The 144,179-nt window shown below is 40.4% G+C and overlaps 9 protein-coding genes and 1 pseudogene across 9 annotated transcripts; 3 read left to right on the forward strand and 7 right to left on the reverse strand.

Moving 5' to 3' along the window:
- Positions 1 to 6,226: 6,226 nt before the first annotated feature.
- Positions 6,227 to 13,143, forward strand: LOC149104323 (uncharacterized). Its single transcript, XM_089272009.1, has 6 exons — positions 6,227 to 6,309; positions 9,262 to 9,612; positions 9,723 to 9,872; positions 10,498 to 10,620; positions 10,750 to 10,880; positions 11,987 to 13,143. The coding sequence occupies exons 2-6, from the start codon at positions 9,291 to 9,293 to the stop codon at positions 12,644 to 12,646; spliced, it is 1,386 nt and encodes a 461-aa protein (XP_089128135.1). The 5' UTR covers positions 6,227 to 6,309; positions 9,262 to 9,290; the 3' UTR covers positions 12,647 to 13,143.
- A 1,216-nt stretch (positions 13,144 to 14,359) lies between these two features.
- LOC149104324 (uncharacterized) lies at positions 14,360 to 15,617 on the forward strand (annotated as a pseudogene).
- A 13,327-nt stretch (positions 15,618 to 28,944) lies between these two features.
- LOC149104325 (scavenger receptor cysteine-rich type 1 protein M130-like) lies at positions 28,945 to 42,441 on the reverse strand. The gene is made up of 3 exons (XM_089272097.1): positions 42,329 to 42,441; positions 30,038 to 30,392; positions 28,945 to 29,714 (listed from the first exon to the last, which is right to left on the reverse strand). Exon 3 carries the CDS (start codon positions 29,506 to 29,508, stop codon positions 29,077 to 29,079), a length of 432 nt encoding a protein of 143 aa, XP_089128223.1. The 5' UTR covers positions 29,509 to 29,714; positions 30,038 to 30,392; positions 42,329 to 42,441; the 3' UTR covers positions 28,945 to 29,076.
- On the reverse strand, positions 30,079 to 48,763 carry LOC110068068 (uncharacterized). The gene is made up of 6 exons (XM_089272209.1): positions 48,322 to 48,763; positions 43,348 to 43,704; positions 42,995 to 43,266; positions 42,329 to 42,451; positions 41,573 to 41,636; positions 30,079 to 30,392 (listed from the first exon to the last, which is right to left on the reverse strand). The coding sequence occupies exons 1-6, from the start codon at positions 48,398 to 48,400 to the stop codon at positions 30,079 to 30,081; spliced, it is 1,209 nt and encodes a 402-aa protein (XP_089128335.1). The 5' UTR covers positions 48,401 to 48,763.
- A 4,141-nt stretch (positions 48,764 to 52,904) lies between these two features.
- Positions 52,905 to 54,488, reverse strand: LOC149104326 (uncharacterized). Its single transcript, XM_089272038.1, has one exon. It carries the CDS (start codon positions 54,482 to 54,484, stop codon positions 53,486 to 53,488), a length of 999 nt encoding a protein of 332 aa, XP_089128164.1. The 5' UTR covers positions 54,485 to 54,488; the 3' UTR covers positions 52,905 to 53,485.
- Positions 54,489 to 56,731: 2,243 nt separating this feature from the next.
- On the reverse strand, positions 56,732 to 71,769 carry LOC110068067 (uncharacterized). The gene is made up of 7 exons (XM_089272210.1): positions 71,418 to 71,769; positions 66,435 to 66,791; positions 66,204 to 66,353; positions 65,495 to 65,625; positions 65,116 to 65,179; positions 59,836 to 60,186; positions 56,732 to 59,512 (listed from the first exon to the last, which is right to left on the reverse strand). The coding sequence occupies exons 1-7, from the start codon at positions 71,485 to 71,487 to the stop codon at positions 58,875 to 58,877; spliced, it is 1,761 nt and encodes a 586-aa protein (XP_089128336.1). The 5' UTR covers positions 71,488 to 71,769; the 3' UTR covers positions 56,732 to 58,874.
- A 5,997-nt stretch (positions 71,770 to 77,766) lies between these two features.
- Positions 77,767 to 78,228, reverse strand: LOC149104327 (uncharacterized). Its single transcript, XM_089272212.1, has one exon. It carries the CDS (start codon positions 78,226 to 78,228, stop codon positions 77,767 to 77,769), a length of 462 nt encoding a protein of 153 aa, XP_089128338.1.
- Positions 78,229 to 82,607: 4,379 nt separating this feature from the next.
- Positions 82,608 to 110,650, reverse strand: LOC110068048 (uncharacterized). Its single transcript, XM_089271942.1, has 18 exons — positions 110,528 to 110,650; positions 109,988 to 110,343; positions 105,758 to 105,922; positions 105,044 to 105,154; positions 104,531 to 104,656; positions 104,077 to 104,173; positions 103,522 to 103,740; positions 102,996 to 103,372; positions 102,554 to 102,721; positions 102,171 to 102,281; positions 101,700 to 101,816; positions 100,943 to 101,033; positions 100,354 to 100,728; positions 98,361 to 98,483; positions 97,162 to 97,284; positions 95,244 to 95,369; positions 85,333 to 85,686; positions 82,608 to 85,013 (listed from the first exon to the last, which is right to left on the reverse strand). The coding sequence occupies exons 1-18, from the start codon at positions 110,643 to 110,645 to the stop codon at positions 84,376 to 84,378; spliced, it is 3,795 nt and encodes a 1,264-aa protein (XP_089128068.1). The 5' UTR covers positions 110,646 to 110,650; the 3' UTR covers positions 82,608 to 84,375.
- Positions 110,651 to 126,863: 16,213 nt separating this feature from the next.
- Positions 126,864 to 144,025, reverse strand: LOC110068049 (scavenger receptor cysteine-rich domain-containing protein DMBT1-like). Its single transcript, XM_020775413.2, has 6 exons — positions 143,907 to 144,025; positions 134,172 to 134,522; positions 133,911 to 134,060; positions 133,187 to 133,309; positions 131,883 to 132,233; positions 126,864 to 129,442 (listed from the first exon to the last, which is right to left on the reverse strand). Exons 2-6 carry the CDS (start codon positions 134,491 to 134,493, stop codon positions 129,111 to 129,113), a joined length of 1,278 nt encoding a protein of 425 aa, XP_020631072.2. The 5' UTR covers positions 134,494 to 134,522; positions 143,907 to 144,025; the 3' UTR covers positions 126,864 to 129,110.
- Positions 134,937 to 136,473, forward strand: LOC149104328 (uncharacterized). Its single transcript, XM_089272108.1, has 2 exons — positions 134,937 to 135,334; positions 135,608 to 136,473. The coding sequence occupies exons 1-2, from the start codon at positions 135,004 to 135,006 to the stop codon at positions 135,628 to 135,630; spliced, it is 354 nt and encodes a 117-aa protein (XP_089128234.1). The 5' UTR covers positions 134,937 to 135,003; the 3' UTR covers positions 135,631 to 136,473.
- Positions 144,026 to 144,179: the final 154 nt, after the last annotated feature.

Genomic DNA, 144,179 nt, shown 5'->3' on the forward strand with positions numbered 1-144,179 from the left:
TGTCTCACACAATGGCTTCAAATAAGGAAGACTTTCAAAGGATTCCAATTGAAAATAAGCTTATATCGCCGAGGCAACTTGTTAATTTTCATAGCAAACGCAACAACAAAAGTCACTTACCGCAAGTTGGCAACATCAGTTCGGCCAGTGTAAATCTTCCAGGCAGAAACTTGCAGCAAAAGTTGTGAAGACTGAACTGAACTAACCTTTTCGACAGATCCACGAATCAACCACTTTTTCCCACTGTGTTTACTGTTTTGTAACACTCGGACATGTTTGATTTCTCTTCTTCATCACCTGACCAAATCATGTGACTTTTCTTGCACGGCTGCTCAGCGTCACAGTACAACGCGCGAATTTTAAAAAACTTGGCACTGCAGTCTTCTGAGTACTTTCACATCCTATCTATGGCCCTCGTTAGCTTTGGTTAACGGCATTGTTCGGTATTATTTCACTTCCTTTCTCTAGCCCTTGACTCGCTATAATTCACGCCATTGTTCAGTACTGTTTCGCCTCGTTCCCCAGCGCTGGCCCGCTCTTTTTCGCGATCTTCTTCGCTACTTCTTTGCCCGTTAATTCTTGCTTTCTTTTTAATTCCTTCAGTGCAACCCTATTTTTAAAACATTAGATCAACCTCCGCTATCGTTTGTCGACATAACAAATAGAAATGCGTTTTCTTTTCTTTAAAAATCCCACCAAGAAAAATGGCATTCTTCTGCTAGAGACCGAGGGTGCATGTCTCTGTCGACCTATTAATTGGAGTATGGCCGCCATGTTGGGCAACTCCGCCGTCGCCGTCGCCGTCGCCGTCGTCGTCATCGTTGTGCATACGCGCCCACGAGCAATACCGCTAGCCATGAAAACCATGAGAAAATTCATTCATGGATTTCTTTTCTTTCCCATATGAGTATGGGGCTCCGCTTGGCGGCCCTTCGGGCCGCCGGAGCTCCGCTGAAAATTATGGCGAGTGATGAATAAACAGCTACTGAAGGTTCAGCGTTTAGGACAGTCCAACGAAAGTAAGAAAAAGTTATGTCGGCGTCAGCGGACACTGTTGGCATCAAAAGAGTTTGCCTGCTTGTTCGTTTCTAAATTGCGGTTTGTTCACTGAAAACTGGGAACTAGTTTTGCCCAATATCACTGCACTCGGTTCTTCTAACGTGAACCTTTCGCAAAGGTTTGTGATGTAGTCAACGGAGGCAAGGCAAGGCAAGGCAATGCAAGAAAAAAAGGAACAAGAACAGGAGCTATAACGTTAATACTTTTTTTTCACACTGGATGTTTCCAGTAGACAAGATCAGATAAGTTAAGATAGTAGGGAGCTTAAGCAATTGACGACGGCGAGCTCGAAGGCAACGCTAGGTAAAAAATGAATTTTTATTTTACCTTCCAATTTTGTAATTTTCTAGATCTGTTTAGAGCCCCTGTTTGTCTCAGAACTTGCTCAAGCTTAATATGCATCACCAGCGAGCGTTAGATTCCAAATGAAAATACAAAAAATTAGCCCCCGTCTTTAGCGTCCACTAAAGTACTCAAAACTTGGTTATTCGGGATGTTGTTGTTTTGCAGCGGACGGCTAAGAAATGTAGAAATATTATAGCCCTCGTCACAGCCATTGTTTTTCTCATTAATCCTTTTGTTTGGTGGCCTTCTTGTGCCGGGCCCGCGCCAGTCATGTGAAGTCGATGCCGCAGCCAACACTAGGGACCTTACGCAGATACGATGGCCGCGACGGCAACGGCAAGGACGACGCCTAGTTAAAGATGTGTCTCTATTTTACTTTGGAATATCGCATTTATTTTGGAACTATCCAGTGTGTTTGTCGGTATTAAAACTTGCCCCTGCTGAATATGCTACGAACGCGTTCAACTCCAAATAGAAATACGAAACATTAGCCGTTGTGGTTCACGTTCTCCAGACAACGCAGAATTTGGTCATTTAACGTTGCTGTTTTGCAGAGGACGGCAAAGAAATGTACCAAGAATTATAACGCACGTGCACAGCCATTGTTTTGCTCATTAAACCTTTTTGTTTGGTGACGTTCTCGTTGCCGTTGCCGTTGTGCTTTGCTTAAGATCCAGCTATTGACTAATGAGAGACATGTTTTGAAACCGTAGTTGACAGGATCCAGTTGTTCGAGGGCCGGATAACGCTATCCACCGGATAAATCACCATCCAGCGAATACTAGTGTGTTTTGCTTTGTTAACACTTATCCACTAGATAGCGATTTATCCGGTGGATAGCATCATCTAGCCTTCGAACAACTGGACCCTGATGTATAACATTTAAAGCTTGTATGTACAAGTGTCAGTTTAACTCCTCCTAGTAGCAGCTAAAATCACTTTTTGCACTCACGAAAGTAATCTAAAGACAAAAATCCAAAATTTTGCGCTACTTTTACGTGGGCAAAAAGGCATTTCATCAAATATATACTGAGTTCAGGTGGTTTAGGAATAGGAGCATCGAATTCAGGCGATTTTAAGTACCGCTTTATTTTAGCGACAATGCCTGAACATGCCAAATTTTATGAATTCCTCGAACTCTTACTTTTGTCAAGATACCGTATGCCGGTGAAAATACATCTGATTGCCACGCTAAACATAAAAAAAGAAAACAAATTCATAGTCACATAGAGGATATTTTTCGGCACTCACCCTCTGCAAGCGTTGAATAAGGCATCATTGAAATCCATGACACGAAAACGAAGAGCACAAAAGAGCTCATGACTACACTGCTCTGAATGTCTTTAGTCCTATCGTCTCAAAGACAATTCAAGAAGAAAAGTGTTGGGCTATTAGCAGCAGTGATGTTAGCAGAGGCAGTAGAGAACACCCGCTGTAATTGAGAGCAGTGGTGTTGTAACGTTTCGCTTAACAAATTTAAACGTATTACCTGTTGCGAAATATTGTGCGTGATACCTATCGTAAATCATGATTGTAATTGTACAGTTGACGCGACGTGTAACACCTGCCGTATATTGTAATTACAGTTGTCAGGATTTATAATACATTGTACCGCACCTATCGGAAATTTTAATACGTAAAACGTTGTCGAAATTTGTCATAATCCGAGCTGTCGTAATTAAATTGTTCTTACAATTTGTTGTGTTCTGTAATAACTTAAAGACATGAACAGTTTCCCTGAAAGTTCCTTTTCTTTTTTTCTTCAGCAAATAACAGGTAAAGATGTCGACTTGGAAAGCTAGTTTTGTGCTGCGCAGAGTAATAAAGCTATCCAACAACAGTAGACCTGATTTTTTTTTTTATCCGAACTGTGTAGACGTCAGCCATTGCATCCAACATTGACATATTAAGACATTTTAAGAGATAACCCTCCACCCCACCACCCCACCTAACACCCCTCTTGTACGTCTGAAGGTTAAACCATCATTGCACTTTGGAAAGATGGCGAATGCTGATTGGCATGGTTGGCTAGAATGGTTTTTCTTGAGCTTTAGAGAAAAAATAACGTTTTAAGTTCGTCTGGTCGAACTTTTTCAACCGGCATCAAACCAGGTAGAAAATGGTTAAAAATGCATACATGTGAAGCAACCGCTGTCGTGTTCGCTGGCTTTCTAACTTGGGCATGAGCCTGTTATGAGAACAACTTTGTCCTGAGCGACCTGCCCATTGGTAAACCTTTCAATGCTTATGTTTAGTTTTACTACATTATTCATTAGGATCTCTTTCAATCACCCAGATACCACTGAACCTAAACCAAAAGAGATACCAAAGGCATTAATCCAAGGCTTTTGGGAAGGCGACAAATGGAGTGGTTATTTTTCTCTTTTCTAGGTTTCGTGTTCAAATAAACATCGCGGTCCTGAAACTAGAAGACCAATCGCTATGGACGCTTAGCAGAAATCCTTTTCGAGCTGTTTTTATCTTGATCACGTTCTTCTTGTACCAACCTCGTGCCCAAAGATTTTCCCTTAGAGAAACAGGAACGAAGTTGAAGCCAACTCAACTTATTGTAACCAGGAGCTCGGCTAAATCTATATATTATTTTCGAGTCAGAGTTTAGTTTATGAGTGAAGGACTCCTTGAACATTTAGGGTCATTTAATTAGCTTGTTTCTATTAGACGGTTTGCATGATGGCGTCGTTTGACTACAATTACCAGAATCCTTCACTTTTTCTGTTTCTTATGCAATTAGGGTAATTATAAAAAATATAAAACAAACAGCGGTGATAAACATTTAAAAACAAGCATTTTATGAACTTGACGTTTCTTATGCTAGTCAACATACATTTTCACAAGTATAACCGTTAAAATTTTTGTGGAAAGCTATTTATACTCTATCAATGGGGGTCTGGAACCTGAATAGGAAACATCTCCAGTAGAAATTTAAAACGTTTCAAAACGAAACTGTCTGTAAAGTGACACAATGGAAAAGATTTCCTAATAAAGTAAAAGCTTTTCCCTGCTGACCTTGGCATTCAATGCTGGCTGCAACTCCTGAATAATCATGCATAAAAATGCATGTTTTTAAAATGTTTATCATCGCTGTTTGTTTTATATTTAAAAGCTAAAATGGCCGAAGACCAAGAGTTTATAGGGTAATTATTATTGAAATGTACCCCACTGGGGCTTCAAATTTTAACTAATAAAGAAAAAACCGAAATGAATTCTGGTAGCTGTAGTCAAATGTGCTATTGATGAAAATGGGTAATTCAGGAGGAAGTCGGCAGGCTATTTCACTGTTATGTCAAAAAAATCCTGTTTCAGCCAGAAAGTGCTAAGTTAGGATTAAAGAACCACGGGTCTGCTTCAGCCCGCACTTGTGAAGTTGTTCGAGTACAATTTGACTGAGCCAAAACAAAGTATCAAAGGACTATTTTAGCCCACTCAGGGACTCATTTTCAGTGCATTTAAAAATCTCACTTTCCACACAAAGGCCGCTTGAACCGCTCTCAGATGTGCAAAATAATCTACAAAGCCGGTTGTTGGGGACTGTTATGAATTTTACCTTGGCAAAACAATAAGAAGACTCCATGACAGTATAACTGTCACTAAAAGTGACCATTCATCAACCATGGCTAGTGCTGTTTTCGTTGTTTTTTGGCTAGTTTTGTCGTTTAGAGAAGAAAAAATTTTATACGGTTTAGGTAAAAACATATAATTGTATTGTATTTACAAGTTTTTAACACAAAAAAATATATATTATTTTCAACATCTGAGCCTCGGGTTCATTCCTAAAATATTCTTGAAATTTCAGTCGCAAATTTCAGCCTCGACATTCTTATTAAACATATTCTTACAAAAAAATAGAGTTTGTTGATTGCTGGACCCATAGTTGAGGTCCTTCCAGCAATGTCAACAATACTTGCTAATATAATGCCTAGCACACAAACAAGCTAGACCTCAGCTAAAAATAATTTTTTCAAGACTATTGGAAATAGACTAGTATCATTGTAATTACGGGTTTTCAATCCTCCATTGGAGAGAATTTGAAATTTCGACAATTCTAACTCTTGACAAAAATACACAAGTCGTCCTCGACTTCAAGAGGCAAAAAATTTGCTGGGCACTAAGTCCACTTATCGGACTTGGAGACGTTCATCAAAATAGGCAATAATAAGTGGCAGGTGTTACAAAGACACCTTCATTCGAGAAGGGGACGTTTATTGGAAGGGTAGCGAGGACTCGTATCATTGCGGAATTCCATTGGATATCTGAAACGTTTTACGACCGGTTTGCAGATCCTCCACTTCATAGCCTCTTCCAGGCTACCGACTTAGTGACCAATTTTACACACTTTTGATAACGACAAAGCTCCAAATACGTGCACTGGACTTTAAACTTTAATTCATACTTCCTTCTTCTTCTGCTTGGAAAGGTCGTTCTTAAAAAATTAATGAGGAATAGGTTGGAGTCACGTTTTGGACTTTTTGAGTATCCACGTCAGTTTTATAGAGGTGTCCGCTTAATAGATGAACAATTTCCCGACAATAAGTGGACAACTTTGTGGGACCTTGTCTACAGCTCGCTTTACGTAGAGTGTCGGCTTAATGCAGGTTCAGAGATGCAGATTTGACGGTTATGGTTAATTATACTTATATTGTACATGTGTTAATGCATGTCGCGGGAGATATTTACTGACACTCTCACGTATCTAACCACAATCCATTCATCAAGTAGGGAAATAAAATCCATAAAATCATTGTGAGGCAGGTGCAATTATATATTTTTAATAACTGATGTCCATAACCAAGTATTCATTTCCAACCTGCTCGTGAGCCATTTGGAATTTAGGAACGTCCAACTTCTTGGGGAAAATATCATCGAATCAGACTGTTAACCAAGGCGGTGAGTTACGCAGATAACCACTATAATGATTTAAATCATATATCACGCTTTGCGTGGGTGTATCGAGAAATGGATGCACGCGAGAAATGGATGCACGCGGGAAATTTGGAGAGCACGAAAGAAGCGCAAGAGTTGCTCGAGGCGATAGCCGAGAGCAACTCTAGCAATAGTTAGTATTCTAACTATTGTGTAGAAACAAGTTTACCTTACCTTAATCTGTACTTTTAGCTTTGACCAGTTATAAGTTTTATACAGAAAAGAATATACGCATAAGTAGCGGGGGATAAAAGCAAATTGATAAATAAAATTGATGCGTAGAAGTTCTCCGTTATGTTTCAACGTCGATTTTTTTCCAAACCATTTCTTTACGATTCATATTTGTTGATCCCACGCTTAAATGGATAGAAAAGCATAACAAAGCAAGACTGAAAAGGAAGTGGTACATCACGCTGCAACAGAATTCGGGGGAATGCTTTATATTTGAAGCAAACTTACCACGTGAAATAAAGTACAAACGGAAATAACTAGCTTTTACATGAAGGTTGGCTAGGTACGTGCTAGAACCCAATTTGCAAGGTCCTCAGGAAATCTATAACGTACACTTTATTTCTTTTTGTTTTTTTTTTTTGTTTGATTGTTCTATTGCCGCGTCACAACTTAAACCTGAACATGAAACGAGTATTTCAAAGACTGCAAACACTTCCTTCTACTTGTAGCTTGCTATCTGTAAGAAATTTAATAGTAGGGAAATTTTCGTCACAGTTCGACTTCTCCCACAAACTTGTTACGTCATGGATTGAAATTACGGAATTTCTCTTTGAGTGTTCAACTTTATATCTCACACGTTCACTGCACTCACCCGTGCAGATATCTAGTTGAACACTCAAAGAGAAATTCCGTATATACGCACGCCATGTATGGATCAGTCTCTATGTAATTAATTTCTTACTTAGCAGACGATCGCTTGAGATAACGTGAGTCAAAAATACAAACCACACTTCATGCATATTTCTTCGAATTTTGTTGTTTACTAATTTTAACAAAGATGAATCGTCCCAAAACTCGAGAAATTCCATTGGCAACCGCACAGGACAGCTTCAATGAGGGACGCTCTGTTTTAAAGGCGATGTCATACCAAGTTGCAAATCAATGCGGAAAGGACATTCTGGTTGTATTTGTATTAAGGCTTCGTGGATGATATTAATTGTACTTGCGAATTCACATTCTTGGTCTTGTTTAGAAAAGTTACCTGCTGATGCACACTAATGGAAAACGTATCGATGACATTAACACCTGTCTACTTAACTAACGTCGCTAATGGCACGAAAACGTGACGGTTTTAAAATACTTCTGCAAAATAGAGGAAGCATCTTGCCAAAACCCTAATGGAGATCTCGAAATCCAAATCCAGCCAACAGAGGATGAAGAGGACAGTAAAAATTCGCAAGTAAAAACCTAGTGGTTTAAGAACCTGCTGACAGAAATTTGCCTTTTTAATACCCAAAAATAATTATAAGAACTTGTTTAACCAAGCAAGATCAAACAGGTTCTTATAAGTGCGTTACAGTTAAATTATGCACTCTTGTTATAGAGACAACACTGCATATACATTCTGTAATTAGTTGTGTTAGGCGCATCATAATACAGACGTGAACAAATACTGTATATGACTAAACCAAAGGCTATTTATTTTTCTGGTAATTAACAACTATATATCCTTATTAAAAAACCTAATTAAGAACCTACTTAGCGTAAATTGCCAATAACTACCCCACGATACAAAAACCTATTTTGAAAGACTTCAAAAAATATAGGTTCTTACAGGCGGGTTTCTACTGTAATAGAGTTCATAACCCATATAGACCTTGCTCTAAGGGAAATCCTTCTCGAGTTCTATTTTTAGATCACGTAGGGCTCTGGAAATCTAAGGAGGGTCTAGAAGTCGGCGAATCCTGTGTAGTGACGCGAATTTTACGCGCGTGACGGTCAATAGTACACAGGTGTGTATCCTCCATGAAAACATCCACGCAACGCGTATGGCAACATAAAACCCGGGGGATACCCCCCATAATGGCCAGTGCGGGGAGGCTCCGCCTGAAAGGGGTTCCTTTTTCAGGCTTCAGGTATATAAAAGGGTAGGGATTTCAAAAGCTGAGGTATATGATAGGGTAGGGAAATCTGTCATTTAGCTATTTTAAAGGGCCTTTAATTAAAATACTTCGAATAAGCTTGCAAAAACTGCAAAGATTTTTGGGTGGCAAAAGCGCTGATGAGCTCATGTTCAAATTCCTTGTGCCCTTAATCGTGTTGTGCCTTTTCAATATTCAGAACTGATGTTTTTATAGCTTGGTCAGAAACTGAATTGTGATTTTGCAAATGAGGCAAAATTGCAAAGAAATATTCACCAGTTGCTTTTCAAACCAGGGAGTAGAAATAGTGCATTACCGATCAATACAGTCGAACCTCTGTTTGCGATCACCTCTCCTCAGCGACCATTTTTTCCAAAGTACCAAAAGTTTTCAAGTCAAATCACTAGCTTTGGAACTTGTTGTAAGCGACCACCTCTCATAAGCGACCGCGACCACTTTTGGCGCGAAAAGTTTGAAATTTTCTTCTTTTAACCCCCTGTAAGAGACCACTTGACAGATATTAGAGTGAAAATGGGATAATAAGGCGTTGTAGTTCCTCAGAAGCGAACCATGATACTCTGAATAAATATCTTTCGAAATCTTAAATATTTTTGTGGCCACTAAAAGTTATGTGGGTTCAAACGGACATTGACGAATGGGGTAAGTCTATACAGTTACTCAGCATATGATAACTGTAGAGACTTTTGACCTAATATGGTCTAAGCTCTCGTGAGCGACCACCCCCGTAAGCGACCACCTAGGCTTGACATTTTGGGTGGTCGTTTACGGGAGGTTCGACTGCAGTTATTTTTTCCGATTTCAGGCCTTCTGCTGCCGTGAAGTGGAACAGAGATGGTCGTCAAACAACTGCTCAACATCGTCATTCTACTCGTCCTTTGTCCAATGTTCTGTGGAGCAACTGCTCCACAATGTAGCCAAGCCGAATCTTCCATATATGGCATGATGCTAAGGCGACACGTCATCAAAACGATCACAGGGATATCACTGGGCGGTTTGTGTTTACAGGAATGTTATCGTGACGTCAGGTGTCAAAGCTTCAATTACCTTATTTCCCGAGCAACGTGTGAATTAAACGACCGCACCAAGGAGGCCAAACCTGAAGATTTTGTTCCTGATTCTGGAAGATATTATTTTAGACGAGACATGAAGAGAGGCAAGTTTTTATAACAAAACAGTGACTAAAATAGCCGAAAGCGGGATTCTGGACTGCTAAATATGGGTCCGCATGATATAGGTTTCACTGTTTATCTCTTTGTGTTCCAGTACCCCTCGGTTCCATACCTGAACTGCCCGCTGAAACATGCAAACAAATCAAGGCAAGTGAAGGAAGACAAGCGGTCAGCGGCAAATACTGGTTCGATTCTATAATACCTGAGAGGATTGTGCTCGCTCACTGTGACATGGACACGGAAGGTAACTGAAAGCTAAAATCTGCATATGACAGCAAACAGTGCAAATGAAAGCCAATGCGAGCTATAAATTATTTAAGAAAAAGAAAACATGTACATTGTTTCTATTGAGTTTTAGAAGCACTCGTTGAAGTTTAGGAGAACGAGCAATGCTGTGGGTACACAAGCCGACAGGAGAATGTGTTTCCACAGCTTTTTCGAGTTCTTCCAAACTTCCACGCGTGTCTCTTTAACTCGATAGAAACCGGCACAGAGCACATGTTTTCTATTTCTTTTAGAAAACTCCGTGACGAAAAAAGGAAACTACTTGTTTACTTTGATCATCAAAATGTAACTTATCTTTGCTCGCACCATCATTACTTTAGCAACTCGTGCTAGTTCTGTGTTTCTATCTCATTAGCTCTATATATGAACCGCTGAGATGTGATATACTACCTGTCCCTGGATGATGTCCCAGTATGAAAGCTCGAGCAATCAAGGATTGTACAAACTCGTGTTATTTGAAAATTGTTTTAAATTACTCTCCCCTAAGGGTTCGTGCAACTCTGAGAAAATTTTTGAATAATATTACACGTATAACGATTACCTAAATTGATTTTTCATACGAATATTTTCAATTTACTTTGTAGATGTGGACGAGTGTACTGCTTCATTCTCTGTCTGTGACGTCAATGCCAAGTGTAAGAACACTCTCGGCTCTTATCGCTGTTCCTGTAAAGCTGGATTTACTGGAGACGGAAAAACGTGTTCAGGTGAGATTATTGATAACGGAAGGAATAACACTGGGATTTCTTGAGTTTAAGGCCAAGGTGTGGCTCTCTGATAAAATCCTGATTAAATGAGGAACTCAACTCGTTGACAACTGTTTTGTAACTGTACAGCTCGTCTAGGCGCCGTTGCTGAGAGGCCTGCCATTTCGTGCGCTGAGATCATGGCCAGTGATAAAGGGAAAGTGGTCAGCGGTGAATACTGGCTGAGTTCCAAGGGGCCGATGAGCTCGAACAAGTTTCCGGTAAAGTATAAATTTCCTTGTCTGTCCATGCTTTTTTTAACCCCATGTTGTACAACTTAAAAACCTTCCCTTACAATTCACATAATAAATAGAAAAACACATAAATAGCCAATTCGACTTTTTTGCCTTTCCCTATAAGTTTGAGCGTCAAAGCAATAACTGGGTAACTCTGAGATGATCTCCAATATTTCGGGGAGTATTTTGACGTGCCAGTTGTTTGGTCGCATGACTAGTCCTTTTTATGACAACCATGATTTCAAAGGGTATTTAAGTGAAAAAATAAGATTAATTTTCCGGCTAGATGAACCTTTAGTTTCTATGCAGGTTTAGTAAAAATCATGATTTAACAACACAACTGCCATGTGATTAACATTGAAATAAAATAATGCATAGTTCCATTACCATAGCATAAATACGTTTGGAAATCAGTAGCTCCCTCCTACCACAATTCTCATTTACAGGTTTTCAGGGACGAAGGAAAAGCCCAGCTAGGCTTAATGGGGTTAATGAAATACTTCGTTAAATATCGAGTACATTTCAATTGTTATTTGTTTCACCCTGGGCCTGTCCTTATCGAATTAATTTAACAGTACTATCTTGACCATATATCTCTTGGACTTTTATGCAATGAGAAGATGGGGTTTTTTTTCAGTCAGTGAGCCAGGCATACGCGGAAAAAAATTCGGGTTTTCTAGCTAGGAGTCAAGCCTAATACCTTTCGGTTACCAGTCCAGATGCTTTACCACTGAGATACAGGGAACCCTTGTGAGCTAAGACCATTAAACTTCAATCATGAAAAAAAGAAACGCGCCAAAAAAACAGTCACGCGCGAATGCAATTACAGTTCCCCAGCCCCTACCCCACCCCACCTACAATGTTGGAACACGCATACCCGCAATTTTCCCCTTATTTTCAGCATTGCGGTGGGTGGAGAAGGAAAGAACAGCAATGCATTTTGAAAATGATAGCAGTGCTTTTTCAAACTCCATTACACAGATAATTCAATGCATTACATAAGTGTCCCAAGAACATTTCTCCACCATTGTAGGTTCACGAGACAAACATTTTGTTAAACACATTTTATTGTTGACGTTATGTCACATCAGGTGTATTGCGACATGACATCAGACAACCAAAGTTGGACCCTCATCGCTCGGTTCTCAAACAATGATACCAAACACTGGATGAATGACACTGGTTACTGGTGGTATGACAGGATTGAAGCTGCTGGAAAAATCGTTGATCCATCGAATAACACTGACATGATATCGCCAGCATTTTGGCTGGTCAGCGGCAACGAGTTCAAGATCACGCGCAGTGACGACTCTCAGCACACTCCTTTGCTGCAAACTACAGGTAACTGTCTGGGTGGACAGACATTCCGATCTAAAGTCACGAGCTATGGTGACTTCAGGAATGGTGCAGTTTGGGCCAGTGACCAGTGTTTGGGGACTTGCAGTATACAATATGGTGGACATGGCCTATCGACGGACGGGTTTCAGCAAGCGGGATGCAGCGGAGAGATTCAAAGCTCTGAGGCGATCGGCTTCTGGTGTGACTGGGACGCTGGAGATGGTGCAGTACTCATGATTGGTGGAGGAGGAGCCAGCTGTGCACGTGCTGATCACGGGATTGGGATAACTGAAACAGGCGGAGCTTCTTTTGTTGACTACGCAACCACCGAAACAGAATACGACTTTGGCAGCGACGCTGTCACAACCACTCCGCAATCCAACACTTACTCCTTAAATCTGTGGATACGTTAGTCAGTTTCATTATCATCTCCTCCCGTCACGCTAGTTGGAGCTTAAGGCCATCACGTTTTCAGACCAACACTTTCTGTTCCGCGTCGCCGCCATGGCTGCCTTCCGACTCTTTCTCCCTGCCTTGTTTCTCTCTTTCTCCACAGTATTACTCCAACTGGTCTTCTGTCTCCCTCTGGCCCTTCGACCCTCTGTTGCTGTGACACGGTCCATAACACCCTCTCTCCTGTACTAGTCATGTTAGAAAGTTTAGTGAAATTTATTTACCAAACGAGATCCATCATATAGCGACATTAAGTGTGCTCTGATCAGAAGGTCAGAGTGGGGTGCTGGGTAGGTTTAATATATATATATAGATGTGGCCCGCCTAGATTAGCCTGGACTACCTGCGGGTTCGCGCTGTTACTATTATCAATCATTTTTAACTTAATCTGTATATCTATTTCTGTCAAAATTGTAAATATGCGAGTCATAATAATAAATAACTTGTTAAGTTGTAAGTTGTTGTTGGTTATCTATTAAATTGAGATTTGTCAGCTATCAGTTAGACATCTCAGCTAATTCTTCAGCGATCAGCAAGCAAATTGTGCAGTTCTCAGATCATTTCACTGCTGACAGCTAAGATTTTGACCAATTTTCAGCTACAGTTAAACTGGCCCCATCCAGACCCGCTGTTCCAGACCCCCTGATCAGGCTCTGATTCATGGCCAGAAATTCCGGACATCGCAACGGCGCACGCGCGAGGTTACTTGACAATATGGCCGCCAAACACTCAAGGGAAATGTATGGCAGAAATAAAACAAAATAAAATAGAGCACGTTCTGGCTTACCGGGAACAAGTGCCGCGATCCGGTAGAGTTCTTGAAAGTTTCCTCGGCTATTCTGATAAGTTGGTTTTCATCAACAAATGTTACTGGCTCTGCTTTTCATCGATGTTTATTTCGAAGCTTGGCCCATACAATCCTCTACAAAACAGAAGCTTGAAATCCCATTTTTGCATCCCAAGAAGATTTTGATCCTCTGTAGCAGACAACATAATCGGAATATCCCAAGTGCCGCGATCGCTTGAAGGAAAGCACCGTACGATGTCCTATTTGACCAATTTTCACCTGCGATGCTGATTTCTTCGCTCTGCTTTTTGCTTTTAAAAAGCTTGCAAGATGACGGAAAGCAAGCTCGTAAACAGCCACGCTAAAATCCCCAAATCTGCTGTCTTTGCACGGCGATATTTCGGCTGCAAATGGTCCGATTTTGCTCCAAACGATATCGTTTGAAGGGCAATTTTCTCTAGTTTTTACTTTTATGCAATTACTTCGGTCAGCAGCTATTTACATGCCCAACAACATCTTTTTGTACAACAACTTTTTCTGTAATGTCGTTGAGCCCGAAGTACGCCGTACTGAACAGCGGTATGCACAACTAAAATGTGTACGAGACGTATGCCGCACGAAAATTAACAGACTCGATGTCCGGAATTTCTGGCCATGGTACTTGGTGTGAGATGTGAAGTTTGGGTCTAGAAGGAATCCCACCGTTTTGAAGAGTGGAAACAAAGAATTTAATTTTAATACATTCCTTTCTTCAATAATGGAAGGAACCTTCACACGTTATAACTATATTTATTTTTTGTTTGACAGTTGTTGTAATATTAACTTGTGGGTACCCCTCTGTGGAGTCCCTTACGTTTTCGTGGGCCGCCCCACATCTCACGAACACGTGAGTTGGCTTATGTCGGACATTGTTTTGACAGTGTTTAACGTTGCGTTGAGTATTTGAGCCTTATCTAAAGCTATCTTACAACATGGTGTCAGAAGTGAAAACCTTTTAGAGACTGCAAGGAGTTTATCAGGGCTTGGCTGAGTTACAAACCGCGATGGCTGAGCGAGATACGAGAACTCCAGGTCTTTTGGTGCTCGATGCAAACGCAGCGGACAACTGGAGAAAGTTTTTAATGCAGTTTGAAATTTATCTTGTGGCGAAAAGCAAAGATGACAAACCGGACAAATTGAAGGTAAACATGTTACTTCACTGTGCTGGACCCGAAGCGATTGAAGAATATAGTCATTTTGTTTACAATGCTGGAGAAGACAAAGAATGTAATGCGGATGTTTGCAGCAAATTTAAGGCACTCTGTGAGGAAGCAAGGAATGTCATTTATGAGAGGTTAGTGTTTAATAAGCGTAACCAGAAAGAGGGAGAGCGAGTTGATAACTTTGTCAGCGAACTGAAACGGTTGTCGCTAACATGTGAATTCGGCGAACTGCGAGGTTCGCTAATAAGAGATCGAATTGTGGGAGGTGTATTATCTGATGAGCTGAGAGGGGAACTGCTAAAGAAACCTGATCTAACCCTACAGAAGGCTCATGATTATTGTCGTACCTTTGAAGCCTCAGAATTACAAAAGTTCAAGTTCAACATTCAAGCGAGTGCTGGAACTGAGCATTCATTAGGAATTCAGCCTGTTAGAAAGTCAAAAGAAGCTGACAAGACAGCTGCTCGTTCTTGTAAGTTTTGTGGTTACAAGCACCCATTTACTCGACCATCTCGTTGTCCCGCATTTGGAAAACAGTGCTTAAAGTGTAAGAAAGAAGGTCATTTTGCCCAAGTGTGCCCAGGGAACGTAAAAGAAGGTACGAAAGTTGATTTAGTGCAACAAGAAAGTCCATCAGACCTAGACACTCAGAATATGAATAAGGAGGTACATACCTATTTTGGATCTATTGAACTGGACAGTGTTTCCGATTCCAGGAAATCAACAAAGAGCCTTATCACTCTTGAGATTGAAGGGCAGAATGTTGAAGTAAAAGCAGACACAGGTGCAGAGGCTACCGTCATACCCTTTCATCTGTATAAGAAAATCTCCAAAAAACCTCTCCAAAAGATTCAGCAACCCTTGAAAGGCTGGCTTGCAACTAAGCCCATTCATCCAAGAGGCTGTGTACGCCTTCAAACTCAATACAAGAATCATCAAATGAACCTGTTGTACCTTGTTGTTGACGGGAACTTTACACCCTTATTGGGATGTGATGCCTGCTTGGATTTTGAAGTCCTTCAGTTTATGAATCTCCAACTGATAGATACACCAATACCTAATCCAGCCATGCCGGATACGCCAAAAGCACGTGGAGACCAGACCATCTTCCAGAAGGACCCAATATTGAGGGAGTACCCAGATTGTTTCAGTGACAAACCCGGCACACTTCCAAACAAAGTAATCTGGAAGTTGATGCTTCAGTACCCCCAGTTGTTCACCTTCCCAGGAAAATTCCAGTTGCTATGCTGGAGCCAGCACGAGAGAAACTCAAAGAGATGGAAGAAGATGGTATTATCGTGAAAGAGGATGAGCCTACGTCGTGGGGCTCATCAATGCTAGTTATTGACAAAAGAAAGGTGAGGGATAAAAGAAAGGACACTCCACTGTCAAAGGATGATGTCAGAATTTGTATTGACCCAAGAGATCTTAACAAGGCCCTGAAAAGACCCCATTATCCAATGGTTACCGTAGAAGAAGTTGCAAACCGACTTTCAGGTGCAAAGAGTTTCACATCACTTGATGCATGCAGTGGATACTGGCAACTCCCCGTATATGAGGAGAGTTCCAAGCTCTTGACTTTTAACACACCGTGGGGGCGATACCGACTTACAAGACTCCCTGTTGGTATCCCACCAGCCCCTGAAATCTACCAAAGGGAGATGGACAGACTGTTTGAAGGGGTTCCTGTTGAAATCATAGTGGATGATTTCCTGATACATGGTAAAGATCAGCTTGAAGTTGATGACAAATTGAGAAGAGCACTTGACAAGAGCAGGGAGGTAGGATTGAAGTTCAACCCTGAAAAGGTGAAGCTTAGAGTACCAGAAGTAAGTTATGTTGGACACCTGTTCTCATCTGAAGGTTTGAAACCAGATCCGGAGAAGATCAGAGCCATTAATGAGATGCCACCCCCAGAAGACAAAGAAGGTGTACTTCGCATTCTAGGAACTGTGAATTACCTGGACAAATTCATCAAGCACAAGGCTGACAGACAAGAACCCATATCGCAACTTACCCAAAAAGATGTAGCATTTGTTTGGGAAAAGCCACAACAAGAGGCCTTCGACAATCTGAAATCAGTCATCACGAGTGTACCTGCACTAGCTTATTTTGACAACAGCAAGGAAACAGTGCTAAATGTAGATGCAAGTAGTAAAGGCCTTGGTGCAGTGATCCTACAGGACGGCAAGCCGGTTGCATTCGGATCCAAAACACTAACTAACTGTGAGAAAAGGTATGCAAACATCGAGAGAGAGCTGCTTGCAATCGTCTGGGGCGCACAGAAATTTCACACCTATGTATATGGGCGCAGAGTAATTGTAGAGACAGATCACAAACCCTTAGAGTCTATCTTCCGCAAGTCTCTGAATGATGCTCCCCCCAGGTTACAAAGGATGCTATTGAAACTTACCAAGTATGATCTTGATGTGCGATATGTCCCTGGAAAACAGCAAGTCATCTCAGACTGTCTTAGCAGAGCACCTCTCAGTGATACGGAGCCAGTCAGTGAACCAGAAGATGTAATTGGAATCAATCTTATTGAGGAGCTCGGATTTGAAAGCAGCACACTGAAGAGATTTAAGGAGACCTCCAGCATTGACGAAACCTCGAGAGTAGTGATGGAGTATGTCTTGAAAGGGTGGCCGTCTGAGAAAGAACAGGTTGATGAGCTTGCTAGAGAGTACTGGAGTTTTAAGGAAGAGCTGAGTGTGGAGGATGGATTGCTGTTTAAATCAGACCGAATAGTCGTCCCAAGACCACTGAGGGTTGAGGTGCTGGATGAAATCCATGGAGCTCATATGGGAGAAAGTAAGAGCCTTAGCTTTGCCAGAGATTACGTCTTCTGGCCCTCAATGACAGCCCAGATCAAAGACAAAGTCAGCTCCTGTTCAATTTGTAATGCCTTCCGCAACCAACAACAAAGAGAGTCATTGCATCCACATGACATCCCTGGATTACCTTGGCAGGTAGTCGGGACTGACTTGTTTGAATATGGAGGCCAAACATACTTGTTGGTCACTGACTTCTATTCAAAATACTTTGAAATTGAATTACTGCGTCAGAACACTGCCACCTGTGTCATTAACAACCTGAAGAAAATATTTGCAAGGTTTGGAGTCCCGGATAAGGTTGTGAGCGATAATGGTTCCCAATACAGCAATACCAGGAATCTATTCGACAGCACTCATGAGTTCAAGCAATTTCCTGAAGATTGGGATTTTTGCCACACAACGAGCTCTCCAGAATACCCCCAATCAAATGGTACAGCGGAGAGAGCAGTGCAGACAGCAAAGCGCATTTTGAAGAAGGCTGCAGCTGACCAAAAAGACCCTTTTGAAGGGCTGTTGAAGTACCGCAACACTCCATTTGAAGATATCGGCGTGTCACCTGCACAGCTGCTGATGAGTCGGCGCACACGCACAATGATACCAACCCATCGACGTCTCTTATTACCACAGGCAGTGGATCCTGATAGAGTAGTGAAAGCGCTGCGGCTACGTCAATTTGTCTCTAAGAAGAATTACGACAAACAGAGTAGAGATCCGCCTCCACTTGAAGCTGGGGACAAGGTGCGAATTCGGCCAAATAGAGATATAGAATGGCGTGAAGCAGAAGTGTTGCCACGATCATACTTAGTACAGGATGAACGAGGGTGTGTCTATAGAAGAAATCGAAGGCAGATAATCTCAGTCCCAAATGATCATCCAATGAGACCACGGCTGCATGATCCTCCTTCAAGTCCCCAGTGTGCTGACTCTCCAATATGTCCATCATCACCTTCTATAAAGGACTCAGCACCAGAACCAATGGAATCAGCAGAAGGACCAAGAAATGCAGAACGATCACCTACTACAACCAGATCCGGGCGACAAGTTAAAAAGCCCCAGAGACTCATTGAATCCTGTTAGAGGGGAGATGTCGTAATATTAACGTGTGGGTACCCCTCTGTGGAGTCCCTTACGTTTTCGTGGGCCGCCCCACATCTCACGAACATGTGAGTTGGCTTATGTCGGACATTGTGTTGACAGTGTTTAACGTTGCGTTGAGTATTTGAGCCTTATCTAAAGCTATCTTACAACAACAGTCACAAATGCGCAAGACGCGCCTGTGTAGGTAACTATGCTAAATCTTCACTTACACCTTTTTTTTTAATACGGAAGAAGATTGTTTTCCCAGCCGAGGCTAAACATTCTATTTTTCAGTCGATTTTAGGCTGAAAAGATTCTTGTTAGTATTCTTAGATTATAGCGTATGACATTTCTGTTTTCGAATGTATTTGATGTCTGGATGGTGTTGAAGTAATTTTGGAGCCTGCCTGCAGCAATTAAAGCCTGATGTGACGCACATAACTTTTTGCAGAAATGTTATTAGCATCAAACACACGGCTAGTGCTGTTTTTGTTGCTTTTTGCCATTTGGAGAAACAAAGAAATTTATACTGTTTAGTAAAACATATAATTGTATTGTCTTCACAAATTTTTAACATAAAAATTTTCCTTTTAAAATCGGGTTTTTTCTTAGAATATTCTTAAAATTTCAAAAATTTCAGCCTCGATATTCTTATAAAACATGTTTTCATAAAAGGAAGGAGTGTATGTAGTATTTGTGGCAAATAGCACAGTAACTTAGCAAATATACATTAGAATGCGTTTACTTAGTACAAATTAACATCTGCAAAAGCTACATTCTTAATCCCTCAGTCTCCTCAGGTACCGCCATGAAGTGAATGAATTTTTGTGCGAGGTAGAGATCCCACGTCAGAGCAAAAAACATTCTTTACGCTCTACATGTTTGCACTTGATAAAATGCCCCTGGGTGAAAAATTCGTTTTGAAATGTGAAGTCGTTATTCAATTATCCGAGCTCGATCTGTTCCCTAGCCTGCGAACGCAGACCTATTTCCGGCTGCAACTTGATTCCGCCGAAAAATATCGTCTGCGAACCCCAGCCAGAAAACCATTTCTGTGACGTAGGAATTCTAAGTCAATCACAGTTTAGCTCAAATAACCCCAAAACTACTGCGCGAGGTATTCGCTGCGAGGAGCACTCGAGTTTCATTCTATCATGGAATCTGATTGGCCAAGGAGAAACAAAAATCATTACGTCACAGAAATCGTTTCCTAGCTCGGGTTCGCGGACGTTATTTTTCGGCGGAATCAAGTGACAGTCGGAAATACGTCTGCGTTCGCAGACTATTTGTTCCCAGACAATGGTGCAATATTGGGCGAATTGTGATGGGTGAATCCCAACATTGTACAGTTTTTATTGTGCTGGGGATAAGAACAAAAAAAAAGCATACTTTTAAAAAATTCGCCAATGGGAAGATGGCCCCATCTCCAAATTCCTGTATATGTTAAACGCAAGCACAGAATAGCTAGGCAGTACCATCCCATGATATTCATGCAGCAAACCTCCGCGAGTAATACTTAGAAATTCAGTTTTTATGCAAGAACTATATCCGAATGGAACTCATTTCCTGCTGAAGTGACGGACCAACCGAATGTTCAGTCGTTCAGGGCCAGTCTTGTCTCTTTATTATCCCTATAGTGATTTAATCAAATCTATTTCCTATTTGTTTTTGTTCTCTTTTACAATTACATCAGCGGTGATGGGCAAATCGCTTTGCAGATTAAAATTGTAAATGATATGAGATCAGGATAAGCGTAATTTTGGTCCATTTGTTTGTAGTTTCCTTGTTATGTAAAATAATTTACGGGATTTTTTTTAGTGTTTTAAAATACTCGAGTTACATTTATGTGCAGAAGTTCATAATTGCCAAGTATTCGCACCTACATTTAATCTCCTTAGGAGCCGTTATCTGGGTTGTCACACAACTCTCCTTCCGCACTTTAACTTAGTGGGAGAGGAACGTTGCGTGGCGACTCAAGTAACGGCAGCCTAGGAGGATAACTAACCTGAGATGACTTTCATAATTTCTCCTTTTTTTCTCGTGTAGCAGAGATGAGAAATAATAATAATAATAATAATAATAACAATAATAATAATAATAATAACAATGTATAACGTACAGAAGGAATTTATCGATCCATTTGTCGAGAATATCTGATCCTCCTCATTCCAATATCAAAGCAGGTGTTGAGAATATTTAAGTTCGTCAGGCAAGGCAATGGTCTCCGATAGTCGTACCATGGATTAATAATAATAATAATAATAATAATAATAATAATAATAACAATAATGATAATGTTCATGATAATGATAATGATAATGATAATAATAATAAGCAAAACAAAAAAGCTCACCTACATATAATTAAAATGCTGGAAATGAAACGGGAATTAAATAATTAAAATGTCGATTTAAGAATATTTATCTGTTAGCCACTTATAGCGAGTACTCCCGTGTGCCTGAGTTTCTCTACGATAAGGAAAACAGACATTTTTCCTTTTCAAGGCTGATACATTCTTTGCTTAAAAGTGCCATAACCAGCCATCCTCCTTGATTCGTTTGCATTGAAGCAAACGCAAACCATGTTTTGCAAGCCTCGACATACAAAACTGACTTCACAACTGGCAAGTATAAATTACGATTGTGGACACAGATGTGCACACCCATGGCAAATAGTAACACTTCCCCTTAGATGGCCGCCAAGATGAACTGACAACCGTTGTAATCAAAGACAATCATGGAGGTTTTAACACAATTGACGCGTTTAGTATGCATTATAATTCAAGTCCAATCCATTCATTAAGTTTATCGGCTGAAAATCTTGGAAAACCCACCAAAAACGTTTCAATTTTGCATACTTTTCTGGAGGTGTATGCCTCCAAACCCTCTAGTGGAATAGGCCCTTGGTCCCTATATTTGTTACTGGACCGCCACTGCAGAATCCTAGCTAAAACCTTGACTCACTGCATGCCAAGAATGAATTTTATTTCCCTAAACATCAAAAACAAGAAGCAACGCATCCCATTTTAGGCAACAGCACTTGGATGTGTCTGATACTTGGTTGTGTTTCCACGAAGTATAATTTTGACGGTGAAGCAAAACGACTGACTGTGTGACAGCAAAGCGGCGGCGGGCGATCGTGGAATGGTGCCACCAGGTGCCTGTTCTCGGTTTCAATTGCTGGCGTTATGATTTCATCTGATCAAAGAGCATTTCGCAGAGCTGTTGGCCGACACAACGGTCCAAGAAGGGAAAAAGGCGGACACGACAATGTTCTCGAAGACGAACGGCTTCCACTTCGTTGACATCTTTAACTATCTCGGCCCGGGCACGAGCTAGGAAAAATGGGTGAAAGCGTACGGGTGTTCTGTCCAGAAATCGTGGTTTCCTTACGAGTGGTTCAACACCCCTGAAAACCTGAATTATCCCAACCTGCCGGATTACCCGGCATGGTATTTACGTTTGAAAGGTGAATATGTCCTTAGTCTTTCAGAATTTCAAGAGTGCAAGAAAATCTTCGAAGAAAAGGGGATGCAAACGTTCGCGGACTGGCTGCGTTACTACAACAATCTCGATGTTGCACCAGGACTAGAAGCCTTGGAAAAGATGACAGCCTTCTACACTGATAAGGGCATCGAAATCTCAGAAAGACGCAGTTAGCCTCCCAGGAGTGAGCATGCATTACCTCTTGCGAGGGACAACAGAACGGGGTGCTGAACTTTACAGCCCTTGCAAAGAGGCTTATGGAATGTTGAAGGAAGCGGTTGTAGGCGGTCAAAGTCTGGTGTTCAAAGGATATCATGAAGCTGGCGTGACAAAGATAAGACCACACCGGTTTGCTAATGCACCCTATTTGTCAACCATGTTGAGAGACATGCCTAGCGGGAAGGAAAGGGTCATACACTATCAAAATCCAGCAGGCGAGGCGCCCTTATTAACAGTACGCCTAAATGCTGGAACTTGATTTGGATTTGCAGAAGTAGACATAGAGATCCCTGAACCGCTGTGGATGAAGTTTGAAGAAATACCGCCCTTCCTCTTTACCAAACAGATTCCAGACGAAGCTGTACCCCAACACATGAAGGATTACTTACAGCGTACTGGCAGAAAAAGAGGTGACGGGAAAAAGCTGTTGCTGTATGCCCCGTTATTGCGTTGGTATGAAAAAAAGCAATGGCTAGCATGGGATGGGTGGAGCGGGCGCACGCCGTGGCTGTTCAAACTCGAATATGAGGGCAGCCGGATGATCGCGCTATGTTCGAAGTGCTACTATGTTGATGAACAAGACAGCGAAAAAAAGAAGTTTAGCACGAAGGGCATGTCGAAGAGAAACAATATCACCTGGCAGCCCTTCAAAGCGGCGCTCAATGGCAGCACCAATAGAGCGGAAAACAGAAGATTTCGCACGGTCAACGGTCGGATGGCCACTTATGAGCAGCAGACAGAAGCAGGGGCTGAGCGTATACTATGACAAACGCTGGGTGATGCCGGATGGGATTCACACTGAGCCGATCGAGTTTCACATGACCTGAGCTGGCGGCAGCTGTGTATTTGGCGGGACAACCAACAGCTCTTCACGGACAAAACCGCGTTTCGGACCATCGTGCAAATAGTAAAGAACAGACTCGTCTGGCTTGGTTATAGCTCTTTCAAGCGTGTAGACTTTTAAAGACCAGATTGGATCTTCATGCTCGCCGGGCTGGTAGAGATAGCGAACAGTCACGTTGGAGGGGAGCCTTTTTTCGTTCACACCAACAGACCTTGAGCAAGGAGTGGAAGGTTTTGCTGAAACAGCCCTGCCTTTGATTGCAACAGCGGGTTTTTGGCAGTCAGGCGAGTCACTTCCTTGTTCAGAACGCTCACAACGTTGGGAAGCCTTTTGACCTACGCAGTCGACCGCTGGCCAGAAGGAAGGAGCATTTCCACAGCATACTGATGACCGAACAAGCGCTCGACAAGCTTGCTGTTGAAACGTTCAACGATAGCCTGGTCTCTGTGAATTTCAGTGCGGCTACGACGACTATATGTTTTGTGATATTCCGTTTCTTTGGTCACACTTCCCATAAACTCACAGCCAGGATCGACTTGCAGTATTTTGGCCAAGTCAAAGGGCTGCGTTTTTAAATTCGACTGAAAAGCCTTCGCAACTTCAGCAGAGTCTTTCGAGGTCAGAGGCTCAGCTTCTTTGTAACGGCTGGCGACGTCGACAACAGGTCGGCACGTATTTGCACAGGCTGCCCAAGCTCACGATGCGAGGAGTTATTACTTATTTAATATTATTATTTTTTAATCTTTATGCGAACGTTCAGCGCGTGAAACGTGACATATTTACCGCCGACATCTACCATTACATAACCACCGAGTTTGGTTACGCGAAACGTGACCTTCGCCTTGCAGCATATGGTGGTGTTGTGTTACAACGGTTTGAATTTATAAAGGTTTCTATGGGGAAAAACGGTAATCGACATTATAGCTCAAATTTTGATATTTTTGCAATAAAAATGAGCTACTTCAATGCCTTGTTGTCTTTTCTATTGTCATGTCGCTTTTCAGCTCGATCCGAAGCCTCTTAAGCGAGTTATCGCTTTTTGGTAAACCAAAAAGAGATTGCAAACCGTTGTAGCACAACACCACCATCTGTTGCAAGGCGAAGGTCACGTTTCGCGTAACCAAACTCGTAAATATGTCACGTAAACAAACGTAAATAAATGTAAATATGTCACGTTTCACGCGCTGAACGTTCGTATAAAGATTAAAAAAATAATAATAATAAATAATAGTTCTTCGCATCGTGAGCTTGGGCTGCCTGTGGTATTTGTAAACTTTGCAGCCACGCGGAAGTTTGTCGTGTTGCAGAAAAAGAATTTCCGCTTGGCGGATCGCGTTAGGCGACGTCACATTGAATTTTGGGCGGGTGATGTAGTGCGGCGAGGGGCGATATATCTGCCAGAGGGCTTGTTTGATAAGCCACTGCTTGGCAGTTTCTTCAGAGACTTTCACAGTTTCTGATAATGTTTTGATGGCCGCTATGCCTTTCCAGTAGCCCTGGGGGCTGTAGTGGACTTTGGCGAGCTTGGCATACATTATTTTACACCCGCAAAAGTTCAAAGACAACGGAAAGCGGAATAGCCGAGAGCGAGCGCTTTGCCGCCAACAAAAATCAACTCACCCTGTTTCTACAGCTCACTTGGTTGATAAAAGTCAGAGAACTGGGGTTCTTTGGGAGGTTTAATTTGCCGGTGGAGGTGCGCCTAGTTGTAAAGTTTGAACGCGTAATCGGTGTTCGTGAGGTTCTGCTTCGCCTATTCTTTGATTTCCCTTTTGGTTTCGACCCAATCATGCGATCAAGAAGCTTGGTGCGGTCGCGCGTGTAATTGGCCACAGCCGCCTGATAACCTCCAAGAGCTTTGTCATGCCGCGTTTTTTCATCCAACGCCGCCTTCCCGCTGTCGCCGGACAAATATTTAGCGGGATAGTTGCTGCCAGTGAAATCACCGGTAGACAACTCTTTGGTGAGGATGTAATCATTTTTGATCTCATTCTGCAGAGCTTCAGCATCTTTAAGCCCCACAACCGCCCCAAGCGCTTTCATGGCCAACGCCAGAAAGGTCTCAATCAAGGTTTCCATGGTCCTGGCGCCCACGTAAGTCTTGTACCTCTTGTAATGCTTTTCCACGTCTTGATCGCTCAAAGGCTTCACCTGGTCGTGTGTCAGCTGTACGCCGATGGCTTCTTTGGATTTTAGGGTGGAAACAAGAACTACAAGATGTTTACCTAGGGCTGAAATGTCAGGACCGGGATTCAGGCTAGCTGGCGCAGGTTCAGCTTCCAGAAGGCTCATGACTTCAGCCATCACAGGATCATTTCCTTCAGCCATCGTATATATTGTAATTTTTTTTCCTTCAGTTCACTTGCGAAAGAGGGGCGAATGGAGAACACCAGGTGGGAGAACTTCCGCCCCTTCAGCTTTGCAATCAGCTGCTTAATGTCATCTTGGACAAGCTCACCGGCGTATTCTTCAAAGACGGCCTTAATAGTCTTCGTCAACGGTGTGTAAAACAACACGAGCGCGCAATATTCTCTCGGACAGGCTTCGAGATGTTGGAGAACTGCTGGGTCAGCACCCACACGCTGATACCGACGTGGTGAGCGGAAAAGCCGAGCTTGACAAGCTCACCGGTCCGGCCTTTCACGTCCTTTGAGGCCGCGCAGTCATCGAGGACGATGAGCGCGTTGGTGCCTTCAAACAACAAACTCCCCACTTTCAACCAAAATTCGACCTGCTGCTGCTCGCAGATGATAACATACAGCCGCGGTCTCTCTCAGCAAACCGGTAAAGCGTCTTGTTGCAAGCAAATGTCAGACAGATGAGCACGACGTAATCAAATTTGCCGCAGAGAAGCCCACAGAGCTGGTTCACGAGGAACTGCGTCTTTCCACAGTTGGTCGACCCCACGAGGAGTGCGTTGAGGGGGATATTGCTGGGGTCCATATATTTTAGTTGTAAACAACAGAGGCTAATTCCTTGTTCATAATGTCAAATTTCCGCGTCGGCAATGATGAGAATGTGGCAATTTACGCTGCCAGATCCAGAAGTCTTTCTGTTGATCTCGAGATGCACGCCATCTTTGGTGTTCACCAGCCTGAACCCGCTGCCGTGCATCACTTTCTCTCTCATTGAGCGGAGATCAATGAACAGACAAAACCTGTTTTGGTCGTTCATTTTTGCTGAAATGTCTGAGGGCTTCGTTCCACATGTCCAAGGTCTCAATGCCCTGGCTGTAAACTTTGTTTGGGACGCCGTTTACACTAACTATCACGCTGGTGATGTCGGTATTGAAGAACTTCTCAGTCTCTCGCGCCTAGGCTGTGCAGCTCGCTGAACAGCAGAAGAATCCCCTTCATGGAGCGGCTGAGGACGTTGATGCTTTGTTTGATGATCGAGTCTGCTCCATTTTTGACAGAGATCTTTTTGTAGCTTGTTACCAAGACGCTGTTTGTAGCCTAGAGATGTTGATTTTACAAACTATGAATACTTTGACATTGTTTTTGAGATACAAAATATACTTGTAGAGATAACTAGGGTGAAAGAATTTTTCCAGTCGTTTTCTGAATACGAGGAGTGTACGTGGTACGTTTTAAGAACGGGAATAACGGGTGGAAAAAAAGTTTATTTCTTCTACTGAAGCCCGAGTCATGAAGATAAGACACATCAGCACACTTTTAAAATTCGTAATTGCTTCTTCACCATTCATTCTAGAGGCTAGCCTCTTCCAGGCGTTTAGTAACCTTGAGGAACGGAGTAAAAAATGGAGCACAAAAAAAAAAAATAGGAGGAAAGAGTCATCCCATGCTGAACGTTGATTTACATATATACTGTATTTTGAAAAACGGGACGAGCCAAATTTCGAATTTATCACGTTTCAGTGTTTTTTATTTATTTTTTTTTCCTTGATATTCCATTGTCATTTGGATTAATTTCCATTAATCGGTAGGTTCTAGTGAAATCCAAGATAGTGGATCAAAAATAACGTCGTGACCAACAAACCGCAGACAAATTCCAGCACCACCTCCTCCCCCTTCCTTGCCCTCTCTGTACATCTGTACAACGATATGAGTATGCAAGTGGATAGAAATAATACATTGAATGTTTTTTTTTTTTTTTTTTTCACAAACAGAACCTCGCCATACTAATGACAGTTGCAATTGTTAAAGGAAACTAGGCAAAGTTCAGTTTTAAAAGATGAGGCAGTACTCTCGTTCGAGAATGGACATAAGCCAATGCATTCACAAAAGGGAGGACGGGAGCCTCCTCAAGAAAGATTGACTTATTATTATTATTATTATTATTATTATTATTATTATTATTATCATTATTATTATTATCCTTAAACGTATAAAGCAAAAAAAACAAGGTCGTGATCATTGATACCCAACACCTTTGTTTTATTTATTTCTTTACTTATTTTTAATGTAGCTGGTAGAAACCAATTCTTAATCTTGTTCCTGTGAATAGATATTGTGTCCTTAAACCTATAGATATAGAGCAAAATCAGTTGTCATAACAAGGCCACTAAAAAAAATCAGTGATATCCGACACCTTTGTTTCATTATTTTTCCCCTTTTTGTAGGTGGTAGAAACCACTTCCTACGAACAGTGCGTTTTTCTTAAAAACTTTAAGCTACACCTGAGAAACTATTAACAAGATACTGTCTCCTTAAACGTATAATGCAATAAAAATCACCTTAACACTCTACGAAATAAAGTTTTATCCTTTTTTATTGTCATCTGGGGATCCCGATAACCGCAATATCGCAGAGAGAAAAAATTGGGAAAAAACGGATTGTAACAAACACACAGAGAAAAAAACAGCAAATACATGTGCCATAATGTCAAAATTAATCCGCGTAGAAGGCAATTTCGTTGTTATGAGGGCCAAAAAAACCAAAACAAAACAAAAACAAACAAAACTAATAAAAATATCGCAATTTAAGTTAACTCATCACCCACCCCTTCCAAAAAATGAAAAATGAATATATAAAAATGTTAGCTCCATTGTCCTTGAAGTTTTCACAAATTAATTTCACACAAATATACTTTGCGCCTTCAAGAGTTCTACTAAACATACCAAATAAAATGTCGATTTTAACAAAACGCAATTCGAAAAATGATTATCGAAAACTTTCAAATATGCCTCCAGTTTGGTATGTTGGCATGGGTTTACCGTGAAAACAAAAACTTGAAAAAACCTCACACACATACAAAATAATAATAATAATAATCGCGTTTTGTTCAAATCAAATTTTCGCCTCGTGTGTAGACCACGAGGAGAATAAAAAGAGTTTTTGGCCTTTAAATTACCTTCTAAGTATATCTCTTACGACATATTAACCAATTATCGTGACTACGCAGGGTAGTTATTTGGCGAAGAGAGTCGCATGATTGTATGAGGGTTCACCCTAAAAGCTAATGATATCCAAAAACACCTTAAACCCTAAATCCCCACAAATCTTAAGTAACAAAGCAACTTTTGGTCATCGACGACTGGCCATTGGATTGTGAGGAGCACCCGCTGAGGATATCTGCAAATTACTTGACATAATCTATAGCGGTTAAACGCCTATGCACATGCAGTTTTCAGCTTGAACCTCTACTTATAGACGTCTCAGTTTACTGAGATCCTCAACTATTAAGTCAATGATTAAGAACGTCAGGTCCTAAAGAGAACATTTATGGGGCTGTTCCCTCATTTTCTCTTGTGCTACTCAGCTAATTATCCTACTGTATTGATCAAAAAAAGGAAAAAAATCGCTGTATATATCCTCTTTAGATGAGGGTTATTTGTGCGAAAAGCATAAACTAAATCGAACCGAAATTTAGACTAACCTCTAGTTACTGTAGTGATAGATATGTTGCTAAATTAGATAATCAACCAAAAGGGACCAGACTCTGCACAATTAAACATTTTTTTACGCAGAGTTTTTAGCAATCTAAGCGTTACAAACAACGCTTGCATCCTCGCCATGACTGCAGTTTTCCACTCCCCAACCAGCATGAGTACATGCAAAGAGTGAAGCCTCACCTCCTTGACAGGCTACATCATCCATCCAGATTGGATCTGATCCCTGACCATATGCTGCACTATGAGGAGCGGAGGACGCGCTGGAGAAGCCAAGTTGACGACACACCACATTTGCGTCATTGAGATCCCAGAGATCATCACACACTGTGCCCCATTGTCCGTTATAATAAACTTCAACCCGACCAGACTTACTTCCACCGCCTGCCAAGCGAACCACAGGAAAGCCGTAAGAGCACCTTACACTGGCGTCATTACTATGGGTACAATCATTGTTTCCCCATCCACGGTGACTGCAGTCATAGATATGTGACTCGCTCCCTGAGCATGCTACGTCATCCATCCATATGGGACCGGTTCCCTGACCATGAGTTGCGCCACTGTACGCGTGCGAGGCTTGTAGGAAACCAAGCTGCTTGCACAGCACGTTGGCGTCATTTATATCCCAACCATGATCACATATAGTGCCCCACTGATCGTTGTAGAAGATTTCGACTCTACCGGTTAACAAAGTACTCCCATTGATACGAACGCTTCCTTCTGAAATAACTATCGAGTGAAATGTTTCAAAACGTAAATTATCATGAAGATAAGTATAATTGCATATTTTATTTAGAAATAAACAAATAAGCGAATACGTAAACAACACTTACAGTTCGAACAATAGAGTAATAAGACCTAAGCAAAATGCGAGAATAAATTGACATGTTATATAAATAGCCACAATGACCACATCTTCGTATTAATAAGTTTAATTTGTGATAAGTTTAGTTTTGTCAAAATACTTATTTGTTCAAATTTTTATATCTGGTTTCTCAATGGAAATTTTGACTGTCATTTGATCATAAGAATGTTCTTGCATAACATCATACCTCGGTAATGTGCGCGAAATCCACGATACGTTCTTGAGCCATCAGATGTAAAACCTCACGTAAAGATTTCTGGATGAACTTTGAACGGGTGAAGGGAGAGAAGATCCGCTAAATGTACCAATCAGAGGAGAGGATGATGATCCACCATCGTAAACTGTCACGAAATCAGCAGACGTTTGAGTATTAAAACGAAGAAAAGCAAGTTCAATCTCTGCATTTGAACTTAAATTCCACCGGCAATCCATGTTATTGGTGTAATACCCAGACATGAGTGAATTCGACTCGATCTCTCCATCTGTGTTAGTTTGACTAACTAACAAATTTGCACAGGAGCTCGTTGCACTTACAAACGGTGCTGTCAAATGAAAACAAAAAATAGTTACAAGAACTTAATCGAAGTAACTAACATTTAAAAGCAACTATCGTATTACTGATTTCGGCTTCAAAGTTCGCAAAGCTAAGAACGTTCTTCACTTTTTAAGAGTGACTGTCCATAAAAATCGACCAAAATCGATTTTTGGTGGCACAGGTCCAACAATCGATTTCACTCATACTTTGCCCATAGTAAGGTCCTATGATAAGAATACAAATGGACTGTAGTTAAGTTCTTCTAATACAGCTTTGGTTGGTAGAATTTTGCACAAAAAAATCGATTTTGCCCTGTTTGGACTCAAAATCTACCGTCTTGCTGAATCTTCTGGATATGATCACGTGGCGCACCGCACAACACCTACTTGAGATTCTTTCAATGATTTTTATATCAAGCCCAAGTCTTCATGGTACTGAACGAAAAATAATATAAATCAGTTAGTTTTGAGCCCGAAACGAGATCAAAAAGACAGGCAAAACTTTGCAATGTGCTGCAAGTGAATTATAACACCAAAATACGGCCATATTTTTCTATGGACCATAGCTTTAAATGCGATAAAAACACTTTCTACGGGTTAGCAATACACCCAACTGATAAAAACAAAATGAAGCCCTTGAGCCAGACTGGCTCATAGCTGCTGGAGCTTATCCCGGTTTCTGTATTGTGAAGCGGCTAGGAGTATTTCGACTCCTCCTGGACGGGATGCAAGTCCATCGCAGGTCATTCCCCTGCAATTTGTTTTGTTTCCCCAACAATTCACTGGTACCTTTTTCTATATCCTGGGCGGAGAGAGGCACTGTGAGAGTAAAGTGTCTTGCCCGTGCAAGAACACAGCACCGGACCGCTCGATCGCGGGACGAGCACACTGACCACGAGACCACCGCGCCTACACTAACCCACCTGTTAGGTTATCAAAAAATGTCTCGGGGGAAATGATCTTAAGGACGTTCGCGCTAATTGTTTCTGCGCATCCTTACTGCCCACGCAAATTCACTCACCACGTTATGCATGAGCGCGCGCTGAGTAATAAATTGATCAATGATACGGCAGATGGCCATTGCCTTAACTTTTCCTGGATTTAACGATCTTGGATGTTTGGTTACCCCTATTTTTCTTTTGATGGGTCATTTTCTTTACCGATTTTCTACGTCTAGGGAAAAAATGAAGAAAATCTATCGACTAGAAGTTAGAATTTTTGCAAAATTCACCATCAAATTGCATAAATATGTACTTTTTCATCTGCCTTACAACACCCACGTCATCCGTGTACTGATGAAGTACGTGGTTGCAGACTGCTCGGGGATATGATTGTCCATAGCTTGTTCATTTCGACAAGATGGGTCACTTAATGCTTCCGATCATGATTACCAATGCCCGTTTTCGAGGTAAATTTAAGCAATTCTCTATGGTTTATGGAAATTAGATCATTGACGAGTTAATTCATATGGAAATAACATAAATCATAAAAACTACTAGCTGCGTAACTCCATCTCTGTAAAAAACTTGTACCTTCACAATAAGCTCAACCTCAGCTGCAAAATATCGGCAAGGCGCTGGATTTCTAGAATTTAGCCAAGGAAAAGATTGTGTTATTGTCATACTGGGTCACGTTTCCTAGAGAACTCTACTTTTCCTACTTTTACTTGTTTGGCCAAGGTAGTAACATAGTATTTTTCTATTTGTTACCTGTCTTTTAAAATGCTTTTAATCGACGTTTTTAATTGGCGAAATTTGTAATTCGATGCCTTTAAGATAAAATAAAAAAATTAAAACTGTTCCATTATGATTTTCTTTTCTCACCCAAGTATTCTACGATAGCTATCTGCGGTTTGAAAAGGAAACAAATTATATATTCACAAGAGATAATCAAGGTAAGTACTTGGATAATCTCGTGATATTCAGGGTGACTAACAACCAATTCTCCAGAGACATTTTTTATATCCCATCGGGTGGGTGTATAGTTAACCCGTAGAAAGTGTTCTTATGGCATTTAAAGCTAACGCCCATAGAAAAAAATGGTCATATTTTAGTGCTATATTTCGCTTGCAACACATTGCCAAATTTTGCGTGTCTTTTTCATCTCGTTTCGGGCTCAAAACTAACTTTGATCAGTCATACCATGGAAACCTGAGCGTAATATATAATAATAGGTCCGCAATGCGTACTTGTGAGCTTTCGGCTTAGTTTTATTTCATTCGGTTGGAGTTTGATTCAAATCGACCTCTTCATTCACACTGTAAAATGAGGGATCGTCACGTGATTAAACCAATGCTGAACAACTGACAGGAATGGATTACTGGGGATATATAGCTTGTGCAACCATTCCCTCCCCACGGCTTCACTCATTGCAGTCGATCGCATTTTTTTTTTCTTTTTTTCTTTTTATTTTCTTCTTTTGCATATTCGGAGCTGAAACCTGCAGTTAATTTTTCTTATTCTTTTTTTACTTATTTGTTTTTCTAGGGTAATCCTTAATCTAATTTATATATTTTTCTCATAGTTATTATGATTTTTTGATGTTCCGGAATTTCCGGGATGTTCCGGAATGTTCCATGTCCCTGGTTTTATCGACGACCGCTAAAATCTCGCATTTGGTTCTGAGAGGAATACATCCATTTTGAGTGAATTCATAGGATATGCAGAATTGACGGATTTCCGTGAATTTTTGTCGAAACATTCCAGGGATACTGACAAACGAAAACGTGTTGGGAAATTTTGACATTTAACATATTTTTCCCGTGGCGTCCATTCACGCAACACATCTCGCATATTTTTAGCCACTCCAACTTTCAGATATCTAGACAACCAATCCGAAAATCCAAAGAGCCTGACACACTTAAAATAAAACCTCGCTTAAATTGTATTTTTATCGTAAACTTCATGTCTTAAGCTTTCATCTGATATATAGTTCGTTAGGGTTGTATTGAAACTGGCGTGCCTATGAATTTCTTCCCATAAGACACCCCCGAAGATTAAAAGTAACCTTAACCGCAAGGTGCGCACTGTATAAGCAATAACGTAATCTTCTACATTCAAAGTGCCATTTTGAAATCCTACACGCTTAGAGACCTTGACAACGTTTTGCATGGAAATGTAAAAAATTCTCCGAATTTGATCTTGAGCGGACAACAACAAAGTATAGAATCATCGTTTAGACTTCTCTCGATTCCTCCTTAACAGGCTTTTTCGGCGTATTGCTCTTCGCCGCCATCGAGCAAACACCCCATCGGATAGTTTTGTCAAAATATGTAACAGGGGGCGGCAATAAAAAATGCGCGTAATCCAGGCGGGCGGTTCCTCGTGGGTTCACCGCTATGTACGCTCCCGCTCAAATTGCTTGAAAAAAATTGCTTAAAGTGCCAAGCTACGCGGGCTAATATCTCCGTCGATAGATATTTTATCTGGAGTTAGCGGAGCACGTGACAATGGAATGTATCAGGCCTTCTTTTACATATTTTGGCCTCATCACAGGCAGGCTTGACTACCTGAGTTTCTCGGGGAAAAAATAACACTTTTAGGTAGATAGTTCCTTTATTTGAAAATTATGATACCTGAATCCGCTGTTCATATTCTATTCGGGGGGGCCGGGACCCTTCTTATTTTGGGTAAAAATCGCAGAGGGAAGAAAAACTGGCAGTGCAAGCAAAAAAACCGTTGCAATTACTTTGCCCGTCACCGGCATAGCCTGGTAAACATCTACAGCTGTAGGAACCAGCAACATTTACACAATGTGTTTGGGCATGACAGGAATAAGACCCCAATTGACAAGTTAATAAAGATGGCGAATTTTAAGCTCGGTAATGAAATGTGAAGGTGAATTAATCAACATGACACGAGCGTGGGACAAAGAAAAATTCTGAGTCCCCGACAGAAATCGAACCCATGGCCTCCCGAACACCGGGCGGGCGCTCTATCCACTGAGCTACGAGAACTCATGGAGAGCAAGGTCATTTAACTGAGTTCATATATGCTAGGTGTCCTGCATACTGCTAGGATCAACGCTATCGAATTCATCGTGAGTAGTGATAAGTTAATAAAGATGGTGAATGAACTCAGTTAAATGACCTTGCTCTCCATGAGTTCTCGTAGCTCAGTGGATAGAGCGCCCGCCCGGTGTTCGGGAGGTCATGGGTTCGATTCCTGTCGGGGACTCAGAATTTTTCTTTGTCCCACGCTCGTGTCATGTTGATTAATTCACCTTCACACCCTAATTGACACTCGTCCATATCTGTAATAAGGAAGTGAAACAAACCTTAACTCAAGGTGGCTCAACACAGTTTCCAACAGTTCGATTTTGATGGATCATTATAACCACTCTTTTATTGCGAGACATTTTTTGGAATTAGTATATCCAGAGCTCCACAAGGCTTCGCATTAGTTTGCGGTTTGAGATAAATGGCCACAAATATGACAATTTTATTTGAAAACATTAATTAATAGAAATCTCCTCACGAAATGCGGGGAAGAAACATCCGTCATACTGATAGTAACAACAAACTAAACACAAACTACCTAATACATAGACAGGTCGGTTACCATCAGCAGGTCGGTGACTGGGGAGGCGGTGGGAAAAAGTTTCGACTTAGCGACAAAGTAGCTGTTCACAGGATAACGATGATCGCAGGAAGGGCCGCGTGTCACATATAACATAACTTTTAGTTACACCTTGGATACGAGCATTCTCCTGATTGGTCAGGACAACTGAACCCGCAGACTGTTGAAAGACAGGAAATGCCTTGCACTAAAAGGACATCATGTTTTCAGTTATTCAACATAATGTTTGTTTTCATCACCTGGTGCTACAATCATAATATCAAAACACTGCCCAATCATTGCTGAATACGTTGGTATCATTTTGGTGACACAATAGGTTACCATAGCAATAGTATGACCGGCTAAAAACACTCTTAATTTACAGGAGACCTGACCACTACATCAGCAGTAGAAATAAACGTACTTGTTTTTACCTGCGTTCCAGTGTCCATCTTAGTCCTTTAGAAGAGATTTTAAGAATGGCTGACTGTTAGGATCGAGAAACGCCGGTCAACGTCCCATTTGACAAATCGCTCATATTTTGCCCAAAGATACCCTTAGGTGACCTAATTCTAAAAATCTTATTTAAAGGTTCCAGCGAATTTTTATTTTTCAGAAATTCGCGAAAATTTGAAAGCGCGGTCAAAGTGCGGTTTTTCGTGTAATAAAATGACCGAAATAAGGTGCGAGGACGAAGCGCTGCTAAAGTCTTAAAATAAACTCAATTGACTTCAAACTTCACACAAATTTGGAACAACCACTCTAATTTATTCCTCGCTTTAAACTAATCTCAGATATGTTGATATAGTGGTTTTCCGAACCATTTTAAAAACAGCTATGAAGCGTGTGAAAAATAACGGCAAAATATAGGTCATGTTTAACAGCATAAAAATGCATCTGGTACCTCACTTTCCGATTATTTTACTTTACAGCCTTAAAATATCATTATTAAAGATATACCATGCCAAGTTTCATGCTCGAACTCGCAGTATTTCCCTTTGTGAAAAACGAAAATCTATGTCAATGTGTTGGGCGTAAATAACACAATAATTATGCACGAACCAGAGACAAATCAATTTCAATGGCGAAAGTAAAAGGCTATCATTAATTAGAATCCCGTCAATTCACTGCTATCAGTAGAAACATAATGTCCACTGCATAAAAACTGTTTTTAGACGTTTTCGAACCATTGCGCGTTAACTTTGTTTAATTTCGTGTCGGCCGTCATGTCTAGTTTGTCATCGCGTGTATTTCCTTAATGTCAACAACACGTGAATGGTTGTCATAACAAACGCAAGAGATTTCCTGGAACCTTAATGTTTTCGATTCACCAAAACGCTTTAAGTTCGTTAAGACACAATAATGTGTCAACTTGGTATGCTTTTTAGCATCAAGGACGTTAAAGGACTGTAAATTAATCGAGTTGAAATATCTTGAAGCAAATCCGGCAAAATCGCGCCCTTATTCTAATTTGGTAAACAGCCGATCTCCGCTCAAGTTCAAGAAGTCGAGAGGTTAATCCGGCAATGTATTACCGGTACAACAACAAAATCAAACCGAGGTCATAAAAAGTGTAAGTTTAAAAGTGTAGTGGCAAGTTCCAAATAAATTTCGCCTATATAAATTGGACACAAGATGTGAAACGGTCTGACCCGAAACAAATAAACAAAATATTAATACGACTAATTTAACCCGAAAATGTTACAGAAAACATACCTAAAAGCCGTCGATTCCCCTCGATACCACTCCGCATTGCCTTAAAGAGCCCAAGCTTTCTGCTGTAAGAATCAGGGGCCACATGAATCTGTATTTATTATATCGGCAACCATGCTGCGTGGCTGATATTCGAGACTCTGTAAAAGTTGTCACACAACCGTACGAGCAGCCCAGTCGCGCTTTCACTGCTCTTGCACAAATGTTCAACATTTCGCAATTTACATAAACCGACTACAAGTTTAAAGTAGTGACAGTAGATTGAAATGCGTCTTTTAAAGCTGTCCTATCGAGGAACAATTATTTCTTGTTTTTGAATGGTTCTTAGTTGTAGCTACAGTCGGGGAGGGGGGGGGGGGGGAGAGGGTATTCCCGGAAATTTCGGATATCTGTATGCCGTGGAAGATTAAGTGGTCTCCAGCTCTTAACGACAACACTGAAACACTAGATACTTCTCGAAGTATCACAGGGGTCACTAAGCTAAATAATTTTGAGTGTAGCACCGCTGAGTCAATTAACCGTTGGCGCGCATATTGCATTGACCGTAGACATGTGGAAAAACAGGTAAACCGGAAAAGCCTGTTGCACATTGTAATTTAGCGTTGTCCAACACGCAGTCGGTCTGGTTGTAATGTTAATCGTATTTGAGAGAATCTCAAGTTTTCTTTCGACACATACTGGGGTGACATACTACTTTTTATCAGTCAGTCAATTTGCCATGCTTAACCGAGAAGAGTGATAGTGAACCACTAGTGGAAGGACTGCAGATTGTCCCTACGCTTTACCCTAATAGGCCTCTGTGTTATTCTAATGAACTGATGCTGAGCTCGCTCCAGGGGTGTGGTGAGATGAGAGACCCTGGGAACGAGGTTGAGACGATTCGGCCGTTAGTTTTTCCTCATAAGTGTCTTCCTCCTCTACTCCCTCCCCTTCTCTACAAAAATTTAGCGATCCTCCCCCCCCCCCCCCCCCCTCCCGCTAGAGGTGCCGGTGTCTTGCCAAACACTGGCAGTTCCTAAGAATACTTCCGCCAAGTGCAGTTGTTAGTAAAATACTTCAGAAGCGCCGAGTTTGGAGCTTTTCCGCGCACGAGTGGGAGAGGTATATCTAGTCCCATGTCTTCGCACCCGCACGGTAGCATACACAGTTTTAGGTTCTTTAGGTCACCCTCCATCGCCAAGGCATAGGAGTCTTGCTGGTCGTGTACCAAAGGATGCTGCAGCTGGAGTATTTCTACAACTTCCTTTGCCTGACTAAAATTTCTCTCCTCTTCAGATGCCTGAACATGCATCTCATCAGGATCACTTTGGCGCATTGCGGCACTTAGATGAGAGAAAAAATAGCACCTGAAAAAGACGAAAATTATAAGGATCCCTGGCACTGCGCATTCCCGCGCCACCAGTTCGGCGTCAACCTTTCGGCCTGTCGTTTGACCAACGCGCAATTTTGCCATAAGATACGATTGCTGCTTGTCACTGACTGCCCTGAGAGCCCAAACCTTTTTTAAAACAACGAGGGCTTCCTGGTGACCTATTGTGGCTTTGAGTTAAGCGCCAACGCCTGCTCCAAGCAAGGTTTGTAGCACATTTTGGCTAAGTCCATAAGGGAATAGCTTTCCAGGGACTGAGTACATTTCTCCAGCGACAAGCGCCTCTCTAAAGTAGACAGCCTATAAAAGACACGAATGCAGCGGCCTTGAAGACATCAGTACACCCCTACCGTGCATGGTTACTATCTATGGAAACCTCAGCAGACGCTTCCTCGGTCACACCCGTTGATAATGGCACTGATGTTAAGGTCGCAGTCACTCCTCTCGGTTAAGTACGGCGAGTTGACTGACTTGACTCGTGGCTCCCGGCCACGCCCATCTAGTAGTATGTCACCCCAGTATGTGTCGAAAGAAAACTTGAGATTCTCTCAAATACGATTAACATTACAACCAGACCGACTGCGTGTTGGACAACGCTAAATTACAATGTGCAACAGGCTTTTCCGGTTTAACTGTTTTTCCACCTGTCTACGGTCAATGCAATATGCGCGCCAACGGTTAATTGACTCAGCGGTGCTACACTCAAAATTATTTAGCTTAGTGACCCCTGTGATACTTCGAGAAGTATCTAGTGTTTCAGTGTTGTCGTTAAGAGCTGGAGACCACTTAATCTTCCACGGCATACAGATATCCGAAATTTCCGGGAATACCCTCTCCCCCCCCCCCCCCCCCCCTCCCCGACTGTAGCTACAACTAAGAACCATTCAAAAACAAGAAATAATTGTTCCTCGATAGGACAGCTTTAAAAGACGCATTTCAATCTACTGTCACTACTTTAAACTTGTAGTCGGTTTATGTAAATTGCGAAATGTTGAACATTTGTGCAAGAGCAGTGAAAGCGCGACTGGGCTGCTCGTACGGTTGTGTGACAACTTTTACTGAGTCTCGAATATCAGCCACGCAGCATGGTTGCCGATATAATAAATACAGATTCATGTGGCCCCTGATTCTTACAGCAGAAAGCTTGGGCTCTTTAAGGCAATGCGGAGTGGTATCGAGGGGAATCGACGGCTTTTAGGTATGTTTTCTGTAACATTTTCGGGTTAAATTAGTCGTATTAATATTTTGTTTATTTGTTTCGGGTCAGACCGTTTCACATCTTGTGTCCAATTTATATAGGCGAAATTTATTTGGAACTTGCCACTATACTTTTAAACTTACACTTTTTATGACCTCGGTTTGATTTTGTTGTTGTACCGGTAATACATTGCCGGATTAACCTCTCGACTTCTTGAACTTGAGCGGAGATCGGCTGTTTACCAAATTAGAATAAGGGCGCGATTTTGCCGGATTTGCTTCAAGATATTTCAACTCGATTAATTTACAGTCCTTTAACGTCCTTGATGCTAAAAAGCATACCAAGTTGACACATTATTGTGTCTTAACGAACTTAAAGCGTTTTGGTGAATCGAAAACATTAAGGTTCCAGGAAATCTCTTGCGTTTGTTATGACAACCATTCACGTGTTGTTGACATTAAGGAAATACACGCGATGACAAACTAGACATGACGGCCGACACGAAATTAAACAAAGTTAACGCGCAATGGTTCGAAAACGTCTAAAAACAGTTTTTATGCAGTGGACATTATGTTTCTACTGATAGCAGTGAATTGACGGGATTCTAATTAATGATAGCCTTTTACTTTCGCCATTGAAATTGATTTGTCTCTGGTTCGTGCATAATTATTGTGTTATTTACGCCCAACACATTGACATAGATTTTCGTTTTTCACAAAGGGAAATACTGCGAGTTCGAGCATGAAACTTGGCATGGTATATCTTTAATAATGATATTTTAAGGCTGTAAAGTAAAATAATCGGAAAGTGAGGTACCAGATGCATTTTTATGCTGTTAAACATGACCTATATTTTGCCGTTATTTTTCACACGCTTCATAGCTGTTTTTAAAATGGTTCGGAAAACCACTATATCAACATATCTGAGATTAGTTTAAAGCGAGGAATAAATTAGAGTGGTTGTTCCAAATTTGTGTGAAGTTTGAAGTCAATTGAGTTTATTTTAAGACTTAAGCAGCGCTTCGTCCTCGCACCTTATTTCAGTCATTTTATTACACGAAAAACTGCACTTTGACCGAGCTTTCAAATTTTCGCGAATTTCTGAAAAATAAAAATTCGCTGGAACCTTTAAATATGATTTTTAGAATTAGGTCACCTAAGGGTATCTTTGGGCAAAATATGAGCGATTTGTCAAATGGGACGTTGACCGGCGTTTCTCGATCCTAACAGTCAGCCATTCTTAATGAAGCAAAGCCGGTTAACATGATCTTGTCTGCCACTTTGTAATTTATGACGTGACGTCACAAATTTCGATTTTCGTTGCTAAATATTAACGCGGCCGCTCCCCCGATGAGAGTCAGTAGTTAACGACGATAATGGAACCTTGAGACGTAATCGGATCGTCACATTTACAAAGCGGCAGGTAAGATAATACTCGAAATGTATACCGCTTTCGCTTCATTCAAATCCCTTTTAAACGGCTAAGAAAGACACAGCAGCACAGGTAAATAACAGTATGTTTATTTTTACTGCTGATGTAGTGGACGGGTCCCCTGTGCTTTAGGGGCTTGTAATACAAAAATGGCACAGTGAATTTTTTTGGTATATACATACTATATTTTTTTCAAATTTTGATAAGTATGATAAGACACAACTTTTGTCCAAAGCCACCTTAAATTTTCAAAACTTTAAGGTGGCTCTGAACCCTATTAGCATATTTTTTTAAAACTTTACCAAAAGTTGCATCTTATCATGCTTGCTAAGGAAGTTAGCGCTAATTGTTTCTTCGCATCGTTACTGCGCACGCAAATTCACACGCCATGTCATGCATGAGGTTATTTCAAACATTCTGTGTACAAACATTTTGCTTAATAGCCAGCCAGGTCTAGCAGCAGGTCTCCCAAGGTCTCAAGTGAATGGCTCAATACACCCTTTGAGAGATCAATAAAACAAACAACAGGAACGGTGTCTAGAGCTGTTTTCATTGCATGGTGATTTCCGACTACAAAATAAAACCGAATAATCACAAGATGCTATCCGTTATATCATTAAGCTTGCGATAAAAGTAAGTACAGTCAACTCTTTCAAGGCAAGGGAATGAAGAGAACCACTATAATGTTTTGAGAGGTGTCAATTGACCATAACATGGATGTCCAATATCAAAGAAGAATGCTATAAACCAAGGGTGCATGTCTCTGTCAACCTATTAGCTGGCCTATGGCCGCCATCTTGAGCGACTCCGTCGTCGTCGTCGTGTGTACGTACTTATATGGGTATGGGGCTACGCTTGGCGGAAGTTCCGCTATAAAGGTTGGTGGTGACTTTGATATCTACTTGAAACAATTTTTCTCACCATCACGAGTGAGTTCGCCATCCCCTGCGTAACCCGACAACAAGCTACTCGAGAGATCTAATTGCTATCAAGGAACACCCAAAGACTTCTAAAGACCACAGAAGAGCGCCTGGAAACATATCTCCACCTACCTCAACGCAGGTTTATAAATGAGTACCGCGAATTTAGTACTGGTGGGTACACCCTGCTATGGATTTCAATATCATCCAGGGGGTGTAGGAAAGTCTAGCTGCCTCATTCCACCGAAACTAAACCGGAGATAAGTCAGCCTGATAAGCCACTTGGTTCGATCAAAGACTTTGCCTTTACCCGTTTACTTTCTAAAAATCCCATTGAAGTGTGATACACTAGATGCTTTATTATTCTGCTACCCTCTTACCGGTGCACGTTTTTCCGTAACCCGACAACAAGCTACTCGAGGGATCTAATTGCTTTCAAGGAACGCCCAAAGACTTCTAAGGGCCACAGAAGAGCGCCTGGAAACATATCTCCACCTACCTCAACGCAGGTTTATAAATGAGTACCGCGAATTTATGGCTGCATGGTGGGTACACCCTGCTATGGATTTTAATATCATCCAGGGGGTGTAGGAAAGTCTAGTTGCCTCATTCCACCAAAACTAAACCGGAGATAAGCCAGCCTGATAAGCCACTTGGCTCGATAAAAGACTTTGCCTTTACCCGTTTACTTTCTAAAAATCACATTGAAGTATGATACAGGTGCACTAGATACTTTATTATTCTGCTACTCTCTTACCGCTGCACGTTTTTCCGTCTCCGGCAAATCCAGCCTTACAGGAACAACGATAAGAGCCGAGAGTATTCTTACAATCGGCATTGACGTCACACACTGGGATAGACGCGCTACATTCGTCCACATCTAAAAACGAAATGCCCATCGCATTAGTAAATTGAATTAGATAGTAATATTATGTCAGATCATACTCCAACTTGCACAATGCACTCAAATATATATACATAATTTTTTTCTTGTTTTCATATTTGCTCATTTATTCATCATATTCAACTAGAATTGTTCAATTTTTCTCCCAAGCGTAAAGCCTGAAAATATGACTGTCATTACCTCTGCAACACTCAATATCAACACTCAATGTCGGTCTAGCAAAATATGGATGATTATAATTTGCTGAACTGTATCTTCACTTTACATAACGAATTTAGTAACCTTGTAAATTAGTCACCTGCTTGCCATGGGATCCATACAGGTGGAGATATTAAGAGCAATCCCAAATGGCATGAATTGAGATTTTGAGAAGACTTTTGTCCAACCAAAATATCGAGACCGTCTCCAGGATTCGAATGCTCAGTGTAGTTTAGTAATGTAACTTAAACAAACATTCAGTTCAGCTGTCAAAATAAGGATATTCCACAACATTGTGAATCACTGTAGCTTTAGTCTTACCGCAGAGAAGAGCGCTATGTTTTTCCTTGAATTGAGACAAGTATTCTGCCTGCTTTCCCAATACCCTTCTCGTTTCCCAACATTAGAAGGTTTCAAGCCTCTGATTTTCTCTCTCAATTTACCTTCTTTCTCCATGTCGCAGTGAGAGAGTACAGTCTCTCCGGGTATAATGGAATCGAACCAGTATTTGCCGCTGACCGCTTGTCCTCCTTCACTGGCCTTGATTTCTTTGCACGTTTCAGCGGGCAGTTCAGGGATAGAGCCTAGCATTTCTGGAAAGCGGAAAAGACGTGTAAGTCTTTGTTTAAATAAATTTGTATCATAAATGTTTCTTTCAATTGCAATTAACTTACCTCTTTTCCAGTCTCTTGCAAAATAATATCTCTCCGGGTCAGCAAAGAAATCTTCAGGTCTGGCTTCCTTTGTGCGGTTGTTCAATTCACACATGTTTTGGGAAATGACAAAGTTAAAGCTCTGACACCTGACGTCAAGGTAACACTCCCGCAAGCATACGTCACCCAATGTTGCCCCTGTGATCCTTTTAAAGATGTGTCGCTGTAGCATCATGCCAAGTATGGCCTTTCCACCTTTCCGCTCATTACATTGCTGAGCAGTAGCTTCATAGAACACGTGACACAGGGCAAATAGAACTGGAACTGAATAGAGCCCTTTCATGCCCGTTTCTTTCCCTGTCTTCCACGAATAGAGACCTGGAATTGCTGAAATTTTATGAATTGTCATCAGTTAATTCAATGCAGTTGAAACCTATTAATCGGTACTGTAAAATGTTGTGTTATTTGTAGTACTCAGCTGCTCAATCAATAAGAGAGAAAGTAGAAGATAGAAGCCACAACTTATCAACAAAATATACTCAGTCAAGTTGGGAAACATCTGACTTTCTTTAGGATATCTCTCTTTTCAAATTCAAGCTATTTTTAAATACTATTTTTATTTCTTTATTTGTTTTTTCCTTGTTTATTTCATTTGCTTCCCCGTCTCTTTAATTGTTAGTTTGTTTGTTTGTTTGTCTCTGCCTTTAAACTTGTTACAAAGGTAAATACCTTTATTTCTCCGCGATTTTACTCAAATTTGAACTGGAAATCATATGAATGCGCATGCGTCATCGAATCTGCAACTATGAGCGCCGTGGAAGATTCTCTAAGAACTGCTTAAGCCTTTCTACAACTGAAATTTGAAATATTCTCGAGTAGTGTAAGTGCCTATGAGAACTAATACCCTTCCCTACACGCGCATTGCGGTTTGATTTTTGGCAAGATATCAAGATTTCCAGTTGTCGAATCGCAAAATTGGTCACAATAAAGAAAACTAGTATTTTTTTACAGTCGATATGTAACCTACGAAATATTAACGCTTGACAAGAGACGATAAAAATTTCTTATTCTCTAAATTTTCGTTTTGTACTATTGAGAGGATTCTTTCTCAATCTGCTCCAGTCGAGACGGAGAGACACGCAAGGTCTCGATGTGTATGGTCTACAGACTCTAGAGACTTCACTTCTTCGCAAGACGTCCTTTCATTGAGATACGCTCGGCTCAGGGTATCAGCGATATACATGATAGGGCCTTTCTAGTACATGCTAACTTCGAGAGTGTAACGCTGAAGTCGGAGCAGCATTCGCTGCCGTCTTGCAGGTACGTAACAGAAACTATTGTTAAAAAATCTCGTCCAAGGAATTGTGGTCTGTTTCCACGTGGACAACATCACGTCCAAAAATATACTTCTCAAATTTCTCGCAAGCGAACACAATGGCGACGATCTCTTTATCAGTTTGAGCGTTCTCGTTTTAGTTTGGGCAAGGGCTTTCGATGCAAAGCTTACTGGCTGCTCTAATTGAAGAAGGGCGGCTCCCAATCCTATATCAGAAGTATCCCATTAGAGGGTGACCTCATCATTTAAGCTATAGTAAAGTAAGACAGGTGCTTGAGTGATGGGTGTTTTAATGTCGTTCCACGCTTTCTCCTGTGAATCTGACCATATCCACTCAGCGTTTTGCGCAGTTAGCTGGCGAAGGGGGTGAGGGACCTCTAAGAAGCCAGGAAGAAATTTAGCTAAGTACTGAACGGTGCCATTGAAGCGGAGTAAACTCTTCACATCAGCGGTGCGTGGCATTTCCAGTATGGCGCGCGCCTTGTCGGGGTGAGCTTTCAGGCCCGATTTAGTTACGTAGTAACCTATTAACGGGACTTCGTCTAAGCAAAGCTGAAGTTTTTACACAGCCAGCTTTACCCCACGCTGTGAAAACCGCTGGAGAAAGACGACAAGGTTTCTATTGTGATCACGCAGAGCTTCCTTATAATTGTCCCCAAACCCAGCCACCATAAAATCATCTATCACAACCTCCGTGCCGTCGATCAGTTCATGCACTCTCCGCTGAAAGACTTCGGGGACGGAACTTATACCAAATGGCATTCTACACCATCGTTAGCGACCAAGGGGTGTATGGAAAGTGGTAAGATGCGACGAATCCTTGTCCAACTTCACATGCCAGAACCCATTTTTTGCGTCGAGGACTGAAAGTACTTTAGCTCCATGTAGACGACTAGCGATGTCCTCGATAGTTCTCGCGAAAAATTGCTTTGTTCAGATTCTTTGGGTCAAGGAATACGCGAATTTTTTCCGTTCCTTTAGGTGACAACCAACATAGAGGAGATCTAGGGTGTAAGTTTCGTGACCGGTTCAACGACTCCAGAACCATGCAGCTCCTCAAGAGTTTCTTTGATTTTATCGCGAAGAACAACCTGACCTAGGTGGGCAACGTACTGCACCGGCTTTGCTGATTCATTGAGCCCGATATGGTATTCGCCGTCAAGAGCGCCGAGGCCATCCTCGAAAACATCGATCTTTAGTATACACTTTGGCACTAGAAATGGCGCCTTGGAGAGAGAACACTACAACACCACTTGTATCGGGCCTCCTTATCGCGTCTGAGTCTTTGATTTAGACTACGCCCGGCCGATTCCTTCGCATTCCGTTTTACCTAGGATTGGACGGCGACGTTTCTCTCCACCAGACGACATAGTAACAGAAAAGTAAACGATCCATGTTCATGCCTCACTTGGATCTTAACGGAATGCTCCCACCAGCATAAGACAAAATTGACGACTTCACTGGAGTAATGTCCTTCAGGCTGTAATCACCCGTTGCCTTCTTGTAGATATGGACTGGTAAAATATTGCATCGGGCGCCAGTGTCAGTCTCAAACCGTACGAAGTTCCCGCTTGCCACATTTAGCGTAACGAAATTCAAGTCAGAACTTTGGTTTGCCGACACCATGAACACCTGAAAGACAGGGTAATCATCTTCTTCCTCTACCATTGAGGCTTGTCTGGAGTTAGAATTCAAACGGCATTTTCTTTTCAGCACCTGTTGCACTTCTTGCCCCAAGCAGGGTAAGCTTCTTGTTTTCTTCCCCAAAATCGGTAAGGATATCGCAATTGCTTTGCAGGAGTAGTAGGCGACTTTCCTTCTTCGTTGTCTTTGACTATGTGATGGTTGACTGAGTTGAGATCGCCTACTGCCTTGATCTGAGCTTGAGACAAATATCAGACGTCTTGGCGAGATTAAGATCGGGTTCCCGTCAAAGCCTCTCCCTGACTTTGTTGTCGGCAATGCCAAAAATAATCCTGTCTCCAAGGATATCATCTGGCGTAATGGCATCAAAAACACACTTATCAGCGATATGGCGAAGAGCAGTTACGTACCGATCAAAGGATTCGCCCCGCTCTTGCTGCCGTAAATTAAAACGATAAAGCTCAAAAGGAATATACTTTCTTAGGTACAGCAGTTGTCGAACTGCTCGATGACCGCTTTGATATCCTTTCTCTCAGGAGCAGTTAAATTCCACGTTTTAAAGAATTTTCTCGCTTCTGGACCTATTGCCGTGAAAAACGTAGCCACTTGAACCTCGCCATCTTCCCTGTTGACTTTAGCCGCTACACTTTAGTGTAACCACATTTCCTTCCATTCGATCCATTTCTCTGCAACGTTGGAGTCATTAATATCGAGAGAATGAGGCACAGGCAACGACTGAGGGTAAGCCATTGGTGATCAAACCATTCCAGACACCATGCAACGAGAGGTTTCTTGATAATCTGTTATTTAATAACGGAGCATATTGCGAGCGACCATTCATGCTCCACGACGCCAGAATTCTGATCGCCGGCCGCGCATATTATAACTGATAAAACACACTTGACAATCACTGACAATAACTGATAGTAACGCGTGCATGCAAAGTTCATAGTTTGTCACAAGTACCGTCGGAGAAATTGAGAATATAGTCGAGCTTGTTTTTTCTGCTTGTAGAAATGGCCGACAGGCAACATGGTATAGCTACTGTTTTTTGTTTTGTTTGTTTGTTTGTTTGTTTTCGTTGTTTGATAAAACTCAAAATATGTTTACAGCAGATTTAATAAAGTAGGAGTGTGGCGCTCCTCGCTGGTTGAATTCTACTTGATATTTGTTGCAGACACACACCCGAGGACCACCCTCGTTAACTTTTATTTCTGCAGATGCATAAATACGATTGTTTGTGTTCTTCCCTCAATGAACACAAATATTAAAGGGAGGCTAAAAAATTACTTGTAACTTTGCTTCACTTTCTTAGAGAAGACTTGTTACAGTCGACTTATTTTAGAGTTCAAGGGTTTTTAAAAGATTGCCCGAAAAGCTCTCACAAAACGTGTTTGAGACAATAAAATTAAAGTCGGAAAAACAATTCAGCGTCAACCTATTTTAGACCGTGTTAATTATTAAGTAAACATGGAATTTACAGACTGGTTTTCCCCCTCTGGTGTAGATCAATTTTCAGATAAGTTTTCAGATTACCTTGATTCACAACATTTCTATGCATGTACTACTTTCGAGTCATGTCTGAGGAAGTACAGTAGTGAGGCTATTGAAATATTGCGACAGTCTTTTACCCGCGAAAATTTTAACAATTTTGTTTGACCCAACTGAACTCTGCAAAACTCGAGGATATGAAATGTTGAACTTTCTTTAACACGAAGAGTGGTATGTAACAGGCTTGAGACTGAAAAACCCATTGTCCTTGGATTCCGCTTCAAATTTGAATTTAAAAGACCGGTTTTTATGTAGAGAGGAAAAGCGGAGTACCCGGAGGAAAGAAAAAAACAAGATTATGGACACAACGTCGAGGATGGGAAATGCGAACGATATATACTCAAATTGCTCATGACATAAAGTTCGGGATGCCAACCCGTGTCACTTGTGGCTGTTAGGATGCTCAAAGGTGAATCAAACCTAAATTTATAAGTACAAAAAAATGCAAAGACAGTCGAACTTACCCTCCGTGTGCGTTGGACAAAGCATCATTAAAATCCATGACAGCAAAACAACGAGGGCAGTACCATTCATGTTTGACATCAAAACGGCGTCTTGGCAGGCTCTCAAGTCTTGTAGACAATGTTAGGTTAACGTTGAGCTAGCGACATTGATATTTAGTCGAATGAACAACTCACTGCAAGTTGTCACCGTTTTTTGGGCGATGCAGTTGATAAGCGTGGTAGCTGTAAGAGACTTACTTAGTTACTCACGTCAGTGTGATTCCTCCCGCTGTTAATTAGACTTCCTGTTTAAATTGTGCATGTTATATGCGAGCAAACAAAAAACTATTTACCTTTGAGATGGACATGTAATCATAATTTTTCTGCGGTTTCCTCGACTACACTTGAAGGAAAGAATTCGTTCTTACTCCCCTGTTTAAGGGAGAATTTTATCGACTGTATTTATTTATTTTTTTATTGTTATTCTATTATATATATATTTTTTTTTTTTTTTTTTTTTTTTTTGAATGAAAGATGCGTCTGCTGAACCATGGTGATAACCTCCCAAAGTTCCAGAGTTCCCTTTTCAGCAATCATTCAGTTAAAAGCCTTGAACTGTCCCGACTTTTTTCCTGTTCACTATCTCTGTTTTCGTAAACTATTGGGCATTAATTCATTCTTTGGTTATTTTTTTTTTATTATTTTTTTTCGTCCCTCCTTTATTGAATGTTTTATTCAAAAGCTATTAATATATTACAGTTTCTTTTTTATATATGTGTGTACTTATTAAACTTCTTACATGTAAAGTTTTTGTTTATTTTCCTCTAAATATTTTTGCGTGATCAAGTTAACTTGGATATTGAAAACATATCTATGGGACTTCATTGTGAACTCAAGTTTAGTTTATGTTCAAATGAAACACCTGCTTGCAAACTTATGAGCATAACACCCGCGGGGTTAATACCCTCTTTTGGTTGTTAAAGGCAAGCACTTGATACAGAGCGGGGAGGGACTTATTAGGCACGCGGCTGATATTTCTTTTGGACCATTCACATCTTTAATTCTACTTACATTTATAATTACATCTTTTACAATACTTAAAAGAAGAACATACTTTAACCGAAAAACTGTTGCAGTAGGGAATCTAATCATAGTCATAATGTTCTCTATATTAAGTGCAAATGAGAAAAGCAGACATCATAGTTCGTTCGTCTTGGCAGGTTTTTCTATATGAATGTCTTAAATGTTATTTTCGCTATCGCGGCGTCTATATTGGAGCGGGGCGTTTATTGGAGGAGAGCGCGAAATCGAATCACCGCGGTAGAACTAAAACTGAATAACACTTTCAATAGTATTTGTAATTGTGCTTGTTTCCCTAAATATCAAAATAGCTCAAAATGATCGACAGGGAACATGTCCACGACCGTTTTGTCATTGTCCATAAAATTCAAAATATATATTCATAGCAGAATTTATAAAGCGGGAGAATGGTCCTACGAGCATCGCAGGAAAATTAGAGAGATTTAGACATATCGAACACCAAAAATTTCTGACTAAGTAAGGCACCTATTTCTATTACTAAAAGCCGCGACAGGTGCTTTAAAAGATAATCGATAATTACTGTTTTTCGTCTTCCTCAAAAAAACTTGTACACATTGTAGATAGAAGACTGTGTTGAATTAACAACGGATAACCATGAGAAACTATATTATTTACTAACTTTAGAAGGACCCCTGCTAACTAACACCCACTGTCACATGAGGGCACGAGGAAAAGAGAACAGGACAACAGTCCATCGAAGTCAACACAACACTTACTCCCCAAGTCTTTTCTCAAACACAACCCATAATAGTCTACATTGGGGTCCAATCTCCTAACACCTTTCCCTCAGTAAAATTTTACGTTAAACCAGTCTAAAGAGAGTGTCGTGCAGGTACTTTTACTCAGCGCCCCGAACGTGTTCGTTTGGCAGTGATAGTGACATCTTATTTGTAGGTTTGGCTGTCTTGGTAGTCTTTGGTCTCTGTTGTGTGGAACTGAGGTGACATGTTTGGAGCGTTGTCTTGCTTATCTGGCATCAGGTGAACATGATTTCTTCTAAGTACTTTGCCATCTACTTTTACATCATAGAACCGGTATCCGTGACTCTTTACGACGCTACCTCTCCTCCACTCTTGTCCTTTCGCTAATCCGTCAGGCTTGATTCTTACCGTATCGCCAGTCGATAATGCATTCAGATCTTTGGCATTTCTATCATAATAGACATGAGATTTCTTGATTTTCTCTGCTTTTTCCACCAAAACTTGTTCAGCAAGTTGCGGGGTCAGGAGAGTTGCTTTCATAGGTATTTCGGTTTTTATTTCCTGGTTTAAGAATCGCTGTGAGGGAGATGTTGTCATTCCTACCGTGGGTGTATTGCGCTGGTCCAGTGATGTTTTATACGGGTTTAATGCAGTTTTTTCGGATTTTCTCAGTGCTGTTTTGGCAATCTTCACTGTATATTCAGATTTTCCATTGCTCAGTAGGTGATGGTGAGAAGATTTCGTGCGCTTTATCTTCTTCCGTTGACAGAATTGTGAAAATTCTGCCGAGTCACAATTATTGCCACAGTCAATAACGATCTCATCAGGAATTCCCCATCTTGCAAATTGTTTTTGCATCAGATCAATGGTTTCAGCTGCGGTTTGGTTGTTCATTCGGTCAAATTCAATCCAATCGCCTTTAATAATCAATTAACACCAGATAGTGTCCTTTGTTCCACTCTAAAATGTCACACCCAATTTTCGACCAAGTTCTAGAATTGGTTCACGCTTAACGTACCTATATCGAGTTGTGGATTTAAGGGAAGTTTGGAGAGCACTAAAGAAGCGCAAGAATTGCTCGAGGCTATGCCTCGAGCAACTCTAGCTTGTTGAGTGCCCTCCAAACTTCCCAAGTGAATCCACAACTCGATATACGCACAGCTAAAAGCCTGAACCAATTCTTTTATAACATGGCGACAACAACTTGGGCGCTAAAACATCATTGTTTTATGTTTGATTGACTACAAAGTTCTCACAATGCATGGTGAAGGAAAACAAAGGTCATTAGGATCCTAACACGCCACGATCAGTTGAGCAACGGTTGAACGAAAACGCTAACCTGGTTTCTAAATGGGCAAAGAAAAATTCGCTTCTTCGAATCAACTATAATGACAAAGTCAAAAATACTCAATGAAAATGTAGATAAACAAACTCAAAATATTCAAGTTTAAGTAAGCAAAAGTCAAAGGCTCCAGGTAGAGTTTGGATTGTTTAGAATAATCTTCACGTTGCCGAAACTTAAACGAAAGGAACTTGCACTAAACTCGACGGAAATTTTGCAGCTAAATTGAAACTGCACACGTCATCTTATATACGCACGGCCGTGCGTACATAGAGATTTCGTTCATGATGGCTCATAGGAATCAGATATAGGACTAGCGCGCTTTGTTATTATAGGAATTGGATGACTCATTGTTTCTTATTGGCTGTTTTTCTGAAATTAATTGCACACTTCGCATGTGGGAATGAACTGTTCCAGCTGAGAGTTCATCCCGGGCAACCAAAGAGATGTTCGAGCACATGTGTGCTTGATCTTTCTCATAGCAGTTGGAACTACGATGCGATCACCTCTGTATACAGCTCCATCACTTTATAACAGTTTGTCTTTGATGGTCCAGAATGGAAGGATTTCAACAAGCCCATACCTTTTGCCGATTGTCCAGCCTGCATATATGCGGTGGATAACTGACTGTAGGATGCTGTCGTTGGCTGTTTCATCTGGAATTTCACTTGGGTGGCGTTTTACGCTTTGTTCTTCAAGAACCAACCCAGTAGTTTCAATCTCTTCTTCACTCTTGCTTCGGTTCTGATTGGTCGTTTGGGATCTGCTAAGGGCGTCAGCAATGAGAAGATCCTTGCCTTTAACATTCTGCAGAACATTCTCAGAAGACGAACAGGATTGTTTGCGACCGGTTTCTTCAGTGTTGCAGCAAGTGGTTTGTTGTCATGGTAGATTGCAGGAGCGGAATTTATTTTGTAAAAAGTGTCAAAATCTATTACATTATTCTACGATTTTAAACGACAGCCGTAAAGATGATGTTCGTTTGGCCGTACGTTCACAATGGAAAACGGTCAATCTAATGAATTTATCACGGTTGTAAATGTAAAATCTAAAGTAACACAATAATTTCTAACGCGAAAGTTACCAACGGCTTGAGCTTGAGACCACGTAGTCGCGAGCATCACAACGAACAAGTTGATATTTCATTGCTTTTACCGGACATTTGATTGGCTGGATTTGAAAATGTTGGAATCTATTGTTTCAGTTCTGCCATCTGATTGGTTTTCATTGTCTAAGTGGCTCCGGTTTCACTAAACGCACTGTAACAAACCCAATAAGCAAATTGTTTATGACATTAATTTGTTTAAAAAATTCAACTTTTCTCAGCCTCAAAATAATCTTTTAGTCAGATTAATGTTTTCACAACGCCACTCCTTGTAAAAATAATAATAATAATAATAATAATAATAATAATAGTAGTAGTACTAAAATTGGTCTAGATAGCAGTAGACATGTAAATATTTTAAGGAAAACGACCAATTTTTTAAGTTTGCAAGACATGTTTCGACAGAGCTTCTGTCATCTTCAGTTGAATGAATGATTACAAAGCAAGTTGAATAATAAGTAGGCAAAAATGCTAATTAAGACAAATAGTAACAACAAGAACGTGAAAAGGTGTAACTTAAAAGGATAATTTTAGATTTACATGGTGTAATTGCTGATTGAGGGAAGGTAGTTCTTTTTGAATATGAATAGCCTCCTTTATCTTGAGTTGAAAGCTGGTAGTGGCGTGATCTAAAATATGAAAGCAGTCTATTGAACACAATGAGCGACAACGTTCAGAATTCTGAAGATGTTTGAAGATGTGAGAGACCTTATCAACGGCTAAGTGCTCACGTACGCGTGTGGAAAAATGTCGGGAGGTTTCGCCGACATAACAGGCATTACAACCCGCACATGTAAACTTATAAACCACACGTGAACGAAGCCCGTCGGGGATAGGGTCTTTCACACCAAAAAGGTTACCTATCTTGAAGGAAGAAAAAACTAATTTGATGTCTAAATCATTACAATAGCGCTTGATTAAGTGTCGAATCTTCTTCTAAGTGATGACAGAAAAATGGCCTATGTATGGCAGCTTAAAGTAAAACGTGGGCGAGGTGGTAAGGGGGTAGCCCCGGGGACAATGATTGCTATGGGTCCCAGTGATGTAACGGTTAACCACTTTTTCAATTAAATGGGCAGGGAAAAGGTTCTTTTTGAGAATTTCAGTAAGCTTGGTTATATCCTCGTGTAACCCCAACCAAGTGTTGTTGATCTTGTAGGCCCTGTCAACAAGAGTCCTAATGAGACCTACTTTGTATGAGTACGAGGTGAAGCTAAAATAATTAGTTAATAACCCAGTAAAGGTTTTCTTACGGTAAACCCTAGTTAGGAAGGAATTAGTGTCACTATTATCAATAAGAACATCTAGAAAGGGTAATTTGCGATTAAGTTCTTTTTCCATAGTAAATCTTATGTTGGGGTGCCTAGAGTTAATGTAGTCAAAAAATATAACAGTATCGTGCTCCGAGTGAAATAAACAAAAAGTGTCGTCAACATACCTACGATAAAATAAAATTTTAGAGCATTGAAAATTTTCCAACCATAGTTTTTCATGATGCCCCATAAAAAGATTGGCTAATACGGGAGCAAGGGGAGACCCCATGGCCACACCATCAATTTGGTCATAGAAAGAACCGTTAAATAAGAAATGGGTCTGGGCGGTGGCTACAGTGAAAAGGCTTCTAAGTTCAGGTTTACTTAACTTAAGGTCAGGATTGCCCTCGGAAATGTAATTGACCGCCAGGTCAATACATTCCTCAAGAGGTATGTTAGTAAAGAGACTTTCCACATCGAAGGAAACCATAAATTTACCAAACATAGATGAAGATTGAATGTCCTGTACAAAAGTAAAAGTGTCTGTAGCACAGTGTTCAGTTGGGATGTGCGGCGCCAAAAGATCGCATAGATATTTGGCCAGGTTATAATTGTAAGTTCCAATAGAAGACACGATGGGGCGAAATGGCGGAGTTGAGTTAGGCCCAAAATCCTTGTGCATTTTGGGGAGGGCATAAATTCTTGCTGGTTGAGAGCCTTTGGGATAGATGTTTTCGTACACTTCGTTGGCAAGGTGACCATCTTTCTTCAACTTTCGGAGAAGTCGCTGCAGTCTACCTTCTCTCAGTAAAGTTGGATCTTCCTTGATGGGCCGGAATTTGGAAGTGTCATTGATGATTTTAAGAATACCTTGGTCGTAATCTGTTCGGTCCAAGACGACCACACCATTCCCTTTGTCTGGTTTTAAAATGACAATTATTATTATTCAACTTGCTTTGTAATCATTCATTCAACTGAAGATGACAGAAGCTCTGTCGAAACATGTCTTGCAAACTTAAAAAATTGGTCGTTTTCCTTAAAATAAGTACTAAAATTAATATAATAATAATAATAATTAGATAATAATGTGGTACATGTAGGAACATCAGTGACACAGTCGGCTTGTTCTTACCACATTTTGACGTCATCTGTGATCTGAATAGACGCACGGCAACATGGAATCAAGTTGTCAAATATTTGCGATAAATCAACTACATAGTATTCCACCCGTACTTGATAAATTATGCTTTCTGAGTCACAGCAGAGTATTGCGATCTCAGACAATGAGATCCTCTCAACCGATATGAACAGAAAGAAAAGCTTTTAACGTGAAGGTGTGGAAGTATACTGTGCTCACGATTTACGATTAAAGCTTGAAACAAGAAACTAGACGCTCCAAGAACGTGTACTCGGGCTTAGTACCGAAATATCAAATCTTATTTTTGCCCAAGAGGGCACGGTATCGAATTCTGCAATCTGATTGGTTCTTAGCGCGGTCCGGATTTTCCTATCTCTGACCACGGTCACGATAACAGCGCGAAACAGCGCGGGTGAAACTGTCGTGTTGATCAATTTTCGTGAGTGAACTAGCGGTAATCGTCAACCTTTGCCCTTTTTACGTTTCCATCGACGATTAATCAACGCAAGTTTATCTCTATTCACTTTGAAATGGCAAGGAACACTGTAAGTAAATTCAATTGAGTATTTTGAAGTTGCGAAAGTTTGTTTGGTTGTTTGTAGCTCGGCCCTGTAATGGCGTGTAATCCTGTATTTCTCTCGCCGGATAATTTTATGCAAAAAAAAGTCAATTGCTGTTGAGTTCAACTCAATGATCGTTGCTGTATTTAAGAGACATACTTAACGAATTTCCTCGAATTCTGCTTCTCAATTTACGTTAAAAGAGTCTGATTTCGAGTGATTCGCAACGACTGATAGACATTGTTTTTGTTGAACGACTTCAAACTTCTCACGAAATTTCACACCGGAAAAACAATTTTGGAGAATTTAACTGGTGAACTAGATACAACTAACATAAACTAGTTCGAAATAAATCTGTTCTTTCATACATCTTTCTTTGTCTAGTATCGGAGTTACTCGTTCGTTCGCTTGTTAGATTTGTTACGATGGTGTGTAGAGAGCACGTAAGCCAATTCAATGACAAAGTTGCGTAAACAAACCAACTTGTAAGCCAATTTACCGCAGGGAAAGAAATAAAAATTTTATTTGCCGGCTTAGGGTCGGTCGTATAGTGAAAAACTGTGACCTCGGGCTTGAAAATGCTGCCCTTGGCCTCGGCCAACATTTTCAAGACTTCGGTTAAAGTTTTTAACCATACGGACCTCCCAGCCGGCAAATAACATATATTTACTTTACATTAAGATTACTGAACACAATAAAAGCGATAAAAAAATCAGGATGTTTAGACACAAGAATTACGCTTAGATATTTACTATTGAAGTTATTTCGTTGAGTATATTCTCTTCATCCAATTGTATTATGTTTGCTTCATCTTTGAAGCTCTGTTTGCGATGATTCTTCATTTTTTTCAACAGCTGAAGTGCTCGTCCAGCATATTTGAACTCGTACATGGCTCATTTATTGCTATCTCGCAAAAACGAGCGCGAACTTTGCTTGTCTGGTAGCCTTCCGAACAATATAATTCTAGGACCGACCCGTTCCGAAAACGATCGACATCTTTGCATGCGAGATGAACGTATAAGGCGTGATTCTTCACAAACTTTCTTCACAAAACTCAGCATTCTGTATACTACATTGCTCACGAAGAGCAGAGACACGATAAAACAATCTGTCGCATTCTCATCCCCAGTTTCCACGCTCTACGTCAGGAACGCCTAAAAAATAGAGCACAAAAAAATTAGGGGGAAAGAGTCATCCCATGCTGAACGTTGATTTACATATATACTGTATCTTTTTATTTTTAGGTCATTTGACATGTCCAATAGCAATTGCATTTTGAAAAACGGAACGAGCCAAATTTCGAATTTATCATGTTTCAGTGTTTTTTTTTTTTTTTTTTTTTTTTCCCTCGATATTCCATTGTCATTTGGACTAATTTCCATCAATGTAGGTTATTTTCTGGTGAAATCCAAGATAGCTAGTGGATCAAAAATAACCTCGTGACCAACAAACCGCAAACAAATTCCAGCACCACCTCCTCCCCCTTCCTTCCCCTCCCCTCTCTGTACAACAATATGGGTATGCAAGTGGATAGAAATAATTGATTGAATGTTTGTTCATAAACAGAACCTCGCAATACCAATGACAGTTGAAATTGTTGAAGGAAACTGGGCAAAGATCAGTTTTAAAAGATGAGGCAGTACTCTCGTTCCTTCAGGGAAACTGCCAGAACCAAAGATTGTGTTCTTAAACGTATAAAGCAAAAACACAAGGTCGTGGTCATTGATACCCAACACCTCTGTTTTATTTATTTCTTTATTTGTTTTTAATGTAGCTGGTAGAAACCAATTCTTTAGCTTGCGCCTGTGAAGCTATAAATTAGATATTGTGTCCTTAAACCTATAGACATAAAGCAAAAACAGTTATCATAACAAGGCCATGGCCACTAAAAAAAAATCAGTGATATCCGACACCCTTGTTTCATAATTTTTCCCCTTTTTTTAGGTGGTAGAAACCACTTCCTACAAACAGTGCGTTTTCCTTGAAAACTTTAAGCTGCACCTGTGAAACTATTAACTAGATACTGTCTCCTTAAACGTATAATGCAATAAAAATCACCTTAACACTCTTCGAAATAAAGTTTTATCCTTTTTTTATTGTCATCTGGGTGTGCGGATAACCGCAATATCGCAGAGAAAAAAAAATAATTGGGAAAAAACGGATTGTAACAAACACAGAAAAAAGGAGCAAATAGGTGTACCACAACAGTGTCAAAATTAATCTGCGTAGATGGCAATTTCGTTGTCATGAGGGCCAAAAAACCAAAAGCGAAACAAAAACAAACAAAAATAATAAAAATATCGCAATTTAAGTTAACCCATCACCCACCCCTTGCTAAAAATGAAAAATGAATATGTGAAAATGTTAACTCTATTCTTCTTGAAGTTTTCACGAATTAATTTCACAGAAATATACTTTGCGCCTTCAAAACTCCTGCCAAACATACCAAAGAAAATGTCGATTTGAAAAAAAACGCAATTTGAAAAAATAATTATCGAAAACTTTCAAATATGCCTCCATTTTTGGTATATTAGTCTCCTACGAATCCTGTGACTTAAGTTAGAATAAGTTGAGTCGAGAGTTTTCTAACCCAAGACGGCAAGATGCGAGCAATTACTATTTTCCTTCGTTTTGTAAATCCATTTCGTAATGAAAATTAACAAAACTCAGATTGCTTAAACTACATAAGATGACCTCGTCGTCTATCTTATCAGTGGCATGGGTTTTTGACCTTTAAATTGCCTTCTAAATATATCTCTTACGATATATTAACCAATTATCGTGACTACGCAGTGTAGTTAATTGGCGAAAAGAGTCATATAATTCTGTGAGGGTTCACCCTAAAATCTAATAATATCTAAAAACACCTTAAGCCCTAAATCCTTACAAATCTTAAGTAACAAAGCAACTTTTGGTCATCGGCGACTGGCCATGGGATTGTGAGGAGCACGCGCTGAGGATCTCTGCGAATTTACTTGACATAATCTATAGCGTTTAAACGGACTATGCACATGCAGTTTTCAGCTTGAACCTCTACTTATAGACGTCTCAGTTTACTGAGATCCTCAGCTATGAAATCAATGATTAAGAACGTCAGGCCCTAAAGAGAACATTCATGGGGCTGTTCCCTCGTTTCTCTTGTGCTACTCAGCTAATTATCCTACTGCATTGATAAAAAAAAAAAGGAAAGCAATCGCTGTATATATCTCCTTTAGATGAGAGTTATTTGTACGAATGGTATAAACTAACTCGAATTGAACTTTAGACTAACCTCTAGTTAATGTAGTGATATATATATTGCTAAATTAGATAATCAACCAAAGGGGACCAGATACTGCATAATTAAACCTTTCCTATGCAGAGTTTTTAGCAATCTAAGCGTTACAAACAACGCTTGCATCCTCGTCATGACCACAGTTGTGCGATCCCCAACCATTATGAGCACATGCAAAGAGTGAAGCCTCGCCTCCTTGACAGGCTACATCATCCATCCAGATTGGATCTGATCCCCGACCATATGCTGCACTGTGAGGAGCGGAGGACGCGTTGGAGAAGCCAAGTTGACGACACACCACATTTGCGTCATTGAGATCCCAGAGATCATCACACACTGTGCCCCATGTTCCGGTGTAATAAACTTCAACCCGACCAGACTTACTTCCACCGCCTGCCAAGCGAACCACAGAGGAGCTATAAGAGCACCTTACACTGGCGTCATTACTATGGGTACAAGCATTGTTTCCCCATCCACGGTGACTGCAGTCATAGATATGTGACTCGCTCCCTGAGCATGCTACGTCATCCATCCATATGGGACCGGTTCCCTGTCCATGAGTTGCGCCACTGTACGCGTGCGAGGCTTGTGGGAAACCAAGCTGCTTGCACAGCACGTTGGCGTCATTTATATCCCAACCATGATCACATATAGTGCCCCACTGATCGTTGTAGAGGATTTCGACTCTACCGGTTGACAAAGTACTTTCAGTGATACGGACGCTTCCATGTGAAATAACTATTGAGTAAAATGTTTCAAAATGTAAATTATCATGGAGATAAATATAATTGCATATTTAATTTAGAAATAAACAAATAAGCGAATATATAAATAACACTTACAGTTCGAACAATAGAGCAATAAGAACTAAACAAAATGCGAGAATAATTTGACATATTATATAAATAGCCACAATGACCACATCTTCGTACTAACAAGTTTAGTATGTGATAAGTTTAGTTTTGACAAAATGCTGTCTTGTTCAAGTTTTTATATCTAGTTCCTTAATAAAAATTTTGACTGTCATTTCATAATAAGGATGTTCTTGCAAAACAACGTACCTCGGTAATGAGCGAGAAATCCTTGATAAGTTCCTGAGCCATCAGATGTAAACCTCACGTAAAGATTTCTGGATGAACTTTGAACGGGTGAAGGGAGAGAAGATCCGCTAAATGTACCAATCAGAGGAGAGGAAGACGATCCACCATCGTAAACTGTCACGAAATCAGCAGACGGTTGAGTGTTAAAACGAAGGAAAGTAAGTTCAATCACTGCATTTGAACTTAAATTCCACCGGCAATCCATGTTATTGCTGTAAGACCCAGAAAGTCGATTCGACTTGATCTGTCCATCTGTGTTACTTTGATTCACCAACAAATTTGCACAGGAGCTTGTTGCACTTATAAACGGTGCTGTCAAATGAAAACAAAACAAAGTTACAAGAACTTAATCGAAGTAAGTAAAATTTAAAAGCAACTATCGTATTACTGATTTCAGCTTCAAAGTTACTCAAAGAACGCTCTTCACTTTTTAAGATTGACTGTCCATAAAAATCGACCAAAATCGACTTTTGGTGGCACAGGTCGAACTATCGATTTCACTCATACTTTGCCCATAGATAGGCCCTATAATAAGAAGACAAACGGACTGAAGTTAGTTTCTTCTAATACAGCTTTGTTTGGTAGAATTTTGCAAAAAAATCAATTTTGCCCTGATTGGACTCAAAATCTACTTCCGGTTATGCTGAATCTTCTTGATATGATCACGTGGCGCACCACACAACAGCTATTTGAGATTCTTTCAATGATTTTTTATATATTTACAGTGATAATAAAAGGGTATTCTAAAACAACAAAAGAATGTAGACATAATAATAACTATGAGAAACGAATAATTATCATGCCAAAAGTAGAAATTTGGAAACACGAATATCAATAAAACAACTAGAATGTTATCATCGAGAATTTTGGACAAACGGTTATTAGTCGCTCACTTAATAATTTGCTTAATGTTGTATCTCCTAGCTATTTGGTTGATAGGCCATACTATCACTCAGCTTTGGTTGGTAGAATTTTGCACAAAAAAATCGATTTTGCCCTGTTTGGACTCAAAATCTACCGTCTTGCTGAATCTTCTGGATATGATCACGTGGCGCACCGCACAACACCTACTTGAGATTCTTTCAATGATTTTTATATCAAGCCCAAGTCTTCATGGTACTGAACGAAAAATAATATAAATCAGTTAGTTTTGAGCCCGAAACGAGATCAAAAAGACAGGCAAAACTTTGCAATGTGCTGCAAGTGAATTATAACACCAAAATACGGCCATATTTTTCTATGGACCATAGCTTTAAATGCGATAAAAACACTTTCTACGGGTTAGCAATACACCCAACTGATAAAAACAAAATGAAGCCCTTGAGCCAGACTGGCTCATAGCTGCTGGAGCTTATCCCGGTTTCTGTATTGTGAAGCGGCTAGGAGTATTTCGACTCCTCCTGGACGGGATGCAAGTCCATCGCAGGTCACTCCCCTGCAATTTGTTTTGTTTCCCCAACAATTCACTGGTACCTTTTTCTATATCCTGGGCGGAGAGAGGCACTGTGAGAGTAAAGTGTCTTGCCCGTGCAAGAACACAGCACCGGACCGCTCGATCGCGGGACGAGCACACTGACCACGAGACCACCGCGCCTACACTAACCCACCTGGTAGGATATCAAAAAATGTCTCGGGGGAAATGATCTTAAGGACGTTCGCGCTAATTGTTTCTGCGCATCCTTACTGCCCACGCAAGTTCACTCACCACGTCGTGCATGAGCGCGCGCTGAGTAATAAATTGATCAATGATACGGCAGATGGCCATTGCTTTAACTTTTCCTGGATTTAACGATCTTGGATGTTTGGTTACCCCTATTTTTCTTTTGATGGGTCATTTTCTCTACCGATTTTCTACGTCTAGGGAAAAAATGAAGAAAATCTATCGACTAGAAGTTAGAATTTTTGCAAAATTCACCATCGAATTGCATAAATATGTACTTTTTCATCTGCCTTACAACACCCTAGTCATCCGTGTACTGATGAAGTACGTGACTGCAGATTGCTCGGGGATATGATTGTCCATAGCTTGTTCATTTCGACAAGATGGGTCACTTAATGCTTCCGATCATGATTACCAATGCCAGTTTTCGAGGTAAATTTAAGCAATTCTCTATGGTTTATGGAAATTAGATCATTGACCAATTAATTCAACTGGAAATACCATAAATCATAAAAACTACTAGCTGCGTAACTCCATCTCTGTGAAAAATTTGTACCTTCACAATAAGCTCAACCTCAGCTGCAAAATATCGGCAAGGCGCTGGATTTCTAGAATTTAGCCGAGGAAATGATTGTGTTTGCATTCCAGTCATACCGGGGCACGTTTCCTAGAGAACTTTTTTGGCCAAGGCAGTAGCATAGTATTTTTCTATCGTTGCCTGTCTTTTAAAATGCTTTAATCGACGTTTTTAATTAGCAAAATTTCTAAATCGATGCCCTTAAAAAAATTAAAATTAAAAGTGTTCTATTATGACTTTTTTTCTCACCCAAATATTCTACGATGGCTATCTCCAGTTTGAAATGAAAACAAATTATATATTCACAAGAGATAATCAAGGTAAGTACTTGGATAATCTCGTGATATTCAGGGTGACTAACAACCAATTCTCCAGAGACATTTTTATATCCCGTCAGGTGGGTGTATAGTTAACCCGTAGAAAGTGTTCTTATGGCATTTAAAGCTAACGCCCATAGAAAAAAAATGGTCATATTTTAGTGCTATATTTCGCTTGCAACACATTGCCAAATTTTGCGTGTCTTTTTCATCTCGTTTCGGGCTCAAAACTAACTTTGATTAGTCATACCATGGAAACCTGAGCGTAATATATAATAATAGGTCCGCAATGCGTACTTGTGAGCTTTCGGCTTAGTTTTATTTCATTCGGTTGGAGTTTGATTCTAATCGACCTCTTCATTCACGCTGTAAAATAAGGGATCGTCACGTGATTAAACCAATGCTGAACAACTGACAGGAATGGATTAGTGGGGATATATAGCTTGTGCAACAATTCCCTCCCTCCTCCCCACCCCCACGGCTTCACTCATTGCAGTCGATCGCATTTTTTTCTTTTTTTTCTTTTTATTGCATATTCGGAGCTGAAACCTGCAGTTAATTTTTCTTATTCTTTTTTTACGTATTTGTTTTTCTAGGGTAATCCTTAAACTAATTTATATATTTTTTTCATAGTTCTTATGATTATTTTATTTTCCGGAATTTCCGGGATGTTCCGGAATGTTCCATGTCCCTGGTTTAATAGACGGCCGCTATAATCTCGCATTTGATTCTGAGAGGAATACATCCACTTTGAGTGAATTCATAGGATATGCAGAATTGACGGATTTCCGTGAATTTTTGCTGAAACATTCCAGGGATACTGACAAGGTGAAAAACTCGCAGAAGGAAGAAAAGCTGGCAGTACAAACAGAAAAACCGACTATGACTGGGGAGGCGGTGGGAAAAAGTTTCGACTTTGCGACAAAGCAGCTGTTCACAAGATGGCGATGATCGCAGGAAGAGCTGTACGGGTCCGCAAACGAAAAAATTCCTTATTTTTTGATCGGGATCATTTGCCGTCCAATATGGGGATCATTTCCGGTCCGGGATCATTCGTGGTTCAATTTGGGGATCATTTACGGCCCTGGGATCATTTGCGGACCCGTACAGGGCCGCGTGTCACAGAAAGCATAACTTTTAGTTACACCTAGGACTTGAGCATTCTCCTGATTGGTCAGGAAACCTGAACCCGCAGACTGTTGAATGACAGGAAATGCCGCGCACTAAAAGGACATTATGTTTTCAGTTGTTCGACATAATGTTTGTTTCCATCACCTGATGCTACAATCATAATATCAAAACACTGCCCAATCATTGGTGAACGCGTTGTTATCATTTTGGTGACACAATAGGTTACCATAGCAACAGTATGACCAGCTAAAAACACCCTTAATTCACAGGGGCCTCGACCACTACATCAGCGGTAAAGATAAACGTACTGTTTTTTACCTGTGTTCCTGTGTCTTTCTTAGTCTTTTAGAAGAGATTTTAATGAAGCAAAGCCGGTTAACATGATCTTGTCTGCCACGTTGTAATTTATGACACGACGTCACAAACTTCGATTTTCGTTGTTAAATGTTAACGCGGCCGCTCTCCGATGAGAGTCAATAGTTAACGACGATAATGGAAGCTTGAGACGTAGTCGGAGCGTCACATTTACAAAGCGGCAGGCAAGATAATATTCGAAATGTATACCGCTTTCGCTTCATTCAAATCCCTTTTAAACGGCTAAAGACACAGCAGCACAGGTAAATAACAGTATGTTTATTTTTACTGCTGATGGAGTGGACGGGTCCCCTGTGCTTTAGGGGCTTGTAATGCAAAAATGGCACGGTGAATTTTTTTGGTATATACATATATTTTTCAAATTTTGATAAGTATGATAAGACACAACTTTTGGCAAAGTTTAAAAATATTCTGTACATAGGGTCCAAAGCCACCTTAAATTCTCAAAACTTTAAGGTGGCTCTGAACCCTATAAGCATATTTTTTTAAAACTTTACCAAAAGTTGCATCTTATCATGCTTATTAAGGAAGTTAGCGCTAATTGTTTCTGCGCATCGTTACTGCGCACGCAAATTCACACGCCATGTCATGCATGAGGTTATTTCAAACATTCTGTGTACAAACATTTTGCTTAATAGCCAGTCGGGTCTAGCAGCAGGTCTCCCAAGGTCTCAAGTGAATGGCTCAATATACCCTTTGAGAGATCAATAAAACAAACAACAGAAACGGTGTCTAGAGCTGTTTTCATTGCATGGTGATTTCCGACTACAAAATAAAACCGAATAATCACAAGATGCTATCCGTTATATCATTAAGCTTGTGACAAAAGTAAACAAAGTCAACTCTTTCAAGGCGAGGGAATGAAGGGAACCACTATAATGTTTTGAGAGGTGTCAATTGACCATGACATGGATGTCCAATATCAAAGAAGAACGCTATAAACCAAGGGTGCATGTCTCTGTCAACCCATTAGCTGGCCTATGGCCGCCATCTTGTGCGACTCCGTCGTCGTCCTCGTGCGTACGCGCCCACGAGAAATACTTCTAGCCATGATAAACATGACAAAATCAATTCATGGGTTTCCTTTTCCTTCCTATATCGGTGTGGAGCTACGCTTGGCGGAAGTTCCGCTATAAAGGTTGGTGGTGACTTTTATTTTTACTTGAAACAATTTTTCTCACCATCACAAGTGAGTTCGCCATCCCCTGCGTAACCCGACAACAAGCTACTCGAGATATCTAATTGCTTTCAAGGAACACCCAAAGACTTCTAAACGCCCCAGAACAGCGCCTGCAAACATCCCCACCTACCTCAACACAGGTTTATAAATGGGTACCGCGAATTTAGTGCTGCGTGGAGGGTACACCCTGCTATGGATTTTAATGTCATCCAGAGGGTGTAGGAAAGTCTAGTTGCCTCATTCTACCAAAACTAAACCGGAGATAAGTCAGCCTGATGAGCCACTTGGCTCGATAAAAGACTATGCCTTTACCCGTTTACTTTCTAAAAATCACATTGAAGTATGATACACCAGCACTAGATTCTTTATTATTCTGCTACTCTCTTACCGCTGCACGTTTTTCCGTCTCCGGCAAATCCAACCTTACAGGAACAACGATAAGAGCCGCGAGTATTCTTACAATCGGCATTGACGTCACACACCGGGATAGAAGCGCTACATTCGTCCACATCTAAAAATCGAAATGCCCATCGCATTAGTCAATTGAATTAGATAGTAATATTATGTCAGATCATACTCCAACTTAGACAATGCACTCAAATATATATATAATTTTTTGTTTGTTTGTTTTCATATTTGCTCATTTATTTATCATATTCAACTATAATTGTTCAATTTTTCTGCCAAGAGTAAAGCCTGAAAATATGACTGTCATTACCTCTGCAACATTCAATATTTAGTCACATGCTTGCCATAGGATCGATACAGATGGAGATATTAAGAGCAATGCCAAATGGCATGAATTGAGATTTTGAGAAGACTCTTTTGTTCAACCAAAATATCGAGACCGTCTCCAGGATTCAAATGCTCAGTGTAGTTTAGTAATGTAACTTAAACAAACATTCAGTTCAGCTGTCAAAATAAGGATATTCCACAACACTGTGAATCACTGTAGGTTTAGTCTTACCGCAGAGAAGAGCGCTATGTTTTTCCTTGAATTGAGACAAGTATTCTGCCTGCTTTCCCAATACCCTTCTCGTTTCCCAGCAATAGAAGGTTTCAAGCCTCGCATTTTCGCTCTCAATTTACCTTCTTTCTCCATGTCACAGTGAAAGAGTACAGTCTCCCCGGGTATAATGGAATCGAACCAGTATTTGCCGCTGACCGCTTGTCCTCCTTCACTGGCCTTGATTTCTTTGCACGTTTCAGCGGGCAGTTCAGGGATAGAGCCTAGCATTTCTGGAAAGCGAAAAAGACGTGTAAGTCTTAGTTTAAATAAATATGTATCATAAATGTTTCTTTCAATTGCAATTAACTTACCTCTTTTCCAGTCTCTTGCAAAATAATATCTCTCCGGGTCAGCAAAGAAATCTTCAGGTCTGGCTTCCTTTGTGCGGTTGTTCAATTCACACATGTTTTGGGAAATGACAAAGTTAAAGCTCTGACACCTGACGTCAAGGTAACACTCCCGCAAGCATACGTCACCCAATGTTGCCCCTGTGATCCTTTTAAAGATGTGTCGCTGTAGCATCATGCCAAGTATGGACTTTCCACCTTTCCGCTCATTACATTGCTGAGCAGTAGCTTCATAGAACACTTGACACAGGGCAAATAGAACTGGAACTGAATAGAGCCCTTTCATGCCCGTTTCTTTCCCTGTCTTCCACGAATAGAGACCTGGAATTGTTGAAATTTTATGAATTGTCATCAGTTAATTCAATGCAGTTGAAACCTATTAATCGGTACTGTAAAATGTTGTGTTATTTGTAGTACTCAGCTGCTCAATCAATAAGAGAGAAAGTAGAAGATAGAAACCACAACTTATCAACAAAATATACTCAGTCAAGTTGGGAAACATCTGACTTTCTTTAGGATATCTCTCTTTTCAAATTTAAGCTATTTTTAATATTATTTTTATTTCTTTATTTGTTTTTTCCTTGTTTATTTCATTTGCTTCCCCGTCTGTTTAATTGTTAGTTAGTTTGTTTGTTTGTTTGTTTGTTTGTTTGTGTGTCTCTGCCTTTAAACTTGTTACAAAGGTAAATACCTTTATTTCTCCGCGATTTTACTCAAATTTGAACTGAAATCATATGAATGCGAATGCGTCATCGAATCTGCAACTATGAGCGCCGTGGAAGATTCTCTAAAAACTGCCTAAGCCTTTCTACAACTGAAATTTGAAATATTCTCGAGTAGTGTAAGTGCCTATAGGAACCAATACCCTTTCCTGCGCAAGCATTGCGATTTGATTTTTGGCAAGATATCAAGATTTCCAGTTGTCGAATCGCAAAATTGGTCACGATAAAGAAAACTAGTATTTTTTTACAGTCGATATGTAACCTACGAAATATTAACGCTTGACAAGAGACGATAAAAATTTCTTATTCTCTAAATTTTCGTTTTGTAGTATTGAGAGGATTCTTTCTCAATCTGCTCCAGTCGAGGCGGAGAGACACCCAAGGTCTCGATGTGTATGGTCTACAGACTCTAGAGACTTCACTTCTTCGCAAGACGTCCTTTCATTGAGATGCGCTCGGCTCAGGGTATCAGCGATATACATGATAGGGCCTTTCTAGTACCTAACTTCGAGAGTGTAACGCTGAAGTCGGAGCAGCATTCGCTGCCGTCTTGCAAGTACGTAACAGAAACTATTGTTAAAAAATCTCGTCCAAGGAATTGTGGTCTGTTTCCACATGGACAACATCACGTCCAAAAATATACTTCTCAAATTTCTCGCAAGCGAACACAATGGCGACGAGCTCTTTATCAGTTTGAGCGTTCTCGTTTTAGTTTGGGCAAGGGCTTTCGATGCAAAGCTTACTGGCTGCTCTAATTGAAGAAGGGCGGCTCCCAATCCTATATCAGAAGTATCCCATTAGAGGGTGACCTCATCATTTAAGCTATAGTAAAGTAAGACAGGTGCTTGCGTGATGGCTGTTTTAATGTCGTTCCACGCTTTCTCCCGTGAATCTGACCATATCCACTCAGCGTTTTGCACAGTTAGCTGGCGAAGGGAGTGAGGGATCTCTGAGAGGCCAGGAAGAAATTTAGCTAAGTACTGAACGGTGCCATTGAAGCGGAGTAAACTCTTCACATCAGTGGTGCGTGGCATTTCCAGTATGGCGCGCACCTTGTCGGGGTGAGCTTTCAGGCCCGATTTAGATACGTAGTAACCTATTAACGGGACTTCGTCTAAGTAAAGCTGAAGTTTTTACACAGCCAGTTTTACCCCACGCTGTGAAAACCGCTGGAGAAAGACGACAAGGTTTCTACTGTGATCACGCAGAGCTTACTCATAATTGTCCCCGAACCCAGCCACCATAAAATCATCTATCACAACCTCTGTGCCGGTGAGACCGTCGATCACTTCATGCATTCTCCGCTGAAAGACTTCGGAGACGGAACTTATACCAAATGGCATTCTACACCATCGATAGCGACCAAGGGGTGTATGGAAAGTGGTAAGATGCGACGAATCCTTGTCCAACTTCACATGCCAGAACCCATTTTTTGCGTCGAGGACTGAAAGTACTTTAGCTCCATGTAGACGACTAGCGATGTCCTCGATAGTTCTCGCGAAAAATTGCTTTGTTCAGATCCTTTGGGTCAAGGAATACGCGAATTTTTTCCGTTCCTTTTGGTGACAACGAACATAGAGGAGATCTAGGGTGTACGTTTCGTGACCGGTTCAACGACTCCAGAACCATGCAGCTCCTCAAGAGTTTCTTTGACTTTATCGTGAAGAACAACCTGACCTAGGTGGGGAACGTATTGCACCGGCTTTGCTGATTCATTGAGCCTGATATGGTATTCGCCGTCAAGAGCGCCGAGGCCATCTTCGAAAACATCGATCTTTAGTATACACTTTGGCACTAGAAATGGCGCCTTGGAGAGAGAACACTACAACACCACTTGTATCGGGCCTCCTGATCGCGTCTGAGTCTTTGATTTAGACTACGCCCGGCCGATTCCTTCGCATTCCGTTTTACCTAGGATTGGACGGCGACGTTTCTCTCCACCAGACGACATAGTAACAGAAAAGTAAACGATCCATGTTCATGCCTCACTTGGATCTTAACGGAATGCTTCCACCAGCATAAAACAAAATTGACGACTTCACTGGAGTAATGTCCTTCAGGCTGTAATCACCCGTTGCCTTCTTGTAGATATGGACTGGTGAAACATTGCATCGGGCGCCAGTGTCAATCTCAAACCGTACGAAGTTCCCGCTTGCCACATTTAGCGTAACGAAATTCGAGTCAGAACTTTGGCTTGCCGACACCATGAACACCTGAAAGACAGGGTAATCATCTTCTTCCTCTACCATTGAGGCTTGTCTGGAGTTAGAATTCAAACGGCATTTTCTTTTCAGCACCTGTTGCACTTCTTGCCCCAAGCAGGGTAAGCTTCTTGTTTTCTTCCCCAAAATCGGTAAGGATATCGCAATTGCTTTGCAGGAGTAGTAGGCGACTTTCCTTCTTCGTTGTCTTTGACTATGTGATGGTTGACCGAGTTGAGATCGCCTACTGCCTTGATCTGAGCTTGGGACAAATATCAGACGTCTTGGCGAGATTAAGATCGGGTTCCCGTAAAAGCCTCTCCCTGACTTTGTTGTCGGTAATGCCAAAAATAATCCTGTCTCCAAGGATATCATCTGGCGTAATGGCATCAAAAACACACTTATCAGCGATATGGCGAAGAGCAGTTACGTACCGATCAAAGGATTCGCCCCGCTCTTGCTGCCGTAAATTGAAACGATAAAGTTCAAAAGGAATATACTTTCTTAGGTACAGCAGTTGTCGAACTGCTCGATGACCGCTTTGATATCCTTTCTCTCAGGAGCAGTTAAATTCCACGTTTTAAAGAATTTTCTCGCTTCTGGACCTATTGCCGTGAAAAACGTAGCCACTTGAACCTGGCCATCTTCCCTGTTGACTTTAGCCTCTACACTTTAGTGTAACTACATTTCCTTCCATTCGATCCATTTCTCTGCAAAGTTGGAGTCATTAATATCGAGAGAATGAGGCACAGGCAACAACTGAGGGTAAGCCATTGGTGATCAGACCATTCCAGACACCATGCAACGAGAGGTTTCTTGATAATCTGTTATTTAATAACGGAACATATTGCGAGCGACCATTCATGCTCCACGACGCCAGAATTCTGATCGCCGGCCGCGCATATTATAACTGATGAAACACACTTGACAATCACTGGCAATAACTGATAGTAACGCGTGCATGCAAAGTTCATAGTTTGTCACAAGTACCGTCGGAGAAATTGAGAATATAGTCGAGCTTGTTTTTTCTGCTTGTAGAAATGGCCGACAGGCAACATGGTATAGCTACTGTTTTTTTTTTTTTTTTTTCGTTGTTTGGTAAAATTCAAAATATGTTTACAGCAGATTTAATAAAGTAGGATTATGGCCCTCCTCGCTGGTTGAATTCTACTTGAAATTTGTTGCAGACACACACCCGAGGACCACCCTCTTTTACTTTTATTTCTGCAGATGCATAAATGCGATTGTTTGTGTTCTTCCCTCAATGAACACAAATATTAAAGGGAGGCTAAAAAATTACTTGTAACTTTGCTTCACTTTCTTAGAGAAGACTTGTTACAGTCGACTTATTTTAGAGTTCAAGGGTTTTTAAAAGATTGCCCGAAAAGCTCTCACAAAACGTGTTTGAGACAATAAAATTAAAGTCGGAAAAACAATTCAGCGTCAACCTATTTTAGACCGTGTTAATTATTAAGTAAACATGGAATTTACAGACTGGTTTTCCCCCTCTGGTGTAGATCAATTTTCAGATAAGTTTTCAGATTGTCTTGATTCACAACATTTCTATGCATGTACTACTTTCGAGTCATGTCTGAGGAAGTACAGTAGTGAGGCTATTGAAATATTGCGACAGTCTTTTACCCGCGAAAATTTTAACAATTTTGTTTGACCCAACTGAACTCTGCAAAACTCGAGGATATGAAATGTTGAACTTTCTTTAACACGAAGAGTGGTATGTAACAGGCTTGAGACTGAAAAACCCATTGTCCTTGGATTCCGCTTCAAATTTGAATTTAAAAGACCGGTTTTTATGTAGAGAGGAAAAGCGGAATACCCGGAGGAAAAAAAAAACAAGATTATGGACACAACGTCGAGGATGGGAAATGCGAACGATATATACTCAAATTGCTCATGACATAAAGTTCGGGATGCCAACCCGTGTCACTTGTGGCTGTTAGGATACTCAAAGGTGAATCAAACCTAAATTTATAAGTACAAAAAAATGCAAAGACAGTCGAACTTACCCTCCGTGTGCGTTGGACAAAGCGTCATTAAAATCCATGACAGCAAAACAACGAGGGCAGTACCATTCATGTTTGACACCAAAACGGCGTCTTGGCAGGCTCTCAAGTCTTGGAGACAATGTTAGGTTAACGTTGAGCTAGCGACATTGATATTTAGTCGAATGAACAACTCACTGCAAGTTGTCACCGTTTTTTGGGCGATGCAGTTGATAAGCGTGGTAGCTGTACGAGACTTACTTAGTTACTCACGTCAGTGTGATTCTTCCCGCTGTTAATTAGACTTCCTGTTTAAATTGTGCATGTTATATGCGAGCAAACAAAAAAATATTTACCTTTGAGATGGACATGTAATCATAATTTTTCTGCGGTTTCCTCGACTACACTTGAAGGAAAGAATTCGTTCTTACTCGCCTGTTTAAGGGAGAGTTTTATCGACTACATTTATTTATTTTTTTATTGTTATTCTTTTATATATATATATATATTTTTTTTTTTTTTTTTTTTTGAATGAAAGATGCGTCTGCTGAACCATGGTGATAACCTCCCAAAGTTCCAGAGTTCCCTTTTCAGCAATCATTCAGTTAAAAGCCTTGAACTGTCCCGACATTTTTTCCTGTTCACTATCTCTGTTTTCGTAAACTATTGGGCATTAGTTCATTCTTTGGTTATTTTTTTTTTATTATTTTTTTTCGTCCCTCCTTTATTGAATGTTTTATTCAAAAGCTATTAATATATTACAGTTTCTTTTTTATATATGTGTGTACTTATTAAACTTCTTACATGTAAAGTTTTTGTTTATTTTCCTCTAAATATTTTTGCGTGATCAAGTTAACTTGAATATTGAAAACATATCTATGGGACTTCATTGTGAACTCAAGTTTAGTTTATGTTCAAATGAAACACCTGCTTGCAAACTTATGAGCATAACACCCGCGGGATTAATACCCTCTTTTGGTTGTTAAAGGCAAGCACTTGATACAGAGCGGGGAGGGACTTATTAGGCACGCGGCTGATATTTCTTTTGGACCATTCACATCTTTAATTCTACTTACATTTATAATTACATCTTTTACAATACTTAAAAGAAGAACATACTTTAACCGAAAAACTGTTGCAGTAGGGAATCTAATCATAGTCATAATGTTCTCTATATTAAGTGCAAATGAGAAAAGCAGACATCATAGTTCGTTCGTCTTGGCAGGTTTTTCTATATGAATGTCTTAAATGTTATTTTCGCTATCGCGGCGTCAATATTGGAGCGGGGCGTTTATTGGAGGAGGGCGCGAAATCGAATCACCGCGGTAGAACTAAAACTGAATAACACTTTCAATAGTATTTGTAATTGTGCTTGTTTCCCTAAATATCAAAATAGCTCAAAATGATCGACAGGGAACATGTCCACGACCGTTTTGTCATTGTCCATAAAATTCAAAATATATATTTGTAGCGAAAGGTCTAAATAACAGCAGACACGTGAAGATTTTAAGAAAAACGACCAATTTTTTAAGTTTACAAGACATGTTTCGACAGAACTTCTGTCATCTTCAGTTGAATGATTACAAAGCAAGTTAAATAATAAGTAAACAAAAATGCTAATTAAGACAAATAGTAACAAAAGAACGTGATAAGGTGTAAATTAAAAGGATAATTTTAGATTTACATGGTGTAATTGCTGATTGAGGCAAGGTAGTTCTTTTTGAATATGGATAGCCTCCTTTATCTTTAGTTGAAAGCTGGTAGTGGCGTGATCTAAAATATGAAAGCAGTCTGTTGAACACAATGAGCGACAACGTTCAGAATTCTGAAGATGTTTGAAAATGTGAGAGGCCTTATCAACGGCTAAGTGCTCACGTACGCGTGTGGAAAAATGTCGGTTGGTTTCGCCGACATAACAGGCATTACAGCCCGCACATGTAAACTTATAAACCACATGTGAACGAAGCCCGCCGGGGATAGGGTCTTTCACACCTAAAAAGTTACCTATCTTAAAGGAAAGAAAAAACTAATTTGATGTCTAAATCATAACAATAGCGCTTGATTAAGTGTCGAATCTTCTTCTGAGTGATGACAGAAAAATGGCCTATGTATGGCAGCTTAAAGTAATACGTGGGCGAGGTGGTAAGGGGACCTATTGCCGTGAAAAACGTAGCCACTTGAACCTCGCCATCTTCTCTGTTGACTTTAGCCGCTACACTTTAGTGTAACCACATTTCCTTCCATTCGATCCATTTCTCTGCAACGTTGGAGTCATTAATATCGAGAGAATGAGGCACAGGCAACAACTGAGGGTAAGCCATTGGTGATCAGACCATTCCAGACACCATGCAACAACAGGTTTCTTGATAATCTGTTATTTAATAACGGAGCATATTGCGAGCGACCATTCATGCTCCACGACGCCAGAATTCTGATCGCCGGCCGCGCATATTATAACTGATAAAACACACTTGACAATCACTGACAATAACTGATAGTAACGCTTGCATGCAAAGTTCATAGTTTGTCACAAGTACCGTCGGAGAAATTGAGAATATAGTCGAACTTGTTTTTTTCTGCTTGTAGAAATGGCCGACAGGCAACATGGTATAGCTACTGTTTTTTTTTGTTTTTTTTCGTTGTTTGGTAAAATTCAAAATATGTTTACAGCAGATTTAATAAAGTAGGATTATGGCCCTCCTCGCTGGTTGAATTCTACTTGAAATTTGTTGCAGACACACACCCAAGGACCACCCTCGTTTACTTTTATTTCTGCAGATGCATAAATACGATTGTTTGTGTTCTTCCCTCAATGAACACAAATATTAAAGGGAGGCTAAAAAATTACTTGAAACTTTGCTTCACTTTCTTAGAGAAGACTTGTTACAGTCGACTTATTTTAGACTTAAAAGGTTTTTTAAAGATTGCCCGAAAAGCTCTCACAAAACGTGTTTGAGACAATAAAATTAAAGTCGGAAAAACAATTCAGCGTCAACCTATTTTAGACCGTGTTAATTATTAAGTAAACATGGAATTTACAGACTGGTTTTCCCCCTCTGGTGTAGATCAATTTTCAGATAAGTTTTCAGATTGTCTTGATTCACAACATTTCTATGCATGTACTACTTTCGAGTCATGTCTGAGGAAGTACAGTAGTGAGGCTATTGAAATATTGCGACAGTCTTTTACCCGCGAAAATTTTAACAATTTTGTTTGACCCAACTGAACTCTGCAAAACTCGAGGATATGAAATGTTGAACTTTCTTTAACACGAAGAGTGGTATGTAACAGGCTTGAGACTGAAAAACCCATTGTCCTTGGATTCCGCTTCAAATTTGAATTTAAAAGACCGGTTTTTATGTAGAGAGGAAAAGCGGAGTACCCGGAGGAAAAAAAAACAAGATTATGGACACAACGTCGAGGATGGGAAATGCGAACGATATATACTCAAATTGCTCATGACATAAAGTTCGGGATGCCAACCCGTGTCACTTGTGGCTGTTAGGATACTCAAAGGTGAATCAAACCTAAATTTATAAGTACAAAAAAATGCAAAGACAGTCGAACTTACCCTCCGTGTGCGTTGGACAAAGCGTCATTAAAATCCATGACAGCAAAACAACGAGGGCAGTACCATTCATGTTTGACACCAAAACGGCGTCTTGGCAGGCTCTAGAGTCTTGTAGACAATGTTAGGATAACGTTAAGCTAGCGACATTGATATTTAGTCGAATGAACAACTCACTGCAAGTTGTCACCGTTTTTTGGGCGATGCAGTTGATAAGCGTGGTAGCTGTACGAGACTTACTTAGTTACTCACGTCAGTGTGATTCTTCCCGCTGTTAATTAGACTTCCTGTTTAAATTGTGCATGTTTAATGCGAGCAAACAAAAAAATATTTACCTTTGAGATGGACATGTAATCATAATATTTCTGTGGTTTCCTCGACTACACTTGAAGGAAAGAATTCGTTCTTACTCGCCTGTTTAAGGGTGAATTTTATCGACTGTATTTATTTTTTTTTTTTTTTTTTTTTTTTTCGTCCCTCCTTTATTGAATGTTTTATTCAAAAGCTATTAATATATTACAGTTTCTTTTTTATATATGTGTGTGCTTATTAAACTTCTTACATGTAAAGTTTTTGTTTATTTTCCTCTAAATACTTTTGCGTGATCAAGTTAACTTGAATATTGAAAACATATCTATGGGACTTCATTGTGAACTCAAGTTTAGTTTATGTTCAAATGAAACACCTGCTTGCAAACTTATGAGCATAACACCCGCGGGATTAATACCCTCTTTTGGTTGTTAAAGGCAAGCTTTTGATACAGAGCGGGGAGGGACTTACTAGGCACGCGGCTGATATTTCTTTTGGACCATTCACATCTTTAATTCTACTTACATTTATATTTACATCTTTTACAATACTTAAAAGAAGAACATACTTTAACCGAAAAACTGTTGCAGTAGGGACCCTAATTATAGTCATAATGTTCTCTATATTAAGTGCAAATGAGAAAAGCAGACATCATAATTCGTTCGTCTTGGCAGGTTTTTCTATATCAATGTCTCAAATGTTATTCTCGCTATCGGGGCGTCAATATTGGAGCGGGGCGTTTATTGGAGGATGTACAATAGCGCTTGATTAAGTGTCGAATCTTCTTCTTCCCTCTTCTTGACAGAAAAATGGCCTATGTACGGCAGCTTAAAGTAAAACGTGGGCGAGGTGGTAAGGGGGTAGCCACGGGGACAATGATTGCTATATCTGGGTCCCAGTGATGTAACGGTTAACCACATTTTCAATTAAATGGGCAGGGAAAAGGTTCTTTTTGAGAATTTCAAGTTACACGAGGACATAACCAAGCTCACTGAAATTCTCAAAAAGAACCTTTTCCCTGCCCATTTAATTGAAAAAGTGGTTTACCGTTACATCACTGGGACCCATAGCAATCATTGTCCCCGGGGCTACCCCCTTACCACCTCGCCCACGTTTTACATAGGTCATTTTTCTGTCATCACTCAGAAGAAGATTCGACACTTAATCAAGCGCTATTGTAATGATTTAGACATCAAATTAGTTTTTTCCTTCCTTTAAGATAGGTAACCTTTTTGGTGTGAAAGACTCTATCCCCGGCGGGCTTCGTTCACATGTGGTTTATAAGTTTACACGTGCGGGCTGTAATGCCTGTTATGTCGGCGAAACCAACCGACATTTTTCCACACGCGTACGTGAGCACTTAGCCGTTGATAAGGCCTCTCACATTTTCAAACATCTTCAGAATTCTGAACGTTGTCGCTCATTGTGTTCAACAGACTGCTTTCATATTTTAGATCACGCCACTACCAGCTTTCAACTAAAGATAAAGGAGGCTATCCATATTCAAAAAGAACCACCTTGCCTCAATCAGCAATTACACCATGTGAATCTAAAATTACCCTTTTAATTTACACCTTTTCACGTCCTATTGTTACTATTTGTCTTAATTAGCATTTTTGTTTACTTATTATTCAATTTGCTTTGTAATCATTCAACTGAAGATGACAGAAGTTCTGTCGAAACATGTCTTGTAAACTTAAAAAATTGGTCGTTTTCCTTAAAATATTTATAGCAGAATTTATAAAGCGGGCGAATGGTTCAACGAGCATCGCAGGAAAATTAGAGAGATTTAGACATATCGAACTCCAAACATTTCTGACTAAGTAAGGCACCTATTTGTATTACTAAAAGCCGCGACAGGTGTTTTAAAAGATACCGATAATTACTGTTTTTCGTCTTCCTCAAAAAAACTTGTAGACATTGTAGATAGAAGACTGTGTTGAATTAACAACTGATAATCATGAGAAACTATATTATTTACTAACTTTAGAAGGACCCCTGCTAACTAACACTCACTGTTACATGAGGGCACGAGGAAAAAAAAACAGGACAACAGTCCATCGAAGTCAACACAGCACTTACTCCCCAAGTCTTTTCTCAAACACAACCCATAATGGTCTACATTGGGGTCCAATCTCCTAACACCTTTCCCCAGTAAAATTTTACGTTAAACCAGTCTAAAGAGAGTGTCGTGCAGGTACTTTTACTAAGCGTCCTGACGTGTTCGTTTGGCCGTGATAGTGACATCTTATTTGTAGGTTTGGCTGTCTTGGTAGTCTTTGGTCTCTGTTGTGTGGAACTGAGGTGACATGTTTGGGGCGTTGTCTTGCTTATCTGGCTTCAGGTGAACATGATTTCTTCTAAGTACTTTGCCATCTACTTTTACATCATAGAACCGGTATCCGCGACTCTTTACGACGCTACCTCTCCTCCACTCTTGTCCTTTCGCTAATCCGTCAGGCTTGATTCTTACCGTATCGCCAGTCGATAATGCATTCAATCTTTGGCATTTCTATCATAATAGACATGAGATTTCTTGCTTTTCTCTTCTTTTTCCACCAAAACTTGTTCAGCAAGTTGCGGGGTCAGGAGAGTTGCTTTCATAGGTATTTCACTTTTTATTTCCTGGTTTAATAATCGCTGTGAGGGAGATGTTGTCATTCCTACCGTGGGTGTATTGCGCTGGTCCAGTGATGTTTTATACGGGTTTAATGCAGCTTTTTCGGATTTCCTCAGTGCTGTTTTGGCAATCTTCACTGTAGATTCAGATTTTCCATTGCTCTGTAGGTGATGGTGAGAAGATTTCGTGCGCTTTATCTTCTTCCGTTGACAGAATTGTGAAAATTCTGCCGAGTCACAATTATTGCCACAGTCAATAACGATCTCATCAGGAATTCCCCATCTTGCAAATTGTTTTTGCATCAGATCAATGGTTTCAGCTGCGGTTTGGTTGTTCATTCGGTCAAATTCAATCCAATCGCCTTTAATAATCAATTAACACCAGATAGTGTCCTTTGTTCCACTCTAAAATGTCACACCCAATTTTCGACCAACTTCTGGAATTGGTTCATGCTTAACGTGCCTATATCGAGTTATGGATTTAGGCGGGAAGTTTGGAGAGCACTAAAGAAGCGCAAGAGTTGCTCGAGGCTATGCCTCAAGCAACTCTAGCTTGTTGAGTGCCCTCCAAACTTCCCCAGTGAATCCATAACTCGATATACGCACAGCTAAAAGCCTGAACCAATTCTTTTACAACATGGCGACAACAACTTGGGCGCTAAAACAGAATTGTTTTATGTTTGATTGACTACAAAGTTCTCACAATGCATGGCGAAGGAAAACAAAGGTCATTAGGATCCTAACACGCCACGATCAGTTGAGCAACGGTTGAACGAAAACGCTAATCTGGTTTCTAAATGGGCAAAGAGAAATTCGCTTCTTCGAATCAACTATAATGACAAAGTCAAAAATACTCAATGAAAATGTAGATAAACAAACTCAAAATATTCAAGTTTAAGTTAGCATCTTAGCTTGGCAAAAGTCAAAGGCTCCAGGTAGAGTTTGGATTGTTTAGAATAATCTTTACGTTGCCGAAACTTAAACGAAAGGAACTTGCACTAAACTCAACGGAAATTTTGCAGCTAAATTGAAACTGCACACGTCATCTTATATACGCACGGCCGTGCGTACATAGAGATTTCGTTCATGATGGCTCATAGGAATCAGATATAGGACTAGCGCGCTTTGTTATTATAGGAATTGGATGACTCATTGTTTCTTATTGGCTGTTTTTCTGAAATTAATTGCACACTTCGCATGTGGGAATGAACTGTTCCAGCTGAGAGTTCATCCCGGGCAACCAAAGAGATGTTCGAGCACATGTGTGCTTGATCTTTCTCATAGCAGTTGGAACTACGATCACCTCTGTATACAGCTCCATCACTTGATTACAGTTTGTCTTTGATGGTCCAGAATGGAAGGATTTCAACAAGCACATACCTTTTGCCGATTGTCCAGCCTGCATATATGCGGTGGATAACTGACTGTAGGATGTTGTCGTTGGCTGTTTCGTCTGGAATTTCACTTGGGTGGCGTTTTATGCTTTGTTCTTCAAGAATCAACGCAGTGATTTCAATCTCTTGTTCACTCTTGCTTCGGTTCTGATTGGACGTTTGGGATCTGCTAAGGGCGTCAGCAATGAGGAGATCCTTGCCTTTAACATTCTGCAGAACATTCTCTGAAGACGAACAGCATTGTTTGCGACCGGTTTCTTCAGTATTGCAGCAAGTGGTTTGTTGTCATGGTAGATTGTAGGACCGGAATTTATTTTGTAAAAAGTGTCAAAATCTATTACATTATTCTACGATTTTAAACGACAACCGTAAAGATGATGTTTGTGTGGCCGTACGTTCACAGTGGAAAACGGTCAATCTAATGAATTTATCACGGTTGTAAATGTAAAATCTAGAGTAACACAATAATTTCTAACGCGAAAGTTACTAACGGCTTGAGCTTGAGACCACGTAGTCGCGAGCATCGCAACGAACAAGTTGAGATTTCATTGCTTTTACCGGACATTTGATTGGCTGGATTTGAAAATGTTGGAATCTATTGTTTCAGTTCTGCCATCTGATTGGTTTTCATTGTCTAAGTGGCTCCGGTTTCAGTAAACGCACTGTAACAAACCCAAAAGGCAAAATGTTTATGAGATTAATTTATTTAAAAAATTCAACTTTTCTCAGCCTCAAAATAATCTTTTAGTCAGATTAATGTTTTCACAACACCACTCCTTGTAAAAATAATAATAATAATAATAATAGTAATAAAAATAATATAATAATAATAATAATTAGATAATAATGTGGTACATGTAAGAACATCAGTGACACAGTCGGCTTGTTCTTACCACATTTTGACTTCATCTGTGATCTATTTCTGAATAGACGCACGGCAACATGGAATCAAGTTGTCAAATATTTGCGATAAATCAACTACATAGTATTCCACCCGTACTTGATAAATTATGCTTTCTGAGTCACAGCAGAGTATTGCGATCTCAGACAATGAGATCTCCTCAACTGATATGAACAGAAAGGAAAGCTTTTAACGTGAAAGTGTGGAAGTATACTGTGCTCACGATTTACGATTAAAGCTTAAAACAAGAAACTAGACGCTCCAAGAGCGTTTACTCGGGCTTAGTACCGAAATATCAAATCTTATTTTTGCCCAAGAGGGCACGGTATCGAATTCTGCAATCTGATTGGTTCTTAGCGCGGTCCGGATTTTCCTATCTCTGACCACGGTCACGATAACAGCGCGAAACAGCGCGGGTGAAACTGTCGTGTTGGTCAATTTTCGTGAGTGAACTAGCGGTAATCGTCAACCTTTGCCCTTTTTACGTTTCCATCGACGATTGATCAACGCAAGTTTATCCCTATTCACTTTGAAATGGCAAGGAACACTGTGAGTAAATTCAATTGAGTGTTTCGAAGTTGCGAAAGTTTGATTGGTTGTTTGTAGCTCGGCCCTGTAATGGCGTGTAATCCTGTATTTCTCTCGCCGGACAATTTTATGCAAAAAAAAAGTCAATTGCTGTTGAGTTTAACTCAATGATCGTTGCTGTATTTAAGAGACATACTTAATGAATTTCCTCGAATTCTGCTTCTCAATTTACGTTAAAAGAGTCTGATTTCGAGTGATTCGCAACGACTGATAGACATTGTTTTTGTTGGACGACTTCAAACTTTGCACGAAATTTCACACCGGAAAAACAATTTTGGAGATTTAACTGGTGAACTAGATACAACTAACACAAACTAGTTCGAAATAAATCTGTTCTTTCATACATCTTTCTTTGTCTAGTATCGGAGTCACTCGTTCGTTCGCTTGTAAGATTTGTTACGATGGTGTTTAGACAGCACGTAAGCCAATTCAATGACAAAGTTGCGTAAACAAACCAACTTGTAAGCCAATTTACCGCAGGAAAAGAAATAAAAATTTTATTTGCCGGCTTAGGGTCGGTCCTATAGTGAAAAACGGTGACCTCGGGCTTGAAAATGCTGCCCTTGGCCTCGGGCAACATTTTCAAGACCTCGGTTAAAGTTTTTAACCATACGGACCTCCCAGCCGGCAAATAACATATATGTACTTTGCAAGTAAGATTATTGAACACAATAAAAGTAAATAAAAAAATCAGGATATTTAAACGCAAGAATTACGCTTAGATATTTACTATTGAAGTTATTTCGTTGAGTATATTCTCTGCATCCAATTGTATTATGTTTGCTTGATCTTTGAAGCTCTGTTTGCGATGATTCTTCATTTTTTTCAACAGCTGAAGTGCTCGTCCAGCATATTTGAACTCGTACATGGCTCATTTATTGCTATCTCGCAAAAACGAGCGCGAACTTTGCTTGTCTGGTAGCCTTCCGAACAATATAATTCTAGGACCGACCTGTTCCAAAAACGATCGACATCTTTGCACGCGAGATGAACGTATAAGACGTGATTCTTCACAAACTTCCTTCACAAAACACAGCATTCTGTATATTTACATTGCTCACGAAGAGCAGAGACAAGATAAAGCAATCTGTCGCATTCTCATCCCCAGTTTCCACGCTCTACGTCAGGAACGCCTGGCTTGCATTGTAACACTTGGGCTTTCCTACGGAAGCACGAGTCGTGAAGATGAGAGACATCAGCACACTTTTCACCATTCATTCTACAGTCTAACCTCTTCCAGGAATTCAGTAACCTTGGGGAACAGAGTAAAAAATGGAGCACAAAAAAATAGGAGGAAAGAGTCATCCCATGCTGAACGTTGATTTACAAATATACTGTATTTTTTTTTTGGTAAGGTCATTTGACATGTTCAATACGGGACGAGCCAGATTTCGAATTTATCATGTTTCAGTATTTTTTTATTTATTTTTTTTCCTGATATTCCATTGTCATTTGGATTAATTTCCATCAAGGTAGGTTATTTTCTAGTTAAATTCAAGATAGTGGATCAAAAATAACATCGTGACCAGCAAACCGCAGACAAATTCCAGCACCACCTCCACCCCCTTCCTTCCCCTCCCCTCTCTGTACAACGATATGGTTATGCAAGTGGATAGAGGTAGCTGATTGAATGTTTTTTCACAAACAGAACCTCGCCATACCAATGACAGTTGAATTTGTTAAAGGAAACTGGGCAAAGATCAGTTTTAAAAGATGAGGCAGTACTTTCGTTCCTTCAGGGAAACTACCAGAACCAGGGATTGTGTCCTTAAACGTATAAAGCAAAAAAAAAAACCACAAAAAAGACACACACACACACACACACACACACAACGTAATGATCATTGATACCCAACACCTTTGTTTTATTTATTTTTTTATTTATTTTTAATGTAGCTGGTAGAAACCAATTCTTAAGCTTACTCCTGTGAAATTATAAATTAGATATAGTGTCCTTAAACCTATAGATATAAAGCAAAAACAGTTATCATAACAAGGCCATGGCCACTAAAACAAATCAATGATATCCGACTACTTTTTTTAGCTGGTAGAAACCACTTCCTACGAACAGCGCGTTTTCCTTAACAACGGTTTAAGCTGCACCTGTGAAACTATTAACTAGATACTGTCTCCTTAAACGTATATGACAATAAATTTCACCTTAACACTCTTCGAAATAAAGTTTTATCCTTTTTTATTGTCATCTGGGGATGCGGATAACCGCAATATCACAGAGAGAAAAAATTGGGAAAAAACGGATTGTAACAAACACACAGAAAAAAAGAACAAATACATGTATCACAATGTCAAAACTAATTTGCGTAGATGGCAATTTCGTTGTCATGAGGGCTAAAAAAACAAAAGCAAAACAAAAACAAACAAAAATGATAGAAATATTGCAATTTAAGTTAACCCATCACCCACCCCTTGCTAAAAATGAAAAATGAATATGTGAAAATGTTAATTCTATCCTCCTTGAAGTTGTCACAAATTAATTTCACACAAATATACTTTGCGCCTTTAAGACTCCTATCAAACATACCAAAGAAAATCTCGATTTGAACAAAGCGCAATTTGAAAAAATAATTATCGAAAGCTTTCAAATATGCCTCAATTTTGGTATGTTAGTATCCTACGAATCCTGTGACTCAAGTTAAAATAAGTTGAGTCGACAGTTTTCTAAGCCAAGACGGGAAGATGCGAGCAATTACTATTTTCCTTCTTTTTGTAAATGCATCGCGTAATGAAAATTAACAAAACTCAGATTCCTTAAACTACATAACATGACCTCGTCGTCTATCTTATCAGTAGCATGGGTTTACCGTGAAAACATAAATTTGAAAAGACCTCATACACAGACAAAAAAAACAGTAATAATAATCGCGTTTTGTTCAAATCAAATTTTTTAAAGTTTGTTTGGGTGATGTGTAGATCACGAGGAGAATAAACAGAGTTTTTGACCTTTAAATTACCTTCTAAATATATCTCTTACGATATATCTACAAATTATCGTGACTACGCAAAGTAGTTATTTGGCGAAGAGGGTCGTATGATTCTATAAGTGTTCACCCTAAAATCTCATGATATCCAAAAGCACCTTAAGCCCTAAATCCGTACAAATCTTAAGCAACAAAGCAACTTTTGGTCATCGGCGACTGGCCAAGGGATTGTGAGGAGCACCAGCTGAGGATATCTGCGAAATTACTTGACATAATCTATAGCGGTTAAACGGACTATGCACATGCAGTTTTCAGCTTGAACTTCTACTTATAAACGTCTCAGTTTACTGAGATCCTCAACTATGAAGTCAATGATTAAGAACGTCAAGTCCTAAAGAGAAAATTCATGGGGCTGTTCCCTCATTTTCTCTTGTGCTACCCAACTAATCATCCTACTGTATTAATAAAAACAAGGAAAACAATCGCTGTATATATCTTCTCTAGATGAGAGTTATTTGTACAAATGGTATAAATTGAATCGAACTGAAATTTAGACTAAGCTCTAGTTCCTGTAGTGATATATATGTTGCTAAATTAGATAATCAACCAAAAGGGACCAGATACTGCATGATTAAACCATTTTTTACGCAGAGTTTTTAGCAGTCTAAGCGTTACAAACAACGCTTGCATCCTCGTGATGACCACAGTTTTCCACTCCCCAACCAGCATGAGTACATTCAAACAGTGAAGCCTCGCCTCCTTGACAGGCTACATTATCCATCCAGATTGGATCTGATCCCTGACCATATGCTGCACTGTGAGGAGCGGAGGACGCGCTGGAGAAGCCAAGTTGACGACACACCACATTTGCGTCATTCATACCCCAGCTATCATCACACACTGTGCCCCATTGTCCGTTGTAATAAACTTCAACCCGACCAGACTTACTTCCACCGCCTACCAAGCGAACCACAGGAAAGCCATAAGAGCACCTTACACTGGCGTCATTACCATGGGTACAATTATTGTTTCCCCATCCACGGTGACTGCAGTCATAGATATGTGACTCGCTCCCTGAGCATGCTACGTCATCCATCCATATGGGACCGGTTCCCTGACCATGAGTTGCGCCACTGTACGCGTGCGAGGCTTGTGGAAAACCAAGCTGCTTGCACAGGACGTTGGCGTCATTTATATCCCAACCATGATCACATATCGTGCCCCACTGATCGTTGTAGAAGATTTCGACTCTACCGGTTGACAAAGTACTCCCATTGATACGGACGCTTCCTTCTGAAATGACTATTGAGTGGAATGTTTCAAAACGCAAATTATCATGAAGATAACTATAATTGCATATTTAATTTAGAAATAAACAAATAAGCGAACAAATAAATAACACTTACAGTTCGAACAATAGAGTAATCAGAACTAAACAAAATGCGACAATAATTTGCCATATTATATAAAAAGCCACAATGACCAAATCATCGTACTAATAAGTTTAATTTGTGATAAGTTTAGTTTTGTAAACTTGTTTGTTCAGGTTTTTATATCTGGTTCCTTGCTAGAAATTTTGATTGTCATTTCATAGTAAGAATGTTCTTGCATAACATCATACCTCGGTAATGTGCGTGAAATCCGTGATAAGTTGATGCGCTATTAGATGTAAACCTCACGTAAAGATTTCTGGATGAACTTTGAAGAACTTTGATGAACTGAGAAGGTCCGCTAAATGTACCAATCAGAGGAGAGGAAGACGATCCACCATCGTAAACTCTCACGAAATCAGTAGACCGTTGAGTGTAAAAACTAAGGAAAGCAAGTTCAATCTCTGCATTTGAACTTAAATTCCACTGGCAATCCATGTTATTGGTGTAAGACGTTGTAATTCGATTCGACTCGATCTGTCCATCTGTGTTAGTTTTACTCACCAACAAATTTGCACAGGAGCTCGTTGCACTTACAAACGGTGCTGTCAAATTAAAAACAGAAGTTACAAGAAATTAATCGAAGTACGTAACATTTAAAAGCAACTATCGAAATTCTGATTTTAGTTTCAAAGTAACGCAAAGAACGTCCTTCACTTTTTAAGAGTGACTGTGCATAAAAATCGATCAAAATCGACTTTTGGTGGCACAGGTCGAAATATCGATTTCACTTATACTTTGCCCATAGAAGGGCCCTGGTAAGAATACAAACGGACTGTAGTTGGTTTCTTCTAATACAGCTTTGTTTGGTAGAATTTTGCAAAAAAATCGATTTCACCCTAATTGGGCTCAAAATCTACTTCCGGTTATGCGCAATCTTCTGGGTATGATCACGTGGCGCACCACACAACAGCTACTTGAGATTCTTTCAATGATTTTTATTTATGCTTAGGTCTTCATGGTACTGAATGAAAATAATATAAGTCAAACTTAGTTTTGAGCCCGAAACGAGATCGAACAGCACTAGAATACGGCCACATTTTTCTATGGATTATAGCTTTAAATGCCATAAAAATACTTTCTACAGGTCAACAATACACCCAACTGTTAGGATATCAAAAAATATCACTGGGGAAATGGTTTCAAGTAGCTCGCCTTGGCCTGAGTTTCTTATCAATTTTGCCCTAAATCTGCCGTTGGAATTTAAACAATTGCGTGATGCGTGTAGTCACCCTCGAATAAATTCGTTTTTACAATAACCTGCTGACAACAATCTTTAGAAACAATATATGTGGATAAAATAATGGATTTTTTTTCTGTAGAAGTTCGCATGAATATGTATTTTTTGATCTGCCTTGCAACACCCACGTCATCCGTGTACTAATGAAGTACGTGACTGCAGACTTCTCGGGAATATGATTGTCCATAGCTTGTTTATTTCCACAAGATGAATCACTTAATACTTTCGATGATTACCAATGGCCGTTTTAGAGGTAAATATAACCAGTTCTCTATGGTTTATGGCAATTAGATCATTGACGGATTAATTCAAGTGGAAATACCATAAATTATAAAAACTACTAGCGTAACGCCATCTCTGTAAAAAATTTGTACCCTCACAACAATGCTCAACCTAAGCTACAAAATGACGGAAAGACGCCGGATTTATGGAATTTCGCCGAGGAAAGGATTGTGTTTGTATTCCAATCATATTAGGGCAGAGAAATTTACTTTTCCTACTTTTACTTATTTGGCCAAGGTAAGACATAGTATTTTCCTATTTGACGACAACAACAATCTTTATTCACACTATTCGGATACCAAAGACAGGTTGCAGGTCATATAATATTGGTAGACAAATCTACATTATCATGGTCAATCTAAATTAAAGTATCAACCCCGGGATGCAATCCGCCGACCCCTTTTGCTGAAAAACATCAGAACATTTTGCCTCCTCCTAAGGTGATTCCTCTGAAACTGAAAAGTTGTCGAGCGATTTTATGAAACTTTTTTGAATGTTCGAAAAATGAAATAAAAGGATAGGTCACCGTGCTTAGCCTTCATGTAGCCATCCCCGTGGATAAAGGGGGATTGGTACGGCTACACGTGGGCTACACCGTGCTCGGAAAAGAGATATGATCGATCATGATGGGCCACCTCCATTTATGCCAGTACTAGTTCAAATCACTTGCCTCATTTCATCGGTTAACGTTACATTGTGCGCTGTCTGGAAGCGTAAACCTGTTCTTTTCATGATGAATAAGGGAAGGGTTTTGTTTATTACTATTTTGGCCTTTGGCCATTTTCCTCTGACGTTTAATGGCCTGGTATTTCTTGAGGGACCCAAAACTTTCGATTTCCTCTGTCCAGCCAAGACCAAAGGGTTAAAAACGATGTGGTAAACAAATAGTCATTGTATGGACATTTTGTTGAGCGGTAATTATCGAAGTACGCGCCAGAATCAATTCCTGCACTCTTGCTAATCCTCCCTCCCTCCCTCCCTACACGTCGGGAACTTTGAATTAAACGCCTAAAGGAGATCAACCAGGGCGTGGTTCAAGCTTTGGAAAAGGTTCGATTGCAGGCCGCTGTTCAGAAACGAAAAGCCCTACATGGCCAAGCTATCTCAAAGTAGACATTGTAAAACGTACGAGGACTTTAAGATCTAATTCAGGCACATCCACAGTCACACCTATGGAAACAGGTACATTCCAAGATGAAGCTGTTAACCTCTTCAATAAAATACCTTTGTATTTTAACCATTTAGTGGAAAGAATTCAGAACACATGACTGTAGTGTAATTTTATTTTGATATATAGTTATAGTCTAGCTTTTATCTAAATACCACTTCACTGTTGATTTAATGACTAGTTAGTTTAATTGTCGTTTAGCTTTTCCAGATGAAGAGCCAATTGAGCATTGGATATACTGGAATAAAGTCATTATTATTATTATTATTATTATCATTATCATTATCAGTATCAGTATCAGTATCAGTATCAGTATCATTATCATTATCATTATCATTATCATTATTATTATTATTAATAAAAGAAGCCCGCACTAGTAGAATGCCTCGAGAGACCGGCGGATATCGAGCCTAAAACCGGAAGTAAGAGTGTTTTGAATCATTTTTTCATCGAGTGAACCTTAAAAGATACTTTTTCAGCTAAAAATAGTAATGTTTGCAGTGAAAACCCTAAGTGAGACGAGAATCCTTCATTTATACCTCTAGGCGAGACGGCGAGTATCCCCGACCTTTTGATATGGGAGTTCACCACCCCCTGCGCCCTTCCCTTCTTGAAATTGTCAGGGTGACTTGGATTGTGGTATATTTAAAAGTACTTGATAGAAGTGGAACTATGTCTTTACACTACATACTGTCTTTGCGATCAAAGGAGCGTTGGTTACCAACTAGTGACTTTAGTAGAGGGGGGTGGGTAGTTCCTATGGGGTGGTCTGGATCAGGATTTGTGATCCAAGATCGCTCAGATCACGGCGCATCAAAGGAATCGTTGAATCCACTCTCTTCACGGATTTATCACCTTCTTTGATGCACAAAGATCCGAGTGATTTGGATCACTGATCCTGATCAACCCCAAGGGAAGAACTTTCCCTTGAGGGGATTCCTCAGTGCTGCATAACGCATCCCCACTGCGTACGATTTTCGCGTCATTAGCGCGCGCACTTGAGCGTGTCCATGTACAAAACCTAAGAGATTCCCCTCAAGCTAAGTTCGACAGCGAAATAAGTGTTCGTTTTCTCTTAAACAAGTAAGGAGACCCATGCTTTTCATGGCACAATTTTGGTGTACAAATTATCCACTTTAAGTTGAAAAATTAAGGAAACGAATTGTTTGTAAGGAAAAAAAAGATATTGCTAAAAAAGTGCACAAAACCCGTTACTCGAGGATGCCAATTATGACCTCGAAACAAGGATTGGAGGAACGTTATGAGTCAGTGTCATTTAGAATTGTGTGGTTTTTCCACAGATTATATATTACATTGTTCCAAGTGCACGAGATTTTCTACCTTCAAGACCTTCTGTACTGCTTTAATAACCTTTGCTTCCAGCAGCCGCAAAAAGTAACGTAAACTGATGAAATAACGCGCGTGGTTAGGCATAAATGGATAAGATTGGCCCATCATATCTCTTTAGCGAGCATGCTGACCTATCCTTTTTATTGTATTTTTCGAAACAGTGCTTTGTAGAGAACATTCTGGGAAAGTTTCAAAATCATTTCTCGGCAACTTTTATGTCTAGATTTGAACAATCACCTTAAACTAACAGCAAACATCCATCTTGTTTTGTTCTGGGAAATCGGCCACGGAAGAGTGCATTTCAATGAAAAAAAATGGTCCTAAAATTTATAATTTAATTAAGCGATTAGCCAAAATTAGCTGGTCGCCAAAAAGATAGAATTAAGACTGACAAAAAATTACCTGATGATTTCTTAGCTTAAACGTAATATAAGTGAACATTTCAGTTGTTTGAGATGTAAAATTTGTGCACACGTATTTGAAAACTCATGTACTGTGTCTGCACAACTTGGAAAAGCAATCCGTCTAGCGTGGTACCATAGATTTTTTTAATTTTTTACTGCAGTCAAATAATGACTTACTTGTGTCAGAAATGCAAAAAAAATTGGGGATCACCGACTTCGTTTCACAGAAAAAGCGTGTGGAAAACTACCCTGATTTTAAAAACTTAGTGCACGTAATTCAGCATAGTCTATAGGGTTTATAGTCAATAACTAGTTTATAGTTTATAGCCTACTCTGGGACCTTAAGTCGCCGTAACTTAAGGCGACTTTAGGCGACTTAAGCAAAATTGTGAAGTTTATATGAAATAATTCATATATGAACTGCGGTTGTAGATGAAAGTGAAGAATGATCATCGCAGTTAATTTTCCAATTTAAGCAATTGGAAAGAAGAAGCTCAATTAACTGACCTCGCTCCCAATGTGTGGCTTCATAGCTCAGTTGGTAGAGCATCGCACCGGTATCGCGGAGGTCACGGGTTCGAATCCCGTTGAAGCCCTGATTTTTTCAGGCTTCTTCTTTCCAATTGCTTAAATTGGAAAATTAACTGCGATGATCATTCTTCACTTTCTTTTAAGCCAAATTCGCAGAAAAAACATTGCGAGTTTAGGTGATTTAAGGCGATTTTAAGTGACTTAAGGCGACTTAAGGCGACTCAAGGCGACTTAAGGCGATTTTAGGCGGCTTGAGAAGACTTTTTTTTCACTCGAGTGATATACATTTAAACTTAGCAACAGTCTCTCCATATATTTCTTGTAATAAACCAATATTGTGCCAATACTGGTACATAATTAAGTCACCACAGCCTCAAACATCCAGGACTGGGTTGTTTAAAGCCTGATAAATGTTTGTATATTTTCCATACATTATTCAAACAACAGGGAAATTAAAATTAATTTAGCTTATTTACATGCATTTATTTTACAATGCTTCCCGAATTATATAAATGGTTGTCTTGGTAGACTTCTCTGCCATATTTTTGGCATCTCCACTGTCAATTTTGGCTGTCCAAAATTGCTCAGTCCTTTTCAGAGACCCAATCGATTTGTTGCTCCCCTGTCTCAGTCAGACAAAATATTCCAATACCATAATGAGAACCGCATGCTATGTTCCTTCGTAAGAACACTTCCTGTCAAATTTCACCAATACTTGTCAGGCTCCAGAAAACTTTGATGACCCTGGCAGTTTATACAGTGAATCGACTCTTTTTAGAAGGTTTTTACCACGGTTAATCAGACCACCAGGAAATACACCTTCCAAGCTTTCACCGGTTTCCACCTGACACATTACAAATGCGCAGAACGACATTTTCACAACGAAATACTACAAATTGATATATCGATACCAAACACAGTGGTCTTCGCCATTTTGATTCTCCCAGTAACCTTTGCGCCGCTAACTGGTTTCCATGCTCCAAAGATACGAGACATCAGCGTGTGCCACGAAAATTCGAGTTCTCTAGCTAAGTGTTCCCGAAAGTAGATTTATTTCAAATCACCCGATAACAAATTACTGTATGCAAATTTCGGAGAGTATTAGTTTGGCGATTTGTTTTCTTTCTTGTTTTTTGTAAACGCCTGTCGGAGTAGTCATACTCGCGTGAGCGCGAGTAGCTCACGTGAGCTCGCGTACACTTTAGTCACGGGGCCAAACTAAGTCACGTGTTCCAAACATAGACTCAGTTTGGTTCAATTGACTCTGGATGACCACATTTTTACTGCTCAGTGTAAAAGTGACTAGAAATAATTTAACCTTAACCCAGAAATATCTTTCTGTTTTTTTTCTTTTCATCTTGATGATCTAGTACACCTCTCACTGTTGTTGTTTATTAATTGTACACTGTAGGTCTTACAAAAACTAATAAGCTTAAATGAAATTATTGCAGTATGGTCATTTGTTATATCTTTCCTAAACATATTTCCTGATGATAACACAGAGTGTCATCGTTTTGATTAAGTCTTTTTACAATGAAATACAAGGAAAAAATTAAACCTTCATAGAAATAAAAAGCCATCTGTGAGAGAGTATACATCAGATTGTCATTCCTGTTTAAGTATTGTCTACGTGTAGAAATTATTCCTGCTAACTTGGGGGCTAGACAGGTGCAGGACTATTATAATATTAGGGTTTTTTTCGTATAAGGAAGCCACGGCTTTGAGGCATAATACAGTAATTGTCAGGTCCTCAGTTTCTAAGAGGACCCTAGTAAGCCTCTGCTATTTTCGATGCCATCAGAATTATTGATATTGTATGGTGAGGCAAAGTCTTGTTGCTTTACTGTAAGTTGTATTCCTGAAAGTATGCCCGTTTACCTTTGGTAGCTTCCCAGTGATTTTCTTTGCTTTGACATGCTCCAAATAAAACATTAAAACCAAACTCTTGTATGTAAACAAAAACAAAGTTGTGGCTAACTAGGGCCCTTTAAAGGGAGTTTTAGATGGCTCCAATGCATTGGGAACGAGTGTTAAAAAAATAATAATAAAATAAAAGCGCACCTATTGAGGTTACCTCTGCTGCACCCTGCCCTCCTGTTCCGTAACCAGTACCCATTTATATATCTAGGTGAGGAAAGGCACTATGAGAGTACAAACACAATGCACTGATTCCCAATAAGGGTCCATTGCATTAACTATTGGGCCATCCTGCCTCCTCTTCCATAGGGTTAGGGTGGAGTTTACCCTAACACGACAGTTATAAGTCTAGTAACCTTCTACAGGGGCAATTTGAGTGTGTTGAAACCTTTTTAACATTGCGTAACCGATAGCAACTTAAGGTGACTTTAGGCGACTTAGAGCGACTTTAGGCGACTTAAGGCGACTTTAGGCAACTTAAGGCGACTTAAGGCGACTTTAGGTCTCAGAGTAAGCCTAGTTAAAAACATCGAAGTTGAGTCAACGGAGGCAAACGATCTCAGTCATATTTTGTAGAAGTGGGTCTGTTGCGTAACTAATTCCAAATGTTACCAACGTTTTCACAAAACTTAACCCTTCAAGAGGCATTTGAAACCGTCGCACAGATAAACGGAGAGCTAAAAATAATGGCATTTGATTGTGCATTTTGCAATAAATTCAAACTTCTAGTCGATAGATTTTCTTCATTTTTTCTCTAAACGTAGAAAATCGGCGGAGAAAATGATCCATCAAAAGAGAAATAGGGGTCACTGAACGTCCAAGACCGTTAAATCCAGGAAAAGCTAAAACAATGGCCATCTGCCCTAATATTGTTCATTTTATTACTTAGCGCGAGCGCTAATGCATGACGTAGTGTGTGAATTTGCGTGCGCAGTAAGGATACACAGAAACAATTAGCGCGAACGTCCTTAATACTTACTGAGATACTACTTACACAGTTGATGTCTCTTAATTGCGATTTAAACTTAAGAGTTGTTTAAATTTAGCTAGCTACGTTTTGCTTTTTCTTCCTCCTATTGTATAGCAGAAGAAGACACAAAACTGTCAGCAAGTTGAAAGTACAAATTAAAAGCGTAAGGAATCCCTCGAAATCGACAAATAGAAATTTTCATTATTGCAGCGTTCCTTTAGATCACGTAAGGCTACAAACCAACAATATCAACTTGCTGTTGCGCTTAACAAATGAACTTAGAATCAATTCCTCTCTAGAACTCTTTCGTGCAATGAAAATGATCAAAGAAAGACAGAAATCTTAAAACGACAGGACAATAACACCAAACTCCAAGTAAATGGCTTTTAATCGACGTTTTTAACGAGCGAAATGTCTAAATCGATGCCTTTAAAAATATTAAAATTAAAAGATAGCTCTCTTGGCTTGAAATGGAAACAAATTATATATTCACAAGATATTATTAAGGTAAGTACTTGGATGATCTCGTAATATTCAAGGTGACTAACAACCAATTCCCCTGAATTATTTATATATATATATATAGATCCCATCAGGTGGGTGTGTAGTTAACCCGTAGAATCTTTAAATCTTTAAATCTTTAAATCTTTGATCATTATTCATACACGGTAAAAACCGTGGCTTTTAAAACTATAGCTCGTAGAAAAAAAAATGGTCATATTTTAGTGCTATATTTCGTTTGCAACACATTGTCAAATTTTGCGTGTCTTTTTTATTTCGTTTCGGGCTCAAAACTAACTTTGATTTATTGTATTTTACGTTCAGTCACACCATGAAGAACCTGAGCTGAATATAAAATAGGTCCGCAATGCCTACTTGTGAGTTTATGCTTAGTTTTATTCCATTCGGTTGGAGATTGTCTTTAAAAGTCAGTATCTGGGACTATATGGCGGTAATCGACCTCTTTAGCCACACTGTAAAACAAGGGATCGTCACGTGATTAAATTAATGCTGAACAACTGACAGGAATGGATTAGTGGTGACGTATAGCTTGTGCAACAATTCTCTCCCCACGGCTTCACTCATTGTAGTCGATCGCATTTTTTTTTTTTCTTGTTGTATTCTTTTTTGCACATTCGGAGCTAAAACCTGCAGTTAATTTTTCTTATCCTTTTTTTTTTTTTTTTTTTTTTTTTTTTACTTATTTGTTTTTCTAGGTTAATCCTTCACCTAATTTATATATTTTTCTCATAGTTATTATAATTTTTTGATGTTCCGGAATGTTCCATGTCCTTGGTTATATCGACGGCCGCTAAAATCTCGCATTTGACTCTGAGAGGAATACATCCACTTTGAATGAATTTATAGAGTATCCAGAACTTACTGATTTCCGGGAATTTTCGCCAAAACATTCCATAGATAATGACAAACGAAAACGCGTTAGGAAATTTTGATATTTAACATATTTTTCCCATGGCGTCCATTTACGCAACACATCTCGCATATTTTTAGCTACTCCAACTTTAGATGCGCATATCTAGACAACCAATCCGAATATCCAAAGAGCCTGACACACTTAAAATAAAACCTCGCTTAAATTTTATTTTTATCGTAAACTTCATCTTTTAAGCTTTCATCTGATATATAGTTTGTTAGGGTTGTATTAAAACTGGCGCGCATATGAATTTCTTCCCAAAAGACACCCCCGAAGATTTAAAATAACCTTAACCACAGGGTACCGACTGTATCAGAAATAACGTAATCATTTACATTGAAAGTGCCATTTTGAAATCGTTCACGCTTAGAGACCTGAAAAGGTTTTGCATGGAAATGTTAAAATTCTCCGAATTTGATCTTGAGCGGAGCTAGCGGCGTGACAAAGGAATGTATCACGCCTTCTCTTACATATTTTTCGTCGCCACGAAAAAAACCTCATCGTAGGCAGGCTTGACTACCTGAGTTTCTCGAGGAAAAAAATAACTTTTTTAGGTAGATTAGTTCCTTTATTAGATAATTATGCCACCTGAATCCGCTGTTCATATTGTAAAAAGGCGGTATAAGCCAGTGGCGGAAGTAGAGGAGGGTCTTCTTATTTTGAGTAAGAAAATCGCAGAAGGAACGAAAGCTAGCAGTGCAAGCTAAAAAACCGCCCCTGCTCCCCGCCCCCACCCCTTAGCTCAAGTTCTGGATCCGTCACTGTAAGCAAGGAAGACCAGTATTTCTTGTGTTTTAAAACTTACCGTTGCAATTACTGTGCCCGTCACCGGCATAGCCTGGTAAACATCTGCAGCTATAGGAGCCAGCAACATTTACGCACTGTGCTTGGGCATGACAGGAATAATACCCTAATTGACACTCGTCCATATCTGTAATAAAGAAGTGAAACAAACCTTAACTCAAGGTGGCTCAAAACAGTTTCCAACAGTTAGATTTTCATGGGTCATTATAACCACTCTTTTATTGCGAGACATTTTTCGGAATTAGTATATCCAGAGCTCCACAAGGCTTCGCACTAGTTTGCTGCAGGGAAAAGTAGGACAACGAACGATGAACAACTGTCTGATATAAATGACCAGAAATGTGACGATTTTATTTGAAAACATTAATTGAAATCTCTTCAGGAAAGGTGGGGAATAAAATCCGCCGTACTGATAGTAAGAACAAACTAAGAAAAAACTACAAAAATTACGGCCCTTTTCAAAATTGCTGTAAAAAGATACGAAGTGACCGCACAGAAATTACTGTTTTCAAATTCTATAACATAATTTTGTTGGAGATAGGGAAATCTTTTATCTATCGAAATTTGACTGAAATCGGACAAAGAATTATTGAGTTGTAATTCTTCGAAGCGTTCCCATGCAGGGAAAACAAAGTTTCGACGTGACATCAATTAGTTGTTTGTCGATAAGAAATTTTTTCCTCCGGAAAAAACTGGTATCCATTTTCTGGGTAAATATCTAATATTTTGGAATTCTATTTTTCATTGTTTGAAAGCTCATTGCTCAACGGAGAAAAAGACTAGATGTACTATTTCAAAAAGAGTGCGAGGGTTTCATCAGGTTTCCAAACGCGAGAACACATTTGAAACCATGAGGCCGTAGGTCGAGTGGTTTTATTGTTTTCGAACGTTTGGAAACCTGATGAAATCCGAAACAAGAGATTTTGAAATTATTATTTTCTGCAACAAAGAAAATTAGTTTAAATTATCATTTGAATAAGTTTTCTCGATTCAAATATTGTATTTGAGACATGAAAATGTGATTCTATCACCTAATTGCTGCTGTGTGACAATTTTTGAATATTCATCAATGTCACGTTACCTAGCTGTTTGTCAGTTCTGAGCGAACACGTTGCTTCGCAAAGCAAATGGCAGAGGGCAGATTTAGACCTCCTAAAACTCGCGAAGAAGAGGAAAAGTGTGTGGCCAGCGCTATTCCGAGGTAACGTGTGCGTCTGGTCTGCTAAATGCAGGGGTAGATAGTAAATTAGTACGTCTTAGAAATTGGGAATTTCTAACGTTAGAGCCATTTTAGGTCGGAATTGTACAGCAAGATTGAAAGCGAACCAAAAGATGAGGTTGCCACCACTGAGCAAGAATTTAAATTTAGAAAAAGAACGGACCTGTCTGTTTTGGGGAGTTCAATAACTGTACCGTTACATTTAACGTCAGCAGTAAATAATTTAGCCTTAGTTAAAGTTTGTTTTGTAAAATGTGTGATTAAATAAAGTGCAAGTGTGAGATCCATGCGTGTTACTGGACACAACATTTACGTCACAGCCGTGAGAGTTTGTAGAGCATTCGTCGACGTCAAAAATACTTAAAGGACTAAATATCGAACTACAGTTTTACTCTAGTACAGTTTTAACACTTCTGTTCTGTTGTTGTGTTGTTAGCAATGACCTCCAGGTAGCTATGTTTACGGCACAGAAATAGCTCGTTTCCATTAGACTAAATTTGAAATTCAGCTTATCTTACGTCTGTTCTCTGATAGAGCCGCTGTTTCAGCCAATCAGAGCGCGCGTTATAGGGAAACTTTATTACAGTTTAAGATAAATACATAAAGATAAGTTTAGTTCAATGGTTCATGTCATAGTGTTAATTACGACGACTCAGTTAAGCTAACAACAGAAGTATGCCAAAACTTAGGAGGAACGTACCAGTGCAAGTTCTGCCATCTCCAGAATACCCAGCTTTACATGTGCAAGTGTGGGATCCATGCATGTTATTGCACACAGCATTCACGTCACAGCCGTGAGAGTTTGTAGAGCATTCGTCGTTGTCTAAAGCAGGGTCAAAAGAATAAATATCGTACTAAAGTGGCGAAAGTCGCCGACGGAAACATTTTCTGAAAAACCATGCTCAACTACGATTTTAAACTAACTACTACTTGACAATGTAGTAAAGAAATTCGAAGTTTTGAAACCTTTAGGTGAAACGGGATTCAGACTCTTCGAAGCCATGACAATATTTCAAAAACTAACCATCTCCAACACATTCTCAGAATTTTTTAAAGGTGCACGTTATCACGCTGATTACTATTCCACGCCTTCTTCACCAGTGATTGAGCATTATTTTGCGTGATACCACTATTGTGATCTCCTCATCAGTGGTGGTGGTGGTGGCGGTGGTGGTGGTGGTAGAAGTAGTGGTGGAGGTGGTGGTGGTGTTAGTAGTGGTAGCGGTAGTAGTGCTGGTGGTGGTAGTGCTGGTGGTAGTAGTAGTAGTGGTGTTAGTAGTAGTGGTGCTGGTAGTGGTGCTGGTAGTAGTAGTGGTTGTGGTAGTGGTGGCGGTAGTAGTAGTGGTGGTGGTAGTAATGGTGGTACTGGTGGTGGTACTGGTAGTAGTGGTGGTAGTAGTGTACTGGTAGTAGTGGCGGTAGTAGTAGTGGTGGTAGTAGTAATGGTGGTGGTAGTAATGGTGGTAGTGGTGGTGGTAGTAGTAGTTGTGGTAGTAGTAGTTGTGTTAGTAGCAGTGGATCTGGTAGTAGTGTTGGTATTAGCAGTGATGGTGGTAGTGGTGGTAGTAGTGGTGGTAGTAGTGTACTGGTAGTGGTGGTGGTTGTAGTGGAGGTGGTAGTGGTAGTGGTGGTGGTAGTAGTGGTGGTGGTAGTGGTGGTGGTGGTAGTGGTGGTGGTAGTAGTAGTGATGGTGGTGATAGTGGTGGTGGTGGTGGTAGTAGTAGTGGTAGCAGTGTACTGGTAGTGGTGGTGGTAGTAGTAGTTGTGGTGGTGGTGGTAGTGGTGGTAGTGGTGGTAGTGGTACTAGTAGTGGTGGTATTAATGGTGGGGGTAGTAGGGGTGGTGGTTTTGGTGGTGGTTGTTGTAAGATTATTTTTAGTTCGTGTGTTTGTTTCTTACCATTGCAACTTTGTCCATCACCGGTGTATCCAGCTTTACACATACAGGAATATGAGCCCACGGTATTCACACAATCCGCATTAACGTCACAGTTGTGGGTGTTAGTATTACACTCGTCCAGGTCTGCAAAAATTAAATTTATAAACATGCAAGGGAATATATGAAAGATCGTATATTTGAACTGCGGAGAAAGATATGTAGACATGATTGATCATTGCAGTTATACACCACTGAAGCAGTTGTAAAATTAAAGCCTAAAAAAATTCAGGCCTAAACGGGATTACGTACATAATGAAGAATGCAAATGAATATATTAAACATCATATATATGTGTTATTTGCCGGCTGGGAGGTCCGTATAGTGATTTGCCGGCTGGGAGGTCCGTATAGTGAAAAACTGTAACCGAGGTCTTGAAAATCCTGCCCGAGGCCGCAGGCCGAGGGTAGCATTTTCAAGCCCGAGGTCACAGTTTTTCACTATACGGACCGACCCTAAGCCGGCAAATAACATGCTTATTTTTTTTCCTGCAGTAAATTGGTTTTACAGATTACAAATGGGTTTGTTTACGCAACTCTTGTTATTGAATCGGCTTCCGCGCCGTCTACTAATGATTTGAAAAAGATCTTGGCAACGAATGAGTAACTCAGATAGTAGACAAAGAAAGATGTATTAAAGAACAGATTTTTTTCGAACTACTTAATGTTAGTTGCATTTATTTCACCAGTTAAGTTCCCCAAAATTGCTTTTGCGGTGTGAAATTTCGTGCGAAGTTTGAAGTTTTATTACAAAAACAATTTTTGTCAGTCGTTGCTTTTAAAATCACTTGAAATCAGATATTCCTACTGTTCACTGAATAGCAGAAAGCGAGGAAATTCGTTAAGTGTATTCCACAGAAATTCTTCTAAATACAGCAACGATGAGAGGGGTAAACTCGACTGAAACTGATTCAAATTTTACGGCGAGAGAAACACAGGATTACGTGCCATTACAGCGCCAAGCTACAAACAACAAAGCAAACTCTCACAACTTCAAAACACTCAACTGAATTTACCTACGGTGACTTTCCTTGCCATTTTAAAGTGAACAGAGATAAATTTGCCTTGACTAATCGTCGATGGATGTGTAAGAAGGGCAAAAGATTGACAATTACCGCTGGCTTTTAGGAGCGAAATTTAGGCAGCGGGAAAAAAATCCGGCCCGTGGGCCGTATCGTAAAAAGCTGGACCGGTCACGTGCGTATGATTAGCCAATCAAATTCGAGGATTTTGGATTCCGGCCCGCTCAGATGCTTGAGAAAAAAATAAATACGGGTATATTACGAACTCACAATGTAGCCAGCTCTCAGTTGGCTTGATAGCTCAGTTGGTAGAATACTGCACCGGTATCGCAGAGGTCATGGGTTTGAATCCCGTTTAGGCCTGAATTTTTTTAAGGCTTTAATTCCACAATTAATTAACTGCTTAAGTTGTGTATAACTACAATGATCTATCATGTCTTCACATCTTTCTCCGCAGTTCAAATATATGATTTTTCATATATTCACTTGCTTTCTTCATCATCTACGGGTGTATTACGAACTCACAACGTGACCAGCTCGCAGTTGGCTTCATAGCTCAGTTGGTAGAGCAGTGGAACGGTATCGCAAAGGTCATGGGTTCGAATCCCGTTAAGGCCCAGTGAATTTTTTTTTTTTCAGGCTTTAATTTTCACAACTGCTTAAGTTGTGTATAACTGTGATGATCAATCGTGTCTTCATGCATGTATATACATATTTAACAATCTGTGTGTAGTCTAAATCAATGATAGCCCTGATCTTAACGTGGTTATTTTTTCGAAATTTTTCTTTTGCAACTGTTGCTCGGCGCTGTTTTCATTGCCTTTTTCCCAAAAAGTTTACTCAATAAACTTACCAGCCTCAGTCAATCACCCTACCGGTCAATCAAGTGATAAATCATGATCGGGAACAATTACATATTAAGAAATGATTTATCACCTGTAAAACAAGTGAAGTTGAAGCAGTTATCGCATGGCACGTCATTCCAAGTGTATCCATGCCTCACGCCAAGCGTGTGGACACAATCCTCGTTGTTCCAGTCGTTTGGCTGGTTTGGAGCCCAGAACCTAAAACTGCTAATTTCTTTGTTTGTCCACACAAAAGAGCCTTCAACACTGCGGTCATTTAGCCCTATCCAGGACTTATCTCCGTCATGACGGTGTTGAATAAACACATTCTCCTCCTGGTTGTGTATAGTCGCCAGATCAGAGTCCATCGCAGAACAGTTTGACTCAGCGGTCAGCCATGAAGCGCATGCGGGGCTTGTAAAGTAGCAATAACCACCAAAGTAACTCCACCCTGGCTGGCAAACGTCTGTAGATACAAAGAAATACACCATAAGTAAGAGAAGCCAATAAATTGATGTGAGTTGCTCTTTAGTTGTGTTTTTAGAGACGACCTCAAATATTTGGTTGCAGGTTTCATTTCATATAAATCTCTGACGTTAAAACAACGCGAGCCTAAGAAGCATATCTTACTGAATAAATAGAGGAAAATTCAAACCTAAGAGGGCATTTTTTGTCCTTACCAGACAGGACAGTGTATGATATGGACAGTGGATCATACTTTGTCCCATACAATTCCTTTAAACAAACTCGGACACCGGTCATATTTATGTACTGCAATAAAGAATAAAACAAAATCAGTAGTCTCCAAGAATGAAATTATATTCGGTACGTATAAGCTATCTCATACCCCCTCCGTGGGGAACGTTGAAGGGGGAGGGGTTGATGGAACCACTCCCCTAGGTTTTCAGAGCGAAATGAATTTACATTGATTACATAGCCCTGCATGAGCTTCCTCTACAAGATGATACAATTTTGTTGCGTATGACGTCATATGACGTCAAATGACACGCCAACTTGGATCCGCCATCTTGGATTTCACTGTTTTTTAGAGCTAAAGAATTCGAAATAATGGAAATTAACACAAACTCAAGCCTTAATGTTTATAAAATATAAAAATTGCTGAATTTCTGCAATTTGATGAAGATAAAAGGGAAAAAAGACCGAATGATGTCGAAAAAGTTGATTTATGGCCAAACTTATATGAAATCAGTGTGGTTGGCTTGGCATCGTCAAAAATGATAGACACACAACTGACATATTATAATTTCGCAGAGGATGAATGAGCAGCTCCTGAAAGTTTCACCCCCTCAGGGTAAATCGTCATTTAAAAACTTTGAAACCCCTTCCCCGGATTTTTTATTATTAAATTGCACTCTAATTTTGCTATAAAACTTTTAGATTAAACAATGCAGTGTAAACATAGAGCCTTCATCCTACCTCTACCCAAGCAGTTATTCCATTGTGTACTGGTTGTTGATTTCCACCGCTAGATGAATGGTTCGCGGAAACAAACACGTTCGGGGTGCTGTTATACTTCCTAGCAAAGCGAATATCCTAAGAACATTAGATGCTCTCATTAAGTTTGGCATCTACAGTTTGCATGAAGTTTACGGCATCCAATAAAAGCCCCCTGGTGTTAAGTTAGTTATGCAATAGGAAACTAGCAATACAGTGTAAACTGATATATACTTATAAGAAAATCCGTTGATTTGTACGTTTTGAAGAATGTAGTCCAGGAATGCGCACGTTCCTCATGACGTTTGCCACTGCATCCAATAAGAATCTTCTGGAGTTAGTTGGCAGAGCAGATTTACTGGCATACAGTTTCAAGCAGACTCTTAGATTTATTTTGACCAATTTTATCAACAAAAAGCAGATGTTCCTCTTTAAAAAGGCTTTGATACTGACCTTGCAGAAAGCATTGTTGTAATCTGCAGGAGGATGCTGGGCGTTCGCAAAATAGACTGAACTATGTTCTGTGAAAAGAGGCTTGTGAAGAGAGGAAAATGCCAACCATTTCTATTAAAGAGACAACAGAAAAGGTTACATTTATGAGTCATTGCAAAAAGAATGGGTAAAAAATTGCATTGCAATTTTTTTTTTTTTTTTTCTAGCTGTTTGATTTGTTTCTAACTAAAATACACATTTTGATGAAAAAGCGTATTATAAAGTAAACCTTACCACATATTACTTCTCAACTAGCCCTATATTTTTTTCTTATCGTATGAAGGTATATTAGAGTGAGCTTGCTCTATATAGGTCCTGTTTAGTGTGGAAGGTGTGACACTCACAACATGAACGTCTTCGTGCGATCCTGCATAGTTCTGCAGCTCCCTCAAACAAACTTTGAATGACGATTGCGTGACGTCTTCAATCCACAGACTGGCAGCGTCACGCTTTAATCCAGCGTGATGGTGAGCAGCAGTAACAAACACTGAGGGTATCACTGAAAACTTTCCCTAAATGGAAAACAAACAAACAAAATAACAAAGCAAGCCAACAAAAATAGTCGGGACAAAAGTTGTTTAGGGTTTAAAATGTTAAAAATAACAACATAATTAGTGGTGCAGCAACCTATATATATCCAGAAACAGGAGAAACCAAGATTCCTAGCTAGTAATCCAGACTTTGTAAAGCCTAGAATGAGTTAAAGAAAGTACTATTCAGTGGTCCAGTGACATCTTTGGTAAAAGTGAAGTTAGTGCAATTTAAGTTAAAACAGAAAAGACTAACCGATGGAAAATTGACAGCTTTACAAGTCGTTCCAGTCCACCATTGTGATATTCGTACTTCCCCGGCAACACCACCCACTGGAGCCCCTTGGTACGCCATCCAGTCAACTGTCACGTTAGCATTAGATCTCCGTTCATTGTACCCTGCCACCATCACACACGTGGTGAATCGATCGTAACTGACTTTTTCAATCCACGACACAGTGGCATCATGTACATATGACTTGTCACTGGTGTCAATATGATTGACAGTGATCTGAACTTCAAGTGGTTTGTCTGGATAGAACACATAAGCCTTGAGGCGAATTACTTCACAATGAGAATATCCCAGTGAAGGAATATGTGGCATGTGACGGCGACCTCGCTGGAAAGGAAATCCTAAAAACATAATAAGAGAGATCAGTCAGAAGGAGTGATTGGATATTACTCGTTGTACACAAGTCAATGGCATCGTCGCCATTATCGTTTTGATCATCGATGTCGTCAAAAAATTCATTTTAAAGCAAATCAAAGTATTACATTCTGACCTTCACAACTACCAGGGTGTTGAACGGAAAAGTTCAATTGCAGATTACACATTTCCTGTCGAAACAAACACTCATTGTCGTATGTTGTGCCATTTGACGAGCAGACGGGTTCTTGGTAGGAAGGACAACTGTCCTCAGCAACGCAGCGAGCATCATTTGGTCCATACGATTTACACAGACAGTGATAATGACATGTCACGTCGATACAAGGATCCAAGTCTGGTCAAAAAATGTGAAATGAAAAACAAAGTAAGTAATTATGAATAAAGACAATTAAAAATGGATGCAATAAGCTGACGTTTTTGGGTTGTTTCAAGTTATCTGTGCAACTAAATTGCACTTAAAGGTAAATAGTATTAAAAGGTTCTTTTCAAGGTAATTTACTGTTTACGCATCGAGACCATTGCATAGCAAGTGTATATTAAATGCTTTTTTTCAACCTTTTATTACGTAGTTTGAGCACCATTTTTCTTCGTTTGTTAAGGGTGTTTCATTTTCAAAGTTTAAAATACTCTGCTGTTTTTTTTTATATACAGATGGAACCTCTCTACCTACCTCCAGTGATCAAGTAGTCGACATTGATAACATCTTTATTGTTGACGTTACTGTTGTAATTCTTCACACACACCTGTGCATCTGTCGTAGATGTATGCTGAATAATGAAATAAAATGCGTTACTTCTTTCTTGTGCTTGTCATTTCAGCAAGAGAATAAGATTCTCGAACAATGAATGAAAAGCAGGTTCAAAAACGATATTACAGAATTGTATTATATGGCTTGTGCCTGTAGTTGTTATAACGCGCACTCTGATTAACTAATTCTAAGACCCGTGATGCCCGCGGGTCGATTAAGGGTCTGCAAAAACAAAGCAAAAAAACAAACGAACAAACAAAGTAAAAAACACACACACACACACACACCTTTTGCCATAGACCAGACAAAATATATACGGTGTGAAGTCCTCACCAATACCCTAGCTGGTTGTACCTAATTTTCTCGTATTCCTTACCTCGACCCAAGCAGTAACTGCATTACAACGTGACCCAGACAGATTAGAATTGTTATTGTTGCGGCTGCGCCTTGGCGTGACTAACACAACAGGAGGAGCATAAAATGTCTCTGTGAAGTTTATTGTCTGCAATGTTAAATGAAATAGGATAATAAGTGTCGTTGTTGTACAAAACAGGGAGTTTTTGTAGGGATAAAAAGGCAAATTGCCAATGTCTGACAATGATGATCTTTCTATCAAGGTCGACTTTAAATTCTATTAGAGAAACCTCTCCACAACTACTTGATCAACGAAAGGGAGAAAAGTCGCATGGGAGACTGGGGCTTTTGGGAACTATGTAAATCGACTCAGTTGCAATAATAGATTAAACTGTTTTGTTTCCAAGTCAGCACAACTTTCACTTGAAAAAGGAAAAATGAAAATGAATTGTCGCAACTGACCACTTTTCATGAAAGCAAACTTTTGTAGAGTATCGGTAACATTATGTAGAAATGAGGCTGATTTAATCCTTACTTGACAGAAAGCGTAGTTATCTTGAGGAGATGGTGAGTTTGTATTGGTAAACACGAGGCTGTCGGTTATGGTAAAATTGTCAGCTCTCAGATTCGTGAATGCCATCCAATTCTGCAGCAGAGTTTGAAAAATAGTAATGAGAAATAAATCAATAACTGTTGGATAAAATACATGAGTGGGGATTTTGTTAAAGGTCAGAGAGGTTGGGTTAAAAAGGCCAACCAACGCAAATGATTTCCAAACATGGATTTGCAAGGACTTATAAACATAGGGAAATCAGTATAACTGCATATTAATATTTTTTGTTTGTTTTTTGTTTGTTTGTTTGTTTGTTTATTTCTTTGTTTGTTTGTTTGTTGTTGTTTTCTTTTTCTTTTTTGCTATTTTTGTTTTTAATGATGTGAACGTAAAACAATTTTGGTAAAAGAAAAAAAACATCAGCAACAACAACAAGAAAAAGAAGGTAACATCTTAAACCGCATGAAAATCGAAAAAAATGGCTTGAATTTTTTTTTGATGTATGTTAATTGACTGTGTTGACCTCTGCTGTACTTGGCAACACCCTAGCGGACGTGAATAAATGTATTTGAACACAACTACTCATCGTTTATCTTTTCGCCAAGATTTTTAATTTGGGAGAGAAAAGGTGATCTTGCTGATTGACAGGTATTACGAATTATCCACAAGCTGAAGATTAATAACTAATTCACTCACTATTTTGATGTTTTTATGAGGTCCATCGAAAATCTTGGCTTCTCGGAGGCAAATTTTAAAATTGTCAACCCTCAACTCCTCCACCCACACAGCCATGGCGTCCTGGGGTCTCTTGGGAATTTGGTGACCAGCAGTTACAAATATGTTTGGCGGAATCGAGAAAAGCTGGAATAAATAGAAAATAAAATTAATTAAAGATAAACGAGAAAAGGAAAAAGGTAGAAGAGAACGTGATTGGATGAAAGAATATCCAGTAGTTAATTGACAAAATATTGAAAATCATCATACAGAATTTGGTTGAGGAACGATTGCATAAAAAGTAAAAGCAAAACAGACTCACCAAACAAAATGTGTAGAGGAGTAATGAAGCAAGGACAAAAATCTAGGAATTGCGAAAAAGGTAAAGCGAGAGAGCGAGGCAACGAAACATGGGAACGAGGGATCGAGAAAACGAGGGAAGGAAAGAACGAGGGACCCTGGGAACTAGAGAAACAGGGTACCAAGGATCCAAGGATCCAAGGATCCAAGGAACCAGGAAGCCAGGGAACCAGGGAACCAGGGAACCAGAAAATAAGGGAACCAGGCAACCAGGGAACCAGGGAACCAGAAAACAAGGGAACCAGGAAGCCAGGGAACCAGAAAACAAGGGAACCAGGAAGCCAGGGAACCAGAGAACCAGGGAACCAGGGAACCAGGGAACCAGGGAACCAGGAAACCAGGAAACCAGGGAACCAGAAAACCAGAAAACAAGGGAACCAGGGAACCAGGGAACAAGGGAACAAGGAAAACAGGGAACCAGAGAACAAGAGAACCAGGAAACCAGAGAGCCAGAGAACCAGGTAACCAGGAAACCAAGGAACCAGGAAACCAGAGAACTAGAGAACCAGGGAACCAGGAAGCTAGGGAGCCAGGAAACAAGGAAACCAGGAAGCCATGGAGCCAGAAAACCAGGGAACCAGGAAACCAGAAAACCAGAAGGCCAAAGAACAAGGAAACCAGAAACCAGAAAACCAGGAAACCAGAAAACCAGGGAACAAGGAAACAAAGAAACCAGAAACCAGGGAACCAGGGAACCAGGAAGCCAGGGAACCGGAAAACCAGGGAACCAAAGAACCAGGGAATCAGGAAGCAAGAAAACCAGGAAACCAGGAAACCAGAGAACCAGGAAACCAGGGAACCAGGGAGCCAGGGAACCAGAGAACCAGGAAACCAGGAAACCAAGGAACCAGAAAACCAGGGGACTAGGGAACCAGAGAACCAGAATATCAGGAAACCTGAGAACAAGGAAACAAGAAAACCAGGCAACCAGGGAGCCAGGAAACCAGGGAGCCAGGGAGCCAGGGAACCAGAGAACCAGGAAACCAGGAAACCAAGGAACCAGAAAACCAGGGGACTAGGGAACCAGAGAACCAGAATATCAGGAAACCTGAGAACAAGGAAACAAGAAAACCAGGCAACCAGGGAGCCAGGGAACCAGAGAACCAGGAAACCAGGAAACCAGGGCCAGAAAACCAGGGGACTAGGGAACCAGAGAACCAGAATATCAGGAAACCTGAGAACAAGGAAACAAGAAAACCAGGCAACCAGGGAGCCAGGGAACCAGAGAACCAGGAAACCAGGAAACCAAGGAACCAGAAAACCAGGGGACTAGGGAACCAGAGAACCAGAATATCAGGAAACCTGAGAACAAGGAAACAAGAAAACCAGGCAACCAGGGAGCCAGGAAACCAGGGAGCCAGGGAGCCAGGGAACCAGAGAACCAGGAAACCAGGAAACCAAGGAACCAGAAAACCAGGGGACTAGGGAACCAGAGAACCAGAATATCAGGAAACCTGAGAACAAGGAAACAAGAAAACCAGGCAACCAGGGAGCCAGGGAACCAGAGAACCAGGAAACCAGGAAACCAAGGAACCAGAAAACCAGGGGACTAGGGAACCAGAGAACCAGAATATCAGGAAACCTGAGAACAAGGAAACAAGAAAACCAGGCAACCAGGGAGCCAGGGAACCAGAGAACCAGGAAACCAGGAAACCAAGGAACCAGAAAACCAGGGGACTAGGGAACCAGAGAACCAGAATATCAGGAAACCTGAGAACAAGGAAACAAGAAAACCAGGCAACCAGGGAGCCAGGAAACCAGGGAGCCAGGGAGCCAGGGAACCAGAGAACCAGGAAACCAGGAAACCAAGGAACCAGAAAACCAGGGGACTAGGGAACCAGAGAACCAGAATATCAGGAAACCCGAGAACAAGGAAACAAGAAAACCAGGCAACCAGGTAACCAAGCAACCAGGGAACACGGAAACCAGCGAACCAGGAAACAGAAAACCAGAGAACCAGGAAACCAGGAAGCAAGGAAACCAGGGAACCAGGAAACCAAGGAACCAGAATAGCAGGTAACCAAGGAACCATAGAACCAGAAAACAAGGAAACCAGGGAACCAGGGAACTAGAAAACCAGGGAACCAGAAGAACCAGGAAACCAGGCAATTAGAAAACCAGAAAACCAGGAAACCAGGGAACCAGGGAACTAGAGAACCAGGAAACAAGGAAACCAGGGAACCAGGGAACCAGAGAACCAGAGAACCAGAAAACCAGTGAATCAGAAAACAAGGAAACAAGGAAACCAGGCAACCAGGAAACCAGGCAACCAGACAACCAGGCAACGAGGGAACGAGGAAAGGAGGCAACGAGGCAACGAGGCAACGATGCACCAAGAGACAGAGGCAATGAAAGGACGAGGCAACCACGCAACGAGGCAACGAGGTCACGAGATCACGTAGAAACAATGGAATGAAGGAACGAGGGAACGAGGGAACGGGGCAACGGGGAAACGGAGGAACGGGAGAACAGGAGGACCAGGGAACGGGTTAACGAGGGAACCAGGGAACCAGGGGACCAGGGGACCAGGGAACCAGGGAACCAGGGAACGGGGGAACGAGAGAACGAAGGAATGGGGGAACGAGAGAACGAGAGAACGAGGGAACGAGGGAAAGAGGGAACGAGGGAAAGAGGGAACGAGGGAACGAGTGAAAGAGAGAACAAGGAAACGAGGGAATTAGGGAACGGAGGATAGAGAGAACGAGGGAGCGAGGGAACGAAGGATAGAGGGAACGAGGGAACGAGAGAACGACGCAACGAGGGAACGAAAGAACAAGGGAACGAGAGAACGAGAGAACGAGGAAACGAGGGAACAAGGGCGCGAGGGAGTGAGGGTGAGAGAGAACAAGGAAGCGAGGGAGCGAGGGAGTGAGAGTACGCGGGTACTAGGGAGCGAGAAAGCGAGGGAGTGAGGGTATGAGGGTACAAGGGTACGAAGGAGCGAGGGAGCGAGGGAGCGAGGGAGCGAGGGAGCGAGGGAGCGAGGGAGCGAGGGAGCGAGGGAGCGAGGGAGCGAGGGAGCGAGGGAGCGAGGGAGCGGGGGAGCGAGGGAGCGGGGGAGCGAGGGAGCGGGGGAGCGAGGGAGCGGGGGAGCGAGGGAGCGGGGGAGCGAGGGAGCGAGGGAGCGAGGGAGCGAGGGAGCGAGGGAGCGAGGGAGCGAGGGAGCGAGGGAGCGAGGGAGCGAGGGAGCGAGGGAGCGAGGGAGCGAGGGAGCGAGGGAGCGAGGGAGCGAGGGAGCGAGGGAGCGAGGGAGCGAGGGAGCGAGGGAGCGAGGGAGCGAGGGAGCGAGGGAGCGAGGGAGCGAGGGAGCGAGGGAGCGAGGGAGCGAGGGAGCGAGGGAGCGAGGGAGCGAGGGAGCGAGGGAGCGAGGGAGCGAGGGAGCGAGGGAGCGAGGGAGCGAGGGAGCGAGGGAGCGAGGGAGCGAGGGAGCGAGGGAGCGAGGGAGCGAGGGAGCGAGGGAGCGAGGGAGCGAGGGAGCGAGGGAGCGAGGGAGCGAGGGAGCGAGGGAGCGAGGGAGCGAGGGAGCGAGGGAGCGAGGGATTGAGGTTGCTAGGGAACGAGGGAGTTTGAAAGCGATAAAGCGAGGGAGCTAGGGTGCGAGGGTGCGAGGAAGTGAAGGGGCCAAGGAGCGTGGGAGTGAGGAGACGAGGGAACGATTTAGCGAAGGAACGAGCTAGGTAGCGAGGGAACGAGTCAGTGAGCGAGTGAAAAGTGAGGAAACGAAGACGCTACGAAATTATAAAATACTTCTGTAAACAGCAACCTGTCTAATCGTAGAATCTGATTAAGCTAACATCTCTTTTGTTGAGAAATAGTAATCAGCTGAAAACAAAAGGAAAATGCAATGCTTACCTGCTGAAAATCGATCCTCTTGCATTTCGTCCCAGCTGTCCAAGAATTTAAAGATGCAGTACCAATCTGAGATCCACGCAGGGAAGCCTGGAAGGATAACCAGTTTACCTCCAAAGTCCTGTTGGAACCATTTCCGAATTCAAGGACACACACGGTGAATTCACTTGCTGTAACATCTTCAACCCAGACTGCAGCGCCGTTCCGAGGCGTTTGGCTCTGTGCGGTATGACCAACTGACGCGAGAACCGTTACTTGCTGTCCGCCGTAGAAGGGACTTGGATAGTAGATCACTTTGCAAGCAAACAGTCCTGGTGTGATGGTAGTTATGTTTTCTTTTCCAGCCTTGAAACCGAGTGCTGTGAAGGAATTAAGAACAATTTGTCATCACAATAGAAGCTCTACAAAACATAACTTCCCCAATCGGTGCGTCCCTCCCCCAATTCCCCTCCACTGTTCAAATTTCTTCGACAAGACATAAACTTCAGCTGGCGATTCATAGAGGGTATAAGATATCGGAACTTAAGATAAAAACTATAATACCTTCGGTGGCTGGAGCAAGTGCAAAAATGAACAAGAAAACTGGAATATAGTAAATCGGGTGTTGGCGCACAGACGACATGTTACTCCGACTGAAAGGGAACTTTTGTGTGATGTACATTAAAATGACTACAAGAGCTATCTATGCATACGTGCTGATTGTCATCTACGTGTTAGGACAAGTCAATTATAAGATTATCCTAATGACAATGATGGCAAATAGCCCGTTCTACTGTTCTATTATGGACATGCTTGCTTTTTGGCGGGGAGGTGGGGTGAGGTGGTTGGTTCGTAGACTAATGGCTACAACTATGGCATGTTCGGCTATTAAATTATAATATATTTGTATATTGACCCGATTTCTTCATCGCAACTGAGAATTTGTGCAGATCTTTGACAAAAACGTGAGTGATATCTGTAGCAAATGCAAAATTCTCTACAATTTCAGATCTGTCTTGTGTTGTCAAAATTACTTTTTAGACCGCACCCTATATCCCTTTACCTATTCGCCTCTACCCCCTTATCACCAAAGATTAAAATTAAATTTCATGAAACGAGTTTCCAACTTCGAATCTTTTGCGTTTTATTAGGACCAATCGATCTCTCGTCTTTGAGTTTCAAGTTTTCGATTCTAAATGAACTATTTAGCTTGCATGCATATTTCGTGTTTGCCAGGCGTGTTATAGTGCCTGCGGCCTAATACACCTTGAATGGGTCAACAAATCGTTTGGGCTATCATTACCGTAGGTCCCTCGTTATTAAAATGTCAAGGTTATAACTTGTTTAAAAAAAGTTAGACTGCTTGCAGTTTCTTTGCCTTGTTTTGTGTTGTCGTTTGTTTTGCTTTGTTTTGTTTTTCAGTCGTAATATTTTATTTGATCTATCTTTATGACATTACTTTGTAATTCATGTTCTTTCACTCTAGTTTCATTCAAAGCTAGTGGTAACAGTTTACGCCTGTACTATGTTAACAGTTTTACGTGTTTTGTTTTTTTGTTGTTTTTTGTTAATTGAGAAATAGCATATAAGTGGTACGAAAACAAAGCTAAAATAACCATTAACACGAGAATGCTGTATTATCTCACATAACATAACAATTAGATCAATTCTGTTTAATTGCACGACTAAAGGTTACCGTATACCTTCAGGGGTGTCTCGCGTCCAAGCGATGTAGCGCGTCCGGTTTAAGCTGTAGATAACCAAACCCCCATATCAAATTAAAGCTTATAGAGCTGGCTATCAAAGTATACCAAGAATTTTGAAATGAAATAAATTGTCGAACTTCTCAGGACCACTAAATGCGAGCGCCCGAATCACCTTTTACAAGTCAAAGTGAATTTTGTTTTTCGCCAATTTATTTTTTTTCCTCAGTTTCAGGACAAAAAACGCTAAAAAGGCGTGTCTGCGTTTTGCCTTATTCAATTGCGGCAACAAGTTACGGAACGTTTTCGAAATAGGATTTTAAAAAGGTGAAGTGATCGTACGAAAATCGCTCTCGTAGAAAAATATTTCGAAATAAACAATTCGCAGAGAACTTTTTGTTTTTATATATTAAGCTAGCTGCTGTCCGAATTTAAGTGCAATCGAAGAAATTCCCTTTGAGTTGTAACTCTTTAAAGTGTCTGCTTCAAGTGAAAAAATTTGTTCGAGAAAACAGCGCTAAGAAAAATATCTTGCTTCGCAAACAAACTCCGCCCACATACGCCTTCAACTGGGTTCCCAGATCACTGAGCCCATCAGCGTTTGGAAAGTTCACTACCATTAACCTCGCGGTGAAATTTACGCGCGAATCTCCAAAACGCCCTTTGTTTGGCAATGCGTTCTGGGTGGAGAGATAATTTTTCTGTAGCTCGGTTTTTCTTGAAGGTGGTCTGGCAAAATGGGGAAGACGAAAAAGGATACGAACGTTAGAGTGGCTGGGCGGAGAAAACAAACAAAAGAAAGCGAGGCAGAGCAATTTTGCATGGATAATATTGCAATGGATCTCAATGAGTCCAACGATTCACCGGTATCGGACTCAACAGAAGAGTCATTGTAAACATCGCTGTACTCACTGTCAAGTTCCCAAACTTTTACAGAACCTGTCTCTTCTCTTGAGTCGATCTTTTTGTCCACTTGATACGATAGTTATAGCTTCATCCGCGAGGCCGACTTTCGCTTCTTCACTCCGAGATATATTTTCATTCGTTCTTCGCTGTTTCGCTCTTTCGAACTGGTCCACGAAGGTTTCCGTGGTCCATGTTTACTTATAGCTTAATAGAATTACACCTAATACGAAAAATGCTTGGATTAACAATGCTGATCAACTGGGTAATATTCCCGCGAAAGTCGTCTCGGTTGATTGCATGCACGTTATAGGGCTGTCAATCAAGAGGGAACATTTACCTCCAGCCATAACGTAAAACCTCCATTTCTTCACCAATATTTAGTTGTTTTTTTTTGTTTTGTTTTTTTTTTTTTTCATTTTTTTGTTTTCATTTTTTTTCAGAAATTACTCATTACTTTGACCCAAAAACCCAAAAACCCAAATTGTCAGTCTGAAGGTATACGGTAACCTTAATTGCAACTCAATGCCGTGCCCCAACAACGATAGCGACAAAAAAGAACTCCTTCGTCGATTTACATGACAGTTGTTGAGCAAGCATAAGGAATGTTAGAAGGATAATACCCTTGTTTAGCACATGTGCAAGCCTTAGCGCCAGCTAGCCGTTTGATTCAATTGTTTATAAAACAATCGTTGACGACCTAATGAGTTTTGCTTCATATTCATGCCATAAAAATTTCGCCCAAAGATGTAGAAAAATATAAAAATTCGACAGAGGTGATGTTTCTCATGGGAATTACTTTCATCTGTTCTAACTCCCATGCACCACTCGATTCTACTGCTTTTAAACCAATCAGATACTAATAGATATATAAAACTGTTGGAGCGATCTGTGCCCATGATTTCTAAAACAGGGGCGGTTTAAAACAGGAGGCAGTCGAAAATTTAGTTTGAACGTTTTTAGATCTGTTTTAAACCGCCCCTAGAAATTCATAGATAACTTGTAATGTTTCCTAAATAAATCATTAAGGTCCAGAAAAACGAGGAAACATTTTTCCAGGAACACGCGTAACGCGCGCTTGTTCCGCCAATGTTTCCAGCGTCAATTTTTGTTTCCAAGAACCAATATATGTTTCTGCTACACGGCAGAAACATTCTGTGTTTCCGCACGGCATTGAACCATGTTTCTTGACGTTTCCCGGTTTTGCCACGATTTACATGTGATTCAATATGAAAGTGAAAATCACGCCATGCCTTGCACATGATTTGAATCGTGAAAATATCGTTTTAACACCCCCCCTCCCCCCCCTTTTTTTTTTTTGCTTCCTCATTAATGCTCGTCAGCTCAGGAATAAATGTGTTGACATCACAAATGTAGAAGTTTCCGTGCGCATTGGGTATATCTTCTATCGGCTTCATCGATTTGTAACTTTGAGAAAGGGAAACATGACTTCTTTCCAAGCACTTAACCTTTCAGTACAGACATCCGTATGCCAGCTTTTCAGCAGATTTCACAGTCGCGTAGGTAAATACAAGTATTGGTTGATCACAGCTTTCTGGAAAAAAAAAAAAAGGTAAAATATTTTAATCCTTCCAAAACTAACATCAATTTACTAATGCCCCTTAGCAATAAAAAGAATGAAAAAAAAAAAAAAAAAACAGGAGAAGCATAAGCACATGTGAAGAAAAAGCTATAGATCACCCATTCACTGTTAACTTTAATGCAGTTTTCCTGGAGACGATAAAGATACAGTTGGGTAGAAATTGCTCACTCTTCTAGTATAAAGCCTGTTGGTCTATAACAATTTTTGGAATAAAAATTTAATTTCTCCTGAAGAAATCCATTTTATGCCGGCAATGAGTGAAGTAAATTATCAATCAGAGATCGATATGATCTATAGAACTATCAAAATGAACACGTGAGAATGAATTTGCGAAGGTCGAGTAAAAGATTCAAAAGATCACAGGGTAGGAAAATCGTCCTTATTGAAGACGGATTAAACGTTTCAGTGAATTTGAAAAGGTTAATTTTTCTCAATGATAGACAGACAGTTAATTTAATGTAAATTATGAGAATTTGAAACCGCATCAATTAAGACAATATCACGTAGTTAATGATGTTCTCTATTCTTGTCACCTTTTTGCTTGTTAATGTGTTGGAACTGAAACCAGAAATTAAAGTTTGATCACATCTCGCAATTGAAGGGCTCAATGTGTTAATATGGCGCAATGTTTCGGTGTTCTTGTAGTATTCCCACACTAGGCAGTTAGGTACAATTCAAGTAGATTGAAGCATACTTGCGAAGTGACATGTCTTAAAAGAGCTACGTCACGGTTTGCGCGTATTGAAAAGTTCAGCCTAAATTTTTCAAATTCGTCGTTTGTAATCCGTGTTAATCTTCCCCATCTTTAGCCGTCCTTGTTCCTTTATGGTTTATCAGTGTCTCTGGGGTTTTTCTGTCTTATTAAACTGTTATTCTCAGGTTTCCTACCATTTAAAGGTAATTTTGTATGTGGCCAAAATAACTCAAAATAGCGTGACTGAGCCCCTTTAAGTCAGCACGGAATATGGACTCGTAAGATGGGGAGCTCTTTATTACCTTAGACGTTTAGAGTGGCCTCTAAATAACGTGTCTGGAATGTGTTTACGAAGAGTTACCTGTGAGAAAGACTGTATTGTTTATTGTGTTTTTTTTTTATTATTATTATCTTTCCTAATTCGAATCTCATCGATCTTTAATATGGATGAAGACTTTGCATGTTGGACACAGGAAAAAAATAGGTTAAAGAGGATTTAATTAAACTAGAAAGACATTTTAAAATTTCTAGGTTAGACCAAACAACTAACAAAACTAAAAGAAGAGTGGGATCTTGTTCCTGAAATCCTCCGCTCGATTAATCGGGAGTTGTATGCTGCTCCATCGCATTCGTGAATTCGCTTCACACGCCAGGAAAATAAAGGGACTGCCTGCAGTTTATTGTTACTGCTTGAAGGAATGCTAAATGTTTACTTCTTTTTCCTTGGTTTACGAGATTTTAGTCTTAAAGATGTGAAATGATATTGTACCACAAGTACAGCCGCGTCTCGTTGTGAGTTAAAGCACTTTTAAATTCGACGATGAACATGTACATGTTTCTGTTTCAGTGATGAGCAACAGCGAAGAAGCATGACCGCTCATACCCCGGACACGCATCCCTGTGACAGGCTGTATCTTAAGATTTCACAGACGCGTGGGAAAATACTGAGAAATGCGTATTAATCTTTCCGGAAAAAAAAAAGAAAAGGTTTTCATGTTACAAAAATATAAGCCACTTACCGATTCCACTTAGCAGTATATAAAACAAAGAATACAGCTTAACATGTTGAGAAAGCATGCCCACTGAAACAAGATTGGTATTTAGTGACTGTTAGGTCTCGAGAAGGTTATGATAACACAACTGGGTAGACTATATTTATGACTGAATAGCTCAGTTTAAAACTAGATCACGTTGTGAAACATATATTTTTCACTTTGAAAGAGTAATTTTATGTCCTTCCTTCTTTCCACGAGTGAGGTAATAGACGTAGGAAATTAAGATGATTCCTCAGTATCGGTCTGGGCCTTCTTTATTACATGCGTGACTAACGCGAGCACCCATGGAGAAGATGGCGGCTTTTTTAATTCACGGCTTAGCCCGCCAGGGCAATAAATCTTCATTCTTTCGATAACTGAAATTCAAACAGAACTTTAATTATCACATTACTTTTAAGCAACATTTTATTTTGTGCAGGCTGTTTCTCTTTTCTTACAAAGAGTAAAATTAACGACTCAAACAGAAAACCTCTCTGGATGCTTACAGTGAATGGAGTTTTGAAGTGATTTATTCTTAGGCATGGTGACCTCTTTCGTTCAGCCTACGTGTTGAAATCATTATATAACAATGGTTAATCCGTCAACCAGGCAAAGTTAAGTCTGACGGAAATTTTGCAAGTGACTAGCAGGAGCTTGTGAAATGTCGTCCTCCAACTGGGGCTTGCTTTACCATTTTTATAACTTACTTAAAGCGAGGAGCCATAAATAATAGAGCGTCTTGGTTGACACATGATTTGCAGACTGAAACCAGAAACCAGCGATAAAAATGCAGACTAAATCTCGATCTAAATTTGCCCGAATAGCGTTCAGCGCGGGGTTAGCTCGCACCAATCAGTTAACCTCTATAACTTTTGTAACATATTGCGTGGCAATTTGTAACTAAAGCGGGATCCTTAATATATTAGAGAAAATATATCATCACGCCACAGTCCGGTCACGGCGTTGAAAAATCGATCTTAATGAGATTGTAAGTGACCATGGACTGAATCACAAATCCGTAGCAAATTATATTTCAGATCCTTCTATTTCGGATGCTGAGGCCTCATGCAGTTGAATCAATTCAACCGAAATATTACCTGAAACCAGCGATAAAAATTCCACTGAACTACAGTTGAAACGGCAAGTCAAATTTAGCCTGCAGAACAGGCGGATTCAGCCCAGAGCGCGAAACGCGATACACGAGCTCGGAGCGCGATCACGAGCACGAAGCGCACATCGAAATCGACTCAAGCTACATTCTCGTGGTCACGCTCCGTGCTGACCTCCGCCCTTGTGTATCGCGCTTTGCGGTGTGCCGACTACTCCGCCTGTTCAGCAGGCTACAGGTCAAATTGGGCGGGAGAATTGGGCATCACGCCGGAAGAGAGAATTTTCAATGATTGTTAAGGTCCCTATTCCATCGTCATAAATAATCTCAAAACTCAAAAGTTGACTAGCAGCTAGATCTTAAGCAAAAGCAGATTACAATAAGAGGCTGCAAATAGCGAACAACTTTTTAAAATACTGTCGTGACCGATCGTGATTCAAGTTGTACACAAAATCTATCTTGCTATGTGTTTGAATTTCTAGAGCAACGTAAAATAGTATTAACTCGTAGTATAGTTTGGGAAGTTTCATTGGAGGTCTTTAGAAAATAGGGTGGGTTCGTATATGTATGCTGTGAGAATTAGGATAATAATAATAATAATAATAATAATAATAATAATAATAATAATAAATAATAACAATAAATCTATTTTTATCCTGATAAAAAAGTCGATCAGCTGAACCAAGCATATAAACCGGTGATCAGCACTATAAAATATGTTGATTTCAAAATACAACCACGCAATAATATCAGAATAGTAAAAATCAGTACAATATGTACCCACTAACGAGCAGTACATTTATGTTCCTTGAGATCAACGTCTAAGAAATACTTAAAAACCTTAGTTTTAAAACTTAAAGTAGAGCTGAGTTCCCTTAACGCGTTGGGAAGATCGTTCCGGTCCTTCGCAGCAGCATACTTAAACGAAGACTGTCCGCCCATTGTTTAAGACATAGTTCCCCTACTCTGATCGCTTAACTAAATAATTCTCTAACTGATCTGGACAAATTATGTTGATAACAATTTTATAAACTAATTGAAGCCTTAAGAGACGACGTCCTCTTGTTAATGATAAAAGGCCTAGCATACTGCACATGTCTTGAGTACAGGATTTACGATGAGCTGACAAAATAATACGCATTGCTTGATTTTGGAGGCGTTCTAAACGCTGAGCATTCTGCTTACCGCAATCTACCCAAACTATAAATCTTTATTAAAAAATAGGAAGAATAGTCTCTTTATACATTCTCGATAAAATATTTCTACTTAACTAGGATGAAATCCTAATAATTTTGATTTTCTCCCTGGAGCGAGAGAGGACTCTGGTTAGGTCTGGGCACGTGCTACTTTGATAATTGAAAACACTTGCTGTTCCTGCAATTTGTCGCGTTGAGCTTTGTCGAATTCAAAGCATCGCACTGCGACCGCTATTACCCGCGATGATTTTAGGCTGAAATTTCCAATAGTATTTATTCCAACGTCTAGTCTTACCTAGTCCCGATGTCGTTGCAGTCTTACCCACTGGATATAAAGAAAGTCAGCCATATTTCAACTGCGGACGTCGAGCAGAGCAGTTTCATCCCGTAGTAATTGTTGTTTCTCCTTTGAATGCACTCGATCAATTTGATGCAAAACACCTAAGAATGTCTCTAAACAAACGTGTAGCTTTCTCCAAGGAAAGCTACGGCAGTCTCCGAAGAAAAGCTGGACGAAGATAAATATGAAATTCGTGATTAAGAAGCAATACGCTGTCAGTTTCCATACAGTTCTAATCAAATCGTTTTGAATAGTTTTAATCAGTATTTAATTTGTGATTTTTACCTGATGAATTGTGATATTAGCGTTGTTTAGTTGTTAGGTTCTCATTAGTTACTGGGTGGAATACCTGTAAACTAGCTCTCAAGCTAAGCGTATATCCACGTTAAATAAAGCATTCATTCATTCATTCATTCATAGCCAGGGCCCAGGGTCACAATATAGAATGCAAGTAAGCAATATATGTTCATGGAATATTTTAATCATTGTCCCTGGAGAGGCAATACTTAGAGCCTTAAAACATATCTTGCAATAGAAACGAGACTAAATGAATAAGCACGGAGGTTTCAAACTCTGCGAAGCGACGTCCATTTAAAAGCGGAAGCCATATGCCTCTAAAACTGCTATAACACAGTCAAACGGCATAAGGTGCCCCTCAGAAACACGCACGAAGCAATTTTACAGTTGTCTGCTCGGTGACCTGGCCTTTGAATGGCAGCAAGGCTGGAGATGACCTTGCTTTGACACAGACTTCTCTGCTTTTGCCATGTAAATGCACCTAGTTAGCATTTATCAGCAACGATGGCGCAAAGCAGCCCGCCACGAGTCGCTCTAACATCCTCTGCAAAGTTCAAGGCGCCGACGGCACAATGACACAATAAATATTTTCACCCCTGAGCTTCTTTCGAAGTGACTTTGGCTGTCAGTGATCCAGGCCCTGAATAATCTAATCGCCGTTCACCGCACCTGCATACATTCCGAGGTAAAGATGAGTCAAAGATCTCGACCGCGGCGTGCAATTCTTCATTCGCCTTCTTCCATTAGTAACTGAACCACACAACGTACAGTAACTTGCACTTCCGCTATCAGATGATAGATATGTTTTCCTCAGCGTTTGCAAAATATCACTACCGGACATTGCCACTGAATATCATATCGTTCCTGGTTTATTTTGGTGAGGTCACATCCCACACTCCCGTAGGCTAAGTATAGACAAAATTCCTACTAGGCCAACCACCCCCCCAATCCCCCCACCCCTCACTGCAATAGATTAATTGTCATCTCCCAGATCCTGGGAGCCACGTGACCAGACCAACCAGAGTCTCTCCTCTCTCGCTCCAGGGGATGGCGAGATCAGAGACCCTGGGAACGAGGTTGATTCATTGGTTGGTGGTACAAATTACTCTAATTGATCACCTGGTGATAAATATTACCCTTATTAATCGGTTGGTGGTAAACATTCCCCATATTGATCGGTTGGTGGTAAAGATTACCCTTGTTGATCCTTAGTGGTTGTTGTGAACATTTTTTTTTGTGATTTATGTAAATTTATTGATGTATGCGTAATATCGTAGTCAGGTGATCTTTATTGCACCATCAAGTAACCCGACACGCGGGAAATTCTTGTTATTATCGATTTCTACATTCGACTATTAAACATGTTCAGTTGTCTTTACTAAAGTGGTTAAGATTACCTTTATAGATTGGTTGGTGGTAATATTACCCTTATTACTGGATTTTGCGCGCCGTAGCTTTCATCTTTTAATTTAGGTGCCCCGATTTTAAATTTATTGCCTTTTATTAAGAAACATTAACTCTAGAGTTTTATTTAGGAAAGCCTTGGATGATTATTACTTGTCATTTCTGTAGTATTCTTAAAGTGCCTATGAAGTAAAAAATAATTGCTGCTTATTTGAAAGGCTTTTCAAAGTAAAGAAGAATGGCGTTTCCCTTTTTGGAATATCTGTTTTCGTTCTAGAGATATTTACGTTTTTGTATTATGCAAATGAGGAAAGTGATGACGTCATGGGTGGTTCCACTTGAACAGTAAAACACTGAATCAAGAATATCTCTAGAAATATTGGAGCAGTGTTCTTCAGACTTGGCACCACAAATGTGCATCACAAAAGAAACAGAATGACACCTTCTGTGACGTTGCCATGGCAACACTTTTGGCTCCAGTCTCTTTCTGTGAAAAACCAAATATGCCAATTTGCAACCCTTCGAAAAGAGACAGAGGGTCTTGCTCGGAACACACATGATTCCCATATTGTCTAAACTCTCCCCATTAGATTGTTGGGAGTGGATGATCCTTAATTAAGATAAAATCTGGTATTGTTAGTTTTAATTAAAACAGGACCAGTGGCATAACTGTTGTCATGGCGACGGTACGACGGGTGTCATTTTGTTTCTTTTGTGATGTACATTTCTGGTGCCAAGTTTAAAGATATTTCTAGAGATATTCTTGATTGAGTGTTGAACTGTTTTAGTGGAACCACCTATGACATCATCACTTATAATACAAAAACGTGAATATCTCTAAAACGAAAAAAGATATTCCAAAAAGTAAAACGCCATTCTTCTTTACTTTGAAAAGCCTTTCAAATCAGCAGCAATTATTTTTTACTTCATAGGCACTTTAACGGTTTTTAATTTAACGTATTTTCGCCTGCGAAACTGTACCTGTTTCAAGCAGCTTCAAGTAGAAAGCCTGCGACGATGAAATATGATAAAGAATAAACCAACAAACTAAATGATTGTCATGGAGCTTCGTGCGTTTTCCCGATAATACATACAGCGCCTCCAAAACAGTTACAGGCTGAACTGTTGAAGTAACTGACTGAAGCCAGAGGTAAGGATATTTCACCCTTTTTGTTTTAACCATATCACAACTGATTTATCGTTTATATATAAAAAAAATAACTACAAAGCAGGATTAACGAAATTTCGAGCAATCGAGCACATTTTAACGAGAATCAGAGCATGCGAGCAGTTGCAAAAATTTTGCAAGCACGAGCAAGCGAGCACCCGTGTAATTTTTGCGAGCAATTCTGGCAAAGGCCAAATTTTGCGAGCACTTTTAAATTGAATGGGACCATTCCATACCCCTAAAAAAAGTCGAGATTTTTTGTGAGACTGCAAATTGGCCGCCCCTCTAGGTTTTTCAGGGGCTTTCGGCCTCGTTTTCGTATCCATCTGCTACGTCATTCTTGTTCTTTTTTGTGGCTTCTTTCCTTGTTTTCGACGTTTTGGGGTTTTCTCTGAACTGGTTTTTATGACAATCGTGGACAAAATGTTCATCTCGTCGTCTCCTCACTTCAACTTGTCATCTCGTCGTGTCAACTTGCCGTATCGTCGTCTCAACTCGCCGTATCGTCGTCTCAACTCGCCGTATCGTCGTCTCAACTCGCCGTATCGTCGTCTCAACTCGTCCTCTCTTCGCGTCAACTTGTCGTCCCGTCGTGTCGTCCTCTCAACTCGTCGTGTTAACTCGACATCTCCTTCCCTCAGCTTGTCGTCTCGTCGTGTCGTCTTTTCAACTCGTCACTGCGTCACCTCAACTTGTCGTCACGTCGTGTCAACTCGTCATCTCGTCGTCTCGTCACGGTACTAATGTTGAATGTTGGGGTCTCAAATGTAATAAAGGTCCAAAATGTGATACAATTTGGCCCTAAATGTTATAAAGGTCCTAAATGTAATACAGTTTGGCTCTAAATGTAATAAAAGTCCTAAATGTAATACAATTTGGCCCTAAATGTATTAAAGGTCTTAAGTGTAGTAACTTTTGGCCCTAAATGCAATGAGGTAACTGACTGCCATATTGGTAGCCTTATTTGCCGTAATTACATAAGGCGACTAGCAAAGCAGAGGCACAAGCTCAGTGGCTGCGGAACAAAATAGAAAATAAGGAGCAGGAGGGAAATAGAGAACGCAGGATTTGAAAAAATACGCTGGGGAAGGTATAGCCAAACCGGATCATGAAGTGTCCGAAAATGCTCGAGGGGTTAGGGGCTGCCAATTTCTTTACAAAACCTGTTGACGTATTTACTTTGAAGACAAACTACTAATCGAGCCACCCTGTGTGCTTTCCCTGGGGCACCCGTCTAGGCGGGCTATCATTTTTGCATGGCGTAAATAGTTATCACATGAGGGTCTCTATGGGATTAACCATTAGCCGCAAAGCGGCCAAAAATTAAGCTCTTAGGCGTAGAAACTGGAAAAAACTAACGGTTAATCGTAAAAAATGTTAACGATAAAGTATACATGCCATGAAATCTAGATGGTTTTCTCACGCTACGTCATGCTTCGATGACGCTTTCTGAACTCGGGTAGAAGGGCTGTGAATTTTGCATCCGAAGGCGGGCTTTGTTGTAGCCGGGTAAATCGGTTAGCCGGGCATCTTCTTTACATATGTTGCGCTTGTTAAAACAAGCTCTACTAAAGAATAGCTTTAGAAAAGAACAGGAGGCGGGGATGATGGACATTTACCAGAACTTACTCAATCATTCATGTGTCCAAACATTTTAAGACATTCCTTCAAATTTATACCTTCTATTGTTAATAATTAACTCAAGGTTTGTTGATGTTGACTCCTGTAAAATAAGACATGCAATAAAAATAAAGTGAAATTATGGCTTACTTCTGTGGCATCTGAATATGAAAGAACATTAATTGCAATCGTCATTAAGTTAGGACCGTTATTACATTTAGGGCCGAATTTTTTTACATTTAGGACCTTTATTAAACTTAGGGACATTTATTACATTTGAGACCCCCAACAGTTGTTAATCCCCAAAATGGCGGCCAGCACCGTGACGAGACGACGAGATGACGAGTTGACACGACGAGACGACAATTTGAAGTGACGCTGTGACGAGTTGACACAACAAGACGAGTTGAAAAGGCGACACGAAGAGACGACAAGCTGAGGCGAGGAGATGACGAGTTAACGCGACGAGTAGAGAGGACGACACGACGGGACGACAAGTTGACGTGACGAGAAGACGAGTTGAGACGACGATACGGCGAGTTGACACGACGATACGGCGAGTTGACACGACGAGATAACAAGTTGACACGACGAGATGACAAGTTGACACGACGAGATGACAAGTTGACACGACGAGATGACAAGTTGACACGACGAGATGACAAGTTGACACGACGAGATAACAAGTTGACTCGACTAGATGACAAGTTGAAGTGAGGAGACGACGAGATGAACATTTTGTCCTCGATTTAACGTCATACATTTTTTACTCTGATTGCATTCGACCAAAAAAGGAATGCAGCTAATGTAGACTGTAGTCAGACTTTTTGGCCGGGCGAAGGGTGTCGGGAAAACCTGAATAGCGAATAGCGAATAGTCGCGAATAGCGAATAGCGAATAGTCCCGAATAGCGAATAGCGAATAGTACGAATAGTACGAATAGTGCAAATAGTGGTGAACAGTCTCGAATAGTGGCGAATAGTGGCAAATAGTGGCAAATAGTAACAAATAGGGTACCCAGTATCTTGCAGTCAACCTCCTAGCATCTTTGGATGGGATTTTTCCGCTAAAAAGCACGACGCTTATCGGGACAAAAGGTGTTTCTAAACGTAATTTCTTCTGTTTTAACCGCTGCAAAAACGTAAATACGTCTTTATTAGATTATCCTTGTGTTTTCTGTTTTCTTAATGTCGGCGATGGACAGCCTACTAACCTGAGTCCGGAGAAGAAAAGGTAATAAATTCACTGAAATTCTGTTGCTTATTTGCTGGATATTAGATCTAAAGCGGTGACTATTGACGACTATTCGTCACTATTCGCCACTTTTCGCGACTGTTCGCTACTATTCGCACTACTCGAAACTATTTGCACTATTCGGGACTATTCGCTATTCGCGACTATTCGCTATTCGCTATTCGGGTTTTTCAGACACCCCTGCCTTTTCAACTCAAAATTCGGCTTTGCAGTCAGCTGAATTCATGTTTTCTAGATCGAAAACATCGTACGATCGGATAGCCGAAATCTAGCCGGATTTTTTGAACGATAACAGTCGTATAAAGGAACAAATTCTTCGTCCGAAATGTTGTTGTCTGCATAGCTAAGCAAAAGTATCTCTCGACAAGTCTTAAAATTTGTTCATTTTTAAAGAAATCGGCATATTGCCGTCGGAAAATGAAGGGTGCTAGAGGTCTATATTTTGGCGCGAACAACGCCGTCCTCGCCCCAGTCTCTTTCGTCCACCGACGTCGCTGTCGCTATGAAAGCTCTCGGTGCTAAAGGTCCCTAATATAACAGCACGAACAGACTGGATGCAGTACAGAGAATCACGCGAATGAATTGTGCAAGAAGAATAGTGTTCAGTTCATACCAGTCAGGGATACAAACGAAGATGATAAAATAAATAGGTGGTCGAAGCACTTCAGAACTGTAACAGTTCTAAAATGTCCCACCTGAGAAGGATGAGCCTCGAGCATCAGAAGTAATATAGTGGCAATTGATACTGGTACAAGAAAAATCATGCAAACTCTACAACAACTACAACAACAAGCTTTATCCCCCTGCCCCCTCCCCTTGGTCCCCCCTCTATCAAAGAAGCTGAAAAGTACCCAAGGAATAGATAATATTATAGTGCCAGAAAGTCGGACATGGTATCTACTGCAGAGCTGTTGAGCAGGTTAAGTAAAGAGATATGCAGAAGCTCAGAGGATATCAAACAATAACCGGAATGGAGTGGTTTCCGGAAAATCAAAAGCAAGGGTACCCCTATAGACTTGCCACAAGTCGACCTCATGAGTTTCAGGGTAGAATAGCTAAGCGAAGGTGTCTCGCATCCAAGCGATGTAACGCGTCCAGTATCAATTCTAAATACCTAAGCCCCTACATCAAATTAAAGCTTATAGAGCAGGCCATCAAACTATGGCAAGCGTCCGAATCACCCTTTTGAAAGCTACTAGCCTGCGAACAGGTTCACGTTGGAGCGGCGAAGCCGCGAGACGAGAATGTGAGCCTGCTCTGATCTCTGCAAATTCTTCATTTCCACCCCGGAAACCGCAGAAATATTAAGCCAACTACTTTTCACCGGAAGTATGAACTTTGGCAGCTCAGATTTCTCGGGAAAATTGTAAAAATTTTTCATAACAACAGCAGGCGCGATATCCGTTGTTGATGAAGTTTTGCCGAATGTCTACCAAGGACACACACTTGATTCCAAGTGGTCTTGCTTTGGCAGTGTGGTCTTCGATGATGCTGGTAAACGAGCAAACGCCTTCGTGTTGTTTCGTTGCCAGCTTGCAATCTGAACGTCACGGTAATATTAAATTTTTCCCATATGCAGTCGGCAACAAGAAAAGTACGTCTTGATTCAATAACATTCTTTGAGCTGCTAAATCCTATTCCCTCTTTAATTTGAAATTTAACCAGAAATAGACTGGAACTTTGTTACAACGTCAGTAATACGCGCACTCAACTCTAGCCTTCCTCTGACTAAATGTGGACAAATTATTTGTTATTGTGAGAACGGAGGTAAATTACCGACTCCATGGGGATCTAATTGCTCCTCATAAAACATAATAGATTGACAGTTTTCTCGCCTTTCCCACTTTTCGACCAATGGTATTTCACTTCGATCAGACGAAGCAGAAATGAAAAAATTACAGAGATCAAGGCAGGCTCACTTTCTTGGCGCCTCTTCACCAGACTCCTTCCCGCCGGATCGCATTGCTCGTCGCCGCTCTCGCGCGTGACTCAGAGGTGAGCCTGCTCGCAGGCTAGAAAGCTACAGTCAAAGCAAATTTTGTTTTTCGCTAATTGAATTTGTCCCTCGGTTTCCGGATCCAAAAAGCTGAACAAAATATGGAGTAATCGTGGAAAAATCGCTCTCGGAGAGAAAGTCAGTAAGGAAATAAAAGTCTTGATTTGTTTAGCTCGGTATTTTTCAGTTTTGGTTTCGTTAATAAAAAGGGGTGATGGCATCTTGTGGAACTGGATAAAATCTCACCGATGCCCCCATTTTGTTCAAAAAAATTAAACTGGAAAGCGAGCATTCACGTCAAAGTTGGCGTCAGCTAAAATTTAACGTGCAACCCAATTGCTCTACGCCGTTTATAAAGAGATATTTGATTGGACAATTCAAACTGTGAAGTGATATGCAGCGTAGTGGATATTCTCTTTGATGTGTTCTAGTCTTTATCTAGTCAACGATTATTATTAGTTTTCTATTGAAGGCAATTTTGTACACCAAACTGATGGTAATCAGTGATCTTCACTTACGATACTTAGAGATTTAAGAGATCGCCTTTCACATATGCTATCTGGAAGTAAACAAGACATCATTTCTTTTTTCAAAACAATTTTTATTGCGTTATGGGTGGAGATTATTATCTTAATTGCTGTCTAATCGTTATCTCACATTAGTCGATAAGACCTCTTGTACCAGTACACTCTGTCACGGAGCAGATTTTGTTTCACAACAGCGTAGGCTTTATTGGGTATCTTCGTCAGGCTTACAGAGGTCGCTAAGTCTTTCAAACGTCTTCAAGGTTTTGCAAGTCCTTTTACCAGTGAAGTTGGCATAAGTTACACGTGAATCACCAGTCCAGTCGGTATAAGCTGCACTCAAATTTATGTCAGAGAAACCTAATTTACTAAAACTAACTAAATCAAATATCTTTGTCATGCCTAAAAGGTGACTTCAGCTGTTCGAGTTGCCCAAAATAAGAGATTTCATCATCATATCTTGGTATGTTTACTTTTGTAAAAATCTGTATTCCAAGAGATTTCTATGCAAAGGAATGCATAAAAATGAAAGTAAACATACAGAAAACTAACTAAGATTTTGGTGTAGGTCCTGATGAAAAGTGAATTATATTAAGTATTACACTGATAGAGCATAGAAAATTGAGTTTAAAGTCACGAATTGAGAAAAACGGACCTCGAAAGTGTTAGAAATGTAGAGGTCAGCAAGATTTTAATGAGTTTAAGAAAACTCCTCATTATGCATAAATGTGTGACCTGGATTCAACCTAAAGTAGATTTTTATTTTTAAGGATATTGCTTCTCAGGAGGCATGCCAGCTGAAATCACGTTTTCGGATGTAATGTTAGCTGATGTTTGTTTCCTAAATGAAAGTAACGTAACTGGCAACGGAAATAGAGTTCGTCGAGGTTTGGTTGTTTGTCCTGATTCACAGATTAAAGTAAACCTCAATAATGATGGAAGAAATACGTGTTTGTAGAATATGTCCAGCTAAATCGTTTCTCAGAGTTTAGCCGTAAGATTGAAGTTAAGCGTAGGTTGTCCGAAGACATTACGAAATCGTTAACTAAACTTAAAATAATCCAAATTCCAGGACATTGATATGAACAGTTCTAACATGGTTCTGATGCCGTAAAAGCTTTTGTAAGCCAAAACATAAAGGAAAGCTGTTGAGACACAGTTAGCTACGATAAACACACAAGAATCTCACAGCCTAGATAAGAGTATATTGAGTAAATATTATCAATTATCTAAAAGTAAATAAACCACAAACGAGTTTCCTCCATAAGCTATTAGCATCTTTTCGATGTTTTCTTTACGTTTAACCTATGATTGTTGGCTAAAATTAACATAGAACGGAGCTCCGAACTTTTTTTAAAAGAACATATTTCTTTTCTTGGTGGTTTATTAACCCTTTTTACACACTGTTAAGGTTTAGTAAATACCATTGGTATATTTTGTTCCCCAAAAACGAACCCACAATAATAGAAATAGGAAAATCCTCTCCTGCAAGCAAACCGAAGTATTCAAAGAATATCAGGGAATGTCCCGTCACAATCAGTTCTGTCGATGGCAGGGGAAATTCCTGAACAAATGAAATACCGAGTTAATCAAATATGAATAAATGTCGCTAGAGTAAATATCAAATGAAAACAATGCCAATTAAACAAATATCAAATAGATGCCAAACATATCCTAAAATTGGTCCCAGCAAATCCGTAGTTTTTTCCTTGTTTTTTTGGTTTTGTTTTTATGTATTGAAATGCTTAAGACTGCACACAAAAACTGATATTTCTAAACACTGAAAAAAAGTCAGCGTTACCGAGTTAATTGATTTTATTTGCGGGTTCCTAAAGAAACTAAAACGTTCGATCATGTCAATTTTCTCTCGAGAAAAAGCTCTGTGCCATAGTTTCTCCTGTAAATCAAGAGTTTGAATCGACCACAGCTATAACTAAGCCATTCTTAATGTCAGGTGTTAGCTTAGGGTAAGATCTAGAAAACTCACAACTCTTCGATGCAAGCAATATGAAATGAATAAAAAAATCTTATATGTTATAGCTATAAATGACAAAAACATTAACGTTTAACGCGGTAGTGATCTCTATCAACGATTTAACGGGCAGATGGCTAATTGCCAAATACTGATATCTAGATTGTTCTGCAAGCATATTAGAAGCAATAAAGAATAAATTGATATTGATTTTAATAGTATTAGTGACCATTGATCACAGTCTTCCAACAAGCGGCAATAAACCGATCATCATCTAATGCTCAAAGGCTTTTCCTTTTTTCCACTCTTACTATCAAGGTATTGTATTTGATCAAGGTATGGAAGAAGAGCACTGCACGCTGGCGTCTTGGCTGTGAGAGCAGTCGTGACTTCCCCATCCGCCGCGATTTCCACAGTCGGAGATATACGACTCACCACCTGAACATGTCAGATCATCAAGCCATATCCGGCCTGCTCCTTGACCATGATTAGCGCCTCGGTAAGCTTGAGAAGCTTGTGGGAAACCAAGTTGTCTGCACACCACGTTAGCGTCATTTATATCCCAACCATCATCACAGATTGTACCCCATTCACCGCCAGCAAAAACTTCCACCCTCCCAGTTAATGGCGTACTACCACCAATCAGGCGAATTGAGTTAACGACTAAAAAAAATAGTAATGATGATGATGATGATGATGATGATGATGATGATAATAATAATAAAACAGTCAAAGCCCTTCATCAAATTCAGATGTTCATGCCCTAAACAAAATAAGCGACCCCTTCCCCTTCGTACGCGCTCTCTCCAAATGCTCCCTATTTTCCTTGATTGCTACGACTTTAATTTACGGCTTGTAAATTTACATTAGCTTCCTCCATTCGTCGTTGTTAAGTAATGAAGTCAAACAACAAACACGGGAGAAGATGAAGGGTAAGGAACTAAATATATTGTCATCTCTTTTACGAAACCCACGACTCCTTTTCACTTTAAAAACTTTACGCTTTAGATACTATTCACATTTGTACCCAGTTCCTTGAGATTTTTAGGTTAAGTGAGACAACCATCCGCATTACTTTTTTTCGCTCTTTTTGGACGTTCGTGGTAAATAAAAGCAAAGTTTTCGTTTTCTCAAAATTTTCATGCCCCACATGTAGCAGCGATTTAGAATTGACTCCGGTTTTGTTTTTGACGCACGTCAATCTTTTCAATCCGTTCTGCTTGACTTAAATGATTCCCCGAACCCGCAGGACATACAGTAGAGATATAATAAATATCGTGCCAAGCTTTTCTTCTCGCTCCGCACTGTAGGTCATGGATCTCCCTTTTTCCCCTTCCATTTATGGCTCAAGCGTGAATCACGGGTTTTGGATCGAATTAAAGGGTAAAAAAAACGCGGTCGCTGACTCGGTAAATAAGAAGTATGCAATTATATAAGCCTTATTCCAAAGGCAATCCCATTCAAATTAGTTTTAGACGAACCTCACTTTCAAAAACCCGAAGAAGGTCTAGAAATATACACCAAATCGAAATTATACTCTGGTGGACTGACCAGGTGGCTTAAAATCATTTTTAACCTCCAAACATCCAAACAACGCACGTTGTAACATTTTCCACGGGAGAAATGGAAGCCATATCTAATATTTAAGAAATGGTAAAGGTGCAGCGTGCAACTTTCGAGTTATGGATGCACGCGGGAGGTTACTTAGCACGAAAGAAGCGCTGGGTAAGAGTCGCACGAGGCTATAACCGGGTGTGACTCTAGCTTCTTGAGTGCTTAGCAAACCTCCCAAGTCAGATTACACTTGAGATCGAAATTTAGTAGCTCACAGGAATTATAAAACCATCTTCAGAATAATTGTTAGATTTTTCTATATTTTACGAGAAAAAATAGCAATCATGAGGTAAAAAGTAGTAACATCGATTAAAAAAATTGCCGAGAAAAAGTACAAATAAACAAGCTGACGTCAGCGTGCAACCCACGAGAAAATGGATCGAGTGTATTAACCAATCAGAACGCGCGCTTCTCTAAGACTATGTTATGAATAGATTTAGCCGAGCCTAAGAGCTGAGCTGCCATATAATACTAATCATTTACTGGAAACAATAAGCGTTTCACCAAACTGAATGAATTAAACAAAGAAACGTGGAAATTACCATAATAAAACAAAATGGAAATTACCAAGCGAGAGTGTCAAATAGGCAATCTTGTTTGCTTTTAAAGCATAAAATGCTAACAATAGATGGCAAAATGAAAGAAATGCTCAAAAACTCCTTTTAAGAAATATTATTATTCAAGTTAAAGTCAAGAAATGCATTTAGAAGCAGAAAACGTTCAAAATTGATGACTTGCGGTTTTGCATTCAGCTCAGCGTGTTCAAGTTGATTATTCACGCTAAAACGTAATTTGAATGTTAGTTTTATGCAATGACTTGGCAGTCATTTTTATCGACTGTTACTTCGAAGCAATTCTTTACATTACTATCGTTGTTGTTGTTGTTGTTGTTGTTGTTGTTGTTGTTGTTTGACGTCCTAAAGCTGCATTAAATCTATGATCTATATCTGTATTCAAAACACAGCTGAAAGCGCATTGATAGTCATGTGTTTGCGGCCATCGAAGGAAAGAAAAATTATCCAGGTATTCTTCTTCAGCGAGGTATTTATGACTCTCCACGCCATGATTTTCCCCGTTGGTGCCTCTTAAACATTATTTGGACTTTCTACTTTCCATAGAAATGCCAAGAGAGTTAATTTTCTGGTTTATGGACGATAACACGACTTTCAAATCACCTAAATTTGCGCACGAGAAGGCAATGCAAGTGGCTTACGTAGGTACTTACGGATGAATGTGCGGACAATCAAGGGACAACTAAAATATGTTAGCTCGGTGGGTTACCAGATTCCCTTAAATATGGGGCTCCGCTTTCTCGCCTTCGGTGCGCACAATCTCCGCTAAAAATTAACTTGGGAGGGATTACCTAGTGAATAAGGCCTATCTGAGAGATTTACTCTCTTACCCTTCATACCCTCTTAGTCAAACGCTATCCAGTGACGATAACAACAAACTTCATTGTGACGGTAACATTATTTTTTTTTCTATTTACCGTGATAACTTGCTGCAAACCCAGAGGGCGTAACTGAACCATCGCTTGTGAAGGTGATATAAAGCTGGTTGGACGAACTTGTAATGGCTCCAGGCATGGACGTTCCATTATACCGTCCAATAAGAGGATCGGAGGAAGACCCGCCATCATACACATTAACGAAATCGCAACCTGATTCGGTATTAAATCTGAAGAAAATGAGTTCCAAGTTGCTGTTCGAAGATAGAGACCAATGGCATCTCATGGAATTATTGTAGAATCCTTGTTTGTTTGAATATATCATACCACTCGTACTGGACCGGATGGTTAAAAGATTAGCACATGAACTTGACGTCGTCACATACAACTGCGCTGTTGAAACAATGCAACACGGTGTTAAAAATAACAATCAGGAAGAAATGCCCAACCAATACATGCTGCCAATTGAACAAATAAAAAACTGGGTTAGATTTCAAAATTTGATATGTTTTAAAGTCCCATATTATTTTGTATAAGAGCTCTAAGATGAAGCTAAACTGCATTACAGAGGAAGCTTATATTACGACTGATAATAAAAGAAAGGTATTCTAATACAACAAAAGAATGCAAACACAACAATAGTTATGAGAAACGATTAATTATGATACCAAAAGTGGAAATTTGGAAACACGAATATCAATAAAACAATTTGGTTGATAGGCCTTATCATCACTGTCACTCTGGATCTCTGAGATCCGCCACCAATGAACTGTTTTCACAAAAAGTTATGGTGACATGGCATTTAGTGTTTGTGCCCAGAGCCGGATCATGGAACAATCTATGTACCACTTGTCTTACGCAAGTCGATCTCTATCGAGAGCTTCAAAAGGGGCCTTAAAACATACTTTTTAAACTATTTGTGGACAGTTACTCATTGTTTTGTAGACATTGTTAATTTTATTCGAACTGTACTTACTCTTTTTGTATATAGAGTTTATTTCTGATCGTATAGTTTCATTCATTTCTTTGAAAGCGATATAAACGCAGGAACAGCGCTGTATATATATATGAAGTTTAAAAAAAATTTTAAAACATGAAGTTATTGTTTATCATTATTATAACAGCTCTGAAGGCAAAATGTTCCCGAGGGTGGGAAAAATGGCTGCTGGTAGGTTTTACTTCTCTGAGCTCAAACCCTTAAAAATAAAAACTTAAATCTCCATTCCATTGTAAAGACGACTTTAATCAAGTTTGGACGCCACGTTCCCGTTTTTTGCACTCCCTAGCTCCTCTATCACCCTTACTCCAGTCAAATCAAACAGGGTTACCATTTACTATATTCTTACAAGTGCAAGTTTTTCCATCTCCGGTAAATCCAGCTTTACAAGAACAACGATGAGAGCCCTGGGTATTCTGACAGTGGGCATTCACGTCACACACGAGGATTGAAGCGCTACATTCATCCACATCTACCAATGAAATGCAAATATTGCTAAGTCATGCGAAATTGGTAAAAAGGTCATCATAGTTACAGTAATACTGTTATAGGCTAGTCGAGGGATCTAACTGCTTTAGGGTCACCGAAAGACTTCCGAGGGTCACTATAGAGCTTCTGTTTAGTGGAACTACTATTTCGTGTTTCGTGATAAATTCTAGCCAAGAATAACGGATTATAGTTTACTGAACTGCCGGTATGCCTACCTCACGTAATGAATTTAGTAACCTTGGCCGTGCTTGCCAACAATGCCAGTAGGAATTGAGATTTTGAGAGAACTCTTTCACCAAGATCTAATGCTTTGTCTTGTATAGTAATGTAACGCAATCAAGAGATTCAGTTTAGCTGTCAAAACCAGTAGGGACTTTCTGCAACACCGTGAATCACTGTAGGTCTTGTCGTTCTACGAAGAAAAGAGCTAATGTTTTTCGTGAATCGATTTTCTTTCGCCCGCACAAGACATGAGCATCCTGCCTACTTTTTTTGTACCTCTTCTCCTTTTCCAGCACTGGAAATAGAGCGATGTCAAAGAATTTTTTCAGGTTTCGAGCCTCCCAACTTCCCCCTCTCATTACCTTCTTTCTCCATGTCACAGTGAGCGAGCACAGTCTCCCCGGGTATTATAGAACCGAACCAATATTCGCCGCTGACCGCTTCTCCTCCTTCACTGGCCTTGATTTCTTTGCATGTTTCAGCGGGCAGTTCAGGAATGGAACCGAGGGGTACTGGAACGTAAAGAGATTAACAGTGAAACTTATATCACGAGGACCCATATTTAGCGGTGCGGAACCCCGCTTTTTGGTTATTTTAGTCACTGTTTTGTTATACAAACTTGCCTCTATTCATGTCTCGTCTAAAATAATATCTTCCAGAATCAGGAACAAAATCTTCAGGTTTGGCCTCCTTGGTGCGGTCGTTTAATTCACACGTTGCTCGGGAAATAAGGTAATTGTAACTTTGACACCTGACGTCACGATAACATTCCTGTAAGCACAAACCGCCCAGTGATATCCCTTTGATCGTTTTGATAACGTGTCCCTTTAGCATCATGCCATATATGGAAGATTCGGCTTGGCTACATTGTGGAGCAGTTGCTCCACAGAACATTGGATGAAGGACGAGTAGAATGGGGATGTTAAGCAGTTGCTTGACGACCATCTCTGTTCAACTTCACAGCAGCAGAAGGTCTGAAATCGGAAATATAAATACAGTCGAGCTTTCCATAAACGACCACCCAAAATGTCAAGCCTAGGTGGTCGCTCATGGGAGGTGGTCGCTTAAGGCGGGGGTACACCCAAAATTTGCTGGAAAATTCAAATTTTTGTTTTTCTCGGATTTTGCATCTTTAGGTATTTAAGTTTACTATGGAGTAAGAGTTTATGGCAGTATTCTTTCTTTTATGCCTTTGCGAGCGATTTTAAAATTCCCGCCTCTGTTGGCTAATTTGGTTGCCATAGCAACGAAAACAGCATTTCGTTGTTTTCCAGTTGTTTATGATGTTTTTATGCAGCTTTCTGGACCGCATATGACTAAGGACACTGCATTTAGTCTTACTTGAAGCAATTTGTTGGTGAAACGCATTATGGGATAGCTTTGACGTGCTACCAGAACGAGCAAGAACGATCAGAATCATTTGGAAGCGATATATTAGCGTAAAATTTACTGGCAATGGTCGGAAAGACAGTGAGATCTTCCTACAAAAAGAAAGGGAAAGGATTTTCTGGGACGCAGAGACATGCAGCAAAAGGAAAGAAACCCGCTCCTGCTGATGATTTCGAAACACAACCAAGCACATCTCGTGTTGCAAATCAATCGGACTCAGACTCCGAAAAACCCATTGGTTCATCAAGGAAGAAAATGGAGAATACAAGCAAAAAGATTTCCATAGAAAACTCTGACGATGAGATTTCATTCCAACCCGAGGAAAGCAAGGGATACAGAATCATTGACCTGGAAAACTTATCCAAGGCGGTCTCAAGTGCCCACGTGTGTGATGAAGGTGAGAAATTTTCGTACTGCTATCATAGAGTCCTTACCAAATTTTCCAGATATGGATTTTGTCCTGGTTTTTGCTTTCGACTTCGGCTCCTGAATTCTAGCACATTTTTTTGCGTAGTGACTGACCTTTTAGATCGAAGGGCTAGGTCCAAGAAGGCATTGTTATGTTTAGGTTATTTTACACTGCAATATGTTTTCTGTTGTTGTGTGTTCCTGTCAAACTGCATGGCAATTTTTCAATATTTACTTAGTTAAACTTAATTTTTCTGTTTAGGGAGTTTAACTCTAATGGTGTAAACTGAATGGTGTGGGTCCGGTGTCTCAAGCACAAGCACCATGGTGTCAAAGTGGTTCGGTGTGCAGTGGCGTCAGCTGTCTGTCACCTCCATAGAGGGGCAAGCAGTAGACTAAGAGTAATGGAGAGACTTTCAATCCCTGGTGGAGCATCAACAAGATTGGCTTCTAATGTCAAAGACAATAAAAGGAAGAGAAAGTCAGATTTGCAAGCAACTGCGAAAGAAAAGAAGCGCTGTCAGGAAGAACAGCTTCTGCGTACTCGTCATGAAGAAGCTCTAAGAGAAGCCGAAGGAGTGACTTATGAAGCAGGAGGCTTCTGAAATGATTTTAGAAACTTATTATGGCAAAATGTGTACAAAATAGCAACAATTAAGGCATAACCGATGTGAAAATCAATGTTTTACTTTAATTACAACTTTAAAGTCACTTTTTTCATTACGTATATTTTTAGCCTTCAAGAAAAGATATCTCATGAACGATTTATCCAATTGAGCTGAAATTTTCAGGATTCGTTGTTCTCAATAAGTTGTTTGTTTTAAGCATAGAGATGTTTCATATGATGCATGTGCTTGAAGTTATGATGTAAAACATATCTTGGATTTTTTGTACCAAATTTGATGAGCCATCACTTCTCGTGTTTTTATTATTTCAGAAATCTCTATGCTTAAAACAGTAAGCAGTTTGTCTTTTTTAAAATGAAGCAAAAATAATTCAATTTCATTCATTCTAGCAGGAGATATCTTTTCTCAAGTAAGCCTTGGTATCACCCAGCAGGTGGTACAATTAACTGTTTGGTATCAGCTTACAATAAGCTTTTGGGGCATTAAACATTTTTTTTCACAATCTTTGGCTCATAAGCTTTCTAGAAATATATAGTTTGCTATAGTTTGGAATAATATCTTACATGTGAAAATTGTTTGAAAAATGGCCTGATTTTTGGGTGTACCCCCACCTTAAGAGAGCTTAGACCTTATTAAGTCAAAAGTCTCTACAGTTATCATATGCTGAGTATATGGTAACTGCATAGACTTACCGCATGCGTCAGTGCCTGTTTAAACCCACATAACTTTTAGTAGCCACAAAAATATTTAAGATTTCGTCAGGTAGTTATTCTGAGTGTCATGGTTCGCCTCTGAGGAACTGCCACGCCTTATTATCCCATTTTCACTCTAATATCTGTCAAGTGGTCGCTTACAGGAGGTTAAAAACATAAAAATAAATTCAAACTTTTGGCGCCAAAAGTGGTCGCGGTCGTCAGAGGTGGTCGCTTACAACAGGTTCCAAAGACAGTGATTTGACTTGAAAACTTTTGGTATTTGACTGTATTGATCGGCAATGCACTATTTCTGCTCTCTGGTTTGAAAAGCAACTGGTGAATATTTGTATGCAATTTTGCCTCATTTGCATAAACACATTTTCATTTTCTGACCAAGCTACAAAAACATCAGTTCTGAATATTGAAAAGGCATAACACGATTAAGGGCGCAAGGAATTTGAACCCGATGCGTTTAATACTTTTTGTGCTATATATCTTATGTTATATTTTGGTCTAATTTTTTTTTAACATATAAGAATAAGTATTCGTGTTATTTTCGATAAGCGCGATTTTCAAAAGTCGATAACGGAAGCTAGAATTTGACCTCAATTCGAGGTCGATCAGTCAAAGTGATTGCAATGCACTGATTTCTCAAAAACAAAGTCAAGATGTAAAATGGCAGCTTTGAATCGTGTGACTGAGAGCGTTTTCCATTTACCAAAAAATTCCGGAGATTCCGGTTGGGATGTAAATGGAACATGACCTTTTGGTTCGTTCCACTGGAAATTTTCTGGAATAAACGGAATTCCTGAAAAGGTAGTCTCGTTTTCCCCGTGGAAACTTCCCAATGGAAAATTTGTGTTCCATTTACAGATTTCTCGTCTTTATCACCAGTTCCATGCCTTATGCGGTCTTTTAAGTGGCCAGACCTCCCTTCGGCTCCCTCGTGTTTCAACAAAAATGCCGGCTGATCAGGGTCAGTTTTCTGGAAGCTTTTTGCAAACAAACTCTCAGGGCTACTACGAGTGCTCTGCCTGCCACGTTCTAACGCCAGATCTAGAAAATTTATTGCAGCACGAATGTGCTGCATATAAAAGTGGTAGGTAGAGATTCTTGCTTGTTCGAAGCTTTTTTCGCCGGTGCACGTTTCCCGCGTAAAATGTTGCATGAACAACTCTGAAAAGTTCTTTTGTAATTCTTCGTTCACAGGTGAACGTCGAGGCCGCTGAAAAGATATCTACTGCATCATCTTCTGAATTAATCAAACTTTCTTCCTCTATAGAGACTTCTAATATTTCGCACAAAAACAACATCTGATGGGCCTCATTGGCCTCCATTTTGAATATTCGCGGGAGATTCAGAGAAGCGACAGAGAGGGGCCTGTGAACGAATGGGACTTGTGACAAATGGAACGCGCTTTTCCCAACGGAAATTCCCAACAGAAATTTTCCGAAATTTTTTGTAAATGGAAAACGCCCTGAATGTCACGCAACAGCAAGATGAAATCTTTTTTCTCTCCTTGTTGCGTTTTAGATAACTATTACTGGATTGTCTTCTTCAGATTCTCTTGTCGTGAAACCCACTTGTGACCAGAGCCAATGTGTGGAAGAAATTACTGCAGCCAACGTCGCTACAGGCGTCGAATATACGCTCATGTGTTAAATGCGGTGTTATCGACGAGCGCTGTGGGGTGTAGTGTCTCGACCCATCTGACAGATTAGAAAATGGCTGCGTTTATGGACAGGTTTATTATTTGGATCATCGCTGGCAGTCGTGAGTGATCAATAGACTCCAAGGAAGCAGGCTTGAAGCTCCTCTTCCGTTACATCTGCGTCGTTAAAAATATCCGAAATCGCTCGTTTTGCAGCCTTTATCATGACTTTGAACACTCCTCCGAAATGAGATGCTGTTGCTGGATTCCAGTACTAATCTGTTCATTTGTTTGCTGATGAACGCCGAATCTGATCTTGGTCTAACTGGGCTACCAACTCTCTAATCTCTTTATCTCCAATGATGAATTTAGTCCCGATGCGGCTCAATATCATCTTGGGCCAACCTCGGCTTTCTGTCAATTTTTTTAAACGCGTTTAAGTAGCCTGCAGTGTCAACGGATGCGATCATCTGCAAATGATAGGGGTGCGTTCGCTTGCAAGGAAACAGTCATACGCTTATCTTTGTTCGAACTCCTCTATGTCCTTGTGTCGTCAGATTTGATCCACCGAAGTCTTTAACGAAATTTGTGAACGATCTATAAGTCGGAACTGCTGTAGAGGAGCCATCTGCAGTGTAACTGGATGAACCCGGAAGCGCCTATTGCATTCGCAAGAGTTTTGCACGCATTTCTTTACTTCCTGCTGACTGTGGATCACGTGGTACTTATAACGAAGGTGATTAAGAGTGTAGCTTTCACCCATCTCGTGGCAACCCATTTCGTGATTATCCCGCTTGACGATTAACTGTGTTACGGGATATTTCCGTCTTCGGTAAAATAATCGGGAATTTGGTTTCTCTTGCTAGATCATCTGATCGCCAAAGTCTTGAGTTGCGCATAGAATGCCAGCGTCCAATTAACATGGAGTGAGAGGCAACGAATGACTTCTCTTGCACAATTCGGCGTGGTAGGGTTTAAACGCCACTTCGTCTCTTCGTTAATTGCGAAGGTTGAGCAATCCTGTTCTTGGTAGTAGGTTTCGCTCTCTTCATTTGTTTGCGCAATCTCTTCCTCTGGGGGTGCATTCATTCGGCTTTCACTTCTCTCAAAACGCCCGCTGGTTAAGAGGATTTTCGCTCAGGCTAGTTTCTTTCTGGAAGCAATAGAATCATCGAACCTTTCCACGACTGGTCTCAGCTTCCGCTAATTCCCAAAGTGTAAGTCCCGTTGTGCCATGTTCCGCGGAATTTTGTTTGAGGAGAAGCCATTGGTTGGGGTTCGACTGTTGGTGGATTTCTCTCGCTGGATGGGACACGAAGGGCTTATAGTTACAATTCTGGCCATATATCCAGAAGTTAACGTTCGTGCTGTTTTGCGACACCGAGATTTCCAACGGTGAGCTGGACTCGCGGAACACCCATTACGGTCAATGGAGATAGCCGTGTCTTCGATCAAGTTAAATGTGTCATGATAGGCCCATCTACGTACGCGTCATCATCATCATCATCATCATCATCATTTCTCTTCGCGCCAGTAGGCGCAAAAGACCGTCACGCTTTCCGACCAACACTCCCTGTTCCGTGCCACCGCTTTGGCCACTTCTCAGCTCTTCCACCCCGCCTTGTTTCTTTCCTTCTCCACCGTCCTTCTCCAAGTTGCCTTTGGCCTCCCTCTCACTCTTCGACTTTCTGGTGTCCATCCTAATGCTGTGAAGCAGTCGTTCGCACCCTCTCTCCTGAGTATGTGTCCCAACCAGTTCCACCTTCTTCGTCGTACCTCGCAGCTTATGTCATTGACCTCTGCCATTTCAACCACTTTGGCATTCATATCGCCCATCACCACAATCATATCATGTCTGTTGCAGCTTGAAACAGTGTCCTGCAGCTGATTGTAAAATTCGTCTTTTTCCTCGTCCACCGCATCATTTGTTGGTGCATATGCTTGTATTACTGTCAGCTTTTTGTATTTTGAGTAGAATCGTGCTGTGATGATTCTTTTGCTAATCGGCGTCCATTCCATCAAGGCTCTCTTTGCTCTCGCACTCATCATGATGGCTACTCCTCCCTGGTGCACCTCGTCATCTCCTGAGTATACCACTGTCTCACCGCTCTGTAGTGTTACTGATCCCATCCCTTTCCATCTGGCCTCACTTATCCCTAGCACTTCAATTCCATAGTCCGACATCTCCTTGGCTACCTGCCCTGCCCGTGTTGCTTCTGCCATGGTCCTCACATTCCAGCAACCGATGGTCGTCTGTCGCTTGGAGGCTACCATGGGGCCCATCGGCCTTTGGGCTTCCCGCTGGCTTTGACCCAAGAGCGTCATTGCAGCCCCAGTAGTGACACCCCCAGCTAGTGTTGTATCACTGTCCGCGTTTCCAGTTTCTGTAACAAATTGTCTTTTATGGGGTGGGGTTGTTAACCCTACGCCCAGCCCCCAACCTGGAGGACAAGGGAGTCACTCTTTGTCTGGGCTCTACCCTTCGACCTGTTCGGCATGGGTGGCCCTACCAGGAGTACAAGACTCCAGCCGACATAGCTCTAGGGGTCATTGAGACACACAAACCGCTCCACCACGATAAGGTGGTGACCCCATTCGTACGCGTGGCGAATGTTAAATGTTGCTGTGTATGCCGCGTCGGAGACATCCGAGAAAGCTTTAACCCTTTGAATACCAAACTTTCGCCAAAAAATACCGTTTTTAACCGTTTAGTCAGGTTTTTTTAGCTGCCATGGCGCTAAATAAGCCTAAGCTTTGCTAAAAAAAAAGCTTTTTTTTACTAAAAGGAGAGATTTTTCGAGGATTAGGTACAGAATCGATCAAAACTACAATTCCGAGCATGCGCATAAGCCAATTTTTTTTTTTTTTTTTGCCATTAACCGTTCTCAATTTCGTTTTTTGGCCCTTTCCTTTCTGTTTTTCTCGGCCCTTTTACACTGGCTACCTTTTGCATTGTATGTTCTTTCTGGCTGCAGTGAAAAGTTGGATGTTAATTACGGGCGAAGCCTAGAAATGGACCTTGATCAATCATAGGCGTTGTGGACCATTTTACCACCGTTTTTGCACCAAAACTGATAACGTTGTTTTTCGATTTGCGACGTCGGAATGTCGTCGATATCTAAACCTGACCATTGCACGAAAAGGGCTAGCCTAGCACTACTATCTGCTTATCAAGAATATCTGATGACATTTAAATTGATGACGTCACAAGTGGTACAAAGAGCACGACCATTAATTACGCATATATATGCCTAGTTGGTATTCAAAGGGTTAACGGCGGGAGAATGTCTGCGTTTCAAAAATCGCGTGATACTGATTCGATCAAGACCTGTGGATTCTTAGAACCATGACTTCCAATGTTCTTGGTGGTGATCCAGAAGTGGTAAGACCCAATCTGCTGTCTGGATTCAGGTTCGCGGTATCCGAAGCTCAGCTCTTACGATATATGTTACTAGGAAACCGTATGCGGACGCGCTCTGCTTCAAACCCTTCTGCTTGGTATGTTCCATGTCTGGTGTTAACAAATAATTAAACGGAAAAATGCCTTCTTTTACATTCACAGCTTGGTGTTTGAAAAACGTTTTCTTCTAAAACAATTCCCGATGTACGGTCTTCTGCTGTAATGTCTTTCAAAATTTCTGCTCGGTTTGACATCCATTTTCGTATGAGAAAACCTGCCAACCCGCCGAGTTCCGTAGGCTGTTTGCGTGTGCGGCTCGTGTATCCTAGGCGATCTCGACTGTGGGTACCTATGGCATCAAGTCATCCATGAAGTAGTTGTTTCGAATTGCTTTCACGGCTAATGGATGCTTGGTCCTGAGGTTCTCAGCGTGCGTTTGCTAAATGAACTGAGCACAGAAAGGACAGTAGCATCCTCCAAACACGAACCTTGAAAATTCGTGAACTTCGTGTATCAAGGTTTCCAATAAGACTCGATCAAAAGGTCTGTTTTCTGGTTTGAGAACCAATTGGTGATACCCCTGGCTAACATCTCCCACTCCCCTCAAGCTCTTTTTGAAATCGGACGAGGATTTCGAAGATACATCTTTGAAGCTTTGAACTGTTAGTGTTTCAGGGTTGAGACTCCACTCATTCAGCATCGCCGACGCGTCAAACTCCTTCTCACTTTGGCTTTAGTTCTGTTAAGACGTACCAATGAAAAGTGGGACTAAAAACCATTAGGTCGTACCTCTCCAGCGAGTTCTTAGGCAAATTCTCGACATTACCTTCGTACAGGTTTCGCCCCAAAATCCGTGTTAATCGTGTGTTAAGACTGTCGTCTTTCAAAACAACGATAGTTTTCTCCAACAAGTCGGCGAATTTGTCTGTTGACTTCAGTGTTGTGAATATCTGGGCGGACGAACTTCACGATATCACGAAACAAACTTAGGTAAATGTGCAAGGTTTTAATCTCGATGTAAGGGGCGTACAACAGCGCTACACTAGTGCAAAGGTTACACATGTACAGAACTTATTTCGCAAGGAAAACTGTCAAATTAGGTTCTCAGGTTCCTATTCGCTAATAGGGAGTTTTAGCAAACCACGACGGCGACGAGAGTATAACCAAACAAAAGGTTTAATAAGCAAAACAATGACTGTGCATGTGCGTTTTGAATCTTTGTACATTTCGTTGTCGTCCTCTGCAAAACAAAAACGTGAAATGATTAAATTCTACGTATTTTGGAGAACGCGAACCGCAATGGCTAATTGTTTGTATCTTCTTTTGGAGTTGAACGCTGTCGATGCATGTTTAGCCTGAGCAAGGTTTTAGACCGATAGGCGTACTGGACTGATTTACACAGTCGCGATATTCGAAGGTAAAATACAGAAAAATATTAATTCATTTTTTACAAGGCGTTGTCCCCGCCGTCGCCGCCGTCATTGCTAAAACTCTCGTTTTTGCGACATAGTAAGCAATTTGAGTACTCTATCCTAAAACTTTGACTGTTTCTTCTGCTTCTCCCCATAAACAACTTCCTAACCTCAACATTTTTAACTGTAGAACTATCGAAGCTTTAAAAGAAGATGTGCTGAATATTGACAACAGTTGCACGCAGTCTAAAATTGAACGTGAGGATGCATATGATTCTCACGCGTAGCTAGGAAAACAGGTAAAGCTAAACACGCGAAACAATTAAATTAAATCTCCTGAGACTGCACTAACGTTCAGGAACCAGAAGCGTTTTTGGAACCCGTAAACCGGCGCTCAAAACCTCAATTCTTTCTAGCTTCAGTAACAAGAATTGTTCAGGAGTATTGCTGCTTCAGCTATGCATTTACATGTACTACTGGTCAATCGGAACTTGCTTCCCGATCTCCATCATCATCACCGTTCTTTATCATTGCTTTTTAATAATTGTCAATTATTTCCTTCTTAAAAATTTCTATATATACCATGTTGGCTACCATATGGACATTCCTTTTGAATTTCACATAAATTGCTCAACACGGAGGAAATACCATACTGCAAAACACGAAAACTCCGTTTCCTAGCAATTAATAACGACAACATTTCTATTTGAACCTGCTCCCTTACCCACAACTTTTCTAGAAAGCAGAAACAAAAAACAAACAGTACAATTTTCTTACCAGTTCTTGATGATTTCTCTAAGGTGAATTTCTTCCTTTGTGCTATGATTGAAAACTGAGTGAGGCAATTGCTGTTGGAACAAGATGTAACAGGTTGCATGACGGTCAGTTAAAACAAATGTCTCCATTGTCAAAGGCTTTTAACTCGTTATGATAGTAAACAATTTCCCATATCGTATTAACAGGTGGATATAGTTCCTCTAAACGGAATAAGCTGAAGTCACGTACGAAGTAAAATGATTCAAATTTAAATGTAAGATTAAGATAGCTGAA

The sequence above is a fragment of the Orbicella faveolata genome, unplaced genomic scaffold (assembly GCF_042242905.1).
Source record: "Orbicella faveolata isolate gen_17 unplaced genomic scaffold, um_ofav_v1 contig_34, whole genome shotgun sequence".
NCBI classification, from domain to species: domain Eukaryota; kingdom Metazoa; phylum Cnidaria; class Anthozoa; order Scleractinia; family Merulinidae; genus Orbicella; species Orbicella faveolata.

Coding starts and splice junctions, on each gene's coding strand:
- LOC149104328 (XM_089272108.1), top strand. CDS start 135,004: ATGGTCGGAAAGACAGTGAGATCTTCCTACAAAAAGAAAGGGAAAGGA. Junction 135,335..135,607: donor TGCCCACGTGTGTGATGAAG/GTGAGAAATTTT, acceptor TTTTCTGTTTAG/GGAGTTTAACTCTAATGGTG.
- LOC149104325 (XM_089272097.1), bottom strand. CDS start 29,508: ATGGATGACGTAGCATGCTCAGGGAGCGAGTCACATATCTATGACTGC.
- LOC110068049 (XM_020775413.2), bottom strand. CDS start 134,493: ATGGTCGTCAAGCAACTGCTTAACATCCCCATTCTACTCGTCCTTCAT. Junction 132,234..133,186: donor AGATGGAAAAACTTGCACTT/GTAAGAATATAG, acceptor TTGTTTCAACAG/CGCAGTTGTATGTGACGACG. Junction 129,443..131,882: donor GTTTGCAGCAAGTTATCACG/GTAAATAGAAAA, acceptor TATTTTTTTTAG/TCGTTAACTCAATTCGCCTG.
- LOC149104327 (XM_089272212.1), bottom strand. CDS start 78,228: ATGAACAACCAAACCGCAGCTGAAACCATTGATCTGATGCAAAAACAA.
- LOC110068068 (XM_089272209.1), bottom strand. CDS start 48,400: ATGTCAAACATGAATGGTACTGCCCTCGTTGTTTTGCTGTCATGGATT. Junction 43,267..43,347: donor TGCAAGAGACTGGAAAAGAG/GTAAGTTAATTG, acceptor TCCGCTTTCCAG/AAATGCTAGGCTCTATCCCT. Junction 30,393..41,572: donor TGGCGAACTCACTCGTGATG/GTGAGAAAAATT, acceptor TTCATTTGACAG/CACCGTTTGTAAGTGCAACG.
- LOC110068067 (XM_089272210.1), bottom strand. CDS start 71,487: ATGAATGGTACTGCCCTCGTTGTTTTGCTGTCATGGATTTTAATGACG. Junction 66,354..66,434: donor TGCAAGAGACTGGAAAAGAG/GTAAGTTAATTG, acceptor TTCGCTTTCCAG/AAATGCTAGGCTCTATCCCT. Junction 65,626..66,203: donor CTGTGACATGGAGAAAGAAG/GTAAATTGAGAG, acceptor TTCGATTTTTAG/ATGTGGACGAATGTAGCGCT.
- LOC110068048 (XM_089271942.1), bottom strand. CDS start 110,645: ATGTACATCACACAAAAGTTCCCTTTCAGTCGGAGTAACATGTCGTCT. Junction 105,155..105,757: donor CTCATAAAAACATCAAAATA/GTGAGTGAATTA, acceptor ACTCTGCTGCAG/AATTGGATGGCATTCACGAA. Junction 103,373..103,521: donor ACACCCTGGTAGTTGTGAAG/GTCAGAATGTAA, acceptor TTATGTTTTTAG/GATTTCCTTTCCAGCGAGGT.
- LOC149104323 (XM_089272009.1), top strand. CDS start 9,291: ATGGTCGTCAAACAACTGCTCAACATCGTCATTCTACTCGTCCTTTGT. Junction 9,873..10,497: donor CTGTGACATGGACACGGAAG/GTAACTGAAAGC, acceptor TTTACTTTGTAG/ATGTGGACGAGTGTACTGCT. Junction 10,621..10,749: donor AGACGGAAAAACGTGTTCAG/GTGAGATTATTG, acceptor GTAACTGTACAG/CTCGTCTAGGCGCCGTTGCT.
- LOC149104326 (XM_089272038.1), bottom strand. CDS start 54,484: ATGCACAAGGATTTTGGGCCTAACTCAACTCCGCCATTTCGCCCCATC.